We start from the raw sequence: 144,179 nt of genomic DNA, 5'->3' as shown, positions 1-144,179 counted from the left end.
AGGGAATAGTAAGTTGCTCTCTTGTTTCACTTTTTGACCATTGAAACATTCTGTGGCATTATCTCAGTTTAAAAAAATAAGGAAATTGAAGGATGAGAAACAGAGGTGAGAAAAACACATTCACCTAAGAAAACAACAACAGAGCAAGAAACTAAACCCTGTCTTTTAAAAAGGCTTCCTACTCCAGGCCCTTTTCAGTACCCTCAGAATTTACCAAGGCATCAAAAAGTGAGAAGCATTGATTGGATTATTTGCAGTGCACTAGAAACCGAGAGAAAGGCAATTTAAACAGCTTGATTTATGAAAAGTTCCAAAGAAGCCTATTTCTGCAAATGATCTCTTGAGAACATTTGTCTAGCACTGTATTCTCTGTGTGCATGCTCATTACCTTCTGTGATACTGTTTGCATCTACAGTTTTCGACCTGAAATCAAGCTCAAGTTTTACTTCTGCTTTCCCATGGTCCACAGCCAGTTTTTGGGAAAGTGACTTTATATTTACAGCTTGAATTCTGCTACTTAAGTTGTCTGAAATTCCTGATTTCTGAATCTGTTGTGAAAACTGGTGAAATATGGATTTAACAACTTTGTTTACACATAGACAATTCTTTGAAAGCATCAACAATACAACTAAAATGCTAGCTGAGGCAATTGCACCCTTATTGAGAAATGAAGCAAATCTGGAACATAAATTGTCAAAAATCTTCCAGCATGTTTTTGTCTAAAGTTAGAAGCAAAATATTGCTACTGACTGTAGCATAATGCACCAGAAATTTGGTTGTGTTCACTAGTATTAGGCCAATAAAATAATATTTTATTTCCCCAATGAATGAAAGCATTTTGAAAACTAAGTTTTGCATAAACTTTAGTTACAAGTCCTTGAAAGAACTGATCCCCTCATCAAAAGCAACTTGAAATACTTGCTTGCAAACTGGCAGATAAATGTGGGGGGTTCCCATCATTAAGGCCACACTTTTGTGCTGCTAAATCCTGTTTCAGGTTTTGGCTATAAGACTGTACTTTTATCAATACTGAGTCTTCTTTTGATTGTCATCAATACCAAGTTTCAAAGTACTAAGCAGAAGGACACTCAATCCTTTTGAAATGGAGTATTTGAAGTCTGAGATGGGATGATATCCAGTTTCAACAATTTCTTTCAGAACATTGTATTGATATTTGAAGAACAAAACAGAGAAATGTACGATAATTTCTATTTATTCTTTGATTATTTTATTTTTTTCCTGTATTTTGGGAAGCCTAATCATCCCAAACTCATTGTGCTGTGTAGTGTATGCTCCACACTCTATTCCATCTATTTGTTGACTGAAGACCTGTCTAATGGCTGTTTGGTCAGCTGCCTAGAGAGTCATAGGAAGGGACCCTTTCTACCCTTAACCTTTCTGGGAGTATTTTGGGTATCTGTGCTGAGAAGTGGGACCTTAATTGCTGAGCCTAGAGCCCACAAGGGCAGGCAGCATGGTGTGCAGGGCTGTAGATCTGTCAGCTCCCCTCTGAAGCAGAGTACTGCAGAGTGCTGGATACCCTGGGCTAGATGGGACCCACAGGGATCGTGGGGACAGTGCTGGTGACATGTGGCTTTAGTGCTTCCTCCAGAGCTGCCCTGAGCTGAGCCAGCTGGCTGTCAGAGGGCATTAGAGCCCGGTGCTGGCCGGGGTGAGGGCCAGCACAGGCAGTGCAGCTGTGCCTGATCCCAGGGGCAGAACTGGCCCGTGTCAGCTCATGCTCCTGCCTTCCCAGCACCACTTCTCCTAGGGAATACCTCACAAAATCTCCCTGCCTGGACTGACAGCTCTGCAGAAACAGCACCAAAAACATCTGAACTTACTTCCAGAAAGCTAAGTTGTGCTGGTGGTACTGTATAAGTTTGGGAATTGACTCAAAGCAGTAATTTTCATTGGGGTAGTACTTCTTCTCAGAGGTTTGTACACATTTAATGCTTAACTGCTCCTTTTTTTACTAATTGAAATGCAGTACATGTCAAAACCTTGCAAAGTGCCTTCCAGCCCTTGTGTTAGTAGATGAGTTAGTTGCATGAGCTGCAATGCTCCAGCTGGCCAAATAACAAAATATGTAGTAGATGTCACCAGGAAAACTGTTTCATTTGCCTCAGCCTGCTTTTCCCTCCTTAGCACTTGGGATATGCAGTACAGGCTCCCAGCCCATTGGAGGTTCCTGCAGCATACTCTAATGAAATCTCATGGTTAGTACTTGTCTCCCAACAGTTACACTTGGAGCAAAAGACTTTCACATTCTGCCCTTGCAATGGTTCTACATCCAATTTTTAGCACCTTCCCTTCCTCCCCTTCCTTTTTCCCTTCCCTTCTCCTTTCTCCTTCTTCCCATTCCAGCTCTCATTCCCATTCTCATTCCCAATCTCTTCCTTCTCTCTCAGAGAGACTCCTCTCTTCCCCTGCACTATGTGCCAGCTGCATGCGATTGTTTAGATGAGACAGCTCTGGACAGTTCTGTTTTCCCACTCAGGGAGCCACTGTCATGTTCAAAGTCAATGAATGAAAATGACCTGCGTGTGCCCCAGGTTCATTTTTAACACAATGTAGGGATTTTGTTGGTGACCAGTCACACCAAGCAGCGTGTCCAGGGCACACTCACAGAAATGCTGCACATTCACTGGATGCTTAGGAAGGAACCTTGTTGAATACAGACACTGTGTACATTCCTGCTTAGCTAGAGTGAACCAGGAAAGCACCTTCTTTTCCCTAATTAAAAAAAATAAAAAACTTGCAAGAAACAAAGAAGCAATGAGGTTGAGATTAATTTCAGTGAGCTTTAGGCTTTTATAGCATTATGTCCAGAAAGAATGAGACATGAATTATCTGATCCCCTTAAAGGACTACATTAGGACATGATGGATTATTCCTGAGAAATATTTCTTTCCATTAAAGAGAGGGTCTAGGAAAGTGGTTGTGGTATCCCACTATAAATATTTAAAATTAGATGAGTTCTACGCCAGCCCAGACATGAAGCAATTGTTGTCTGCACTTTTGTTTTGCTGCACAGATACAGATTTATAAGTGGGGAGATGAAGAGTTATTAACCTCAGATCTCCTCCAGAGGCTGTAGAGTTTGTAAGATCCCAACACTGCCACATAAAAGAGCCCTATTCACCACACTTAGTTTCTTTACGTTAAGAATTAGATTCATATATTTTCTATTGTCCAAGTATTTCTGAAATACTGAATAAGTAAAAAGATTCTTGCTCTACTCTGTATTTACACTATTTTTAGTCTTTATGTGGTACTCCAATCCTAACTTTTGCTATCCAGCTTTTCTTCTGTTAATGGTTTGCCTACCATACTGGGCTGGAAATTCTGGTTTTCAGAATACAGCACACCTTTATATTGCAGGGAGGAAAGAAGAAACCCAATAGTTCATTGCTGTGAAGTTTGAAGGAATTTCCTGTCCCTAAAGTTAAAAAGAGCCAGCGGTATTCAGCTTCTTTGGGGACTGGGACATAACTGCCTTTCCCAATCTTTTGGTCACACCTGAGCTTCCCTCTGAACCTCTTGTGCAGGTCCAAGGAAAAGGACAGTGAGCCAAGGCTCCCAAAGGATTGTGCTCCATCGAAGTTCTTGGTGGCTGAGTACCCCAAGACTGAGTGAGAGCAAGAGGAAAACATGTTTACACAGCATATCCTAGAGGAAAGCATGGATAAGGCTGTGTCTCTTCCAGAAAGGTCCATGGAAAAGTGTTTCTGCAGTCATCTCCTTGTGCACCTGACTAGTCCTGTGGTGCTGCCCACCCTTGGTTCCAGACAGCTGCATCCAGTGAGCACCCAGTGAGCGCAGGGCTGTGTTTGCTCAGGGTCCTGTTCTTGTCTGGGTGAGCTGCTTTTACTCCACATTTGTATATTGTAAAACTGTCTCAGAGGATTCCTCTAGACTGACCTGCAGAAAAAGCCACACTGGGAGCAAAGGACACAGGACTAGAGGTGAAAACAAAAACCCCAGAGCCTGAGGGGAAATGCTCTCAGTGTGGCTTTGTTCCAAGCCTATTTTAGAGGTGCAAAATTTGTTCATTTTTGTAGAAGATACTTTTTTTTGAAATAGGACTATTAATACCAAGTCAGCACAAGAATTTCTAGCACTTCGTAACACTACAGCTATTTGAAGAGCATCAGCATCCTCTAGCTACACAGCAGAGCAAAGACGACACAGAAACAGTTCCATGGTTGCTCATGTAGGAGCAATAAAGGATATTTAGGACCTTCTGACAGAGCAGCTGTTCAGATTGGCCATGGGAGATATTACCTGCATACCAACTACAAAGAGAAATATTTGGCTTTTTATTCACCAGCTGGTTTCTGAATAAAGCGCAGCAGACACACAAAAAATGCCAGACATTTTAAATATTTTCAAAACTGCTTTTGAAAGTCAGAGGGTAGATCTGGGACTTGTCCTGCATTTGTGATTATTTGCCATGAGATTACAGGGAAGCCACTGGTTCCCATCTGCTTCCCCTCATCAGCAGCTCTCCTTGCCCTAAATATCTGGGTTCATGCTGTGACATTGACTTTTCAGGGTAACTCCTTAGAGGAGGATCCTGCTGCCCTAAAGTTCTGCCCAGAGCTCTATCAGAAGCAGTTTGCTCTGTCTCCTGCAGACCATGACACAGCTGTCTGTCTTAAACCTGGGAGGTACATAGTTCTCCTCTAACCTTATTGTTATTATGTAACCCTCTGGTTACATAATATTTAAGTAAACTAAATAAATTGAGAGTTGCCAAAGGGAGAAGCAGTCCAAACATGCTCTGACAGATCAGTTCAGGGAGCACCAATGAAAGTCTTTTTGCTAGCAACTCCCTTTCATGAAGCATCACTTTAGTCTACAAGACTCATTTGTCTAAATGAATTTTATTTCCCTGAACACAAATACTTTCATGCCTTCAGAAATCTGTGGGCAGCGATGTTCCCAATGACAATATCTATATTTATTCTCATTATTATGACAACTGTGCATATGATACCACTGCTGTAGAAATGCAAGCTCTGCATAAAGAATCTTCTGGTTCTTATGAAGATGGGTTCTAGAAATCCACTCAGGCTTAGCAATACTCTGCTTTTCTGCCAGTTTGCTGACATTGGAGTTTTCCCTGCAATGAAAAAAACAATATGTAAAAATCATGAAAAACGTGTGGCCTTTCAATATTTAAAATGACTTATCAGAAAGATCAGACTTTGTGCTAAGGCCCATAGTTATGAGGCCAGGAGTAATGGTGTTAAATGGAATGAGGTTAAATTTAGACTGGATGTAAGCAAGATATTGTTCATGTGGAGGGTGGTGAGATGCTGGAACTGTTTGCCCAGAGAAGTTGTGAATGCGCCATCCCTGGAAGTGTTTGAAGTTATGTTAGGTGAGGCTTTGAGGAACCTGATCTAGTGAAAAACATCCCTTTCCATGGCAGGGACTAGATGACCTTCCCTTCCCTTGTCCCTAAAATACAAATCATTATAAGATTCAATGACTCTATGAAAAATTCCTTTCTTGGATTAAAAGTAATGCTACATATACATTTTTTGAGTAGTTATGCCATGGTCTAAGGTGAATATTTGAAAAAATTGACACATATGTAATTGTCTGGATGTTTTATCACTTGAACACTTAAACAGCCTTACTGCTCCACTGTGCAGTATGTTAGAAAGTCAGATATCCTCAGTGCAAGCCCTAACAGGCAATGACACTACATATCCCTTGAGTGACCTTAGGAGGAGATTGCATCTACCTTTTCAAACATTACAGGGAAGCTTTCCAAAATTGCACAACCCTAGACTTCCCAAACAAATGTCCTTAGCATGACATGATAGGAGTTCATGTGACAGAGAAAGAAGCCTCTGAAATAACCTCTTTTACACAAACAATAAAGATTGTTATTTATGATTCCTTTCACAGCATAATAGAAAAGTAGAGATTTTTCAATCTATGAAATTCTATCCAGTATGGTTTATATAAAAAAACTTGTTCTGTTTCATTCAAATAGTTTGGCATACATCTAATGCTTAAAATGACATAACATCTTACTAAAAAAGGAAAGCTGGATCTGACCTGGACTCCCTTTATCCTGCACTGGACTACTCACATACATACATACATACATACATACATACATACATACATACATAAGCACAGGAGTACTAGCAAGGCAGATTTAATGCTGAAATAAGAGCATGAAGATTGAAATCCCAGCATCATTGAAGTCAGTGACAAAACCCTACTGATGTAAATGAAACCAGGATGGTTTTTATTGACGTTTGAGTCAAAAAGATGAACTTTATCTGATTCTAAGCATTTCAAGGATCTTTATGCTTAATACTCAGAAGGTTATTTGAAAAGAAAAATATTCAAGAAATGTTGCTTCATCTTTACTAGACTGGTGTGGAAAACATTTAAGCAGTGGATGGCTGCATATTGATTACCCTTGGCTTATCATCATTCCAAGGCAGCTTTCTCAAGTAAGTACTTGGTACAAATCCTTCATTCCCACAAGATAAGCTGTTCCTGGTTTAGATGTCGTACATGACTGCATCTTAAATTGGTCACTTAACACAGGAAAAGAGATTAATCAGAGAGCCACTTCTAAGAACGTTACAGAAAAACTCATGGTTAAAACATTTCTGCTTTTACTTACCATGCATAAAAATACAGACACAATTTGTTTGAGAAAATTGCACTTCAATGAAGAACTCTTTTTGCTAGTCACTGAAATAGTTTCTTCCTCCGTGGTTGGTTTTATTGAGTGGGAGGCTGGAGCAGCTGCTCCAGGATGTCCTCGTGTGCCATCTCAGGTGCTGTGATGGACACCAGGGACTGATGCTGCCTGCAAGCTACCCAAGGTTGAACACAGAGGCAGTAGGCAGGCACAGCTCTCTTCCCTGCACAATGCCAGATGAAATTGAGAAGCGAAGTGAATATGGACAGCTGAGCTCTGCTCAGACCAGCTGGCATGACAGCTCTGTGTCATAGGGGCTGACAGGCATCTGTAGATTTAAGGTGGTGGACTGGATGTTGTGCCCATCAGAAGAATAAATTGCATATTTGAATATGGGTGGGCGCAGAGGGATGACTTCCTTTATCACAGATCTCAGTAGCACAAGAAAACTGATAGTTCATAAAAACAGGCGAAACAGGTAACTCCTGATGTTTGCTCTGACTACATTCAAGAAATCGATCTCCATTCCTTTTTTCAAGCAGAATTTAAAGACTTTTTTTGTGGTGGATATGTGACTTTTCCTTATACAATCAAGACTACAAAAGTGTCAGTTTCTCTACCCAAAGGAAAAAACCTGCAAATGCCCTGCCTTTCTGGATGTCTGTCTGCTCCTTCATCCATCTTAGAGCCCTCTAATCAGGCTCCACAGCATGGAGCCTGTATGTTTGGTTTGGAAAGACAGGTGCCTGCTAAAGGAGGCAGGAGCCTCCCCTGAAATGGAGAATGCAAACCCTCCCCACCCCTCCGAATCGCTATGAATTGTAAATTAAGGGACTCTCAGGCAAAAATATGGGAGCAGGAAATAACAGTTCTTTAATAGGGAAGGGAAAAAAAATTAAAGGATAAAATAAAACAGTGCAGTACACTAGAACAACACTGACAGAGTCAGAACTCAACCTGACACCCTGTTGGTCAGGGTATTGGTAGCAGTCCAGTTGGAAAAGTAGCTGCAGTCCTCCTGAAGTGTCAGGTGTGGTTCTGTTGGAGCAGGGGGGTCCTGTAGAGAAAGGGGTATTCTTCCTCCACAGATCCGTGGAAGTAGAAGCAGCTGCTGTTCCTCTGGGGAATCCAGTGGAGAAAGCCACGCTGGTGTGTCAGAATCTCCAGATTATATCTGGGCAGCAATGCTTGGCTCCTCCCTCTGGGAGGAGCATCTCACAATGGGATGTTATAGTTCTTATCAGTCATGCAGTGGCATTCAATAGCTTGTCATCAGCAGCTGTCCCCTGCTGAGGGAGGAGTGATTGGGATCACTCAGGGAGAGAGATAAGGAGAATTGCCCACTGGACACCAGACAACTGCCATACAGATGGTAATAGAATATATCTTGCCTTGCAATCTGGAACACTGTATCATATATTTTTACATAACCATAAATGAAGGTATTTAGGAGCATATGTCAGCTTACCAATTGATCATTTTCTTTGAGTTGGTGGGCTCATGTGCTGCTTTCTTCATCCACAACATATGCAATCTTGTGAGTTACCTCAACTTAAGTGGCTTTTTTATTGGTTTTCTTGTAATTGTAAATCTAATCAGGGAATTATGAGTAGATCGAGTCATTTCAGTCTGTTCCAAAGCAATTTGAGCATTCCCTAGCTCAAAAATTCTTCTCTTCCACATTTCTATCAAGCACACAAAATTAAACTCAGCTAGTATCCATCATGAGACATACCAGGAATCTTACCTCTTCTAGGCAACTCCTGCTTGTTGTACTGCCTTGGTCTCCAGTGAACTCCTGAAGCTGTTCTCATTTAACAACTCTTAGAAAATGTGCTCTTTTCTGCCCATGATAGATATTAATGAAAAACATCTTATTTTAGTTTGCTGAAGGGAATTTCTCCATTTGTGAACCCCTAAAAGAATAATAAACTCTGTGAAGGATAGGGATGCCCTGCCTTTGGGAAAAAGTATTGCTAAAGCTGAGTTGAGACTGAAGTGACACAGGATTCATGGCTCAGCAGTTCTCACTGGTCTCCCATGCTGTCTGTGCTTCTGCAATTGTAATGATGCTGATCTGTGGTTTGCACACACACACGAGGCAACATTTGTTAGGAGAGATTTTATATTTTTATTCACCTGAACTAAATAATTGGAAAAAATGAATATGTTCTGCATAAACATGTCCTTCTTCAGGCACATATGAAGAATAAGGCCACTGGATATCTTAGTTATTGCACCAGGCAGTGGCTGCTGTAAATTTTATTCAGCCTGCCAGCCAAAGAGGGTAATGAAAATGGAGTTGTACAGGAGACAATAAGACTTGTAGAGCAATGTTTAAATCTACTGAGGTAATTCTAATATGGATCCTGAAAGGTGCCAGGACTCTCTGCAGTCTTGTCTTTGAAGATGAAATATGTGGAAGACTTTGGTCATGGAACAAAAGCATTCTGCAGGGCATATCTACCCTTCCAAATCCCTTACTTTCCACCAGTCAGAATGATTTTCTTGTGACACACAGTATTTATTCCTTCTGACAAGCTGGATAGCTGAATTTCCTCTGTGTTCATGGCTTCTTTGAGCCACAGCCATATTCAGGACAGGCTTGTCTGGTGGCAGCCCCTGGGGCAGGACAGGCTTCTGCCACTTCCAGTTTTGAAGACAGAAGACATAAAAGATAAGGTGATGCAGCACAGGCTGCAATAAGAATTAACACATGACATGTAGATGATCACTTGTATCTTCAACATATATAATGAATAATCAAATCAATCAAAGCCCAGAAGACAGGCACAGACATGCAGTTTTTTCCTTTATCCCGTTAGAATGGATGAGGAAAACAGCCCAGCCACTGTTGTCCACATGTGAGAGACAGGTGAGGACAGAACCAAGTTCCATGATAATGACACCAGAGGCAATTAACTCTGAGTGGAGATTGACACTGCTGTAATAGGAAGCTCTCATTACCAGGATTATGGGGTAGACCTGACTTGTGTCACAATCCTGCCACTTCTCTGAACTGTTGCACTTCCTGCACTTCAACCACCACTTGACCAAGTTTTGCTTTACTGTGACTGTGATGGGGCATTGTTGTATCAAAAAATACCACCAGATTATTTTAAAAGTAACTTTGGGATTTTTTTTTAATGGCTTTTGATCACTAGCAATGTTATCATCAAGCACAACAAGCATTAATTTATTACTAATCACTGAAAGCAAAAAGCTCTGCCAATCCTAAATCACTCCCTTTACATGCTTTTTTTGATGTTTCTCTGCCAAGCATGTTGGATATAAAGAATGTCACTCTTTGGTGCCTAACTTTGCCTGGGCAGAGCTGAATGTAATTGGTATGTGACTATGGGATTCATCTTAGGAGACTTTGACCCCTGTCTTCACATGAAATATGTCATCCTACAGCAGTGTCTACCTCTCATCAGGGATTGCTGAGGATGTCTGCACAAATGACTTGGATGAGAGGCCTGGCATTAAAGTTAGGTGACATCAATCAAATCATGGGCAAAAGCCTATCCAAAATGAAGGCACTGAAATGCATTTAGAAATCAGGGAAATGTCAGACATCACAATTCTTTAATTAAGAGCAAAGAAAACTACACTTGAAACACTGACAGCTAAGGATGAGAGAAAATAAGAATGATATAGGAGAAAAGGCTGCAAATGCCACCTATTTATTTATTTATCACTAAAAAATCACTGTAATGCATTGTCAGGAAATAATACCAAGTGTCCTCCAGCAGGCTGGACTTATATCAAGTCCAAGTGACCATGGCATTATATGTATGCTTGTTTTCTATTTATTGACATTTCCTAATTTAACCAAGAGGAAAACATAGAACCGGGTTGAGTCCACTGAGCCAGAAGACACACGTAATCTCTTCTGCAAACAACAAATCTCAGTCTCATCTCACCAAGCTCCAGAGAGATACTCGTTCTTTACAGAGGTATCACTCACAGAAGATCCTCTTCTCTTGAAAGTAGATCTGTCACTCAGTCAATAATGCTACTTGGTGGTTCCTGTTGGTCATATCTGACTTTGGGGAAAAGGACCTTATAGCTGAGGGCCTGAGTTAGGCAGGACTCAAATCTTAGACTGCCTTTGTGGCTTTGTGGAATAATGACTGAGTTGCCTGCAGCTGTCAGAAAGATGGGAAAAATATAGTGCAGGGATTAAACTGTTGTCTCTTTAGAGCACCTAGTGGCATTAGAGCAAAGTGATATTCAGTAATCATATTTATGAACTGATGTGCACCTCTGATATTAGGCCTTTGTCATTTTGAAGAGTTTTGAAGATTAAATTACTCCTTCAATTTCCTGTGGGGTTTTTTGGACCTAATCAGAGTGTCATCATCTGATGGAACTTTCATCTTCTTGTTTGATCAAAAGAAACAGGAAAGCATTGGGAAAAGTAAATGGTGTATGGAATTATTATAAAGGAAATTAATTTTTCCTTGTCCAACCTGCTAGGGAAAAGAACCATCCAAGATGAGCACATCTGTGTTTCAGTGCTGGATGTATGTTTGACTGTTGCAATATTCTGGACAGACTCCATCTGTAATCTGGTAGAGATTAATGTCCTGATTTGTGTCCCTATATACAGCTTTCCATGTCCAAAACTGGCTGAAAGCCCCAGAGCATTTCCTGAGTAACTGAGTGGATCTTGTAATTTCCTTTGAGCTTGCAGTGGTATTATTGTGTTTTCCATAATGATGGCTGTGCCACTGCCATCGACAGAGAGCCACAGGTGACAGCCTGAGACTCAGCCCTGATGTGTGTATGAGGAATGATCATTCTCTGCAGAACTGCATTCCTATTGTACATCTGGAAGTGTGTGCTGGATCATTTCAGCTTCCATAAGGCTTGTTAATACATAACAAAGAGAAGGTATGTGTTTTCACTCAGTGAACTTCCCTCTGCTCTCCTGCAGCATCGGTCTGACCTACACAAACCACTGTCCATGGCAAAGACAGTGGATGCCAGGCACCAGCAGAGGTGAAAGTGTTTCTCCTGCTTCCTGTGGTTATCAAAGCACAGAGGAAGTGCCCTCTGGCTCCCATGAAGGGACCTTTTGTTCCCAACTTTCTCTGTAATGGCATCACTCTTTAGGCACCAGCTCCTCTGTGGGAGATGAGAGGTATAATGCTGAGCTGGGGAAAGAAATGGAGCCATCAAAGGCGCAGGATGTGAGTGAGCAAAAGTCATGCCTTGTACAAAATAACACCTCAGGTCAGCTGGGCAGAAAGCAAGGGAGGAAGGCTGGCAGAGGCCAGAGAGGTGAGGGACATGAGCTGAGAGGTAGGCAGAAAGAAGGCTGGGGGGATGGTGACACCTCTGATGATCAAACTGAAGAGGTGAAAGGACAAAGTAAAAATGTGCTGAGAGCTTATAGAAGTAGCTCTGTGTCTAAATATAGCCTGTTCCTGGCTATGAAAAGTCAGTATTAGCCTTCTTAACCTGATTATATCATATGGCTTTGGAAAATGTAGTCAATTTGTTCTGCCCAGATGTGGCAATATTATAGCTTCATTTACTGAACCTGTTTTAGAAGTACCCATCAGAAAAGTGTTATGTCCCTTCTTTTTAAATTTCACTTTCAAAATATCTTCTCTGAACTCAAGCAGATAGTAGAAATGAATTACAAAGGCTTAGCAGAATCCAGAATGTTCAGCAGCAGATTTGCATGGCTGATGATCTCTCCAGATAGACAAAGCATCTCCTGATAGAACCCAGGCATAACAGACCACAATATTCAAAACAAGATATGCTGCTACTTGTTCACCATGCTATTGCTTTCAAATCTATTAAAAAAAATGTCAAAAGCTTCTTTGTTCAGAGCTTCTCTCTAAGGCTTTATTATTATTTCTACTCAAAGCTCTATTTTACAGCTCTTGTAATTTTTATCTTCTGTCTCTTGACAATCTATGTGTCTCTTAAAGCCCTGGCTGTTTATATTAACAGCATAAATAAAAGCTCCAGCTCTCTTTTTTCTTTACATTTCTTTTTGATTAACAGAGAGAATCTGGAAAATACACCCAAATCTAAATACCCAGAAAAAGAAGACAAATTTTAGGAAGTGCAGGAAATACAGATTTTAAAATCCCATGACTTGAAACATGGCCTGGTTAAATTTGTTGGAGGCTTTGTAGCGATGTATGAATACACAGTCAGACCCTACTGTTAGTCCTGCTTAGGAGATAAAAACATCATAACTTAAGACACTTTGGTCTCTTCCCTTGTTATTGTTACCTCCTTCCCACCTAAAAATGTCAATAATTATGTTGGGCAGTTAAACTAAGGTCAAAGATACTACTATTGCTGTAGCATTTGTCCAGGAGGAGGAGACAGATGAGGAAATAAACAGAGAAGAAAATCTTCAAATTTACTTCTGTTCTTAACTCTGTCAGCTCTTGACCTTCTTGATCAAGCAACTGCTATGCTGGAGGGCTCAGGTGGAATTGAGAGTGAGCAGTGCTTTTTGGCATCCTGGTGTTCTGTTTGTCTCAGGCCAGATTTCACAGAGCCATTCTCAGATGGACAGCACTGCCCAGCAGGTGCTGCTGGGACACCACACTCTTGGGTTTCTGGCAGATAAAAAGTCTGGATAAAGGCAAGAGCACGTAAAGACCTCAGATGCACCTCCCAGTTCATTAACTTGGAGGCTGCCTCTGTAAAGTTGGGCTGAACAGACCTTCCTAAGAAGGGATCTGTACTCCTGAGCCAAGCCCAGAAGAGCAGAGCTTGGGACTTGCCTGAGAGAAATGCAGTTCCCCACCACTTCTCCCCCTGCAGAGCAGGCAGAGCTGTTCACAGGCCAGGCACAATGTTCACCCTGCACTGATTCCACTGAGGAGGGGGGTGGAGAGGAGGTTTTGGGATCTCTAGGAATGAGGACTTCCTACACACTTGAGAGCTAATTTTGATGGTATTCCCTGATCCCTCTGGAAATAAGCCTTTGACTTAACACACATTTTGGCTGTAGCCAGTATTGCCATTCTCATCCAGCTGGGCACACAGTGGCTCATGTTCAACTGGCTTCAATTTTGTTGATTTTTTTTTTCATTGACTCTTTTAGTCTATGAATCAGTGATTAAGAAATACTGCTTTCAATTACCCAGTGGTCACAAGCTCAAGGCTTGGAGCCATCCCTACACAGACAGTCTCCCTGTGCTCCACACGTCCCTGTTAGCAACACCAGGAACTCATTTAGGAACAAATTGAGAGTCGACACAGCACATTATCATGCATGCATTATTATCTGACATAACTGAAGAGTTCAATAAGCAAAAGTTCTCTTTTTAGTTCTTCTCTTGGGTAAGCCATCCGTGACTGGTAATGGGGTATTTTCTTGCCCTTGCAGCTGACTGGGGGTTGTATGGCCTTATTTGCTGTTGTAACAAGTGATTTTTGAAGCTACGTGAATCTCTTCAAACTACTATTACAAATCAATTGACAACTCTGTACATTATTAAGTATTCCATAATGATGAAACCCATGGAAATAGTAAATAAGCCAGTATCATTAATTTCAATTTTAAAAATTGATGCAGGCAGTCTCACAATCATAAATCAAGTTCCCAACTGCTCACATCTGCATTTTTGGATTAACTTTTAATTTTGGGTTCATCCTTTTTTACATTTGACTGTAAATGGTTAAGACCAATCAATCCACCAGTGTCTTACAATTTCAAATAATCAAAATTTAGAAGGCTGAAGCCCAAATATCCATTAACTACTGTTCCCTCTACCAAACATGGTCTTTCACTGTTCAGCATGTACACAGACATGAGAGAATTCCCTTCTGAAAATGTGGCACCTATGGGGGTACTATTGTACAAATGTTCCTTTCTAGGCCTATACAGAAAAAATTCTAAAATAACTGTGACTAAATTGTACAAAAAACATGACAAAAAAGCATGTTAAAATAAATTATGCAAATGAAATCACATTGTTTAGAAAAAATATATTAATATAAGGATTTAGCTTCTAAAACCTTATTGTTTTACACTTACCCATACACTCTCTTTTGCTCAATTTCTATTGCTCCTACCTGTCCAGCTTATGGGACATCATGACTAGCAGGGTCTTACAACCAAAGTCTAGAATTTAACTAGAGATATTAAGGATAAAGAGAAAAATAATTCCATCTGGTTTATTTCATAGGTAGAAATGTCACTAACTTTTTGACCAAACACGGCAGATATAATTTAGTGTTTTATTTCCTCTTGTTATACTAAAAGCTACATTTTATAGCAGCTATGGTGTAAAAAAAAGCTTAGCAAACATGAAAAGATATAAATTTAAATAATATAAATGTGTACTGTCTTAGCCAAAGTGTATTAACAGTTGCAGAAAAAAAGTATAGCATCAAATATTTCTGGATATTCCCATCATCTGTGTACAAAACACTTTATAGTCCACATGCAAACTCTTTCTTTCCCCTTCAGTTTTTCCACATTCATCCTCCAGCTTCTGGCTTGTGTTACACTAGGCCAGATCAAACATTCATCAGGTCCAGAAGCCTGTGATCCAGTAATAAATACTGAAGAAAAATATCTGCTCCAGGCAGCTGTACAGTATCAGAGAATCCTGATCCAAAGCTGGTGCAGTTATACCTGATACCCCTTGAGGGGTAAATTGCTACTCTGAATTCACTGTTACCTATTTAAGCACATAACTAGAATCTATAATATCCTTCAGTAAGTATTCCTACAGCTTAACTACTACTAACAATATGAACAATCAGCTTTTTTGGCCTGTTTTCAGCCTTTGTTCCTCCAATTCCTACCTGATAATTACCAACAGTTGATTTGCTTTTTATCCCGTGTTTAGTACTGGCCTGTCTCTGTGTGTGTCTGCATTAGGTTGGGGTTTCATTTCCCTGGTGTACATTGCTTTTCAGCCATCTACACAGCATTTCCAATGCCACTTTACTGCTTTTGTGTGTTGGCCCAAAGAGCTGTTGGCAATGTTCACTGCCCCTGGAGAGTACACACCCATTGATCTATGTGCTTCCTTAGGCAGTGACACCGTGGAGCGCCTTATCCATCCAATCCATCAGTCATTGTCAAGCCTCTCCTCTGAAACCTGCTCAGCTCTCAACATCTTTCTTCAATTCTACACCAGAACTAGACACAATATTCTCTTGGTGATCACAGCAGTGTCAAAACATGTCGAGTGCTTTCACTCAGAATGTGCCTGCTTCCATGTCCAAGGAGGACATTAGCTGCTTTGGCCACAACATCACAGTAGGAATTTATGTTCAGCTCTCAGGATCTTAAAGTCCTTTTTAGAAACACTGTTCTCCCAGTCCCCCATCCTGAAACTATAGCATACACTTTCCCTCACTTTACTGAATAATGCTCTCCTGACATAAATACACTAATGTGACACCAAATGTGTCCTTTGGTGTCACAACATTGTGGGAGGGAGAAGAAAAAAGAAAGGTTGGAATGACATCTAAGATCAACTACACAGTTAAATGTTAAGTATCTGTCATGGGCTTGCTCTTGAGGCAAGGTAATTTTTGCAGGGTCAAGAATTAATGCACTATTCAGTGTCTTGTTACTCACAGTGGCAGCCTACTGCTTGTGGTGGGGCAGGCTGTCACTGACACTCCAGCAAGGAATCTGTGACCACCTCCACATCTGCTTGTCCCACTGCCCATAGAATTGGGATTGATGGAGGCTCCAGGAGAAGCTTGAGTCAGGCATCTGAAACTGATAAAAGGCAGCAAATTTGAAATTATGTCTTTCTCATGACATTAAGATTTTGAACAAATATGCTTTGTGCAGCTGCATCTTCTGATACAAGGCAGAGCCTTGGATTTCCTGAATGTGGCACATATGAATGGTAATCAGGAAATCAGGGGGCAGATCCTGCTCTTGGCATTGAGGCCAAAAAAGAGGAGTGAATTAGACAGAGAGAATTAAAATAAGATTTTTATGTGCTCATTTCTGCTTTAAAATAAATGACAATCACACAGATATATTCCAGATAAAATCAAGGCAAGTATCTGATAGGTTTGTGAACATGAAAGACACAAGACTTGATTTAAATTCCATTACAGTAAATTAAAATATTTCAGGGAAGTTGCAGCTTCACTAATAGGGACTAGTCCTTTCTTTGCTGTAAATATCTTAGAATAACAGAATTGTTTAGGTTGGAAAAGACCTTTAAAACCCTTGTGTCCAACCATAAAGTATCAGTATCAGCAGCACTCAGCAATGTCAGGTTAGGACAGGAACACAAAGGGTAACCTTAGGATAAGTGGTATTTTTCACAAGAAACATAAATGAAACAAATTCCATGGCTAACCTAAAAAAAAAGTCTTGCAGGACACATTGTTTCCTTGATATTCACTATCTTAACAAACAGGATTTTCTCTATCCTAATTGACCCCCCTCAACTTCCTTCTTCCTAAGGGAGACAACCACAGCAAACTGTGAACTAATGTTAACACAATATAAAGTGTTACAGTTGCAATATTTTGTACAATTTTGTGCTTAAAGATGTATAAGCCATAGCTTCAGCTTTGTCAAATTTAAAGAGAAAGGTAGTAAGAAATCTCCTTGATGCCCTACCTGCATCTAATATGTGGATCCAATTCCTTTCTAAGTCAGCTGCAAGACTCAGCCCTACACCTGAGAAACATCTGCTGTAGCTGCAGGAGGGCAGGGCAGAAGGGGGAATAGGAGGAAAACAAGGAGGAATTAAGGGGGAAACACCTTAAGTGCAAGCCAGAAGCCTACCTGTGGCATTCCTAATTTTGGCAAGGTAATGGAGTTCATTCTCAGTGAGCTTCCCTGTATTTATGTAATGGGATGTAACTCACAGCAGGAGTTCAAATGAATGAAAAGAAGAAAAAAAAATTAAAATAAGTTGCCTGGAACATATATTCCCAATGAGAGATTTTTTGAGTGAAAAGCCACCTTTTTGTGATACGCAGTCATTCCTTAGGAAACAAGGATAGTTTAACCATCTGCTTTGTGCAGCTGAGTATGAGATTCTGCACTAACTACACCTCACACAGGTAAATTCTGAAGGCAGTTATTTACATCAGTTGAGAGCAAAGCCTCAACAAAGAAAACATCCCTATCCAAGGCAGTGAGTAAACCTATGCCAATGTTAATTACTTGCTTAAGTCCTCCTTGGGAGGACACAAGCAGATGCTCAATGGTAAGCACAACTGTAGGGGTTCTTTGGAATATAAACATTCTTAAGCCTGGGAATAAGTGTTTTCCTGATATGAAACTAGGATTTGATACCTTATAATTCAACTGAAAACAAAGTATACCTGTTGTCCTAACACATAATATCTAATCAAGTTTCAAAGAAGAAAATGAAAGTGGCCCTGGAAAAATCTTAAAATAGCTTCTTTTAAAAATATATTTCATATGCCTTTGTCATATTCATAATCAAAAGTACTTGATTTTGTCAGAAAAAAAGAACCTTTTCTTGTAACGGATTGGTGATATTTTATTTCTGTTGTGACTTCTTTAAAAGTTCTTCCAGAATTGTTTTCTTCTCCATTATATTCCCCTAAAATAACATCACAATTGCTTTTATTGTCATTATTAACTAACACTATTTATTAGTACTATTCTCTTACCACTCTTAGCATAAAACCCAACAACTATAGAAACTGTAATAATGAACATATAATAATTTTCTTCTATATGTTTCATATGTGGGCAAAGGAGGAATAGCCACCCCACTTCAGGAAATTTCTTAGGCATTACAGGGCAGATACTTGCCCTGACTGGCTGCAGCAGTAAATGGTATGAAGTTAGAAGTTAGTTCATCATAGCTTAGAGAAGCTGCCATTGCAATGAAAATATCAGGTTTGACAGAAAATGTAAAAAACCTTGTCATTCCCACTGAAGTTCATGGGGCTCACCGGGGTACAGGAGGCCAGGAAAAAGGATGGGGGAGATGGAACTTCAGCCATTTTTATTTTAAAGCACTACTTGCAGGTCCTTTTCCTGGGGTTGTCACACTGTGATCTTTACAAAACTTCTTAACCTACTGGTGCTTGGATTAATCAGATCAATTGCTTGAACTGCCTGGGCTGACAACATTGAGCATGTGAGACCAGGTGCCAAATCCACATCAGCTCTAACACTGAGAGCACTGAGACAGAAAAGCTGAAGCCGCATGGAATCACTATAATCTACACTTAGTGGGGCTTGGAAAATAAGTCAAGTACTTCCACTGCTACTTGTGGAAATACTAGCAAAACAATGTCTGGGCTTGACAAAGCTGTGCCAAGAAATGAGTAGAGACCAAAGGATTTATCCTAATATGTAATTTCATTTAAATATTAGAACTTTTGTTCTTTAAACTGTACCTTGAAAAACTTATTTATTAATAAATAGTATTAAAATGCAGGGAGATATGTTAAATAGATCAAATACAAGTTATGAAACAGTAAAATCCTACAAGATTCATTAAATAAATTTATATAATAAAATTATAATTACAGTTAAATATAATAGTTAAAATTGTGTTTTCTTGATAAAAGGCACATGTTCTTCATTCTAAGGTAATTAGCTGAAAAAAATATTCTGTTCCATTTAGGTACCTGGTGTCTGTGGATATGCCCTTGCACAGTAAGTGACACATTGGATCACCTGAGATCTAAAAGCAAGCCTTGTGCCTCTTTGTCTGTGAGCCTGTGGCAAGCACATGACCTAGTTCTAAGGGTGCAATAGAAGGTTAAAAGTACAGGTTAAAAGAAACACCTAAAAGACTTAAAAAAACCTATACTTTCCTTGTTTTTCTGAAACAGAATACAGAGTATTCAGCCTTTGAAGGAGCAGCTGCTTACATTGCAGCATGTATAAACCACTTCATTACTGCAGTGCTCTGGCTGAAGTTTAAAAAAAATGTTACCCAGATTTGGACTTCTAATTACAATTCAAGAAAGAAAACAATTTCAGTCTCAAAAAAAAATCTTGACAGAGAAACTAAACTATTTCCTGTCCAGATCCACTGCACAATAGTCTTCTTTTTTCACTTCTGGAAAAGAAACCACAACAGCAGAAATTATGCCAGATGAAATGTTCAGCTTTTCTTTCTCTCTCTCTCTTCTTTTTTTTTTTTCCTTAACAAGGTGACACGTCCAGGAATAAAATATGTCTGTGTTGCATTGCCTTTTTTCCTGCTCAGGCTGCCCTCCCTCTGTGAGCAGAGCCTCCTGTGCTGAGTCAGGTCGTGCTTGCATGGTTGTGCTGAAGGGGATGGATGATTCTTCAGGGCAGAAAGTGCAAAGAGTGGCTTGGGCTGTGTACAAATTTCTGCAAGGTTTGATAATCTCCCTTTTTTTCTGGATGTAGCTCAGTTCCTTCAACTGTGAAATCTGATTTCTCTCTGGAAGAAAATAAAAAGCCATGTGGAATCAGCTGTGAACGTTTCTATTTCTATGATTTGAAGAAATAGGAAAGATCTAAGGAGCCCTGATTATTTTTCCAAACTTGAAATTGTACTTGTACTGAGGAGAGTTGCATTTTCTTTGCCAGCTGTAACACAAGGACAAGCATAAAAGGTTTGTTCCCCCAACAGATCTCAAAAGCTGGACTTGGAAACTTTTCCTGTCCTTTAGAAAGATGGTTGTTCTAAGGCAATTTCATGGAGTCACAGAATCATAGAATAGCCTGAGTTGGAAGGAACACACAAGAGTCACTGAGCCAGCTCCTGGAGACTGGCAGAAGGGCCTAGGACATCCTGGAGGTTAGAGATACTTTCCTTAGCATTCTCCAGCTGCTGCTTCTGGTTCCTCCTCTGGCCCAGTGCCTTGGATATGGTGGCCACTGTATCCACAAGCACTTTCTGGTGGCAGGGTACCCTGGCTCCTTCCCTCCTGGTAACCTCCTGCTTCAGGAGAGTGGGCAGCTGGGAAACCAAGATGGAAAGGGACAGCAGTTGTAACAGGGGAAGGCTGGAGAAGAATCTGACTAATCCAGGGTGGCTGGAGAAAGAGCCCTGTCAGCAGCTCAGAAATGGTGAGCTCCGGGTGAAGCTCCTGACTCCTAAACACATGGAAACATGTCCTCCAGCCAGATGAAGGGAACAAACTGGCTGGGAGGTGCCTGTCCTTGTGGCTTGGCTCTACATCCCCAACAGCCCCAGCAGCAGGGTGGGCTGGGGAGGGGTGTATGGATGTCAGGGAACCAGGGCAGGATGGTGGGCTGGGACAGGGCAGGGACAGTGGCAGAGCTGGTGGAACAGAGCAGGGACAGTGACAGAGCCGGTGGGGTGGGACAGGGCAGGGACAGTGACAGAGCTGGTGGGGCAGGCTGGGCAGCAGGGAGCAGAGCAGGATGTGGGTATGGGACAGAGGAACAGGCAGTGGTGGGAGCACAGGCTACAGAGGCAGGGCTGGGCAGGGCCTGGGGCAGCTGTGGAGAGGTAACAGGGCAGGGACAATGGGCAGGGCCCCAGGTGGGCTCCAGGCAGGCAGGAGAGGTGCCAGGCAAAGGCAGGTGCTGGGCGTGTGTCAGTCAGGGTAAGCTGTTGGAAAACCAGAGTGCTCCCATTCTGCTGCTTGGATATCTCTGAGGAAAGACTCCATCATCTCCCACCCCTGCCCACAGGAGCAGACCTGCTGGTGTAAGGACACAGCATTCCCTGTGCTAAGGAAGGCCAAAGACCCCCTTTGTTTCATAGAAATACCTCTTATTTTTATCATACCTTTAATTATTAATGCCTTTTTAAGGTGTTCTTTCACACAGGTTGAGAGAGAGCTTTTTCCTTCATTTCAGGTGAATTATTTCATCTAACTTAGCTGTTTATTCAGAGCTCTGAAACAACACAACATTTGGAATATTACAAATTTTCTTTTTAATTCTATATAAAGTAGATGTAGAGGGCAAGAGCTACCAATTCTATGACTTCCACACTTCCAAGTTGTGGATAGACCTGCAAAACCAATCATCTCACATTATTTACAAATTCTATTCAGCTTCCTGATGAGACATAACATTTTTAAGTTTGAATGTTTTGATAAACTGACCTTTTCAACCTACCACACTTGAAGTATATTTTAGTTAATTAAACCAGTTGCAAAACACTTTCTTGATGTTTAAAATTCATTATTAAGGTGATTCTAACACAAACAGTGCATGAAAAGCAATCTGAAATGAGGAAGGTGATTTATTTTAGTATGATAAAAATGTAAACATAAAAAACGCATCTTGGTATTCATTTTAGCAAGTCATTCATTTTAGCATGTCCATATTTAGGCTTAGGGATGGAACAGGTTCCTGATCCTGGTGTAATGGAAACCAGTGAAAGAGACAATTCAAGTACACACAGAAAATAGTCCTAATAATCTTAATGTTTTCTGCCTTCTAATTTTAGAACATAATTTTACATGGTGTTTTAAATTATACTGTTTTTCAGTAAAAAGGGGATAAGGTATTTTTCCTCACATGACGAGACATGCAAAATATTTGCAATATTATACTTACTGCTTTGCATGTTAAGTGGCAGTCTAATTTCACTTTTTTCATGCAGCAAACTCATATGTCCCCAAATCTCTCTTGTTCCATCAGTCTTTTGTTCTGTGCAATTAAAAAATTGCTGAGGGACAGAACTTATTATACAGAGTATAAAACCAGAAGTACTTCGTGGGGACCTGCCACAATAATTATTTATGAAGGGGCATTAGTGGGATCTAGCCTCAAATCCCTTAAAATATGATCACTGAAGTGTGTTTAAACAGGCATTTAATTTACTCTGGTTTAGGATTAGCCATTTGTTTACAGTGTGCCTGATGAGTTCCATGTGATGAGATATTGCTCCATAGGGTGACCAACTGCAATCCTCCTTGTCTGTGTCATGCTGCAGCTGCCCAGAGCCGGACCTGTGCTCTGGGTAGGAGGCTGGATTCAGTGACCCCTGAAAGTCTCTTTCAAACTGGACTGTTCTGTGGCTGCCTTTGATGGTTGTAACACTGTGCAAACAGTACACCTTGCAGGAATAGGTGAGAACCTATTTTCTTGTTTGAAGGTCTCATCAGTCCTGCACTTGGTGGCAAAGGCTGCAGCTGAGGGCCAGGCTTGCCTTACAGACTTTTAGGAAGCAGGAATACTCTGGTACTCTCATGTGAGCACTAGTCTACTGTTTTGTGACCCAAACTCCCTCTGAAAGAAGGATGGACTCAACATATCTGTTATCCTGTTAACCTGCCTTTAAGTCACTGAGGTTTTGCAGAATTTCTTAAGCAGTCACCTACACAAGTAAAGCTAACTATGTAAATGATATACATTTGTATATATCAGGTGTGAAATAATATCTTCATATTATTGCCAAGCAATCAAAGTAACAGATGTCAAGTGACCATAAGAGTGAAAGCAAAGATCGTTGTAAGACTTTTTTTCAGAACACCTAATTTTTTTACACAAACTAGAAAGCTGGTTTTAGCATTATTGAGAACAGATGAGTTTTACACACTTGCCTGATTTCAGTAGCAGGAGATAAAGCAAACCACAAAATGCCTTGGAATTGCTCTATCAAGGTTTTAAGTAAGGCATTTCTGACAGATCTGTGCATGTGTGCAGCCACCAGCTCTGGCTCTGTGCTGAAGAGCAGGGCTGGAACAGAACACCACCAACAGTAGTATCAAGTTGATTGTGGACTGCCTGTACAAAATAGAGATAAATATAGAAAAAAAAGATCAGTGGGCCCTGCTTGGGTATATTTCAGAGTGCTGAGAACTTGCTAATATCATTGCAAAGATATGTTATCCTTTTTGAAAAGTCACAGAAACCAGAGGGTTGTCGAGAAGAGAAGAGAAAAGAGAAGAGAAGAGAAGAGAAGAGAAGAGAAGAGAAGAGAAGAGAAGAGAAGAGAAGAGAAGAGAAGAGAAGAGAAGAGAAGAGAAGAAGATTTGGGGGGAACTATTTTCATTCTTCAAATATTAAATTAATTAAATATTAAATATTGAATACTAAGAGGTATTTCTGGAGAACACTTCACAAAGATGCACAAGGTCAGGGCAAGAGGCAGCAGACAAGTTGCCTTGGGAATTTTTTCCTCTATATAAGGAAAAAATACTTCACTGTGGGTAGAATTATTATTGAAATTGTCCAGAGTCGGGTTGTGACTAGCCGAGACATAAGCAGGGCCATCCTTTCCGGCAGAGCTTGGGACTCGGAGGTGGCTGCCAGCCAGCCTGTGCTGCTCGGGAGAGCCAGAAGGTGGCACGGCTCAACAGCAGTAGCAGCTGCAGGGGCTCCAGGGGCTGCTGCACGCTGGAGTAAACGCTGAAAAACCCACGTTGATAAAGAGAAAAGGGGCTCGACAAGAACCAATTCTACTTCAGAGGGGGTAAGTAAGCATAGTTTAAGAGAAAAGTTTAGTTTTTTGACGATTTTGTTTCAAAGGTGTGTTCTGTGCCTGCATGTCCAAGCCAGGTAACACTGCTCTGTTCTGGTAGCCCTTCCTGGCACAGGGTTACCCTGCAGCTTAATGGTGGCCTTCCTTGGCTCTCCTTCCCTGACAGGAAGGCCATCTGACAGGTTAAGGAGCACCTGAGCAGCACCTCTAGGTGCTTCATGGGCAGGCAGTTTCAGTCCCATGTTGCACACGTGTCGAGTGATGCGAGCAGGGCATTACAGGCTGATCCTCAGAAAGGTGCATCACCAACGGGACTGGAACTTGGAACTCTGAGGAGAGAAGGCATTGGAGACCTTGCTGCTTACCTGATTAGCCCATATCTCATTCCTGATGTGTGTCTGAGGGTCCCTGGGAAGCACAGAGGCAGAGAGGGGCTGCACTCTGGGTAAGGTTATCTTCAAGTGAACAGAAACGGTTGCTAGAGATGAAAAGGCTCCACCTAATTTTGTTGTTGTTCTGCTGTTGGTGTTTTGTACTCTGGTAGAAGTCATGAATATATCAAAACCAATGTAAAAACTATATGTAAAGACTAAAAACCAATGTAAAAACTATTTCTGTTGATGCAAAAGAGTTCTGGTTGAGCAATATTTGCCTTGGTAAACAGAGATGGATGTCAAAAGTGAGTGAATGATCCCAAAGTACCATGTTCAGATACATCCAATACAAGTGAATACTGGAGCTGAGAGGTTTTCCCAAGCTCTTTTCAGTTTGTATGGATACATTCCCTTAATCTGAGGAGGAACTCACGGAAATGTAATGTAAACTTTTTTTATGAGCTGATGACTACTCACACCTGAGGGCTTAGGGATTACTGTCAGTTTAAAAAAATGTAGCTGTGTGCTTGAAGTAAAAGATGATTTATCTTTTTAATGATGGATTTATAGTATTGAAATGCCATTGCTCCTAATTACAAGACAAAGAGGCAGGTCGAAACCAAGCAGTTTGAAGATGTTTAATATGATGACATAGAACATATTTGTATGAATGTTTGAGGAGAACAATGTGACCTGATGGAAGTGGTATTTGATAGATTAATGGGGTAGTGGGGTTAATTTGATGAAACTTGTCTAAAGTTAATTCAGAAACAAATTTTAAATGACTTAATGTTAGCCCTGGAAGCTCACCCTTCTAACAAAGTGGTCAGAGTACTTGCTTTGAGGAGTGGGAGGAAAAGGAGCCACTTTCCTTAAGTTATTTCTTTGCCAGGTTTGGGAGAGAATTGGAAACGTCCTGTGGAGCTTGTTTTGCTGTAGGCTGCAGGGAATTCAGGGTGGTTTCTTCTGGTCTTTGAAACTGCTTCTGTGAAATATGTACTGGATTAAGAAATGAAACCAAAACCTCCCCAAAGAATTTGTTAATCACCATCACAATGTCAGTCTCTATCTCTGTGGCCTGTAGTTGTCTGGGTACTGGAACTGGTGGGAAAGGATAAATGTAATGGTTCTCCTCCTTTGCTCAGAGCAGGAGACAAAGCTTTAGTTCCAACTTATTCTCACAGTGAAGCAGAGAAAGAGAGTGAGCTGCACTCTTCTGCAAAGCTGCCAAGACTGCTGTGCAGGACATTAGAGAGATTTCGGGTTTGTTTCTGCATCCTAATGAGTTTAGCCTCGTGTATTACAGAAAATACCAACAATTACAAGCTTAAGAGTATTGTGTTTAGAGTTTTTAATATTGTCTTTTGCCAAAATCACTGTTTTAAAAGTTTTGTATTAACAGAAATGATTTTTTTTTTTATTTAGCCATAAACCCAGAGATCTTACATCTTGGAAATAACATAACTGCATAATTATGGTGCTTCTTGGCAAGGGTAATTAGCCCATGAATAATGAGGTTCTGATGTAGTTACACTGCTGCCTGTTCTGGAGCTCATTTGTTGTGTGACAGTTTGAAGATCTTTGTGCCATACTCCACTGCTCAGTGTAAGGGTGCACTCAGTCATCTTCATGTCTTCCTTATGACTTTTTCACACTTTCACTCTGAATAAAGATGACTGCTCCCTCTCCTCCTAATGTTTAGCACTTACTGAGTTTAGTAGACAAGGTGGAGCTTTAAAATTCAGTCAATGGAATGAATTGGTGGAAATGTAAGCAGCAGAGGCTGTCTGGTGGCCAGAAATCAAGGCAAAATGGAGAAGAACAGAACATTTCATTCTATCTTCATCAGAAGACAGCCTGTAGAGACTCTTGGGTCACTTATCACTTAACTGTGTGCTGAAGTAGGGAGCTCTTTGTCCTGGGGGTGCTGGAATTTCAGAAGGTTTGTTTGTCATCAGCCTGATAATGTCAGAGCTCTGACACCAGGACCCAACCATAGCAAAGGTCGTGCAGAGTAACAAATGGTTATTTTCAGTCTAAATTCCCTTTGAAGTGAAACAAATGCCATCAAATAAGGCTCAGAGTGAGGACAGAATAAGGCTCAGAGGCTCAGAAAAGGGGAAGGAGGAGAAGTAGGAGGCATCCTCAGAGGTGGTTCAGGGCACAGGAAACAAACACACCCTCTGTGGATATATACACTCTTCCTGTGGTGTATGTACCCTCATGTAAGGATGGCAGTAAATGTGCACAGCAGCACCCCTCCCTAGAGGGAGAAAAAATTTTAGTCTGTCCTTTAACCTATCTGTGTTTTCCTCATCTTTAAACTGTGTGAAATGACAAAGTAAATGATAGGGCTTGCTCCCTGTTTGCTGAATTGAATCTTTGGATGTGCACTTAGTGCAGGCAGGACACACCAGTGTAACTGTGTCAATGAGGGAATGCTGACATCTAAGTAAAAAGAGCTCAGAGGTGGGCTCAGGTTGCTCAGGGCTAGGTGAGGTAATATATAACCACAGAATAGGCCAACAGAACTCTTATTCCTGAAACCACAGCAAGGAACTCCATTATTGCTCAGTTATTGCTCTGCAAAATAGGCAGGATCTGTCCCTGGAGTGATACTGCTGGTTTTGCTTCATTCCTTTATGAAACACCAGTTGAAGAGGTTAAAAACTTAGATTTCAATTTATGGTATTCATGTTTTTCCAGACTTTCTGTGCATGTTAGCAATCAAATTTTATCGTCCTTATTGACTCTCTCTGGACTACATCAATGTCCTTTCTCAAAAAGGCAGCCAAATATTTCAAAGAGGATTATAAATGTTTTAAAAGAACCAGATTTAATTCTCCCTTCTTGTTTATTTGCAGTCATTTGTTGGTGTTGATGGTTTCATGAGTCTTCCTCATACCCAGGCCCTCCCAGTGTATTTGTGTAATATAAGAGGTTCAGCTTTCATGATGTGTGCAGCAAATTTAGGAAGCAATTTTGCAGTAATACTGAAATTCTAAATGAGGTTCAGCAGGTACAAACCCATATGAAGCTGAGAGAAGAAAATGTGCTGAATCTCACACAAATGAGAACTATGCAGTGCAGCACAGTTGTTGTTGGTGAGGTTTGAAAGAAAGTGCAACACCCCACTAGCTGCCTTATTTGAACTTGAATTGTGTTTGAGGGTTGAGCCTAGGTTGCACAATGTCTTTGTCAAAACAAAATGTTTGCATTTGTAAATTTATTCTTTGGAAGAATTCCTGCCGTATTCTGCATTGCATATGTTCCAACCAAAATGCTGAAATACATGGAATTAGTACTTAAAATGAAAGCAACTTTTATGACCAATTCTGAGTCAAGTATGAGCCTCATGATTCAGGGCACTGAAACTGTGAAAGATACATTGAGCAAGGGGCCAGTCACTAATGTATCAGGCCATGCATTCTTTGTATCCAAGACAACCTCAGTTTTTCAGGTATGACTGCTTTATGTGAAGGGCTGCAGTAAGGCTAAATGTTAAATCCCAAGATTCAGAGATAATAGCAAGAAAAAAATATCTAGAAAGGGTTTCTTGATTTTATTTTAAGCTATAGTGGAATTGTTTGATCTCTTATCATATGAATATCTTATCAATGGTTGGTCAAATTGGAGTTCTTATATAACAAAGATACTTTCTGATACCTCTGCAACTGAAATGTACAGATTTCATTTAAAAGGACTGTTTTCACTCAGGAGATGAAAACCAGATTCTGTGGAGAGAGCACCTTTGCTGTTGGCTGATCTCAGCACTTCTGGAGCATGTGTCCTGAAAACACAGAGGGCATTGGTGGAGAGAGCCTTGGCTGTAGCTGCTAAGGACTCTGATAATATTTCTTATACTCTGAAAGGTTTCCTATTCTTCAGGAAATGGTGGTTTCAAAGGAGGAGTTTCTTAGCATATCAGGCTTGCAATTTAAACCAGGGAACCTTGAGAAAGGTGCCAAATGAAAGGCCAAGAGCTGGATTTCCACTGTTTTGACATGCCTATCCCACTTCCAAAGATCCAAATCGGTTTAAATTTGTCTTTGTAAAAGTGCTGGTTCTAGAGGTAACATCTGTCTGAGACCCAAACAGCATGTAAAGAAAATTTACCTGTGTTCAAAATCCAGACCAAGGCACTGAATTTCAGCTGTCTGGGAATGCTGAGCTGGTTCTCAGACTCCCATCTCCTGTAGAAATGTTGTGCCCAAACCTTGTGCAGGATTACACAGCAGAGAAGTAGCTCTGTGTTGGAAGAACTTCAGCCAGCTGTGCAGAGGCTGACACAGCCCCAGAGCAGATGCTGTGCAGCTCTGGCCAGAGCCTTGGGTGCTGGAGCAGCTTGCTGCTGGTCACAGACAGTGGCCACACTGCTTGGAAGAGGCTGCTTACCTTTTCCCGCTTAGCCTCCAATTAACAAGTTATGGCTTCTGGTGAACTACAGGAAACTGAAAACATGGGAAAACAAAAACAAATCTGGCCAAAACAACTGGTGAACATTCGGTACATAAACAACATTTCTAATAGCAGGCCTTTTCCTAAATGACTCTCATTTCTGAAAAAGGAAGCTGAGGTAAAGGACAAAATGATCTATGCAGGGTCACTCAGATTGCTTTCTCCTTGGCAGAGGCTGCTGGTTAGTGGCTCACCTTCTGCTGTGCTGTTTTGACTCACTGGAACAGCAGAAGTGTCATCAGTTATTGCCAGGCTGTGTCTGTGCATTGCGTAAGGTCCACTGGCTCATGGAGAACTGAGGGCAACACAAAAGCTGGCACAAACAAGACAGCAGGGAGTGTGCAGCTGGCAAGAGCAAGCTCTTGTGGTAGCTCACCACATGTCATGACACTGCTTCTGACACAGTGCTGGTGGCAGGGCATGGCAGAGAACAGCAGGTGTTCTCACTCTTCATTCATTGTTCGTTCCCTCTGGGAGTAGATAAAGCCAATGGCCTCCCTTTTAATTCCATAATCTTTTCTTTCTTGTGGGCATGCGTGTGTATAGAGAGAAAACCACCTCTATTTTGAGTTGCTTTCACATTATATTGACAGGAGCAAATGGATTATCTTTGGGTGAAACCATGGACAAACTGGGGGAAAGCAACCCAGTGTCTTACCTAGTCGAATTTACACAGGAGTATTGCTGGTGTAGAACTTTGTGCTATTGTGTCAGTCCACAAAGATGTGAAATCAGCCCATTAACAAATGATTGATTTCAGGCAGCATTTTCGCTTCTAGATGTGTCAAGTCATCAGGGTTCACATTATCAAACTTGTCTTTCATAGCACAAATTCTTTTGGTTTGTTTTTTAATGTATGAGTACTTTTTTTCATACCAGAGCAGAAGGGCTATCAGAAAACAGAATTGTGAAATTCCCATTACTATGGCAAATGCAGCTGATGCTGAGAGGGAGCAGATGTGCTGGGCCAAGGCCTGGGAAGTAGTTCTGGAGAGCCAGGAGCCTGGCTGAAGCCAGCTGAGCTCTCAGGAGGGTGCTCTGCAGTGTGTTTTCTTTGGAGACAAGAAGCTTTTGCCCTTTCTCAGCTCTTGGCTGCTCTCTCATGTTCCTGCAACCCTCGCAGTTGTACTAACATAACTGTGGTGTTTGCCATCAGCTCATTGCTGTGTGCTAAAAAGAAGCTTCATGTCCTTGATAAGGGCTGGGAATTTTGGTGCAGTGTTAGACATAAGAATGTGAGAAGGGAGGAGATGGCTTCCTCTCTCCTGCTCAAACCCATCCCGCGGTGGCGAGGCCTTCCTGCTGCTACCCGTCAGAGGAGACTCTCTAATCCTGCTGGCTCCTGCTCTGTGCCTCCACGTCCCAGCCACGCTTTCTAAAAGCAAATACAGTCAGAGCAGTATTAGTGTGAGGCACATTGATTGGATTCTTCTACAGGAAAATAAATCTCACGGAATTAGTCTCGCTTCATTTGTGCCCAGAGCCTTGTGTTGTTTCAGAGCTGCAGTATGTGTTTGTAGGAGGATGGTCATGGGAGCAGTGACCTTTAGCTGGAAATATTGCAGTGTGCCTTCATCCCTTGCCTCAGGACAACAGCTTTTTTTTTTTTTTTTTTTTTTTTTTTTTTTTTTTTTTTTTCATTCCTCTGAGGAGGATCTGGTTTCCAATTATGTTAAAAGACTTAAGGTTTCTTTTTTTTCCCCTTGATACTGCCCCAAACAAATATTTTCCATTGGCAAAACCCCTTAATTTTTTCGTTACTATTGAAGTGGTTTTTATTCCTCCTTCTCCACCTTTTTTAATATGGCAGCATCTCCGAGGCAGAAAATGAAGGTCTGGTTAGATCTATAAATCTTGCTGTGGGCAGAGCATTCTGAGTTGCTGGGACACTGTTATCTGATGTCTGCATCTGATTTGGCTATTATGTAACAGAATTTGTGTAAAACTTTATTCAACTATTAAATGAATAGCAGTCTCCTTTGGAGGTTCAGCTCATTCATTGCAGTAAATGCTATGGTTAAAACCAAGCACTGTTTCAGGGTGAAGAAGTGCCTCTATCTGATGATCTTCATATGGCACTTGCTTTAAGCTTGCCAGAGGCTTTGCTGACAAGAGTAAGTGGTGACTAATGAATCTGCAAATTGTATTAGTTGTGCATTGCATTTTAAAAGGCCTAAGCACAGCCAGGAGTAACTCTTCTGCAGAGCTAATGCTTGTGGAGGAGCAATGGGTGCTTGTAATCACCCTGAGAAAATTTTGAATGCTTCTGCAAAAGAGAGGTAAAATTTGCCTCTTACTGTTAGATATTTTTTCTGCTGTCTCATCTCAGTAGTATCTCATTTCAGCAGGAGATCCAGGGTCAGCTGCTCAGAGGCATGAGAGTTGCCTTTTTCTGGGCTTCTGTAGCATTCAGACTTGGATGAGCAGCCTCTCTGCCAGAGGCAGCTCTCTGAAACTCACCCTGAGGAGGTGACCCAAGGGTATCTGCATTGCCCTTAGTTCCGACACATTTGTGCACATCTCTAGACTAATAGTTAGCTTTAGTTAAAAATCAAGCTAGATCTCTTAAAGAAAAATCTGTGTAAAGGTGCTGCAATAAATTCTAAAGCAGCTTTAATTGAACGTTTTCATATACCAGATTGAAAGGGTGGAACAAAATCTGTACAGAAATACTTGTCACAGACCAATCCATGGAACTTTTCATTGTGTGCATCCATTCAAGTGCCTGATACAGCATCAGTTTTGTAGTGATGTAACACTGCTGACTTTTTCCACTGCAAAGTTTCATGCATGAGTAAAAGAATAGCTTTCCTTCTACCTTGGGAGAAAGAATAAAATGCTTGTTTTCATTGACAGCTGATGATTAAATCATTCAAACATCAAAGGAAGCACATATTAACTATATCTCAGTAAATTTAAAGGCTAATAAATTTTTATGCAAAGTGGACAAGACATGGCATCCAAAATTCAGCTAGAAAAAAGTGGAAAATCATTGGAGAAGTGCTGCTTTTAGACTACTAGGGTGGCATTGAGTAAAGATGCAATATAATAGATTACAATTCAGAATGAAGAGCATTGTTTTAACTGGGAGATGGTTAACACAGATTTTTTTGTGTTGAAACACTGCTTTTTGGTCTTACTACATAATCCAAGTTTAAGTAGTGGTGTGTGCTGAAAACAGGAGACGGATTAGATAGAAATTACCACATTCTATGTAAAAGAATACATATCCTGAAAAAATTACATTTCACTTGATGCATTTTGTAGTGCAAACCCCATAAACCACAAAAATCTAACTTTAGAGAGTTAAAAATGTTAGCACCACTCCTGCAATTGAGTTATACTTTAAAGTAACTTTTTATTTGTCCAGGATAAATGTTAGAAGTAATTGAAGTTGAAGCTCTTTGATAGGAAAGAAAGAGGGTTTTACTATAACATTATACATGAGCTGAGTAAGAATATAAATGTATATGCATTTCTGGGAAGGATTAACTGTCCTTAAAATTTGACTTTCAGCAACCTTTTTATGCAAATGCTGAAATTAAGTCATAGCTGTACAAAATACTGCTGCATTGTAGCACATAAACAAATGCATGCCTGTAAAAGAATACAGATGTTTTTGTGTGGGTTGTGATCACTTTGCAGACATCTTGCAGAAACTGCTTTTTAATATTTTGAAAAAACTTTTCTTCATCTTCATGAATAAAAAAAAATATTCTGGAGGAAATTCACTCATGCCATAAGTGAGCAGTGAGCATATAATTTTTCTTCTCTGTGACATATATCTGAATTTAGTCCAGTGATACTGAGATATGTCCCTAGTTTACATGTAATTTCCTTATTTCTTCATTCAAAATAACTGCGTATTTCCATCACTCTCAGTGATGTCATAATGGAGGCAGGATGGCTGTCATTTATTTTACTCACTTAAAGTCACTTGCAACTTATTTTCAAAAAAAAAAAAAAAAGAAACAAAACAATCAAATAAAGAAAACAAAAAAGGAAAACCTCATTCTGGAGATGTGCTATGGAGATGTGGGATGTAGTGTGAGAGGGATGGTGTAATGCAAGTGTGTGGTCAGACTGAGGAGATGGAGGAGGGGCCATGAGAAGAAGCATGAAATAGAACAGATGAGATTAGAGGAGACAGGAGAGGTTGCCTAAAACACCCACCTGCCTGGTGTGGGGAATTTAGGTGTGATAACTGGAGCTTTCCTCATATGGAGAGTAGGGATTGTTGTTTGCTGCTTCCTTTTTGTACTGACAATTGAACTGCTCCCTTTCCCACTGACGCTAGGAACTTCCTGCAGAAATAATCAGACCCAGCATGCAATGTCTAAAAATGCATAATTATTTATTAGGGCAGCACGGTTTCTGGAGGCCTGAAATGTGATTTGTAGATGTTTTGGATGGGCTGTACTGAGGCTTTCACCTGGAGTGGACAGAGTGGACAGAGGCTTTTTGATGACCATTGTGTCTCTTTCTGGATAGGAGATCATGTTTGGATTAACTGGCTCTTCACTCTGGGTGCTTCTAGGTGCTCATATATGCTCCTTTATATTTGACTTCTGACCTCCTCTCCCATTTAATTATACTCAGGGACCTTCTCAGTTCTTGGCTTTATTGTCCCAGATCTGTAACTCATTGGACCTAAGTTTTGCTCAAATTAAAACTTCTTTTTTTTGAAGCTGAGCCAGAGAGAAGATAGCACAGCACCAGCACCATTTTTTAGCTTTGGATATTGAGGCTCATCTGAGGTGAGCAAAAGCAGGTGGAGAAATGTGTGAGCCTATACCCAGCTGGCAGCTGAAACCAACTGGGGCCCAGAGATGCTGGGCCAGTGGGAGATATTTCTTGCCTCAGCAGTTACGATCCAGCTAACCAGTAAGTTTAGCAGCTGGTTCACTCAGATTTAATTTGCAGTTTTTTGAAAACCTCAAAATGAGTATTATGTGCTCATAGGAACAGCCAGATCTGCACACTCCTCTGCAGATGTCTTGGCAGTGCTCTCTTCAATATGCTACTGCAGGAAAAATTGACCATGGCTTGTGCTGTGGTACTTCTCCTTCTGCTTTTCTCATTGAGGACAGTCTTAGGAAAATGTGCAGGTTTTGCACTAATATTTCAAGAAAAACTTTAAAGCTGTGGTTTTTAAGGTCCTTGCTAACTTCTTCTCCTCTTTCTTCTGTCCTAGAAAAAAACCAAAAACAGAACAAAAGAATGAAGGTGTAAAGATGTAAGAATAAGAAAGCAGAAAAGGTAGGAAGGCTTAATAAAAAGAAAAGAAATGAGGAAATGGGAAGAATAAAGAAAGCAAATCCCAAAAGTGTAACTCTTCACATTACATGTAGAAAACCATACAAATTGACTTCAGCTGTTTGTTGCAAAGGACTAGACTATTTCTCTTAAACCCTGCCTTTTCTATTAGAAAATGTATTTTTATTCTTGGCGTAAAGTATTTGAGCTTGTAATAATTCTGAATGTATGTAGCACTCTTTGAGGTAATCTCTATCCCTTGTTCTTCAATATTACATTACCATTAGAGATTTTATGGCTTATGAAAATTTTGGTGGACACGTAACTAAACTGAAGCTAAGCTTTTTACAGGCAAGGGAATCTTGACAGAAAGGAGCACTTGATATTTAAGAGGCTCCATCTGCCTTGTGTGAATTGATGAAGAAATTGCAGCCTAAAAATATTACAGGTCTTTGTTGTCATAGCTCCCTGGTGTGTTGAAACCAGCTGTTGAAGACAGCCAAAGGATTGTATTCTGCCCTCACAAATGCAGGACCTTTACATTCCAGATGAATTCTCAACATGCCTTGCTTTACTGAAAATCTTTATTGTTTTGAATGAAAATCTTTACTTAAATGCCCACCAGCAGTGCATTGTCATGATTTCTTGATCTGCTAAACCTCATTAACATTTCAGTGGTATTTTTTCATGCACCATTCCAACACAGAAAAATCAACAGATAATAGATATGAAGTGATTGCATACCTGATTTACCTTGAAATCAGGTGAAAGCCTTGCCTATATTTTTCACATCAAATGCAATTCTAGTATTTAGTTTTCTCCACCTGCTTCCTTTATCATGCTCTCTACAGTTGAAGGAGCATAGAATGTTTATGATGCCTTTAACACTGTGAGTTTTCTACCTGTGTCACCACACCATACTTTGTCTTTTAGTATTTTGTTGTGAGTCTCTCTTACATTGCAAAATATTTTATGGCATTTCTCCACTTCTGTCTTCTAAAATTCAGTGACTGACTGCTGACCCCAGAGCTGGAGGCAGTGCTCCAGGTGAGACCTCACAAGAGTGATGTAGAGGGGGAGAATCCCTCTCTTGAGCTGCTGGCCATGCTGCCTTTGCTGCAGCCCGGATGTGTTTGGTCTCCAGGCTGCAAGCACCCATTGCTGTGTCATGTTCACACAATTTTGCCCTGGGGTTGGTCCTTTCTGGGTGTAGGATTAACACTTTCTCTTGTTGAACTTCATGAAGTTCCTGTTGGCCCTTTTCTGCCACCTGTCAAAGCCCTTCTGGAGGGTGACACAACCACCTGGTGTCAAACACTTTATCTTTACTTTTTTTTCTTTCCTTGAGAAGTATAAAGGCTGTTTACAGAAAATGTAAATACTTGTATTATCAACCAGATTAGAAAAACTTCAGTGTATTTAAGATGTATGCAGTAAATATGTTTCAGAAATATTAATTCCCTTACACTGAGCCTTAGGAGAAGTTTTCTTTCTTAATGCACACTTGTAACTCATTGTAAGGAAAGTTATGGGTATCAGAAAGACAGCAACCTTATATGCTTCCTGTTAGAAGTAAAAAAAAAACCCCACACATTTTTTTCCAAATGTCTGGTCAAATAGGAACTTGTCTTGGAAAAATTTTAGTGGTGTACTAGGGTAGTATGAAATGGAAAAATTTAAATAATAGCAAAGAGAAAAATCCTTTTAAGTTAACCTGCTTATGTAATTTCCTATCCTAATAGCTTTCTTGCAGCAAAGTGTGCCTTTTGTCAAAAGAAAGGAAGTACGATAGAAAATGCTTTTTTTTCATGTTTGACTTGCTGTTTCTGAGCAATTAAAACAAAGAATTCAATCTCTCCCATCTTTTTGGTAAGAGGTTTTGAATGTGAATGAGTCAAGATGCTTATTTGCACTCCTAAGTTTGGGATTAGAATTCAATGTGTTGTTAGGGATTGATTGCACAGATCGAGACAGAAAGATCCCTTTCTTTACTACAAGGTTGATGCATGAAGGAATGCCTTTGTGATCTACACAAATGTGTCTTGCCAAAGAAAAATGAGTTTTTGTCTTTGCTGTGAACCAGAAGGATATTTTTATCAGAAAAAGTTGGGAAGGAAAAACAAGTGCTTCAGGACAGCTTGCCAGTGCCCATGCTGCTGCTCCACCCTCCTCCTCCCATCTGCAGCCCTGCCCTTGGCCCTGCACCCATCCCCTCCTGCCACCCCAGGAGCTCTGCTGGGGTCAGGGCCGGCTCTGTCTGACCCACACGTCTGCAGGGCCAGCCCTGGGGGAGTTCAGCCCAGCTGCCCCTCCAGGAATGGCTTTAGGGGAGACAGCCTGCAGAATTAGAAAGGGGATCTGTGCAAAATAAACAACATGTGTAAGGAAATGTGCAAATCACATTACACCTTCTCATAAATCCCTTTGCTTTCCTCCTTCCCACTGCATGAAGGTGAAGCTGGCTGTGACAACTTTGAGGGCTCTAAATAAGTGCCTGTGTCTTACTGTTCTGCCTCTAGTTCAGTGAGGATGGATAAGAGGTATTCTTCAGATAAATGGAATCTCCAGGCTGTAATTTTGTCCACTCTGAAAACTTGTTGGTTCTGTGTGTTTCCTGTAAAGCTGGTATGGTTCTACAGAAATTAGCTGAGTATCCGGAGTTCACTGAGTAATGGATAGAAAAAGGAGATTCTCTCTCTATTTTACACGTTCTTCAAACTGTCCAGGTTTGAAGAACATGTAAAATAGAGAGAGAATCTTCTTTTTTGACAGTTTTGAGATAAACTGTCCATGTGCTTCTGTTTCTTCACTATCCTTAGCGAAAGTAAGGCAGCAAAACCTTTTATGCAAAATCCACAGGCCTGGTATAGCTTTTCTGGAGGCTAACATTAGGCTGGGGGTACATAATGCAGTGTTGAAAGAAAAAAAAAAAGTATAGGAAGAAATAAACTATATACATGAAGTAACTGGGCACCATATTATCCAGCAAGTCTCTGCTCACAAAAAAAGTGATATAAAGGAACACATCTACCCAGTGTTTTCAGACTGATGTGGTATTCCCTATCCACAGGATCCATGAGCTGGTTCAGGTGTGGAGCAGGGGAGCTGTGCTGTGCAGTGGTCAGGCTTAGGTATTTTTCACTGGGTATCCATGGCATTATCCATAAGACATCTGCTCCATAGCTGGCTTACATTTGATTTACTAACAGCAGGGACAGAATTCCCTGATAACTCTCTGGATAAATGCACCCAGGTGATCTGAGGAGCAGCACAGAGTGTACAGAGGGACCATTTCCTAACTGAGGAGCTGGGTGGTAAGGCATTCCATCTGTAATTGCAGGCAGATAAATGAAGAGCAGAAAAAGCATCAATCACTTCAGGAATGTTTAGCTTTTTTTGGCTGTTCTAATTTGTTTCTGATAGGCTGATATGAACAAGTTACTGTAGACTGTGGATCGAAAGGAATCAATTTTTTTTTCCTGCATACTGTAGCTTGGACAGGATATTCCTTCCTCTTCAAGACAGATAATAAGAGTATATACAGAGAAAAAATGCACAAGCTTTTTCTCACTTGACATCAAGAGCATTAGGGATGATATATTAGAGTTAATGAAAATAGACCTATCTCTGCTGCAAATCTTATGCTACAACAAATATGAATTCGCTGTAAGATTATGCCACAAAACCAGCAGAAAGCAGAACTGCTTTTAAGAGATGCAAAATGGTAGGAGATGCTAGATTACTTCTAAGGGAAAGAGCTTGAGAGGTTTTCTGAACATGTAGTAAAATAAAGGACAGGCCTGCTCTCATTCTGATTTTAGCTCCTTACTACCTCTATTTAGCAATGTCTGTAGTCATTATAGCCTTTCTCAATTAAGACAAAGAGGCACCTCCCAACTGCTGTGCAGCCTTGATAACACCAAGGAGTACCTCATTCTTTATTGTCTGGGTAGGGTGGCTGGAGTTGCAAGGCTCTTAACTTTAAAACCTCAGCTGGGTATATAATGAGTCTCAGGCTTGCAGATAAGCAGCTCATATGAAATGCTGTGATTGAATTTTTTGCATTCATGGGGCCTTTAGAAATAGGAAAGCTGTTTAGGAAATTATTTTATTTCATCTGTGTTATTGGTAGATGAATAGGGAGGACTCCTTTAACCACAGAAGACTCCACCAAGAGAGAAATTCAGAAAGGACCAGGATTTCAGGAATAGACTGAATGTCCCTCAAGAAGTGCTTCCAATCCATGTCTGTATTCAGCAAAAACAAACAAACAAACATACAAACATAAAGTTTTTGCTGTCACTGGCTTCAGTCTTTAAAAAAATGTTTTTTCATGACTTTTATCTTTTAAGGAGAAAAAACAACTAAACCAGACCTGAAATTGTAGACAACTGAATGTCTTCTGGTAAAGATGTAGTGAGTGTATAATGATCACCTCATTGTGGGAACAGACAAATGACAGCTAAAATGAGAAATTGCCCGATCAGGGTCTATTGCTACATTCAGAAGGCTGGACAGATGAGTGCTTGCTTGCCAAAACCTCTTCTGAGAGAAAAGAAGAGAAAATCCAACTGAATTCAAACTGCTGGTCATGTCCCTGAATGGTCTATGTTTAGGGCAGTAGCTTGGGACATAAAACCCCTTTGTGTTTAAAATGGAAATTAACTGTTGATGATTTTTATCTACGTTGTTACATAATTTTTGTAAAGGGAATTTGCAAGTAGAATTTTTGTTTGGTTTTTAGTACCACAGGTAAGTTCCACATGTCACGCTGAATGTGCCATTCAATTAGAACAGAAGGGAGTTAGAGAAAAATGAAAAATAATCAAGGATTTTTTTATGTATAGAAGATTAAAAAATTATATACAGAGGTACTAGAAGGGAGCAAATAGTGGGAACTAATTTGTTTTTTAAATAGAGTATGGCACTTTACTAGATCCAGGAGCACTTGGTTTGCTGATCTTAAGAGACAAGAAGGGGCCATTCAGTGCAGATCTGAAGTTTGCAGATTGAAGACAGATATAAGCTAATGTGCTTTTTTTGGACCAAAAATTAATTTAGGCTTTGGAACTCAGGCTGTAGGAGGTTGTCGATGTTGAGAATTTAACAAGATTCATAAACCATTTGACAGCATTACAGGGTTAATAAATTTTCAGGATTGCAGTGATTATTTATTTTTAAAAAAATCTGAATGCTATTAAACCACATCCTTCTGAAATTTAGACAGTCTGTGATAGAAAACAGAAACACACTTAATCTGTCTGATGTGAGGTTTATTATGTTTCCTCTGGAGTGCCTAATGATGCTACTTGAAAAAATTATTCTGAGCAATTGGATAGATGCTGGACTGATTGATTTAATAATTCCCTTTCCTAATGCTCTACACACACATTTATTTGAAAAGATCCCTGAAAGAGTTCAAGGCAGAAGATTTGAGTCTTTTTTCTTCTCTGGGCATTTACATAGGAGCCTGTAATGCTCCTGTGATGTTCCTGTTAGCATCCTGTTCTTTGCCAGGCCACTGGCACAGTAAATCAAAAAACAGAGATCATCTTGTATGCAAAGATTAGAGCAGTGCAAAATCCAGATGTCTATCTGATTTCAGGCTCTCATTTCTTCTGTCTCCACTTCCAATAAATTCCTGAGAAATTATTGATTGTATGCATCCAGCTATTTCATAGATCCCCAACTGCTATAAGAAGCAGTTTCTCACTAATGAAAACAGTGATGAGAACAATTTAATGAGGAGTAAAAGGCTTTAATGATTGATTTTATCTCTAACACTGACGATTTCTAACAGAAGCCTCAGAGGCAGACTTACTTCTCAGATGGTTCTGTGCATTTTTATGGCTTTGAAAATCCTGTGAATTACAGTCCCAAAGCCCATGAAGCTGAAATAGGCTCTGCTTCTGTGGGCTCTCACAACCTGTCTCTGCTTTGCTTCAGATGTGTCCATGGAGTAATTAGCACAGCATACACAGATAATTTTCCAGAGAAAGCTGGAGAAACCAACATTTCCCTGTCTTGCCTCCTTCTCCCAGCCCCTTGGTGCCCAGCAGTATCCCAGTGAGCACACCCCCAGGGTGTGGAGGGTGTGCTCTCTGCACATGGAACTCCAAATTGCATCTTGTGTCGTTTGGGGTATCACAATCTAATAGGAAGGGCTCTCTGCTCTGCTATTCCTATTGCCCATCTGTGCCATTCAGCACCACTGTGACTGTGTCTCCCTCCTCTTATTGTATGCAGCAGTTTTTCAGATTCCTTCCTTTCCCCAAGATATACATTTCTCCCAGACATGGTTTCACAAACCTCTCACCCTCTGCTTTTGATGAAAGACTCTTTGCAGGATTTCTCCCTTCTTACTGGTAGTTGACATTCCTCCTGGTTCAATTACATCTAAAAAGGACATTTATGTGGTATCCCCTTGGTTTTCCTGATTGTAAATGCATACTTTAAATAAAACCAGATTTACATTGATGCCTAAATCTTCCATTAGCTGTCTCCCCTGACCTATGTACTTTGATATTTATCATTACCCTCTGCTTACGTGCATGGAGGCTTTCAGTCCATGTGACTGTTTCGTGCTAGCTGGCTCACATTAATTTTGCAAGTGAGGTTTTGTAAGGCAGATCGGTGTAATGTTGGGATTTGCTGCATTCTTTTCCTCCACTGATCTTGTATTTCTGGCTGAAAGCCATCATAAAGAGACAGTAAAAGCAGTGCTGAAAGACAGAAGGTGCAGCTGAGTTCAAGATGTGCAGCATCATGAATTTACAGACTAATACAGAAGAAATACTGCTTGTATATGAGACTTCCACTTACATGTGTGCAGAAGTTTTTTCCTTCTGCCATTTGTGTAGATACACCCCATCTGTGTGCACTACTGCAAAGATGCCAGAATAGCCAGCAGGGTTATTATTAAGGGAGATTTGTGGTTCTCCTTGGCAGATGGAGCAAGTACAAGTGTTTACAGAAAGGGAAAGAAAAGGGTGTAACTGAAGTTTCAAAGACCACAGATGGATGTTGAATAGGAGGACTCTGGCCTTGATGATGTATGACTTCTTTAGAAACATAGGAAGTGGAATTATTTCACCTGATTTTGAAGGTCTCAGCTATCACTGGAGAAGATAAGGATTTTCTTTTAAATTTAGATTTCCTTTTTAGCTCAATCTGAATCAGGCCTGTTGACCTCAGGAAGCAGTATAGATGCAAATGTCTGCATTTTATATGACTGGTTTTGATCAAAAAAACCTGTTTTCTGATGTTACTAGGGATAGGGAGCTGTGTTATCCGGTGCTAGAGCAAAACAGAGAGGAAAGGCAGGCTCTCATTTTTATACATATCATTCTACAGGTCACTTTCCACATTAAGAACAGCTGTTGCCAGTATTACAGATGTCACTTCAAAGTGCTCCCCAAATGCTTCTTCCTGTGCTAGGGAATGGTTCATGGCCTGGCTGTCACCTCGTTCTTCACATGAAAGTGTGAGATAGGGCTGGAAGCCTGTTGCCCTACACTTTCACAGGTCCTGGAAACAGAACTGGAGATGCAGTTGCCACCACTACAAACACATTTTAAAATATTTCTTGTGACAGTGGATAAATCAAGAGGTGAAGCTTGGGAACTCATGTTCTTCATGGATTTGTTGGACAGCACTAATAATTAGTTTAAAATGACTCTGCCTTCTCTAGCTCCTTCCCTTCTGCAGACAGTATTGCCAGGTTGGGTAGCCTTACTCTGAGAGTATAGTCAGTTTGACTTTTCATTTAATGCCAAAATTCTAATGCTGTTTTGTCCATCCAAAACAAAATCTTAACTGCTTTCTGGCTGTTCTGCCAATATTTTGGGGACCACAGAGACTGAAGCCTATAAAGAATTCAGCAAATCAAGATAAGAGTCAACTAGTTGTTACCAACAGAAGGAAGCCAGATTTTCAGCACAAGTGCCATGGGAGTCTTTCATTGCCAAAGATAATTGTTGCTTTGACTCAAGTGCTCATGGCATTTTGCATTTTTCATAGTTGAAAAGGCCACTGCAATTTAGGCTGCTGTCTCAGTCAAAGGACTGAATTAAAGCTCATTAACTAACCAGCCCCAGTTAATAGCTCCCTAAAACTGAGCATCCATTGCCTCTGGCATAAGCCCACTTCAGGCACTCTTGCTGCTCCATGTAAGGCAGTCTTGTGTAGCTCCTCCATTATTACTTGTTTTGCAGAGACACATGGCTCTGTGGTTCTACTGTCTGCATTAAGATTAACCTTAATGGGGGAAAGAGAAGGTGAATTCATATTGCAGTAACACTTCTATATGTGCTACCAGCACTGTAATCTGAGGCCTTTTATTTTTTTCATTGGTTCTCTTAGGCATGATGATTAAGCACACACTTCTCATTGTTCTGCAGCTGTGATGTTTGTCCTTATCTGTGGGAAAGGAGCTATGGGAAGGGTTGGATGTGGAAACAGCTCAGTCCTCTGGATCTCTGTGATCAAGCTGGCAGCACATTTCCAGTTGGCAGTGGTTGGAGGATGTTGGTTCCTTTCCTGCTTTTATTTACTCACCCCCCAAAAACCCACAAAAAGCCAGAATTGTTGATAGAGCCAGTGAAAATCTAAACTTTTAAATACTAGAGAAAGCACAAGTTCTGGGATAGAGATCCTCTGGGGTAAAAGTAGTGAAGAAATAACAGTGGGCAAGGCTGCAAAGATAACATTAACTTGGCTGCATTACATTCACCTTGAATCTTTTCTTTTATAGTAGTTTTTTTTCCCAGAGTAGTGATAAGGTGCATTACTCCTCAGTCTTTCATCAGGGGGCAGTGTCTGTGAGCAGTTACAGTGTGTTGAAATTTTAGGGGCTGCCTCCTGTACACTCTGCCAGATAATTTATTTTGACTTGGAGGAAAACCACTTTGGCTGCCTACCTCTCAGATGGTCATGGTCCATGCAACTTCATCTATTGCACTCTGTCATAAAATAGAGAATAAGGCTATGGTGTTTCACCATGACCCTTCCCTGTCTTGCCCTGCAGTCCCCTCACTGCTGATGAATGGGATACAGATAAGGGCAGGAGTCTGCACAATCAGATCTAAATTCAGCTGGTGCTAAACAAAACCTGTAGTGGTAGGCAGTTCTTGTTGCATTCATAACTTCTCTCCCAGTAAGAATTATATACACTGGGGCAGAGCACGGAAGAATTTGTAGATACATTTTTAAAAAACCCTCAGACTTCTGTCTGCTTGTACTGCTAAGATTTCTTGTCCCTACTTCCTTTCCAAGGCCAGATGCTTGTTCTCAAAGGGTGTCTTTGAACCAGGGCAAGAAAAACAGCAGCCGCCCAGCCTACAATTAGAGCATGAACTGTGGGATGGCCTGGCCGCCTCTGACACATGGCCACTGGAGGGTGGGTGTTTATACCCAGCTCAGCAGTTTGTTTGTTCAGCAATCTCACTGGTAGTATTAAGAAAGGAATAAATGAGAGCAAACAAACATTTGGGCAGGATATGCATTTTTATGAAGTTAACTCATCCTTGGGGAAAGAAGGAAGGCTCTGATCAAAGCCTAGCCTTATTGCAGAAATCTGACTGCAGGGGCAGTTTCGTTTGCTCAGTCTCTAGCAGGCAGCAGCCTTGAATGATTTAAGAGATCTGCCCAACAGAAAGACAACAGACAGGAAGGGGTTACCACTGCTGGGACATTTAATAGTTCTGAAGTAAACTGGTTCATTTTCAAAACAGGAAATATACTACAGTGTTGACATTTACTGCCCTCTGGCAAAAACGTAGTAGGTCCATGTGGTAGGGTTGGGATGTTTTTCCTGGGTTTTCTTTCCTCCCTAGCAAAAAAGGGAGTAAACCTTCTGCTTTTTTTTTTTTTTTTTAACATTTCTTTGTCTTTCCCAAATCTTCAGCCAGTAATGGGAAAAAATTGTTGGAAAAAGCACAAAAAAGGGGGTAAATGAGGGACACTGCACCAATTATTAGGTCTGTTAATGGATAGGGCAGTGTCTACCCAACCAGATAATTGGCAGAAAAGCTGGATATGGAAAGTGATGTCCTGATTTCCTGTCCAGCAAATCAGACTTTTGTCTTCAGAACAACCCTCTTACTGCACTGTCATTGCATCTTGCTATTTTGTAAAATATTGTCACCTAGGCTTTCTTAAAGGGATACTCAACTACCCTACACACAAATCAATATTTTACATTATAGTCAATAAAATCAGTTGAAGAGGTATTGTTGTTAGGGGTTTTTTGTTTGTATAACGATTTCTAATGACACAAATTATCAGAAAAATTTTTGGGTGAAGTTCTGTCCCTTCTGACATCAGCACATATCTTGCCATCAACAGATGGAGAGAATGTTCTATGTGTACTGCCTGCCTCAGGCAGGTGACATTCACATACAACATGACTGCATTGTGTCTAACTTGCTAAAAATTGGAAGCTAAGTCATGATTCCTCATTAGAAAAATCAAGTTTCTGGCATTGCTGTTGCCTGTGCATGCAGGAGCACTTTCTAATTCTTTGCAGTGAACTCTGTGAGGTATCTGCACCCTGTAACTGGCAGGCACCACTGTTTGCTAAAATGGGGTGAGGTAATCAAGTAATGGGAAAACCATCTGATCGCTCACCAGAACAGGCCTGGCAGGGCACAAACAGAAGAAAAGTGTACAAATCACTAGAAAAAGGAGCTAAATGAAAGCTTGTCTTGTACATTTGGGCATGATAATTCATTGCTATATAGGACATTCAGGGGCCTGTTCTGAGCTTGTTAGAAATTATTTTTATACTAGCCCACCAATGGAGAGTGCCTGGAATAAAAGAAAGCCTTTCCTCTCCAACTGACTTATTTTGCTCCCAGAATATTATCCATGACTTTCTCTCTTGTGCTGAGGGGCAGCTCCCTATGAAAGAGGCAACCTGGATTCCACTGTTCACCCTGGACTGGTGAGTTCAGCCAAATACTGTGTTAGTACACCACTGGGCTGCAAGAGTGCACTGTGGCCACACTGTTTTTCCAGAGAGGCATCTTGACAGAAGTTGAATTAAAGTGCAAAGATTCCATTTAGTGACTACCCAGCCTGCTTGCCAGCCCTAGTTGTTTGTGCACACTTTCAATTCCTCTTAAATTGATGGGTTAGTTTAGAACTTTACAATAGTTATATCCAGAACTATTAATTTATGTGTTTGCATTACTACAGAGCCCCTCACTCCTTTTTCATAAACCATCTGTTTTCAGGCACTTTTAGAATGACTCCTGTATGAACACAGGTGTTCATACATTTGTTCACATGCATAGAAAGACTCACAAAAAGTATTTTCAAAGATAGGTTAATCTAGCTTTAACTTTGGAGATTTTATCATAAAGAAGGCTCAATTCATTTGTGGGTTCATCAGTTAAACTTACTACACAGCTCTGTAAATAGCCAGAGTAGCTATAGGTATATACAGCACATGATTCTGTGAACTATAGTTCTGTAGGAAGCTGAACATAGTATAAATCATAGTAAATGACATATAAACTATGGTATAGTATGGTCTATATAGTAAACTATATATAAACTATAGCAAACTGCAGTGTTTGGAGGTTACTTGGAACAAACAGACGTGTGTGTCCACACCATAAAATGAAATGGTTGTACTTTCTACACTTGGAATTTTTCTCTTAGTCCTCTTATTACTGGTAAAGTAATCTAATCTCAACAGTCACATACTTTTTGGACATCTTAGCAGGGAAACCATTTGTTGATTTGACATGGAGACTAACCTTTCACCCCTTGGGTTGGTCCCTTCAGGACATAAGAGAAGGCACATAAATGGATTAGTGTGTGCAGCATACGCTGCTGACAGTGATTTCTACAAGCACCACATTCTCACAGTTCCAGCAGCAATGCAGCCCTGCCTAAGTGAAACTATCCATCCATTTCAGCCCTATTTTTGTTCTATTGCCTATTAAAATTAAGGGTTTCTGCTGAATTCGTATCTGTAGTGAATGGGAACATCACACACATATAACTAATGAAGAGTGGTACCCTAATGGTCTTCAAGCACTAATGGCCAACAAGTTGACTATTTCCTGGCAGTTAATGGCCATCTGGAGGAGATCTTGGTCTGTCTGGTCATTAACTGCCAGGAAATTATTGACTTGGAGGTTGCTATTGCTCTTAAAAATGAAATAATTTTTTTCCTTCTCACTCTCCCTGCCATCCTGCTTGCAGTTCTTAATTACTGTCTTCAGTGGCAGTTCTTTTGTTGATTGCAGATGTTTTTAAGCTGTCCAAAGTGTTTTCTGTGCTTCATAGGATCTCACAAATGTGTTCCCTGCCTGAAACAGTCTCTAATGTGGGGCTACTATTTTGCATTTGTATCTACATAGGAAGAATCTTGAACTGGTGTGAAATCATGTTTAGCTGAAGGGAGTTCTATGTGCAAGAAGAGGTTTTGATCTTTCAGATGAAGCTGATATATACCTGATAGATATCTAGATAGATTTGGGGAGAAAGGATATCTGTGGCAAGAGCAGAAACCAGAAAGCAACAGGAGAATGATAGCAGCCAAATGGTTCCAAAGATCTGTCTTAAGAAAAGTGAAAATTGACATGGCTAAAACTAAGAATTGCCTTGTCCATCTTTGCCTTGACACCACAATACTTTTTATATTTGCTATATATTTAGATACAACCTCTTGTACCATTTCAAAATTTATGCTTGTTAAGTGGAGTAGTCATTTAGTGAAATGTACATTTCTAAATCTCTCCATAAGAACTAGCTTGACCATGCTGTCTGTAGCAAGCTTGACAATAACTTGAGTTTGTGCTGAGCCACTCCCTATCATCACCAGATTCCCTTACTGGTTCTCTCTCTCCCCCATTTTTCTGTGGTGATTTCTGTTGTAAAGATCATCCTTAAGTTCCCTAGGACTTGAAGTCTTTTGGTTTGTGTTTGTACAGGTCATGGCAGAGTGGCATGTGGGATGCCTGAGGGACACGGATGGTAAACTACTGCAAAGCTGCTTGAGTAAAGTTGGGCCCAAGACTTAAAGGATTTAGAGAGAGAGCAGAGAGGAATTAAAAAGAGAGGATGGTTGTGGAATGGCACCTTTCATGATTCATTGATGCTGAAGGAAGGAGAAGAGGACAAAGGAAAGGGCTAAATGGATGAGATGTACAAGAAAAAAAGAAAGGTAGGTGAAGCGAGGTGTCAGGTAAAAAGAAGTTTATGCTGCAATATATGAATAAAAACAAAACACAGATTGTTATCAACATATACTTTACTAACAAGCAGTAATTATTCTAGAAAGTGCAGTGATCTGAGTCCCACAGAACAGCTGTTCACAGAGTGGGTATGTCCAATATATAGCATTTTAAGAAGCAAAAACTGGACAAAATCTTGGCTGGTTCCCATGCAAAGCACAGCTTATATTGTTCCTGGAATTATGAATACCTGATTCTTCCAACCCAAAACATTATAGGAATCTATGGCTGTTATACAGGTTCTCTATGCAAACTATTTGGTTTCTTTGTTCTGTTAGGAAAGTATTACTAGAATAAAAGGAAAAAATCCAGGGAGGAAGACTAATTCATTTTTTATAGTGTCTCAAGACATGGTGTTTCATACCTCTGTTGCAAATTATACTTGGGGCAGGAAATTAAATACAATACTCTGTAGAAATCTAAAAAAATTGATCAAGCTTGAAGAAAATATTAAATAAAAATACCTTTAAAATATAACTGTAAAATAGTTATGGATACATTTGAAGCCACATGTTGACAAATTTATGACTGCTCTGGTATGCAGACCCCACTCTGTTTCAGACTCTGATTGATTTTATGTTTTATATTTTAGTTCACTTTGGCAATAAAATGGACGTATTAAAAAAGGTTCATGAATCATTTCTAATTTGCAGGAGAGGAATTTGGTGTGGACATTCATACTCCTGCCTCTTGTACTTGTGCTAGAAACTCCAGTGCCTTCCTGTTGGAGCAGCTGTGATTTCAATAGGCTGCATAGCTTATGTGTGGCAATGTTTTTTTCTTATAATTAAGAACACATTTACAAATAAAACCCAGGAAAGTAAGGAAAGAATGTTAGGGGTGATAAAATTAAAGACTTCTGAGTGGAAACTCTTTGAAGGGCACACAACATAGGAAATTCTTCATTTCAGGAAGGGTATTTATAAATTCAGTTTAGCCCTGATTTGTGTATTTTCTGCACCAAGACAGTGCATTTGGTTACAACGTGAGACTACTTGCTAAAAGCCAGTTCCTTGACTGGTTCAGTCCTTAATTAGGGAACTGTGCAGTGGTGGTGACAGAGATTGTATTGGCAAAATTGCAGGAAGGAAAAGAACATCAAAGAGTTTCAATTTTTACATCATTTAACACTTTATTAGGAGGTAGGGAGCTCACCATCTGCCTGGACTCAGGGTATTCTGTGGCCTTTTCTGTTCCTTAGCAGACTCTGCAGTTTTGAATGGTGACCCAAGACCAAGACAGACTGGGGAACTTGTCAGCAAAGGAAAGTTCATCTATCATCCACATCCCCCAAAATAAATGTTCTGGGAAGTCTGTGAATCACAGGAGAAGGAACAAACTTCTTTGCCTGAAAGGAGATCTGTAAGACTACAGCCTCGTCTTCTGGTGTTTTCACTCTTAAAAAATGTAGGTCTGTCTTTCCTCGGTCTGCACATTTAATTAAGTCTTAGGGTGTGCAATAAAATGTGGGAAATACAGGCAGGTCAATCTTGCCTTGGTGCCTGGCAGGATCACAAAGCAGATTCTCCTGGAAGCCATGCTAAGACACACGGGGAATGAGGTGATTTGTGGCAGCCAGCACGGCTTCACTAACAGCAAATTGTGACTGACAAATTTGGTATGATGAGGTGGGTAGAGGGAAGAACGAATGGCATGACCTGTCTGGAATATTTGGGACTCCCTTGCATGATATCCTTGTCTCAAAACTGGAGAGAGACATGGATTGGATAGGTGGAGAAGGAATCTGCTGGATGGTCACATCCAATGAGAGTTGTGGTCAATGTCTTGATGTCAAAGTGGAAAGCTGGGATGTTTTGTGCTCCTCAGGAGTCAGTACTGGGACCAGCACACTTCAACATCTTTGCTGGAGACATGGACAGTGGGATTGACCATTGTATGAACTGCACAGGCTACCTGGAGATGTGCTGGAATCTGTATCCTAGGAGATACTCAAAATCTTACTGGATGTGGCTTAAGTGCTGCTGTAGCTGCCCCCACTTGGGCAGTCTTCAAAGGTGCCTTCCAACCTCAAAGACTCTGTGATCTATCCTGTGCTGGAAAGCTGATGCTCAGTCTCATTTATCTTCAGTTTTTTTCCTGTTTTCTTTGATGATTTCCACTGTCAAACATTCATTTAAACACATGTAGACTATGCTCAAATGTAACATACCCAGTAAAACTAGGATGGCATTTATCTTCCCAAATTTAAGAAGACCAGAACATGTACTGCAGAGTTGGTTGCCATAGATGCTCCTTAAAATATGTGAGAGATTTTTTGGATTATGTTCACAGGAGATTTTTTTTTTTGTTTAAGAGAATATAAATAACCCTTTGAAATCCCTGTTCTCTCCATTAACCAGAAAGGCAGCTGAAGGTGACTATCTCAGACAATTCAAGCTATTTTGCATTGGTTTGTTGAGGTTTTTCTTCCCAGTGTCTTTTTAAAAAGTTCCAGCTATGATTTCTCCTTGCCATTAGTATCCAAACTTCATGTGCTGAATGACCCAGGTGAGTGTAATATACCATTTTGTTATTTCAATGATGTACAAGCACTGTGCTATTTTTTAGTAATAACTCATCCTCTGAGGCTTTGATGCCCAAAATCTTTCTGAAATCTCTGGGTTTTGTGGGCATGTTTTTTTTTAATGGAAAAAGTAGACAGACATTAAGCATTTGTTTACATATTTTTAAATACAACAAATTTCAAAATATGAAATTTTTACCTAAAAAAACCCCCTACCTAAGAGCACTGGATGCATTGCATACGTTTATTATATGGTTGCAGCTCTAGATTAAGTCTAAGTTTCACAGAGCATTGCCACTGTGAATTCTGAACTCAATTTACTTCATTTTTATCCAATACCCATAAATAAAGAATGCTGCAGGCTAGGTCTACAAGAAATTATCTACAGTAAGTACTATGTTATTTTGGTTTCACTGACATTATCAACTCAGTATTTTGATAAAATAGTTGATGAAAAGGCAATTCAAAGCAACTCTGATATGACCATGAGCATATAACTTAGCTCAGGAATTTGCCACTGTCTGGTTAGACTGTCCAACCTGTCTTGTCTGGGCAGAACACAGATGCTGAAAGATGATTTCTTGCACATTTTCTGTAACTGCTGTGCATCCTGGCACCCACACAGGTCCAGTTTGTTTGTTTGCTTGTTGGCAGCTGACTTTCCTGTCAAACAGACATTTCAGCAGCTGAAATCAGTCATCAGATACCAGGAAAGGTCATGTCTGTGACCATGCACTATGTATTTGAATAATTTCTGTGAGCACAGAAGAAGTCTGTGCTCCTACTTTACTGCTGTCCAGGCAATTCTGGTCAGTTCAATATCTGCTTTTCATTGTGGCTGTGGATGGACAGAACACTGTCATGTGAAGCCTTCTGCAGTCCGTGAGGAGTTATGAGGAAAACTTAGGGTGGGACAGCATGGGGATGAAACAATGCCTTGGGGGCTCCCTGAAAAGCTTCCTGAGCTTTGAGTAGCTTTCAGCTTTTTTCTAGAAATCTTCAGAAGAAATTTGATTCTCCCTTAAGATACTTCAACTTTTCTCAGGGATTTGCTCTTGGTTTTGCTATGCACATTAGATTTAATAGTCCTTCAGAAAAGGACGTGATCTGAGCAGCATTTCCAGGAACAATCCCTAAATTGTTAACTTTGAAAAGAAGAAAGCTCTACAAGAATTAGAAGGTGATCAAATGCAGGAGCACTCCACTCAGGAAGAGGTGACAGAGAAACGTCTGTCAGCATGTAAACCTAGGCAGGCTTCTGCTGACCTCTCACCCTGCTCATGACAGCCCAGAGGACCAAGGCTGCCTCAGTCCCTCCCAACAACCACCTGGGCTCCTTCATTCCCCTGCAGAGGAGAGGGCAGGAGAGCCTTGGGGCTGTTCTACAACCCTGCAGGAAGTTCCAAAGAATTCTCACTGCTTTTCTTTTGGGGAGGGCTGATGTATATTTTGGAAAACATCAAAGTGTAACTGCAATGTGCTTACACTGTCTTTTTATTTGGCGGAGGGAGGGAAATAGAAGGCTTTTCTTAATGTGCATCTGGATTTGCCTCTTAACTAGAAATATTTCCATTTGGAAATATTGTTAAGCCAATTAAACGTGCCCTGGAAAAAAATTACTTCATTGCTTATCCTAATGGATATTTTATTTGATTTATGTATTCAAGTTCTAGTCATATCACTTGCACGGATGAGATTTCACAATTGCTATTGATTTCTATAAAGAATTTTTTTTTGTTATAAAACTGTGTGATGTAACACTTTGAATATTTTTGCCAGTGAATATCAGTCCAAGGGTGGTGATTCCTCTAGTTTGCCAGTAATCCACAAAGACAAGCATAACAATTTCAGTGAAGTATAATATTGGTTAGAATTTTAATTTTTCTAAGGTTCCCTTTATTTGCATCGCTGTCAAATTGGTGATAGCAACAAAGTAATTTCTTCATACATACTATTAATTTCACTCTTGTTTCAAATTCCTTGTTTTCTTCTGAAGAGTTCATAGTTATATAAATACTTCAAGAGTACAGAGAAAAATTATGTAGTGCAGGAGCTGTCAAGCTGAAAGAAGATGAAACTACTGTGTATGACTTCATTCCTTCATAATGGACATTATATGCTTCAGTTTAGTGTACCTGAGGAAGTGTATTGAATGTTAGCCTCAGCTGGATTTCCCCTTTTCCTCCCCCCCACCATTTGCTACTTTGGCTTTTCCTTTTACAATTATTTTTTCTCTGTTTCCACATTATGTTTATACAGCTGCCATTACAGCTTCTTTTACTACAGCCATAGTGATAAAAATGTAGAAATCTTCCTCAATTCCTACTCCATTTACCTAGGATATTACAGCTGCCCTCCAAAGAACAAAGGAAACTGATTTTAAATAGTGGCCCTAAACTTCTTACAAATTACAAACTTGCTTCTAAGTATATGAACAACATTTTTCTTCCCTGTTTGCTTTATCCTTAGCCACATCCAAGTACCTGGGCTTCAAGCTGGACAAAGAAATCAAGCACACACCACTTTCTTACAGGTATGAGCGTTATTGGTTTTGTGGGAGGAGAAAAGTGGGAGGAGAAAAATATAATGAACTGGGTGTCATTCATAATGAGATAAAATATTTCACTTTTATGGGGTGAAAAGCATGTTAATTTTGCAGTGTTCTGCATTCTGAGTGTTTGGTAACATATTGGAAAAGGCAGTTGCCTGTTCCCAAATTCTGCTCTCAGGACAGAGCAGCGCAGTGTGTGATGGGGGCTGGGCTCCTCTGTATGGGGGCAGGATATTGATCTAAAACTGCACTCCAGAGCAGCTCAAATTCCACTGACAGAAAATCAACAGGAATTGAAAGATGTAAGCCTTGCCTACTAAGTGTGACTTTGAGGTGTTGGACTGGAGCATAGGAACACACTTTTTATAATTCAGAGGTGGCTTGCTTGAAAAGAGCCTGTTTCCTTGGATGGGCAATTATGGATTAACGCCAGAGCTGATTTTGTCAGGCCTTCATTGCTTTCTGGATAACAAAAGGTCAAAGCTCACCAGAAAGACTGAATTTCTTTGTCTCAGCTGATGATGAGCTGGATGAGAGAAGAAACTTTGTCTTCTGCATAGAAAAGCCTGCACTTGATGGCTCAAAACACCCTCAAGTGAGAGTCTGGGCTTGTGATGCCTTTAGTGAATGAAAACTGCTTGATTCATGCTGATTAATCAGCTTAATAGTTTCACTTGGTGTAAATTAAAAAAAAAAAAAAAAAAAAAAGAAGAAGCAAAGGTGTAGTTGTCAGCTGTATGAACTTGTGAGGAGGCATTTCAAATACCTTCATACATACCAGCTGTATTAATGTGAGAACAGATGAAGAGTAGGCATTTGGGTGAAAGATTTAAACACAGACAGCTCAAACAGTAACATTTTTCATGTGGTATTTCAAGTGTGTTGTTTCATTGTTCCTTCATTTTTTGGCTTCTGTAGATTTCTTAATTGTCAGATTGCAACTAGAAGATTAACTACAGATGCTAATGGTAATCAGATGTTTTCATGTATTAATCTACTACAGACAGACTTTGAAAGAGAAACAGAGTGGGATTGCAATGCCTATTTACTTCAGTCTGGAGTACTAAGAATATATACAAACGATGTGTGGCAGAAAATATCTTTACTTTTTTTTTTAGGTAGCAAGGGAAGATGTTACGATGTGAATGTACCTTTGGTACAGTCAGCTCAGAAGAGGAGATGGCTCATGAATGATTATTCGAGTGATAATGCAAACTTACTGCACATGGGAGGGATGGAGGCTCCCTTAAGAGCTCTGTACTGAGGAAGGCAGCTGTTGGACTCCACTCTTACCACCCCATGAGGCAGGGGTGTTGCAGGTGCCCCAGAACCGCAGGGAAAACATCACTTGTAATCTGCATTTCATCAACATCAGAGAATTCACATAGGAGTGGAAAGAAAAAATAAATAAAAGTTGACGCACATCCATTGGAGATGAATTTTTAGGGAACTAGTTGTTTTAATTGCCGGGATGATTCCTTTAAACTAGCACATCCAAGAGTTAAACAGCTGGTCAGTGATTTTGGTCTCATAGAAAACAGATGTTTGAGCACAGCGCGAGAGCAGCAGAAGGCAGGCTGGGGGTTTGAAAGCAGCACATTCTGCGGGGCTTGGAGAGAACCCAAGGCCACATCCTGCAGCCTGCACCCAGCTGATAAGCTTTCCTCTTGGGAGCAGCTCCCTACACAGCATGTGCCAGCCCTGGCAGTCAGTGGTTGCCCTCAGGATTAGCAGAATCTCAGCATTGCATAATTCCTTCACATCTGTAACACATTTCTTCCTGCTAGCTCTATAAAAGGGAATTCCTTACTATCTACGGCCTTGGATTTGGTTTGCACCAGAAATCAATTTCATTTGCAGTACAAAATTTAGTTTTTAGCTGCTTTCAAATAAAAATGTCGGATGAGGAATAAAGTTAATAATTATGAGCATGTAGCCCATCCAAAGAACTCTTTTGTCTTTATGGTCATAGGTTACAAATTACTTACATATTAGAAGAGCAATAAAGATGGGAAGCTGGGTGTAGTGAATCACCCCAAATTACACATTAAATGCATCATACAGGTGTGTATGAATAGGCCTGTAGATGAGTGGTCAGGATTGTATTCCATTGCTGTAATCAGCATGCTGGATCTTGGCCCTGGATTGCTGGAAGAATGACTGGAGATGATCATGGCATGTGTATAACAGGAACCTAGTGAGCAAATATTTTACACTAGCAAAGGATTAGGGTAACAAGGTTATCCATGAATGAACTCAAGCTGTGAATGAGTTAGGAGATGGTGGCTCTGATTTAGCAGATCACTTTAATCACAATACACTTATCTATTCTTGCATGATGACAGCTCCATGCATATTTGTAGAGAGAGTTTCTAACCCAGCCTTCTGTGAATGCATGAATGCAGTAAGTGGAGGTGGGTCAGGAGTATTCTAGCTGCCATAAACCAAGTCACTTTTGACCTGTTGTTTTTGAGGTAAGTTCAATATCATGGGGATTTTGAATTTAATCACACATATAGGTACACCTCATCCTTTTAAAAAGAGTCATCCTGTGTTTCTTCTGTCTCTACATATTACAATTTCCACAAGAGATAATTGCTTTCAAAATGCTGAGTAAGAATTGGTGTAATGTCTTACCTTAATGAAACCCAAAATAAGGTAAGGTTTGATTTGCTTGACAATTTTTATGAGACTCTCTTTTATACTCTAGCTAAAACTGTAGTTACTTTAGTTGATATGTCTCAAATAGAAGTGACATCCTAAAGTTCTTTATATTGCAGCTTCACAGCAAGATTATTGGTTTTTATTAACTTTGGTCTAATTTTTCACCAGGTGTTTTATCACTTCTGGCAGATTTGTTTGTTTGATGGTGGACATGATATATTGAAGGGAAGCATTTTGCATTCCATTTGCCACAAGCACTCTTCAGTGAACAATGTAATGTAAAATTTAGTTCCAGGATTTGAGTGATTTTAAAAATAATTTCTTTAAACATTTAAAAGTACAGAACATGGTCCCATAAATTTTAGAAATTATGGTAGGATGATTTTCCTACCTCTTTGCAGCCAAAATATAATAGTTTGCAGTTAACTTATGATAATTCAGAATTGCAGATAAGAACAAAAATAGAAGCCAAACCAGATAAGGCTGATATATTGTCATTGCTCTAGGTGAGAGAAAAGCAAAATTAAGCAATACCAAGCAAAACAAATAGGTCAAGTCCTTTCAGTTTTCCCAATCAAGAGTTCATCTGATAGAAAAGCTGGAAGACGTTTCTTTATCCTGGAGTACCTTTCTGAGAATAAATCATTTGGGAGGATGCAGCACTCTGCTGTAGGGTTATAATTATCCTTGGAGATCTGAGTTGCTGTAACTTTCTCCCGTGACTCTGGAGAATGGTATCAGCCAAATGTATTGAGCCAAGTCTGCAGCCTGGCTTCAGGTGCAGGTGTGGCACCCAGTCAGTGTGTAAGGCAAGCACATGAGACCTGGTGTCAACAGATGCTCACAAATGAGGGATTCAGAGTCTGTAGTGATGTTTGGGAATCAGGCCTTGACTTGGGAGTTAACTGCTGATGGAGATAAGTAGTTTTTAAAGAGACATGGAGTTTATGTATTTCTAGCCTTAAAAGTATATGAGCTGGGGAAAAAAATTACTGAGGTATACCCTTCCTTTTTAAAATGATGAACTTTAATTATAAAAAATGGTTGGAATGGGAAAAAAAGAGGTGTGAAAGGCATGAGAGTACATTTTTGAGAATTTCAGTACTTAAGGACTATACCTCTCCCTGCTGTCAGAGGTGATCACCAAGAAAAATGATTTCTTGCACATGGCAGGTGAAGGGAATGTAGAAAATGTGGTCAGTATAATATAGAGGGATTCCCATCAACTGATTTACTGCAGATATATTCCTGATACCAAATGTATTCCAAAATAGAACTGAAATATTTATTGGCTTGTTAAGTAGTTAGTGAATGTGTGTGTCTTATTTACATATGAATGTTTCTCACTGTGGTATTAATTGAAAATTTGACACACCAAAAATCCTTTTAGTGCTAAGTTATAATTTGATTGCAATATTAACTCACCTGGATTGGTGATCAAAGCATGGAAAAATGTGCAAAGGACACTTAGCTTTAGAATTTGATTAATATTTTAAAATAAGCTACTTTTAATGTGTTCTGATACTAGAGAAAAAATACTCCAGTTGAGGAGTATTGGAATTTACCCAATGTGTACGTAATATTTGGAATAGCATCTCCAGTAAAACTACTCTACATCTCAGATAGTAAATGATGTTTTCTACTGAATGTAATCATTTCTCACAGCAGTAGTGCAGTATTTTGTTCAATACAGAACAAAAGCTGATTCCTTACTTTTAAGGAATCTCTATTGAAGCCTGCATACCTTGGAAAAAACGTGGTAATAATAATGATGGAGGGAAGCTTTCAAAGGTGAAAACAATGTAATACCAAAACAAACAGATTGAATAAAATAGGGAGTAAACTGATCTAAAGGGAAATCTTTTGCTAGAGGTGAATGCTACAGGGTAGCAACTAAGGCATAAAGAGTTATTAGTTAATCTGAAGTTATTTAAGAAATTGATAGAATATCTGCAAGCCTAAGGGACCTGCAGAAAATTTTGGGAGCCCTCATTTCACCTTGAGAAAAGAAGGACACAAATATTTCAATTTGCATGGAGCAACAACCCCAGATGGGATACGCTGTGAATTCTGCAAGTAGTAAGTTATTGGCTTGTGGCATAATAATTCAAAATGTTTCTAGGAAATTGACATTTTCCGGGCAGTATATGAGAGGCAGAAGAAAAATGCATCTGGAAAACAGTGTTTTATTACAGGGCTCAATGACAGCTGAAGGAGTTGCTTGTGACAGTGAGGACTGAATCCACCTGCACCGGAGCCAGTCACACCAGACTGCTACAGTGGAGGCAAACAGACTCACTGGAGAGCCATCCTCATTTCAAAGCACATGCATGTGCTTGGTCTGAGACACTCATACACTTGTTTGTAAAAATCCATAGTTAGAGGAAATGAATCCAGTTATAGGTACCAATAAGTTCCTTAAATAGAGAGTGATTTGGCTCAGTGCAAGCAGTTTCAGAAGCTAAGTGAGGCTTCAGATTTTCAGTGCACAGGACTGTTAGGCTCCCACAGCCAAATCTGGAAAGGCTGGGTTGATATTTACTCTGGTGCTTGTTCTGAGCACATTTGTGCAAGATTCTATATGCACAGAACAGAGGAGTAGCACAGAGCTGCAGTTGTCTGGTAGGGCTGACACACACACACAAATGTACACTTAGCCTTTGAAGGAGCTGCTACACTCTCCTATGGAAGTCAGTCATTGTCCAAAATTACCTTGCTGACTGCAAGTGAGCCATAAGGCAACAGTAAGAATACTCCCAGTCTGTTACACTGCCTTGTCTGGGAGGTTGGAATCAAGGAGAAAAGACACTTTTCTAAATCTGTTCTTGCAGCACCAAAGGCTTACAGACTTTAACCACAGACCCATCTGGGGGTCACTGACCAAGTCTATGAAACCATTCAGTTCAGTTCACTGATGTCCTCTCTATCTGTTTCCTAAAGCTCTGTATATTACACATAGGTTTGGTGTTTAATTGTACTCTAGGGTTGATAACCTTTATTCATACCACGGCTGGCTCTGTGTATGGTTGGTAAATCTGAATTCAACTCTCCTTGAAGCTTCTGTTCAGCTCTCCAAAAGCAGCACTCTGGTGCACGCCAAGAGGACAAGATTTGTGGCAAACGGCAAGATGACAAAATTTGCAAGTATGTGAGATGCTGCACTTAATAAAAACAACAAAAGCCTGTGGTTGAGCAGAACAACGTGCTGGTGTTTTGACAGCTTACTGCTTTCATTTCCTCTTCAGTGTCTGAGCACTGTAGACACCACTGTGCTTTAAAGAAAAATGCCCACAGAAGAGGTTTGTATTATGAGATTGTTATTTACATGCTCAATGTTATATATCAGATCTGTTCTCCCACCTGCTGGAACTGATTTAGGGCCCAGTGCTCTCCGCCCTTTTATCTCTGTGGGGCTGCGTGCCTGCACATTGTTGGGGAGGGCAGGGGCCACCCACAGAGAACAACCTAGAGGGAAAATGTGCCCCTGACAGTGCCCAACCCAGGAGAGGGACCTAGATGTTGTATTGCAGCCTCTGACTGCTCAGCTTTCCTGTGCTCTCTTCATCAATGGATGAATAGGATCATCAGAGCACAGGGACAGTTTTTCCATGTTCATGTCTGCAGTTCTTATTCCCTTGCTAGGAGATTTAGGGCAATCTGTAAGTCTGCTCAATACTTCCAACCAAAACATGAAGCAGTAATCAGAATTTCAATATGTGTGTTACAGTTTAATTGGTCTGGTCTGTGTGTCTCAAGATGGTGGGAATTATTGCTTAATCCTCAGTACTAGAAGAAGGGAAGCAGAGTCAATGGGGATTAAATGTGGTAGCCAATAAAAGTCATACCCTATGAAAATATTACAATTAGAAATGAAAGATAGCCTTTCCAGATAGCTTTCCTTGAGCTCTTACAAATGTTTAGACAGCCTAATCTAACCACATATTTAGAACAGCTATTTTCAGAGAGACCCTTGTGAACTGTGCTATTAGTTAGCATTCTTGGCCCAGGTTAGCAATGGAAAATATTTCTTATCTGATTTGGCTGTATTTATAAGTGAAAGACATGTAATATGTATTTTGTCTTTTGAAACATTTTGATTTACAAAAAAAACCCGTGTTCATAATGTATCAAAAAAATTGCCTGTGAACATTTATGTAATTGTCTTTGATGCTACTCTGCAAATCTTTTGTAAGCAATTTATGTATAAATAGCAACATGTTTTACATATGTAATCTATCTTTATATAGCTAGCTTTCCCCATTTTTGTAAACTGACTTCAGTGTCTGGGACTATAGACAAAGCTCTGTCATTTAACCATGAAGACAAATGACAGCCCAGCAACAGGCCAGAGAAACCACATTTATGTGTAATCAGAAATGATCTTTCATATCACAACATTGCTGTTTCCAGCCATCCCTTTGAAAAGTGAGGAAAGGAAAAATGATCTCATATAAAGTCAAAAGTTCAATATTTTGGCAAAGTTGTAGTAATGATGTGCAATTTAGAATTCTCAGAAAGGACAGGAGAAAATAAATTTTCCAAGGAGTGCATATGCCCTTTCAGATTACTACATAAAAAGTCCTATATGTGGCTTTGAAAAATGGTATTTAATGGTTAAATGGAGATGGAGAGACAGTGGAGACCAGTAGTCCATGCAACAACAAAAGATTTGTGGCCATCCTTCATATCTGGTGTTTGAGAAAAGGCTGTTTGCTCATATCTGTCTTAAAAGAAGAGAGAAAAAAACCTTCTTCCAGTCAACACTAAGAAAGAGTCAATCTGGATGTATTCAAGGGAAAAAAAATATCTTTTAAGGGTTTTAAATGGATTGTAAGAGTAACATACACATTTCTGAGAAAAAAAAATTTCAGAAGTGTTTAGAAAGGACATACAGCCTGATTCCTGCATTTACTTTATTATTTAAATGTTTTTTTTATTCAAAGATCCTGATGATGCTAAACAAAACTTGAACTTCACTATAGTGCATTGACTGACAATGACTGCTCAGTCTGAGGACAAGGTATTTCTGCCCTAATGGTTGTGGTCTGAAGGACATTTCTGAATAAGATTTAAGATGAGAGTTGCTGACATTGTGTCCATAAGCCATAAGTGTTGGTGCATCACCTTCCTGATGCCTCCTTGCAGCATTTGAAGTATAAATTTACAAACCTACTCTCAGTATTTCAGATCAGAAAGCTCCTAAATATTTGATAATGATTGTGTCTTTCATTAATTGGTCATACTTTTCTTAATTTTTATGATACACATCAATCCTTCAGCCTCTGCATTAAATTTGAAGCTGGAATTCTAAAGAGGACCTTTTTCTTTGACATCACCAGGATTAGTTTCACCTGGACTGATCATTTCTCTTTTGCTATTATAAAAATGTAGCTATCCCAGAACAAAGTGCCTTTTCCCAAAAATAGGACAAAAGGACAGCAATAATAGGTCTGTAGTTACACTTAGCATGCTAACTATTCTCCAGATGAGTTTCTTTTGTGTCTGGCCTACTTTTCCAGCCTTGGGGATCTTCTGTAAGACTGAAACAGGGAAATAGTTTCTCTTTGGGGAAGCAAAGTAGACAGCCTCAGTCAGTCATTATGGTTCTTCATGAATCTACATCAGGATGGGATCCTCTCACCCTCTGTCTCATCTGATTTTTTGCTGTGCTCCGATTCCTTTTATGCTGAGGGCTCTTTATTGTAGGCAGAAAAATGGTGGGTGGGGTCTTATGCATGCCACAGAAATATTCTGACTGGGAAGCCCAGCTTGGCAGAAAGATTCCTAAATAATTATCCATTGAAATGTGTTTACTGTACTTGCTTTTGTCCCTCAATAGCAGAAGATAATTAAAATCAGGGAAGTATCATCAAGTAACATTGCTTGTATCAAAGGCCAGTGAAGATTCAGATCTGCCCAGAACATTCCTAATAGCACATATTTCATAAGCCTCAGGGAGTCCCTTGGACTATTAGTGGGATTTTGAGTAAAAGAAGGACAGGATCTCTCCCTGAGGACAAGACACTTGTCCAGAGTGCTTTGGGCCACCCCATCAGGATTGACAGCAGCTTGTCTGAATCTGGGCTATGGAGCATTTGGCCAGAAATCTCCTCTAAGCTGCATGTGATGTTCCTGGGGCTTTAAGAAATAATTATCCCTTTTAAAAGACTTTTTAAACATTATTATCCTTAATGACCTAATTATTAGATCATAATTATGCATGTAGCATGCCTTGGGGCATGGCAGGAAGACACTTGTGCATGTTTGAAGAAGCAAAGCCTGCTTGTAAAGCTCTGTGTGAGGGGAATCAGGGAATCCCCTTGCTTCAGCCTTGGAAAGAGATCTCTGGAATGATCTATTGCCAGAACCACTCTTGGGTGTAACCTTGGAGTGAGCTAACTACAGTGGTCCAAAACAGGACCATGGAGCAAGGTGACTGTGACCTATGGCAGAGGAGCAGAGATCCAATACTCAACCCTCTGCCACTGCCTCTTTAATATCTAACAGATATTCTTAGCTCCCAGTCAATTCCCAGAAAAAATAAATTGATTAAAACCTGCTTATTGGATTAAAATCTGCTTTTTAGTGTCTTTCATGGAGCCCAAAAAGATCAACATCTTCAGCTCTTTAAAATCTTACCTGTCTGAAGACTGTTACTGAAGATTTTCTGTCAAACTGAAGAGAGCAGAGCAGCCAGAATTGAAGATGTAGGTACATTTAGGTGCAGCACATTATGGGGCTTTATTTCAGTGTTTTAAAACCTGTCCAAAGTTTCATATTAAGTTAACTATTACTGTTTTTCAACATGTTACAGCAGTGATCTATTCCCAGAGAGCTTTTGAGTAATTAAGGTTTAATTTACTTTGGACTCATGTCTGCCTGCTTTCTTTGCTTTTTATTTATTTATTTATTTTAATTTTTTTTCTTTAAATAAGTAACTCCTGTTTCAGAATCTAAATAGTGTTCCCTTTTCCTTAATTGGAAATTTTAACTTAAAATTTCTCCAATGCGTTTACAGAATAATACAGCAGTTGATATGGACTTAAGAATAAATATCTCATCATTTCACTTTGTTCTTGTCTTTCCCCTTTCCTTTTAAGCAGCATAGGTTTGCTTTCTGTTCTCTGGCTGCCCTTCTGAACTTGGAGGATTTTTCATGAATACCCTGGCCAAAAGGCAGTGCTGGAGGCTTAAGTTCATGGTATATTCATCAAATACCAACAAGAGGCTAATTCCCAGATGGATAAGGGGGTCTCTCAGAGCTCTTGTGACATTAGAAAACATTCTGATTAAAACCTCACAGTTTATATGGCCAAGTGAGCTCTTCTCCTCTACAGCACTGCTCCTGGTGGGGGATCCATCCAGCTTTCTGTGTTACCTGAGCAGAAGTGCAGACTCCTACACTTGTGAGCAGATGTGGGGGCAGCAGTCTCACCCCTAGAAAAACAAGTTTGCATTGGGTGTGAGACCAGCAGGCTCCAAGATGAATCAATGTCAGGGCACTCTCTGAGCTGCTTCAGGGCACCTCCTGTCCTCTGAGAAGCCTTGAGGGCACCTGAACCCCGATGTCTGCAGTGGATGGGCATGAGGGATAAGTAAGAGATAAGTAGTTTGTTTCACACAGATGACTGGCCAGAGAATGATGGATCTGAGATGTTCATTGGATCTTGCATGCAGCAGAGCTGGAGCAGCATAAACAACATGGGGATGAAAACTCTGTTAGCCAAGCCATCTTTTATTTTGTCTTCAATGGGAAAGATATAGGGTGAGACTGACAGACTGTGTTTGCACTTACACATTATTGGCAGCAACAGGATGTAATAAAAACAGGAAATGGGGGATTTCTTGCAAAAATACAAAACTGCTTTTGTGTTTTAAGTGTCAAAAAATCCTCCTATTAGAGCTAGAGATTAACTTTGCAACATACACACTTTGAAGAATATATTTTCTTATCTAAACATTCAACAGAGATCTCATCTATTCTCCCCTGCTGATGTCAGGGAGCTGATTTGTCCTTTTATTGGCCTAGTATCTGAGAGTGTCAAAGCAGCAAAACAAAATGTAAATAATACCCATTTTATCCTCAAACTCTAAGTTGCACCAAAAGGATTTTATTTTCACATTACTGAACTGTTGTTACCCTAAAGCATCCTCAGATATGTATAAGTCCTGAAATTGACTTTCAGTGCTTTGCAATGGCTGTGTGCACACTTTTGGGATGTTCCCTGCAAGGAGAATTATGCTAAACCCTGTACTGGTTCTCTGACCATCTGCTATGTACGTACATATTGCTCCAAGGATGACACTTCAGGGTGCTACAGAAGTAAGTAGGGAAATCACCTGTAGAAAATAAAAGTATAAATCCATTCCTCATCACCTTCTTGTTGTCCTACTTCCCTGGACTTATACAAGTTATCCTTGGACTTGTAACAAAATTTTCTGCCTCTGAATGTTTTATCTTCTACTTCTCTGCCTGATTTCTCTGATCATTTAGTAGCCTTTATTTGTGAAAATAGCTATATGAGGAGCAGAAGACTCTGTTTAGGAGAAATTCTGGGCAATGGCCATTGTTCCTAAGACTTTTTAATGCTGAAAGTTCCTCCAAAAAGCTTCTTTGTGTTCAATGAAGACAGAAAGAGGCAGGGAGGGTGACTAAAGGTATCTTTAGGCTGTCTTGTGTGGGACTTAGCCTTGGAGTTCCTTGCTGGCCTTGAGAGCCAGGATGTTTTCACAGCATCCTCTGGCTGTACTCACTGGGTCAAGAGTCTGGGGCTCTGGCACAGAAACTGCTGCCAGGGCATTGTTTCTTCTTATTTCATGGCCACATCTCCCTGACAGGACATCAGAACAAAGAAGCAAGAAAAATCTGAGCCTTGGAACTTGGCCAGACACTTGAACTTGAAGTATTCTGTATTGCATTTAACCAATAACTTTTTTTAAGCAGACTGGATATGATTAGAAAGTCTAGAAAAAGTCCAAAAGCCAATTGTGATTAGATGTGACTGTGAGACTATTTATATTCTGTTCTGATAGAGAAAGTTATGCCTACAGTTCCACCAGCTGCTTGTGGGAGCCAGTGGCAAATTCTAGTCTGGTGTGTGAAGTGCAAAGATGAAACTAACCTTACATTTTCCACTCCTGACACCAAGTCTGCCTTCCTTCAAGGAGTGTTGTGATAACATGAGTGAAGCTCTCCAGGAGCACTTGAAGGTGATTGTGTGGCAACTGCTTATGAAAAATTTGCACAAATTTGCGTTAACTCTTCAGTCCCATAACATATAGTTGCTTTTCAACCTCTGAGAATACAATAGTCACTAGAATAAATGAGGATTTTTCTCATGTAAAAGATGTTTCCTTGATGTCTTGTAGCTGCTCTTTGGCACCATGCACTCTACAGTCACTTGAATTATATTGCTGTGAGACTCTACAGGATGAGAAGAAAGTAAATGTTTGAAGTTCAAGCTGTAATACTGCTCTGCCATTTGAACTTGCTCAAGACATCACCAGAGACTGCAAGGTTTAGGATGTTGATATCACCTGCAGTCACATCTGTCTCTTGAGAAATTCTGGGCTTGATGTGCACAGTACAACCAATGTCTGTTCAGTTACACAAGTTGGTGCAGGCTGTGCATACCTCAATTCCCAGGGCAATTTAGCAACAGTGCCACGTGTGCTGGAGAAAATGAGAACGTATTATTATTGTCTTCCTTACAAGAACCCGTGAGTTCATTTGATTTGCTTGCAACATCTTCAGGATTCTGTAATCTGGATACTCACTGTGCTTTGCAGTTACACTTCCTTTTCTTGCTGTTCAGTAGCTGAGGATGAAGCCTCAGACTGAATGTAGCCATTGAACTCTGGATGTTGAATCCATCCTCTTGGTAACTGCTTCCTGCCTTGGCTTTGTGAACTGTTTCAGACCTGACAGTGAACCTCAGATGTACCTGAACACCAGCCAGTGCTTCACAGTCAGTCTGGAGGCAAGGGCCTGGCTACAGTCAATGGAAGATGTGAAGGATACCATCCAGTCAGAGTTCCTCTTCTCCTTCCTTCTCTCTCTTCTGCTTCACCTATCCCCTACCTCCCCACCTTTTCCTTTCCCTTTCTTCTCCTTAACTGCAAGACCTGTTTCATCTTTATGTTCAGCTTCTCCCACATCTCTGTAGAAAGAAATGAGAACTTATGAAACAACAAGTGAAACAAAGGCTTATGAAAGCTACTACACATCTTTGTAATTAAAGTTTGATTATTGTTTCAGTTGTGCCCTCATTAAGCGGTATGTAAACACAGATGGATGTGAAGACAAGCAGACACAGAGCTCCCATTATTGAAGATAAATATGAATAACAGGAATCCAGAGAGAGCTCTTGCTCTCTGGATCATGTATCTTTGTGTAGATTAGGCTTCTTAGAAGTTGGAGTTACCCAAACAGACACAAAGGAAGTACTGAGACAAAAGAAGCACAAATTTCTTCACACTTGATATAAAGTTGTTGCTCAGCACAGCAGCCATCCCAGAGAGTTTTTCTGTCTTTCCATGCATTAGATATTACAAATGTGAACTACTGAAGGGTAACAAGGCAGCTGTGCTCTTCATGAGGTTAAGGCAGAGCCTATTCAAAACCAGAGCAGCTACACGGTGTTTACATCTCTCAAAAGCTCAATAAACAGTGTTTGTTTGTGATTTGTATCTGCCTTTTGCTGACAGCGCTCCTCCATTAACAAGGGCGTCCCTCCCTGGAGCAGGGGAGGACTGAGCCAGGGGATGCTGTGGAGGGCTGGGAGTATGCCTGCCCTTCAGCCAAGGGTGTGTTTGTAGCCTGTGTAGACATTCCCTGGTGAACTTTCAGCCAGCTAGATGAAGGTGTGGATAGCAGTTTAGCCACCCAGCCCGGAGCGCAGCGGAGGCACCCTGCGGGATTTCCCCTCTTCCCCAGCCGGTTTTGCATCCTGCTGTGAGCTCCAGTTTGCTGCAGCAAGCAGACAGTTATATGATCTAATTAACTAAAGAATAACCTGAGGAGATGAAGCAGTGTTGGGGCTGGTGAGAGGGACACCTCTGGATCTGGCTCTGTGGTGCTGTCCCCATCACTCCACTAGCCTAGCTTTGGCAGAGTCTCCTTGTGTTCTGAATCTGAGATACTGTGCATGGGGCTTTTCTTTTTCTCCCCTAAATTCTAGAAATCCAGCTTAGCATTAGTGTGATGTTTCAAGTATTCCACTATTTCTCAGAAATTTCTGATACCAGTAGCCACTTTAATAAATGATTTTTTTATTTCAAAAATATTTTTAATTTAATAACTAATTGATAATTTATTTAATAACGTATGTTAAGTGAGAGGGTTGCCATATAACTGCTATGTCATGAGTGTTTATTAAATCTAAGTTAGATCCTTGTTTGCAATATTTTATAAACCCTCCCAATTTTTCTTTTTCTATGTAGTTTTCAAGAAAACAATTTCCTCGGTGTATGAATTAGTTAGAGGAAATATACAGGTCTACTTATAGAATCATCTTGAAAATACATAATGACCTTCATTTAGAATTATGCTGTTCTGAGCATTGTGCCATACTGGAACCTCTAATGGTGTGGAGCTTTCAAGTCTGAAGTTGCTGTCATTGTATTGCAAAGGTTCCATATTGCTAGAGTTTCCTGCCTCCTTGATGTTTCTCGTAGGCAGCTCCTCTAAGCACTGACACTTCCCCTTTCTCACAGCAGCCAACCAGCTCCAGGTCCCTCTCACCTAACCAATCCACTCTTTTATAACACACTTCTTCTTACTGGCTACAGCTGCAGCCTGTTAGAGTCAGGCCTGTTCCCAATCTCTAATAATTGGCTCAGCTGCAATTCCTTAGGGGTAAGATTACTTTCTATACTACCTTTAATTTCTTATATTGTATCCCCCTACATGAAGTAGCTGATGAAACAATACTTTTTTTGAAGTAAAGGCTACGAACTTCCTTTATTTATCTCCAATTTCAACTTTGCAAACTGATCAATTTAATTGGAGTTTATTTAGGGCATATCCTCACAAACCTTCCCTTATCTAAGTAGTCCTATTGATTTATGGTTTACTCTTGTGCTAAAAACCTGAAATATCTTCCTTTGGTGTTTTGTTAAATTTTTCCAAATGAAGAATTTTTTGTTTGTGTGAGGTGTTCCCTTTTAAATTTTATGGCTTATAATGACACTAGTCCAGGCCTTTCTGCAGGTCTAAGTTCTTTTCAGATTACTGAAGGAATTTACTGTCTCACCTGAAAAGATTTCAGCTTGAAAACCATTAGCTGTTCAGCACTGTCAGAAAATTCTTCTGTTCCTTGGGTGTGCATGCATGCAAGAAATGCACAAGTTAAATATCTTGCTGATTTTGTTTAGTTTTAGTCATCTGTACTGGCCTTATTTCTCTTTATGTGCAGCAAAGTCCAAATATAGAATCCCGAATCATGGTGAGGAATCCTAGTAAATATACTGCACTTGGTCTGCCTGTCCTATCATAAAAGTACCAAGAAATGATGATTAATCCATTCATTGACCAAGTTCTGGGTCATTTTTATGTTCTCTTCCATCACAAAAGCAGACAATAGGAATCAGTGATTCCAGGTTTCTGTGCAATGTCAGACTATTACTTTGGAAGAAAGACTCATACTTCAAATGTTATTGAAAAAAATCATACATAATACCTGTAGATAAATAGTTTTAAAGTTTTAATCTGTATTGTTCATCAGTTTCAGACATCAGTGTTGATCAACATTAGAAACAGATTTAACTAAACAAAATGTTAGGCTCTTCTTGCGAAGAGCTGACTCATTGCCACAATATTAATGTATTAGCTGCTTACCCAAAGGTGGCATAAATGTTTGAAATTTCATTTCATTGTGCAGTATTTAGCATTGCTGATGTTTGTGGAGCTGATTATTCAGTTACAAAAGTAATTTAAATAGTCATATAAATTTTATTTAAGCCTCTTTTTAGACATATCACAAAAGAAGTACAAACCCCAAATCCTGCACAGAACTGAGCAGGTGGCTCTCCAACAGCTAACTGAGATAAAAGAAGAAACTAGAGTGTGTGTATTGTTAACTTAGGTTCATAAGTTAAATGAAAACAAAGGTGTCTGGCCAGACAGCAAATCTGTTCACTGCTGTTGCAGGCAGTCTGCAATATAATCCCATCATACTTCTGAGATTCGAGCTCAAACACAAAAGTATTTAAATTGTTCTCAAACACTAGGCAGGAAAAATCATAAGAAAGCTGTGTAAGGAGCAGAGCTGAGGTGGTACTGAAGGGAGAACTGATTCTTATCTGGAATTGAAGAGAGAGACAAGAACCATAGGGAATGGGATGAGCACAGTGATAGAGATGGTGAAAAAAGTTTCCCAGAAATTCATTATCTGAGTTGCTCTCCTGTCCTATCAGCTGGTTTCTCTTGCTTTGCCTTTGCTTTCACTAGCAGCTTTGAACCAGCTTTAAAATCCTCTGCAGCTAACAAGAGGGTTTTTTCCTTTATTTGCTAGTCTTTGTGTCTGAGTCCTAAGGGAGAGACTGGGTAATTTTATGTTCTGCCTGCAGCATCTAACTTCCTCTTGTATAAACGAGTTTGATTCAGTGCCTGAGGGTCAGCTCAGTCTTCCTGCCAAAAAGCCCCCTGAATTCAGAGGTGGGTGACCTTTTCTGATGAATGGTTTGCTTTGAGAAAGATACAGGCCTGGTCTTCCCAAACACTGTAATTTGTAATTCAGAGGTGAATTTGGTAAGTAAGAGCGATGAACTACAACATACAGAAAACACTACAGAGGTGTTTCCCTCTAACATTTCCAAACCAAACAGGCTTAATTGTCTAATGCTAGATTGCTTAGAGTTCCTTAAGGGCAGTTTGTGGGCATTTGGCACCAGCCCTACCAGGGAACAGAGCAGCTCATCCCTGAGCTGTGCTGGAGACAGGCTGTGTAAGGATCCCACTCACCTCCTGTGGAGGCACATATCGCTTCTTGGCTCTCCTGTGGTTCCAGGTCTGTGCTCCAAATGATCCCTTAAATGCAAGGTGAGTATGGCCAGACACTCCCTCCAGTTATCTGCAGGTTGATATAAAGTTTTTTTCATGTAGTCCTAAGCCCACAGAGGTCATTTTTGGTTTGATCCTTTACTCGGAAGCTGTGCACCCGAGGCTGAGGCATATCCATTCCTTTTAGCAGGCTTTCAGCTCCTCAAGGGGATGGACATCAGTATGAGAAGCAAACCAGAGACATTAAATGAGGTCAAGGTCACGGTATGTAAGCATTAGATAACACAATAATTTAAAATGATGAATGAAATAGTTTAAAGAATGTTAATTATAACCCACAGTACAGACACAGGATGGCCCTCGTAGCGTGGGCTGTGCAAAACTGTGTGAATATCTCTGGCAGCTGGGGGCAGAGGAGGTAGGGGGGGAGCAGCAGGTACACTGACAAAGCAGCTTTTTCACTCTCATTTCAAAGAGGTGAAATTCCTGCTGTCCTTGGACTAACCAGTGTGGGGTGGGTGGGGGAAGAAGAAAAAAAAGAGAAATAGATTGCTTTCACAAATCAAGTGGGAAAAGACAAAGCTAAAAATTAATAGAGTTACATACATTTTTTAAAAACCTAAAGACAGTTAACAGACAACAACTGGAAATCTGGATTAAAATTATTTTCTTGCTAAGGTCCATTTTTGGTCAATACTGAAGAAGAAATTATTCAAACTAAGGGTAAGTAGAGAAGTGTAACTTGCATTTAAAACAGCACTTGTTTGGACACCAGAGGTAGGAAACCAGGACTCTGAAGTATTATGTACTTGACTGTTTTATGTTAACAACTGTGGAGTCTGATTCTGCAAACACTAAAACCTGTGAGAGTGGAACTCTTCTTCTGAACACAATATATATGAGTACAGCAATATAGATTTAACATCTATAATTATTGGAGTCTTTGTCCCTGCTATAATTTTAAATTATTGATCTTTGTTTTTAAATTTTTGTTTTAAACTGCAGGAATATACAGAGAAAATACGTACTTATCTTGGAGCAGAAATGCTGGTTGTGTTTTGTTGCAATAAAAAGATACTTTGTCCTTTTATGCTGCAGCTTCATGTGCTTTCTTTTAAAAAGTCACAATCTTGTTTGTTGTCAGAGATAGTTCTTAACTTTGCTTTTTAAAATTTATTCAGAAACCCCTCTGACACATAAGACAGAACACATGAAAGAAAGTCTTTCTCTCTTCTTTTCCCGCCCTCTTTTTTTTTTTTTTCTTTCAGAGAAGTAACATAAAATATGTGTGTGGTGTAAGAACGTGTGCTAAAGTTTCATGTTTCAGGTAATCTCCTTTAAAATAATGGGAGTCTAGATTGCATCAGTTAGTTTAAAAACTGCTATGCTATTGGTAGGAAGAAAATGGGATTTGAGCCAAAATTTGCCTGTGTTACTGCCAAAGTCTGTATCAGATTTAAGACACATGCTTCTGCAAGCTTCCATGAAGGTTGTGAAAAAAGTTTTCATACAGAGTTGGATTACAGCTCTCGGCTCCAAACACTGGCCATTACACTACCATCTTAAAAGCCTGCTGTAACACCGAGCACAGAATCCAGCAGATTTCTTACATTCTCTGGACCACAGATGAATTTGGAATGTCTCCTTGTGTCCTGATGGAAGATATACTGACTTCATTAACTGGAATCCATACCTGATCGCTTGTGAGTGTGTATGTGTACACGAACAGATATCTATCTATTTAAAACCTTATCATGATTTTATTTCAAGTGTATCTAAGATCTGCTCTAAGAAATTACATTCTCTAGAGGAACTTACAATTGTTTTGAGCAGCAAAGAGACAGATACTTACTCTCAGATGCTGGAATCCTTTGTGAGTTTATGAGAGAAAATCTGGAAGCTTTTCTGTGTTGGTGGTAGAGAAATGCCTTTTGAAAGAGACACTTCCAGCTGTACAACAACGACTGCGCAGTAACCTGTGGATTTTAAACACCAGAATGTACAAACCGTGGGCAACTGTGAATATTTTCATAATTTCTTTTCTACATCTGCTGCAAGGATCTGACTATGAGAATGGTTCTGTAAAGGTAAGTGAACTTTATTTACTGTGATTCTTAATAACACAAATTTTCAGAATTAGCAGCATTTAATGTGCAAGGTGGTAGGTTTCTTGCTGTTTTGGTAATGGATTGTTGTTTTTTTTGTTTGGTGATGGTTTAGTTGCAGAGATGTTTAGCAGCCATAGAGGAAAATGAATCTACAAGGAATTTAAATCCATATTCTCTGTTTAATATTTTATTACTTTTTTACTAGTTATTAAGTACTTGTTGTATACTTTGTTCTTGAGTTAAAATTTAGTTTCAGTCATGGAAAATAAAAGAAAATTCTGAAAAAGAAGCATGAGTCAGAGTATTTACAATATTTGGTAAATACACTTTTTTTATTTCAGGTATTTATAATTGCAGGAATTAGTTGGCTGGCATTGAAATTTTCCCTGTAAGAACATGTGTTCATCAGTTGTTCACTTGTTTGGCAGATATCAGAGGAGCATTTTTTTTTTCCTTCATTAGAAAAAGTTATATAGGATTTTAAAATAAACAGCAACTAATAAATATAAAGCACATTGTCTGGAAATAACTTTTCTTTTGAATATAGTACATGAAACAAAACTTAAGCTGAAGTCTCACCATGAGAGTAGGATTTTTCAGATCTGGCTTTGAGACAATGTGAAAACATCCAGGACAATCATTTAGAAAAATCAGAACAAAAACTGGAACAAGTTTCTACACGTGCAGTCTGTCCAAAAATGATTAATTCACTGTGTGGTCCAGAACAAATTATTTGTTTTTCACTAGCAGAGCAAAACAGGCTAATTTTTTTTTTTTCCACTTCAGAAACCCTCCTGCTTGCAAGCAATGGCCACACACCAGTCTGTGAGCCTGCTGCATGCTGACCTGTGCTTTAGGAAAGAAATGCTAAGTTGTGTGCCTAATTGCAGACTGCTGTTGCCAGCCCAGTAAGCCAGCAGTGGTGAGCAGTGTGTGCCTCAGGATGACTGATGCCTGCTGACTGCTCACAAGCTTCTAATTTACAACCCTAGCAATCAATTCTTTGAAGGCATTAGGACCAGAGTAACAAGCCTTGTTTAATACATGAACTTTGTGCACTGCATGACAAATCACCGGTTTTGAACCTGCAGGAATCACTTCATTTAAAGCAGAACGTGCTTTCTAACACAGAACAGTAACCATTTCATAATTGGCAGGGGTGATAATTCTAGCCACATGTGGGATGCAAGTTTGTTCAGCACAATAGTAAAACCACTAGAAAGCCCTTTCATTGTAAACTTTGAATCCATATCCACTTTGCCTAGAGTAAATGCAAGAGCTCTTCTTGCTAGCTTATACTGGTTTACAGTTCATTCACTGTGACACATTGTCCATCCAACATAGGTGCAATTGTGATGATTTTCACTGAAATTTGGTTACCACTGCCAAGCAGCCAGCTTAGCCACAGGCTACTGTGTCTGAAGCAACTCACAGAGAGTTTCCAAGACTATCTAAAAGGAATCTTACAGGTCACACTCAAATGCTGTATTTCACTTGCATTGGCTGCTAATTGCCAAAAAGAAATGACTGCTTGTTCTGGCTCCTTTGGTATAGACAGAGGCTTTTGGCTAAACCATTTGTTTTTCTTTTAATGTTCTACATAGCGTGTTAGCTTTCTGGGTTGTTTTCTCCTGTATGACCTGTGGGCTTCTGTGTGTGCACACACGTGGAAATACACCACAAAACGTGCTTCATTTTACAGTCTTGGATGGCACACAGGGTTATGATTATTTTTACCATTTACATCTCAAATTGAATTTGCAGTACACAGAAATGATGTATTACATTCACATACCCTCATTTTGAAGTTCTTTAAGATCAACAGCAACATTGCCTGGATAAAACCCACAAGGTCAGGATACAGCTTATAACTGATGAGACCTAGGAAGGGTTAAGCACCAGCAACCTGCTCTACCCCCTGTTGTATGAATCCAAGTTAAGTGAGCTCTGCCCAGGACGCCTGACATTTTAAAACTGTGCTTCAAACCATCAGGTGACATCAGTGTGGTATCATGCCAGAGTTTCAGGGGGATAAGGGTTTAAATTCTCTTTTTTTCCCCTTTAAATATCCTGATTAAAGGCATGAATGTTAAAAGGCTTATGTACAAGCTGCTGTGACCCAGCATCTCCATGGCAGTTGGCTTTTCCTAACCCTTCAGAAACTCCATCCTCTTCTGAGCACACGAATCCCTTTTCCCCGCCATGTACATGTATTCTTCTTCCTGCCCCTCTCCATTCCCAACCTGTTCTACTCCCGGTACTTGGCCTGTGTTCCCTCACCTCCAGGACTCAGGGACTCAGGTTTCCAATTGGTCTATTTTTTGTGCTATCCAAGTGTCACCCTCCTTCCCACTTGCTTCCTCCTGGATGGGGACATCCTTCTTCTGTCACAGACCCTCAGGAGTTTTGCCCAAGTTTTTTCCTCAGAGACAGCCCTAATGGACACTTTTGTTTTCCAGTCATATCTGACCATGGTTCCCCCTTCCCTTCTCCATCCATAGCTCCCTTCTTTGTCCCTGTGGTTTTAACTGCCCCGACTTTCCTTTACCTGACCCATTTCTTGTCCCGATCTCCAAAGATGATCTCAGCCTCCTTGGCCAGGCCTTGCCCTCCTCCATGAGTATTCATTTCCTTCCCTCCCACAGGCAAATCCAGCAGCTTCCTGTCCCTGGATGCCAGACCCATGGCCTGAGGGGGAAGAAGGGCAGGTCCTGTGCTCTCAGCCCCATAGGCTGGACCTGCACCCATGGGTGGCCTGCACCCAGGTTCTGCTCTGCTCCTGAATGGAACCAGCACAGGACCTGACTGCTGCAAGGCCCTGGGGGGGCGATGGGGGCTTTTTTCAAAGATAGCAGTGTACACATCTGAGGCAAAAAAAAGGTTCCTCAGGTGTCCAAAATTCACATCTGTGATTGACAGTAGGGAAACAGAAAAATTTTTTGCACAGATAAAGGAGGAGCTTCATCCTGCACTGCGGTCAAACCATTTTGACAGAGAAAGCAAAAAAATTATTAAAATAATTTTGAGGCAGACATCTGGTATGGAAAGTTTCAGCCTGAACATCAAATGTCTGCCAGTCAGAAGAACAACTGGAGCACAGACTCATGGTGGGAAGCAGTGGGCAGCCTCAGACAGGGGCAGCACAGCCACACAGGTGTCCAGCAGGACTTGGCTCCAGAGCTGAACTGATGTCAAGGGTGGCCCTTGCCTTCCAGTGGCTTGGTTCAGGATGCCAACCTAATATTTGAAGATCTCATAGAAGAATTAGATTTCCACGTGGGTTTTCTGAAGACTGAGAAGTATTATTTTAGTTTTTTTATCAGGAAATGCTTTAAAAATTCCTTATTGAAGTTCTTGTCCCGACAGTCTCTTACGTTTTGGAACCTCTCCGCTAGAGAACCGCAAATTTCTCTGTCTCTCTTTCTGTCTCTCCCCCTCAAATTTTTCCTCTCCTACAGCAGAAACAGACATAAACTACTTTTTCCAGAATTTTAAAATTAGATGTGAAGAGCTATGTCCTATATTCATCAGAGCTGAGGCAAATTTTTTGCCAAGAAAAGCCAACGATCCATCAGAGCTGCTTCTGCCTTCCAACACTGAAAGTGCCTCTCTAATGAGGCAGCAAGTTTTGGTCTCGGAGAATTAAAATCTCATTGCTTTCCTCCTCAATTCTGCTGCTTCACATTATTAATACAGCGTTGGGGGACAGGCAAGAGAAAGGAACAACTGGCCACTTCCAAGTTAAACAGACTCAGAGCCTTTTCCTATTGCAGAGGTCTTCTCCCCACGTTGAACCCTACTTTGGTTTTGTTAGAGAGAAACCCACAGGGGATAGGCTGAGGACTCTCCCTGAACTGTAAAGCTGCTTTCTGATCAAAAGTCCAAGGGGTCAGGTGGGCTTAGCTGGGAGGTAAACATGGCTGCTCTCTGTTACATGAACTCCTTTTCCACAGCTAAATCTTTCCTACTTCTGCACCAAACATTGTTCAAGCCTCCAGTGGTCGCTCTTGCTCAAACAGATCTTTATCTCCTACTGTTCCTGTGAACTGCACAGAGCGGGAAGCCATTCTCCCAACACAGCTGGTACATAGTCCTTGTCCACTGGGGCGAGGGAAGCAGCACTTCCCCACCCTCCTGAGGCCCTGGACCACCTAAGTGGAGAATGCCTTGCCCTTGGGAAGGCATGGAAATACTGGAGAGCCACCACACCATGAGCGGAAGAAATCAGGAAGCTCTTTACATCCGAGAGCCAGCTGCAATCTGTCTGTCTGTACAGCTGAAACAGAGCTCTGGGAGGAAACCTGAGCAGCAGAGCTGGCTGTAAGTTTTGTCTCTGTAATTATAACTGACACTGGTTTTCAGATAGATCTTCACAGCTTCCTACAATCTGCTTGCAAATGTTGCTCAGTTTCTACAACAGTTAGATTCTAACAATGTTCTGTGCCATGGGATCTCTTCCTCAAAGGCAACTCCTGAAATTCCAGCAAAGTGCTCAACTGCTAGAAAAAGCAACTTGAAATGTCATTGGGAAAAATTCCTCTGTTTAAACTGGGCTTTTCATCCTCAAATCCAGCTTCCTTTCAAAGTTAGGAAACACTTCTAAACAAATATTATGAGATTGTGGTTTTCAGAAGTATTTCATTCTCCCAGTTTTGTCTGCTGCTTTTGATTCTCTGTGATTATCATCTCTGATAGGCACAATGAGCCAAAAATGTGTGAAAATATACTTACAGCATTCCTGCAGAAATGATTGTTTGTGTTTTTCTTTCAGAAGTGAGAAGCTATCAGGGAAGTTGTGAGGAAAGCCAATTTGTTCTGACTTATCTGCTACTGTCTTGACAAGGTGCACTGAAGGCAAACAGAACAATCCTGTATTGTTTTCACTTCACAGAGCATCTGTCCTTGGCTCTTATCAGTTTGGAAAGGCAACTACTAACACACTGCTACTTTATCAAGGATAGTTCCCGCTCATGAGAAAGAGCAAAAAAATCCCTCCCAGCTGCTGATCCAATCCAGTCCATCTCAGCTAGGATTTTAATGTCTGAGGACAGAGCAGAGCTTGGAAAAGTACACCAGGCTGTGTAGATTATTCAGATGCAGCATTTGAGAAACCAAATTATCAGCTGTTTGAAATTAAGCACTAATAAAACTTTGCCATCAGTTGTAGCTCACATCTGAAAGTCTGTGAAACCAAGGGGAGGCAAGAAGGCAGGTTCACAGGGCAGTGGGCTATCCTTTTGGTAATTAGTGGTCTGAAAGCAACCAAAACAAGCCATCAGCTCAGGCTCAGCAAGTCTTGCTTGTTTCTGTTTTCTGCAGTCTACTGCTGCTTTCTCCCCACAGGCATTTGTCTTGTTTATAACCAATGGTGTGGTGGTATCAATGTAGGCTCCCACAGGGGGCAAGCAGAGAAAAGATCTGCCTGAAAAGAGGAAAGAAAAACTGGTGCAAACTCTGCCTGGTGAGACCTCTGCATGGTGTCTGCAGTTTTCATCCTGATCAACACTGCTGCTATTCCAGACAAGTTTTACTTGTGTCTTATCTCCTAGGGACACCATACTGGCATTTGGGAAAAATAAATGAGGTACAGTTGTTGTAGGTGATAACTCATTTATTCTAATTCCCACTAAAATCTTGTATGATATATTTTATCGTTTTCACACAGTGGGATCTGTGATTCTTTTAGGCCTTTCTCTCAGGGCAACTAAGTCCAGTTACAAAACTGGCCTTTGCCCTTTCTTGGACTTGGCTTTGAGACCGTATTGCTGAGGGGGGAAAATGACCTGAGCTCTGCTGCTGCAGGGAAGTAAATCTGATATGGTAACTTTCCTACAGAAACACTTACTCCTGAGAAATTTCTTATTCCTCTCACTATGTGCCATTCCCTTATCTACTTCTCCACCTGCTTCCTACCTCCCCAGCATGCTGTACAAATCATCATACATCTTGCTGGGATTTGAGGAATGCAAACAAAATGCTGAGTGCCCCCACTACAGCTGCACAGACCCCCTTTGCCTGTGGGAAGACGAAAGAGATTTTTTTTTTTTAACATCCTGGCAAAAGAGTGATACATGGGCTTCAGTACCAATGAACAGCAGAACAACTGCACAGGCTATTTTAGCTTTCTTGCATTAAGAAAAATTCAATAAAATACCTTTCTTTGTGAAGGACAGCTGAGTATTTTTTAATGGTTTCTGCCCAAATGTGAGTGAAGGTGTGTGAGCACTCAGCTGGTGGTAGGACGCCATCTAGGGTCCTTCTGCTTCCACAAAGCCGTACCGAGCACAAACAAGGTGGAGTTGGACTCTTGGATTTGGCAATCCAGTGTGGACACCACGTGAATGGATTTGGAAAGGGGTGACCACCTTGCTCACCACCAGGATGGGATTGCCTGAGCCATGCTTTCCTGGGAATCAGGCTGTGCTGGGCTTGACAGCTCACGGTCACCGGCTGCACTGTGGTCACCGCGTGAGTGCAGCTGGGGAGGGAATTCTATTTGAGTCACCATGAATTGCAAAAAAGTTGCATCAGGTTACCATATCATATGTCACTTTGCACACAGAGAATGTGCCACAAAGACAGGCAAAACTTTTCACTTTAATTAGCAGCATGACTCAGAAACCATGTTAGGTTACTTTTCTGAATTGTTAGGGAAATATTACTCAAGAAAAACTACAATTCCAGGAAAATGTGTGCATGTGATTGGGGTAACATAAGTTCATTCAGTGCTGGCAACGGCTTTGCTTTGTGAGTGACATTTTGAAACCCAGCTGTCCAATTGGCTAGTTATACCTTCAAAACATTTATTAAAGTGTCTTGGGGAAAACCCAAAAACCAACGAAAGCACTAACTGAAGGACCCTTCATCACATTAAATAATATTTTCAAATATTAAAAGAACACATGGTCATCTGATTTCATGCAGGTCTGTGTTACTGAGCCATTCCAAACTCACTCTCCAAACCCCAGTGACTTCCAAAGAATGGGCAAATATCGAGAGGCAGTGACTACAGCATGGACACGCTCTTTGTAAACACATTTAATGTGCTGTTTTTGATGTGTGCACCCTGTCATAGTGTTGGTCCAGCACCTAACCTGGTGTACAATGAAGTGATAATGTTCTAGCTGAGCTCTGTATTGAGCAGCACATCTGCCTCAACACATGGCAGCAATGCAAGACATCTGAACAAGCTTATAAGCAGAAGCTCAGAAAATGTACTGTAAGACTTCCAAAGCTGTCAGCAGAATTTAGGATATATCAGTGAGTTACCACACTGGACATTTATGACAAATCATCTGTGTTTTTTCACTTACCAAATGAATGTACTTTGCCTGATCACTGTAGGAGGGACCTAAAGGTATACTCTCAATGTAGTTGACTAGGCTTGAACAGGAAGAAAATCCATACCTTAGCAGACCAACTCTTTTCTTTTGTATACTATTGGAAACAAGTACTTTTGTATACTATTGGAAACATTTCTCCCATGGCAGGGAGAAATGATGCATCTGACTCCAATGATATCAGAAGGCTAATTAATTACTTTATTATGCTATATTATATTACACTATATTACACTGAATCTAAAGTGAATCTGCACAAGCACCCAACTCCACTCCCCTGCACAGCATCTCGTGACTGTCAGCCAACAGTCCCAACACACACAGGATTCAACTGGTCAGTGAATCACAACACTCACACCAGAATCCAGTTCCCAATTCCCTTCAGGTAAACAATCTTCCACAAAGCATTCCACTTTGAACAACAAGAGGAGCAGAAATTGAGATAAGAATTGTTTTTTCTTTCTCTGAGGTTCAGAGAATGTGAATCCCAGAAATATAATTGGGAAGTTGTGCCTTGCTTTTCTCTGTGAAAAGAAATGTGGCCACAATATACCACTCCAGCTTTTCCATTACTGCCAGCAAACTGATGCACAGTGGATGCTGTTACCTTCAAAATCCCAGCTGGAGGATGTTTCCTATGAGAGCCAAAAGACCTGGCTGTGGGAAGAAGCATCTATTTAATGAGAGTGGCAAAGCTGATACTCAAAATGTTTACTGGCTGAAAAAAAAAGCGCCTCATTTTGGTGTAAAGACCTAACTGGCTAAAAGTATATAGTTCTGAGAGGTATTTTGATAAAATACTATCAGTCTCTGCTTTGGACATAAAAAATTATATTAAATATTCTGAGATTCATGCTTCCACAAAACCATGTCCAGTTCTGATGCTTTCAGTTATTTGCTTTCAATATTTTCGTTTATTCAAGAGAGAATACAGCAACCAAAATGTCTCATCTCCAAGGATTTTTATAATGTAAGCATGCTACTAAAGTGCAAGAAGTCTGATTTGTTTGCTGTAACACCACAAAAGATCTATTCTAGTTCAAAAGGCCATTCAAAACATAAAACAGCTGTTCTCTTGAAGGCCCAGAGCAGTTAATATGATTTACTTGTGAAAACATATCATCTTCAGCTAAAGTAGGAGCTGTTTTATCACCACCTTGACCACCAAGTTTAAAAAATGGGTAATTAGGTCTCCTTCTTCAGTTGAAGTTAAACTGGAGACTGAGAAGACAGACTCTCAAGGAGGAGTGTCTGGAGGAAGCTTTTTACCACATTGAACATGAGGTGGAGCTTCCTCCTGCTCTGGTGGTGTGTCTCAGTCAAATGATGTGCTGGCAGGGTTTTAGCAGAAGAGGCCCTGAAACATCTCAAATGTTATCAGTGAGAAATGTGGCAGTCTCAGGTCAGTGTCCCTCTGCCACTTCATACAACACCTGGCCAGACTATAAGTTTGACCATTTCCTGTTCCTCCCAAACCCTCAAGTGACACATCTGTCAGTCCTTCTTTGTGGGCTCTGGCTCAGTGTAGAACTCTACACTGCTCTTCTTACAGGCCAGGGCTCTATGCAGTTTCTCTTCCAGAGCCATGGCACACAGGACTTCAGGATGGGGTGCTGTGATCACAGCCATCCTTGCCTGAGAGGTTGCACAGCCAAGGCCACACTCTCCAACTCTCAAGGCAGACTGCAGAGAGGTTTTGCACAGATTGTGGGTGAGGGAAGAGAAATTTTCCTGTGCCTGTTCTTCAGTCCTTGAGCTTTTTCAGGGAAGAAGTTCCATCCCCTTGTGTATTTTTTTGCTATACACTTGGACAATATAGCTGTATGCTTTCAATATAGCTCTCACTGGAGAAAAAACCCTTTTAAAAAAGTGACAGCTGGAAATTTGTCTCACAGGGCCCAAGCTTGTCCCCACTAAAAACAGAATGTCCCTTCAGGTTATTAATGTTGTAACTGTGATGATCAAATGAATGTTCAGTCTGGACAAGGCAGTGAACTGAGAGAGATGAAACATTTTTAGAAGAGATTTGAGTATTTGTTTACAATACTTTGAAGGTGAAGTATTGCATGCTCCCGAAATTTCATCCATGCTTTTGAGATAACAAAGACTTTAATAGCCATTTAAAAATCTCATGACAAGCCCACATGTTTCAGAGATTAATTTTAGTAGGAAGTCAAAATATCTAATTGTTTTGTCTCTCTATGGTCATGTTCACTACAATCAAAAATAGCTTATTTGTGCACTAATAATGTGCAATGATGCTTCCAGAGGGAATATAGCCAGACATGCAACTTCATATATCAGAAGTTCATAGCTGACAGAGAATCAAAAGTATGATTTTGCTGAAGCTGTTGAAAAGTAAATGCTCTTTCTCTCCTTGGAAATGAAATACAAAGTGATGATAAAATTACTGCATGCTAATATGTGTCAGACATGTGGCAGAGTTAGATGCCTCATGATAGATATTTATGGGGTGCTGCAGTTGCTTGTTGATAGGGCAGTAAGTCACTCCTCCAAGCCTCATATTTTCAATCTCTCACTATTTTATCACCTGTTATGCAACACCCCAAGGATACAAAATGCTGTATTATAGACAATATTTGTTATGATAAAATTTGGCAATGGTTGAGCCCTGCTACCTAAAAATCATGGCTCATCACTCTTCTGTGTTTCCTTGGTTCTCCCTTTGGATAAGTGCCTTCCTCTCTTGTATATTTTGCTTTGGCTACAGACACCAGGTTATCATCTCTTCATTTCACATTTCTTCCTGACTCCAAACTGATAGGAGACACAATAATGCTAAAAGTACTACTAATAATGATGAAAACCCTCAAAAGATTTCTTCTTACTGCAAAAACTCCACACAAGCTTGTCATTCTTACCAGGAAAATGTAGTTCTTTATGTTGGTGTCATAAAGGCAGGAGCTGCTTGGCATTTTCCTGCCAAGAGAGAACCAAACTTTTCTATGGGAACTCTCTTGCAGTTCCTTGGCCACATCAGCTCAGAGTCTGTGTGCTGGGAGCCACAGCATGGCTGGGCAACTGCACCATGGCTTTGAGGCAGGGAATGGAATGCTTTCTTCTGCCAGTGCTGGCCTTCAGCCCGTCCCAGGTCCTTCTGACCCTGGTGCAGTTGCACTTCCTGGATGGCTGTATTTGTGTGCCTCATAAATTGCTTGTGCTTTAGATTAGGAGATGTTATTTAATCTCATTTGACTACTCTCAGCTGAGTGGGATGCAGGTCTCCTCACTACAGCTAAGCTGGTGATCTGCCAATTCATCCTTCAGCATCAGTGGACAGGAAGAGGCATTTTGGAGGCACAGCTAATTCAAAGGGCTTTAGAACAGGATGAATGTTCAGCCAGTGAACATTTTTCTCCTATTTTTCTCCACAATCTATGAGAGGAGTCTCAGATAAATAGTTCATATTCAGTCAGGTGAATAGAATCATAGAATCAGATTTTTTTTTTATTTTTGATGATTGTGGGGTGGCAGGGAGCAGTGGGCACTATCTCCACAAGATGAACCTGCAGCTATAATCAGTTTATACACTGTGGTAAACTCACCTTGGGGAATGCATCATGGAAGAGAAAAGGAGGTAGATTTCAGGTGTAGCATACATAGAAGCAAAATTCCTTGGTATTTTGTTGTGGTGATGAATCATCTACCTAGTATTTAAACTGGTTTGCATCTAGTTCTGAGATTAGCCTTCAGGCAGCACTGGAACAGGGACAATTCACATTCTGGTGGCATCAGATCTTTGTCTTCTACATAGCTTCTCTTGAACTAAATGCAGTTGCTACAGCTGCATAAAGCACACAACGCTGGCATAAAGGCTATAAATGTCCTCACATGCTGCCAGTACTCTTTGTGCTCAGGTGCCCTCATTTTGAGACAAAACTTCCACCCCCCCCAGCCTGGTTAATTTGGAAAGCTTTAGTCTGACCTTATCTAAAGCCTGTTTGGCCAAGTTTGTGATACAATGGCATTAAGAGAATCATCACTGTGCTATGCAGCTACAATCTGCTTTCAGCTGGCAAGATAAATCTGTTACCTTCTTTCTATCGCTTAGCTGCTGAAAGGATGGATCATAAAACAGTGCAAGGTTATCGAGAGGTTCCTGAATCATTTGTCCTGCCTCCAGACACAGTGGTAATGCTGAAAATTTCCATTGGTATTTATGCAACACTTGTCATGACAGTGTCTGTGACCCTAACTCAGAAAAACATTCCTTATCAGAAGAATTCTTACACGTGTTTAGCTTTAAGCAGAGGTTTATGTCCTACTGTAGAGGAAGACTGTGAGGCTGGGGCTTAAGGAAAGTAATCATGTGTAAAGCTTTCAGGATATATTTCCTGGGTCTGTGAGCATGCCTGAGTACAGAGTGAAATGCAGGCAGATTGAGCAAAATAAAAATTTCTATCAATTTTTATTTTTGCCTCCCTGTGCACACCAAGTATTATTCATCTGCATCAATGCAGATCATTCATGCATCTGTTTTCTTAAATACAACCTCATTTGTTTTTATGCTATAGGTCCTCAAATAAATTTAGTACCTTAGCAGGCCTTTTTTTTACTGTTGTATTCCATGTCTTTCCTCTGTTGCTCAAAATAACTCAAAAAAAAAAAAAAAAAAAAAAAAGGAGTTCTGCAAAGGTGTGTTCTGCTGGCTTACTTAGACATAATTTTGATTTATTTTTCTTAAGCAGGAAATCTAGGAGCTTGTCAAGGGTGGAGAAGAGATGCAAACTGCAGATCTGCAGCCCCTGATAGGGTATGGTCAATACTAATACTCAAGAAAAAGCCCAGTTTGAACAGGGCAGGCTGCCTGTGGGATTGTGCATTTGTATGACATGATGCATAAGCCAAACATTGGACTAGCATAAATCAGTGGGGAAATGAACTCAGTGGCTGATTGTAGTCAGTGTCCAAGGTGGGAAAGGCCACTGAATGTATCACTGCTTTTTCTCTTGTTCCTTTCCAGTGCTGACTACTTTTAGGGTTTTTCTGGCCTCTGAGATTACTGGGAAGAAGATAGATAGCCCATTATGGTTTCTTTTGGAAGGACAAGGGTTGCAATTATCCAAAAATCACAATGCTAACTCGCCTTATCATTTCCTGATGATTGTGCATAGCCAAAATAGAGGAAAACAGATATTCCTCTTTGAATTTAAGAGTGATTTTGGAACATATGAGAGGTCAGTGTTTTGAAAAACATGTGACTTCAGTAAATTAGAAATCTGGTTTTTATTTCGGGGTATGGGATCCATTTTTAGATAGGGTACTTAAAAAAATTGCAACAGAAAGCTGAGGCGATAAGAATGAACTACTTAAACCTGCTACTTTGATATTTGCTATTGATAAATTCTACTCAAATATTTCTCACAGGGAATAGCATTATGTCTTTGGTGGATTATAGGGGTTTACATTGATGGCTGTTGAAAGTTTAAAACATCTGGAGCTTTACAGTGATATGGCTCCACAGGTAATTTTTTTCATTTTGGGAGCGTGGAAATGGCATTGCCATGGTCCTTTCAGAAAGACCATTGACTAATTTGTTTTTCTCTCAACAGTTAAAGCATATTTTAAGGTTTCTGGGGCTAGAGTTCATGATTTTGCTCCCTATGTGTACCATGCCAAGTGCAGTGAAGTCCTGCTCCACATCTTGGTTGCAACCATTACAACCAACAACTTCCACAATGGTGACAGCTCACCTCAGCTGACTACTAAAATCTGTGTCAATGGGAAGGAAAGTTGGATGAGGGCATGGAGGGAAAAAATGGATGTTCTTCTGGACTAGGAGGCTGAGCAGCTCAGCCAGAGATAGGTTTCACTAGGCTCCCTCCGAGCAGAATTATGGGGAAAGCAGTGAAAATAAATAACATAAAGGCACAGTGGGATTCAAGCAGTTTAAGATGTTGAGAGCAGAATGGAGAATGGGAAGGGAACCTGGAAGGAAGGAATGTAAGCATCAGGGAAAGAGTGAAAAAGGGAGATACAGATATCTGCAAAGTGGGAAACAGCATGTGCAGATGGCTACAGTCAGAGGAAGCAGTCAATGGTTCTGGTCCTCTTCTGCTTTTTGTGAGGAGCTGGATCTCCCAGAAATATCAGTCTGACATCTATGTATCTTTCCTCTGCTCTGTGGCTGAGTGAAGAGCTTCCCTCCTGCTCAAATGCTAGTTTTAACTGCTTTCCATTTGCTATCAAGTGAGAGGGCATAAAGTCCTAAATCAAAGGACAGGAAAGTTTGAAAATTCTCTTGAATCTAACACCATCCTCCAGTTTCATATTTTGAAAGATTTATTCACATTTCTGCCCAAAGCTGCACTCTTCTAACTAGGTCTTCTCAGTCAGCCAGAGTATGTCTGTATCTAAACAGAGCTTGAATTTAAGCAGCAGTAAATGAAAGAAGTCACCAGACCTGTGTGGTGCCCTATGGCACTTCATCCATGGTATTATCTGACACTGTAAGAGGTTCTGTGTTTTTATTTGGTGCTGCCCTTTTCAAAATGGTATGACCAGAAATGAATGCTTTGGAAAGATTTCATGACAGTTATCTATTTGGTGCAGCTGTGCTGTAGGAAGAGGATGGCCAGCAGAAGCAGTTCAGGCTGATGCATCTTCTACACTGTTTATTTTTTAAGCTTTTACTTTGAAATGCTTTTAGGCTGTGGGCAGCCACTTCTGTGGTCAATATGTGTTACAATGAGGATGTCTTTCTGGTGGCTTATCTAGCAAGCATTTAGAACAAGGTTTTAGATAAGAGTATTGTAGTAGTCTCAAATAAATCAAAAGAAACACATAAGGGGCTTTTCACTGTTTCTGTTTTGACATTTAGCAAGATTGGCACAAAATTTGGTGCTTCTTTTCAGTTGTTTTATACCCCAGATTGTTGAGTTGAGATATGTTTGAGCAAACATCTACCATACTGATACCTCTTGTGATCTGGTGAGCCTGGCCCTGCTGGTCATCCAAAAAAAAAAAAAAGACTTTCAGTGTGATTTCAAATGAATCATGCTCTAAAGTGTCTTTATTTCTCTGTCTTTGCTACAGAAGGAGCTCAGGGCAACCAGCTCACAAAAAAAATAGATGTCCCCACTGTAAAATCCTTTAACTACTTGAGATTCAGACCTCCCTTAGACACCAGCAGTGCCTTCAGCTCACCATCTTGCCTACTGTCAGCAATGCTCAGAGGCAAAGACCATACTTTATCTCTGTAGTGCCATTGTTATGGGAAAGAGTGCCAGGAAATTCTGTACTGGATAGGGAATCCTGTGAAGAAGTTAAAAAGTCAGCTGTGACATGTGTTCCCTCTGGGAAGAAGTCAAATATAAGAAGCAGGAATACAATTATTCTTGTGTTATCGTGGTAGGCAACCGGCAATCCCAACAAGCTGCAGAGCTTGGATAGGTGTTAGGAAACGTGATGAGAGAAGGAGCAACAGTTTGACTTCAGGGCTGAATAGCTTAGGCTAGCTCATATTTTGCTCATCTAATAATCAGGTCGTGGTTTAGTGGTGAACACAGTGGTGGTGTTGGGTTGATGGTTGGACTTGATGATCTTAGAGGTCTTTTCCAACCTTAACAATTCTATGATTAATAAAACCTCTTGATACAGGAGTAAGAGAAATTGAGAAGCTAGTCATCCCAAACTGCTGACTCTTACAAGAAGTGCAGGGATATATCCTCCAAGTTCCAGAATGCTATCATCTCATTTTACAGGTTCTCTGTAAATTAAGTCTAGTTTAGAAGTGTTGGATGCTGCTTCAGCTAGAACATTCTTTTGTACCGCAAAGGGAGAGGAAAAAAGTTAATGCTTAATAGAGTTCAGTTTTGATTTCTTTGGTCCCATTACCATGCCAGTTCTGGTCCTACACTTGCATGTTTTGCAAGACCAAGGAGGCAGTTTGTGAATGGGAGTGAATGGGAACATAAGCTGTGGTTCTTAGAACAAATAAGTCTTGACGCATTGACCTCAAGCTGAATTTCAGCTTTCCTGGATCAGCAAAATTCTGGGTGTCTTGTTTGCAAAACTGTCTAGAAATTCAGTTACTGGTGCTAAGTGTCCACATTCCTTCTGAGCTATTTGTTCATAAGTATTGAGATGGGGTTTCTAGTTTTTACCACATATGAAATGCATGAAAAATCATTCACCTATGAAGCAGCCATCTCTATAATGAAATATGGCAACTTGCTAAAGCACAATATAATGTTCTGTACAGGCACAAAAGGAGAGCAAACAACTTTTTCTGAGTTAACTACTTAAGGAATTTTAGGTCAGTGAAAGGTAATTACCCAAAAATTAACTTGGCCCATGTGTACAGGCTAACATCTGTACTGTTGCAAACTAAATGCCACAGATGTCTTCATAACAAGTAACAGATGCACTCAGTGCTTGGATTTCAGATCTCATCTAAAAATCTTCCTGTTATAGGTGGCCCTTTGCCTCACTCCTTCCCCAGCCCTACACAGAGCACTCGCTTGCTACTGTTTCACACAGCTGTCTGCTACACACCTCATTGACAACCTCCTGTACTACAGCTTTGCTTTAAAGAGATGGAATTTTATCCATGACAGCTGGCACTACAGCCCTTTGTTTGCAAGTCAAATAATACAGTTCACTGTATGACCAGAGAGTACAGCTGAGAGAGCAGTGCAACATAGACATTTACAAAGATAACCTCTTACTTGTGTTGGAGACTGTTTCCAGCAGATCTGGTGAGTCAGTGGAAATAAATACTCAGTGCCTTGATAAAGGCACAAAGACAGATGTCAGAAAGCAGCAGCCAAAGAAAGCACCATTGTTACAGGATGCTGGGCAATATGAAGTGTTAAAAAGCTATTTTTAAAGTGAACATTAACTTCAAACTGATGGAACGGGTCTTCCTAGGAAGCTTCCTCCAATGGAAGCAGAGTGGTCATGAACATCACATGGGTAGAAAATGCAATGACTGTGCTAATGCTGCTGCACAGCCACAGCTCTGAGGCTGGACATGAGCTGGACCCAAGTGTAGTCACAGTGGGAGATGGCAGATGCACCCTGTACTTTGCAGCATGTTGGATGATGTGCTTGCCTGCCATATGGATTTGCCCTTGTACTTTGTGCAGCTTCCAGCTGTCTCAACTGACCCTGCAGTGGTGTCTCTTGGCTGGAAGCAGAGTTTTGGCACTCGAGGTGGCTGGTTGCAGAGGCACATGGGCTGGGCTCACCAGCTGAACTGAGTCAGGTTAACTGTAGGGTGACCTGGTATTCCCTCTGGCACCACTGGCCAGCTCAGGCACTGCAGTGACATGACCAGCGTCTGCCAGGGACACAGTAAAGTCTGCATTTGTCAAATAGTTCTGAGGGCTGTGATGAAGAGGGTGAAGAAGTGGGCATCTCCCCTTCCCAATCTATGTGGGCACAAATCCTGCAGATAAGTCTGGTGCTGGGCACTCTCAAAGCCTGGGACAGCTCTGTGTGCTGCTGTTTTCCCAGGCACACTCAGATGTCCTCAGTACTGTGCTGCCCTTGGTACAAGTGCTCCACGTGCTGCACTGGGGACGGGCTGTGAAGTACTGCCTTTCTGACCTCCCCCTTTCCTTCCAGAGGACATCTCTGTCAGCCCTGGAGCGGTCAGAACAGCAGATCAGGAGAGCATCCAGCCTGGAAGAGCTGCTTCACATCACTCACTCCGAGGACTGGAAGCTGTGGAAATGCAGGCTAAAGCTGAAGAGCCTGGCCAACCTAGACTCCCGCTCTGCTTCACATCGCTCTACCAGATTTGCTGCTGCTTTCTATGACATTGACACACTGAAAGGTAGGTGCAGGTTTGTGGCCAAGTCTGGTCTCAGCTTCAAGGCCCCTCCCTGATTCTTGTGCAGTAAACTGTGAAGGAGGTAAGGGATTTCCTAGAATATACCCATACTAGAAACAACAGGGCATTTCTGGACAATTAGTTTGTATGAAAACGTGTCAGACCACAGCCTGAGTACACCTGCCTATTCTGGGGCCAAATCAGGCTTATTTCCTCTGCATACTCTCCAAAGGGAAGATGGACTCTTCAGGGATTTGTCAGTGCACAACAGAAAGAGAAGTCGATGTACAAAAACCAGGTCAGAATGACTGGATGAGGGGCTGGAGAGCAGCATTGTGCTACATTTCAGAACTTGCTTGCAGGCAGAAATGAATAAACTTTACTGCAGGCATGGAAATCCTTTTTTTTATTAGGTGTGCTCTGATACAAGGCACTGCACCAGCAGCAGTGTCTGTGTGGGAATTGAGAGAAAGAAGGTGTTGCCCTAACCTTGATCTTTTTGAGAAAGTTTCTCCAGAGAAGAGAAAACCTCGAGGCAACCAACCAGAAACTAAAAGTGGAGAATCACAACCTACTCCTTCCATCTGGAGCAAGTATGAATATTGCTCCTTGTAGCTGTGATGCTCAAGAGGTATTACATATTCATGGATGAAAAAAAAAGGATCAGTTACTATATTTTGGTCCAGCAAATGGACATCCTACAGCAAAGCTAAACTGTAGCCTAATGAAGGACAGGCTGAGATAATCTCTGTTGTCTTTATCCTGCTGTGATATTATCATATCACTTGCCTTTTGGGAAATCAGATATTACTGATCCTGTTCCAATTCCACTTTTGCAACAACCCCAGCCACATTCACACACCATTACTCAGATAAATTATGTCTGAACAAAGGCCTTAAATTGCTTCTCTGAGCTACAACACAGAAATGTGTATACAAGTGCCTGTCTGAAGAGCATTTTCATATCACAGGCACAGCTTTACGCTTTTCACAGAAATTTTGTACAGAAAAAAAGTTAAAATAAATACACACATGAAGAACAATTAAGACAGCTTTTAATAGTGATAAACATTTTGCTTACATACCCTTGTAATACTACTCAAAAACATTAAAAATCCATAGAGTTATTAGGAGTACCCAGAGTCAAGTGGTGTAATCCTCTACTCACTGTTGCTCATTTAGTGAACACCAACATTTCTGCAAAACTAAAGCATCCCTTTTATCAAAACAGCATGACAAAAGGAGATGTTATTAAATGTTACTGAGGCAGGGAACATTGAAATGGGCATTTTTCAATGGCAGAATACTGTAACTCAATATTTACAACGTAAATAATATTCAGATAATAAGGTCAGTACGACATTTAGTGTGCTGTGAATTATTTGAGATGGTCACAGGACTGGAGCACCTCTCCTATGAAGTCAGGCTAAGAGAGTTGGGGCTGTTCAGCCTGGAGAAGAGAAGGCTCCATGGAGATCTAATTGCAGCCTTCCAGTATCTAAGAGGGAGCTGCAAGACAGCTGGAGAGGGACTTTCCCAAGGGCATGTAGTGAAGCTAAGAGAGGGGAAGTTTAGATTAGATATTAGGAAGACCCTGGAGCAGTTTGCCCAGAGAAGATGTGGATGACACATCCCTGGGAGTGTTCAGGGCCTGGCTGGATTGAGTACTGAGCATCCTGGTCTAGAGGAAGGTGTTCCTGCCCACAGCAGAGGGGTTGGAGTTAGATGATCTTTAAGGTCCCTTCCCAACTAAACTGTTCTGTGGTTCTATTATACTATGGTCATATTGATAAAGTTTTCTGCTTGGAACAGCTATTAAGTTGCTTGCAATTTTCCCTTTGAAAGTCTAAATTCAGACACAGAGATGTCAGCTTTCTCATTAAAAGTCAAGGTGCTGAAATTCAAGTTAAAAAAAGCCCATTGGGGCTGGCCATTCTTCCATTCAAAGTGGAATTATCCCAGGGCAGCAAGTACTTTTGTTCTAATATATTAACATGTTCAAGGTACTGAAGCTCCTTTTAAAAAAACACAAGCCCATAAACATGTATTTCTTTCCCACACCCTTTTCAGTCGTTAAACAGTGACCTTTCTGCCAAATGCATCTGTTTTGTTTTAATAAAATGTTTTGATGAGTAGGCTGGGTCAAGACTTGTCTTTGTTTCACTAGAGTATCTTCCACAGCACTACAAATTGCACCAGGGGAAAATTCAGGATTTTGCTCCTCCTTTCTAAAGCTTTAACAATGAATTCACTGAAAGTTTGTGTCACTTCATGTAACCATGGTCTCCCCTGAGCTGCCCAGCACTAAGGACTGCAGAACTTTCAAGCTGGAGACTGCATCACAGACAAATTTCTCAGAAACTGCTCTGTGCTTGGCCTCAGAAATGACCAGGGTGACAAGATGAACAAGGTGTGACACTCAGTTGCTTGGCAGCCGGTTCCTGTAGCAGCCCTTCTGCTAAAGAAGTGGTTAATAAAGAGAGGATGTGTGCAGCTGGAAAGGTCATCGCTGCTTATGCTCACTGAAGTGACATCTGAAGTGACCACATGCACATACATTGAGTTTGGAAAACACTCTATTTTCTATTTTAATGTTAGGATTAGATTGGTGTGTTGATAGAACTAACATTACTGTAGAAAATTCTATTGATTTTAATGATTATTCTTCTCTTAATTTATGCCTCTTCTTCACAATTCAGACATCAAACTCTTATTTCTTGTACTTTCTGTGACTGAAATACGGAGCAAATCAACCATGTTGAAGGACTTTTCAGGAATAAAAAAAGTTATTTAAATATACAAAGTTTAAGAAAAAGGTAAAAATAACAAAAGGAAAGTCAGGAATGAGAAAAACAGATCTTCACCTGAAGGCGAGGTATAGCTTGTAGGTTAAAAGGATTCCAAGGTTTCTTTTTTCTCACAACTTCACTGTAAATGTAGGAACTGCTTTTACAATAGTAGGGAGGTGAACTGCACTGGAAGAGAGAGCATTTTTTTAATAGTTTAAAAGTTGCTTTTCATCTTTCCCAAGCCTGATGTAAGGGCTAAAGAAGAAAAATGTTTTTCATCATTTTAGGAAGAATTTAAGCATAAGCATTGATGACTCATGAGCAATTCCATAACTTGAATCAAGTAAGCAAAAGGCAGAAAAAGGAGAGCCACCTCTTGAGAAAGCTCAAGACTCTATTATGTTTATTAGGTAAATGTCACTTTTTTCTCTGTCTGGCTCAGGCAGTTAATGCATTATTCCTTCTCACAGTCAGAATTTGACAAATCAGTCAAGCCTAGTCTACTAGTCCACAGCAATTCAGAATTTGAAAGATGCCATGGTGTTCTGAATAGATGACTCAGGCTTGAATTCATATTGCTGTTATTCAGCTTGAACCCCCTGGTGGTGCTGAGGTGTGAGACTGTTTGTCTTGGATTTCACTGGGCATTTTGGAAACTGTGCTCTCTGGCTGACATCCACCAGGAGTACTCAAACCCTCTGACCAGAATCTGGCAATCATTAATGTGCTTTTGCACCAAGGCCCAGGCCCTGCTGAGTCCGTGGTGGGGTACACTCAGAGAGAGGATAAAGTGACAACAGGAAAGGCTCCCCAGGAGCAAAGGGGAACAGGGTGTGGGGCAGCTTGGTCAGACAGACACTGTGGAGCTGGGGACTCTCAGCTAAGGGAAATCAATGCAGCTCTACCTGATCTGCTGGAATTAGAAGAAATTTTGGTCATTTGCATTGAAAGCTAAAGGCAGATAAATGCAAAAACCTCTCTGCCAGTGCAGCTGGTGTAAGTTATGGGATAATTTTGCACTCAGAGTCCCTCTGGTCCTTAGATTGATCCAAATAAGTGCAAATTGATCCAAGTAAGTGCAAAAGGCTTGCCAGCACTTCATTTTTATTTATATAATGATTCTGCTTCACTAATCAAGAGGTTTAGCTTTGCCATGATTGTTCATAAAAATGCTGTTTTCTCCAGTCATAGATGAAGAATGGCAAAAGACTCAGTGTGTGCCAAGGGAAACCTGTGTGGAAGTTGCCAAAGAACTGGGTACAACGACCAACAAATTTTTCAAGCCTCCCTGTGTGAATGTGTTCAGATGTGGAGGCTGCTGCAACGAGGAGAGTCTCAGCTGCATGAATACAAGTACAACTTACGTGTCAAAAACGGTAAATGAGGCTATTCATCTGTTTTCTTTTTACCCTGGCTCACCAAAAAGGGAGGGGGAGGAGGATGTTTGGTTTATGAGATCCTGTTATGAAAGATCTGTCTGCACTATCATAACAAACAGAAGAATTAATTCTTTATCCATGTGGAGTGAATGCAGGAGTGTGCAATAGCATTTTACATTCATGTTGCATTATTAAAAATTGTTTATATATGTGTAGAGATGGAAAATCAGGTCCTGAGAAAGTGAATGCAGGCTCATGATGACCAGAAGTTTGTTCCTTCTTTAATACATTGTCACTTGGACTGGGGACCCCTTGAGATCATTGTCTCCTGGGAATCCTCTGTATCCAAGGTTTAACCCCATTAAATTTTGTTGTGTTGGATCACTGCATTTCAACATTATCATCCATACCAAGAAGGCTGGCTAATAATTTTGGATGTCCAATTTTGCAAGCTAAATAAGGAGACATATTCATCAGGAGGGACCAGATGCTCTTGATTAGCATGCCTCAGGATCTGAATGTCCCAATTCACACACCTCTTAGGGAAAGAAAGGCATAAACCAGTAGTCAATTACTAAATAGGTCCAACAGGCGATACCCAAGTTTTAATGACCAGTCCCAAAAACTGAGCATAGAGTAGCCAGACAGCTTCTTTCTGTAGACTCCCAAGAGAGGCTGTGGGATATCGACAGAGATATCAGTGGGTGACTGAGCAGAGCTCCAAGTTTAGTACTTTCAATCCACTCTGTGGCTGAAACCATCCATTGTTCATCAGCAATCTGGTCTAGAGGGTGCCCCCCTGCCCATGGGAGGGGGTAAGGGGTTGGAACAGATCTTGAAGGTCCCTTCCTACCAAGCCTTTCTATGATTCTATGATTCATACCCACAGATGAAGCACAGGACAACGGTCCTCTTTGATAAACCTTCATCTTGTGCATGCCTATTTCACTTGGCATAATAAATTATATTCTACTTATGAAAAAGCCTTTTCTTTAAATCATGAGATCAAGGGCAATTGTTTCAAAAAGAAAATTGAAGCCCTTGTGGGGAACAGGTCCAACTCACTTCTGTATTTATTTTGTGTTTGTTGGAATGTAATTCCACTGTGTCTGGTCGTACTGGAATATAGCTGGAGTAAAATAAATCAGGGCCTGTCCTTCTTGCGTCAATGCTCATTAGTTGCTTTCATTCCACACCAGAAGGAGAAAGCTGTTATGAGCTGTTGGCCACCCACAAAAGACATCTGATCATCTCAGGGAGCTAGGCTAGGTCAGGCTAGGAAGTATTTATTTATTTATGTGCTTTCTGAGCAGCAGTTCATAAGTTTGTTGAAAAACTGCAGTTTTGCAAAGTGTAACATTCCTTTAGCATCCTTCAAAATAAGCATTCCCTCAAAAGTCCCCAGCTAAGTTCCATTTCTGGATACACCACCATCAGTTCAGATTTATTCATCTAATGGAATTATTTCCATATTTCCATATTCCCATATTAGTGAGAGGATTTTTTCCCTTGGTATAAAATATCAACTGAAGGATACTGATGCCACCTAAAGTTAGACACTGCAACTGTAAGTTTTAATGCCTAAGCAGTCTGCTTAGGAATACTCAGGCCCTGCAGGTGGATGCAGCTTTAAGCCAAGACATGCTGGCACACCAAGATGTGCCCAGCGCTTTGGTTTCCATGGGAAGGAAGCTGGTTTGAGGAGCAGAGGGAGTGTGGATCCCTTCATCAGCTCCTACACAGAGCTGCCCAAGGAACCAGAGCATCCTCAGGCCTACTCAGAGATCACTCTTAACATTCTGGGTGCACTGAAAGCAGGCTGCTTTGCTCCTTCAGCTCCTGCTATAGTCAACAGAGAGACAGTTCCAGGATGATTCCCTGCAGAAACCCAGCTGGAGCAGAATCAGCTTTCCTCTATTTACTCCTGTTTCTTCCCTCTCTGAGGAAGCTGTGGGGGTTAAGTTAGGTCCCTAAAGATGCATATTGTGATTATACCCAAGGACAGTTAAATAGGTCTCTGTAAGTAGTAGAGACTCAACTGATGGTACAACCAAAGACAAAGTTCTCAACACCTACCTCTTTCCCATTTGGCCATAGCATCCAAAAGAGGTTTTTGTGTTCGCTTGCAAATAATTTTGAGTAGTCTTGGGTGTTTAATAGCTGCAATACAGCACTAGGATTCCCATTTTGGCAAGTTCTTAGCTTGGTGGGCACTGCTTACTCTTCAAAACCCCTAGTGCACTTCTGCTCATTTAGATTTATGGTAATTATCTCTAGATAAGAGCAAGGGTAGGGAAAATGGTGGCAAGGAATACAAGATTTTTCTTTGAAATTTTAATAATTAATTATTAATAGTAATTACTGATTACAATTTTGGAAAAAAATGTTATTTGTGCCATCTAGCTCTTTGAGATCTCGGTTCCCTTGACAAGTGTTCCTGAGCCTGTGCCCATCAAAATTGCCAATCACACAGCCTGTAAATGTACATCAAACACCCAGCGCCAGCAGTACACCATCATACGAAGATCTGTCCAGTACCCAGAGGAAGATGGGTAAGTTCCCTCATTTGCAAACTTCTACACACATTGGAATTGTTTTGTCCTGATCTGCATGCTATAATGGTCCACTCTCTTTCTGTTATCCCAATAGTTTTTCTGAATAACTTGGTTATCACTCAGGGTTAGAAAGTTCACCCAAACCATGTCAATTTTAAGTGAATGGTCATCAGAATTCAACAAACTGATGGCCAGTTCAGCAGCATCTGGGGTCACTAAGATATTTAGGTTCTTGAGCAGAAACCCAGAGTGCTCATATTGGCACTATGCTCTGCTGGAGCTATTTGAGAATGTGTGCATAGACGTTTTGAGCCTGACACAACTACTCTACTTGTGCATTATTTAGCCAGGGCACACGTAGTTCTGTGCTCAAGCTAAAGCCCTGTGCCACACTTTGTGGCATGTTGGGTCAGAATCAGTGTGAATCCTGGCTTTTCACTTTTTGATCCAGTCTTGGTTTGCGTCTGTCGGGCTCATGGACAGGAGAAAAGTGACCTCACATCTCACTCCAAAATGTGGCATAAAATACTAGTACTCCTGGTGAGAAAAGGCTACACAAATAAACAAAGACTCTAGAAACTCAAATAGCTTGAGTGACTCACTGGAAGTCAGCTCGAAAATCTCTGTCAAGCCCTGCATTCTGCTTATCCCCATCACTGCCCTTGAGTTGGACATTGGGGTGGTGAGAGGTGTCATTTCAGCAAAGCCACTCCAGCCCTCCCTCAGCCTGCTGGCCACTCTGAACACTCCTTCTTGACAAATACAGAAGAACCTCAGTCTTTTTTCAGTTTGTGAGTTTCCCTCCCAGAGCAAAGGGCCTGAAAGTCAATCTGTTCCTCTGACATTGAAATAGTTCCCTGTGCATCCATGAGCATGGGCAAATTAAACTGGAACTGAACCTTCTGGCAGAGAAGCAAAATTCAGTAAAGTTACACAACATGAATACTGCAGGGCAAAGACCACCCTGCCTGGGGTAAAGCTGTTTTATGGAAAAGTGGAGCTGCAAAACTGTAGCTTTTTCCTAAGGCTGTAATCTGAAATAGGTGCTAAAATTCTTTCCTGTGTCATTGGGAGCCAGAGAGCTCCCCCCTGCCATCAGGACCACCCAGACCCCACCCCTTCTGTTTGCAGCAGTAATGCACACTGTAATGCCAGGCCTTCAGGTGGGATGGGTGGCAGACCCAGCACACCAGCAGCTCATTTTGCCAAATGGCTACTCTGATGCCCCTAATTATCTTTTTTTAATTCCTGTCTCAATTTCTTTTTCTTCTAGATGCCCCTTTACCAACAAATTTTGCCATAATGGATGGATCTGGGATAGTGACAAATGTGAATGTGTTATAGACACCCAGCACTCCAACAGAAGAGAAGGTAAAGATGAAATGACAAAGTGACACTTTTGCATACTCTCTCCAAGTTCTTTGTCTCTCATTCTGGTCTTCTTCTCACTTTTTTTTTACATTGAGAGAGTTAAAGTTTTTATCCCACATCCCTAGATGGACTTGGATTATGGTGTGAAAACTCACCTGAAAATAAACACACATATGTGCTTCCCCCCATCTCAAGTTTTTTGCTTGGATGTTTTACTCCCTCTGTATCAGCAACTTGAGTAGGACATAGAAAAGTATTTATAAGATTTTGTGAAGTAGGCATCCTGTACAAATTTTAATTTTGCATGTGCCTTAAATTCTATGACAGGCATTAGGAAATCTTCTTAACTGTAGAAAAAAATGCCCGAGAATACATTGCATGGGGCAGGTACTATTTTTTAAATTATTATTTTATTTTTAGTTCTTAAGAAAATAATTAATAAGCAAATAGATGACAAAACCAGTCCTGCACATTAGTGGTAGTCAGTGCAATAAGTTATATAACCTTTCAAAATATTTGAGTACTTTTAATGATAATCTTAAGTTATTTAAGAATCTTTCAAACAGATATACCTTACATACTCAGGAGCATATGTGTATACTTCTTCAGCTCTGTGGAAGGAAATGGAGGAGGATAAAATTTGTAGAAGAATAGTAACTGCCTTTCTTCCTCTGCTTCTCCTGTAAAATTTTATTTTGTCAAAGAAAATTGCAGGAATATCCTGAGTGGTAATTGAGTAAGTCTAAACATACTTAATAGCAATAAATATTAATAGAAATAAAATTTTCTCCAAATCCGGTGTAAAGTTTTTAAAAATTATTTTTCTCAGGAAATTGCATTGGTCAAAATAACACAATCATAGCACTAGAGGAAACAGAGAAGGAAACCTTGCCTTTGTGCTTTAAGCTACATTCAGCAAGAGAATAACTACTCAAGACAACAATAAATTAATCTGGCAAGCAATTCCTAGACTAGCAAACTAAAATAAAGCCAAACAACCTCATGAACTGGTCTACTGATTGCAGTCTCCTAATATTAATAAGCAAGAAATAATTTGAATAGTGGTTTCTGTTGGATCTTTTCTCACTCTGGATAAGATCCTCTGACCATCAGGTTAGGCAGTCAAACACAAGTTGGACTTTTCAGTCCAGAAAAGATTAGTACTCTATGTTAGACTGAGTCTGAAGGACTGAGAATAGCCAGAATCCTCTTAACTCAGAGTCTTTTGTATAGTCAGCTTGGAGCATTAAAATCTGTGGCTTGTGTAATTATGGCCTTTGTTGACATACACTCAATACTTACGCAGAAAAAATATTCTCTGAAGTACATTGTGTTTGGCAAGTGGCTGGGACAAAATAACTTAAAATCTGTCTTTGATGTTGAAACAAAGTGAGATCAAAACATTCAACACCACACATGCCAGGTTTTATCACCCAAAGGAAAGGCTTTGCCTTCCAAGAATTTGGGGCAGACTCCCTCCTTGCTTTCAATAGGCCTTAGGTTTTATTCTGTTGAGATATTGGTTTTTCAACATTGAGTAAATAATAATGAAAGTTTCTTTCAAGTAAGGTGCAAGCCTTTGCTGGCCACTGAGATCAGGGATCAGATGGCAGAGGTACAGGTTACATTTCACATTCCATAGGTTATATCCAAGAGCTAATTGTAAAGCTACAGGAAATTACCTTCCCAATGACACCTTATATGCCATGACCTTTAACCAGGGATGTGCTGCTTGCATTTTAATAAAGCTTTCACAAAATGTGTTCTTTTTTTGCTAGGATTAGCTTCATATTGTACTCCAGATGTGCATTTTCAGGGAAGATATTAGACAGTGAGTTCCCTTGGCTCTTCTGGCTTTTTTTCTGAAACAATGTATTTTCTTTCATCTTTGACAAATATGAATGTGCTCCTTGTTGAAGTGCTAGGCCAGCTTGCCCCCTAATAGATTTAGCAATACTGCTTAAAAATTGCTGCAGTGACTGTCTAGTGAAGTGCACATGTGGTGGGTGTGGTAGTTTGCATGGATGTGCCTTTTGTCATGGAGATAGACTAAACCCTTTTTCAGATTATCTTTTTAAAACTTGCTGCCCAGTAAATATTTGTGCATTCCAAAGCATACACTGGGCTCTTGCAATATACATCACCCAAAATATTTTTGTGCTAAGTTCAACCCACAAGAAATAGCAGTATTAGAATAAAGTGAAATAATCAGTGCAACCCTCTTGAGTCCTTTTCTGCACAGGAAGTTGCAACAGAAATTGTGAAGTCTAGAATCTATCAGAAAGTACATGTGTGAGTCCTAATGAATATGGAACATACAGAGTCTCTTCAAAAGCAGGATTTAGTCATGTAGAGTGTACTGCTAAATGACGTATGTGCTATTGCAGGACTCCCTCCTCTTGCTGAGCTGGCTATGTGTGGACAACATATGGAGTTTGATGAAGAAAATTGTGAATGCATCTGTAGACATAAGTGTCCCACAGATTTCTTTCAAAGTAAAGAGAACTGTAGCTGCTATTTGTGCAGGGAGAGCCAGGAGAGCTGTGCTCTAAAACACAAGATATTTCATGCTGAAACCTGCAGGTAAGTGATGCTTGCCATTCAGTGTCTACACTGCAAGAGCTGAATTAGAGATGCAAGTGCTTAATTGTCTGGGAGGTTCACTTGGGATAAAATACCTTGCTGAAGTTAGGGAGATACTGCTACTACTAATGACAATGATAATGATAATGATATTAGTAATAATAAAAATGGATATTATGTTTACAATACTTCCCATATAAAAGGAATTTAAGGTTTGTTTGTATTTTTAAGAAATCTGGACAAGGCCACTATTCAAGTGTCAATACTTACTACTTTTTTTTTTTTTTTTTGCTAATTTTTAGGGAATGATGATTAAAACTGTACTACAACAGATATTAGTTTTTGCAATGAGATACAGATACTTGTAGGTAGGCAGAACCCATCCTGTTCCAGCTGTTCTCTGTGCCAGCTGAAGGCAATCTCATGGATGGTTAGGGACACGGGCTCCCTAAATTTGCACACAGAGCACACAGCACATTCCTTATCCAGTTTGTCCTCCGAGCAAGTAATTTTCTAAACCTAATGCAATTTTGTACACATATAAATCTACTCAACCAGCTCTGACTCCACCGAGAAGCAGGAAAATGGTTTTGGGGCGACTATACTCCATGAATTTCCCTAATCTGTTTGTATTATTAGTTTTGAGGTTTCTGTGTAAAATTTCAGATAGAAAATGCCCTCTTAAAACACCTGTTTTCCTGGATTAGTTTTTTTTTTTTTAATTTTACAGAAAGCTTTGGTCCCGTGTAGAGGCCCAGGAGCATGCAGCAGCTTAGTCTCAAAGTTTATATAAGGATAGTCAGCATCCAGTTTCCCTGGGTACCTTGGCAGAGCTGTAGCTCATGGAGTGGTCACCCACAGGGTTCCACTGCTAATTCTTCCACAGCATCTTCCCTGTGAATGAACCTAGGTTCATTCACAGGGAAGATGCTGTGGAAGAATTAGCATTTGCTAAATCTTCAGGTTCAGCTTTGAAAACAAGGACAAACACAAAATATAAAGTATAAAAATAGCTAAAACAATTAGCAGAGTTAAAAATGAGCATGAAAGAATTGGTTATTTATATGTGTCAGACAGGTGGGAGAAGAGCAACGTAATAATTTGTTTACATTAATTTGGCTTCTAGAAATGCCTGTAATCTGGACACAGGACCTTAATGCCAGACTTCCATGCAGTATTTCTGGAGGAGCAAAGCTGAATCATGAAGTGAGATCAGCTACTTTGCAGAGTCCAAGGGCAGCACTTTCCAGTGCTTACCTTCAGGACTTCACTGGCCTCAAGAAAGGAAAGCATCACTTAAGTTGTGAATCTGGACAAATGGACCACTGCAAGACATGTTGCTGTAGACAGAAATTGTGAGGCAGCAAATTCTTGTCTCCCTCTGCTATAGGATGTCAACACTTTCCCAAACAGTGTGTAGGAAGCATTGCAGTGTTCAATGATGAAAAATTTGAGGAATGTGACAGTGAAGAATTTTTATATTAAAATGCTTTTCCCTTTTGTGTTCTTTCTCCTTAATCAAACAGTTGTGAAGACAGATGTCCATCCCAACCCAGAACATGCCCAACTGCCAAACCAGTGTGTTCCAGGCATTGTCGTTGTCCAAAGGAGAAGAGAGGTTCTCATGGGTCCCAAAGCAGAGAAACTCCTTGACTGAGCTTCCCCTATTCTTTGAAAATCCACTGCTTCGCAAAGTAGCTGTCACTGACCTTCAAACAATAGTAAACATGAACATCTTGCACATTAATAGCAGAAGAATTAATCCAGTCTGCATTTATTTATTAGAGTAATCACTAACTGCAAGTGAATCCTCTGGGACATTGCTAATTGTTCTCTAAGAGGTAACAACAGCTGATGAATTTCTGTCTGCATGGAAGAAAGATTGGAAAGTATCAGTTCAGTGTCACATTATGGAAGATGAAACTCTGTATTGGAAATAGAGTCACAGTCTCCAGCCAGTCGTTCAGAAATTAAGACTTGATAATCTTAGCCTCTGAATCCTTAGCTAATGCAGCTCCTGGGTAAAACTTTCTTCAGAAATTCAGTGTACAGGATTTGGCTTCTAATAGGTTCAGCACTGAGTTATTTGATCTACTGTTCAGCTTTGATTATCATTTTGTGTTTATTGTACAACTACTGTCAGATGTGCCATATTTAAGTGTATATAAGAAAATAAATACATCAGTTATTCGAGTGGACTTGATTTTTCTCTGTTATTTTTAAAACTCTGCCCAAAAAAAGAAAATAAAAAAAAACCCAAAGCCATTTCAAGTACAGTTTTCTTACATTTGTTCCACAGGGACTGGCTCCTGCCCAAGCCCAGGTCAAAACAAGGTCACTTGACCCAACAGTTTCAATAAAAAAGAAGCATTTTTTCCCCATGTCTGCCTGAGAGCATGTGTGATTTATTTATTTGTTCCTGGTGTAGTGTGTTAATCTTCCTAAGGGGATAACAGCACACTAGTACTAACTCTTCAGTGATTTTTTGGAAAAGCACTGTTCACTAGAAGATGGTTTTCCTTTTAACCTACCACGCAATAAAAATATCTCCTTTGCACTGAAATTCCTCTCCCCAGTGTGAGGCCTGAGTAACAGTGCTTTAACCAGATCAGAAAAGGGCAGCACTATTTTCTGAGCCACTGAAGTCTGCTGTGAGCTACTCCAGAGAAAATATTATGAGCAATAATCCTGAACTGGAAGTGATAGTCTTGACATCTGCATGATTTTTTTCCCAGTTGCTGAATTCTCCAATTCTGCACTGCACTGTGAACAAAGGGAATAGTGTATATGGAACAAATACTACAGAGATGGAACATTTGACACAACACAGGGAACAGGAAATGGATTTCTGATGTGCAACTAAGATTTTTTTTTTTTATTCATATAGAAAAACCAGATTGCTTTATAGTAAAATTAGAGCCAAATCCTGTAAGATTGATTGAATGGCTGGACAAAGCACCAAACAATTAACCATGCCTTTAGTCTCAGTAAGGCATTTAGGATTTGATCCTGAGTGTTGAGAGTGTTTCCTAAGCCTGCTGGGAGCTAGGTCTGTGCAAACATACCTGCAGGCTGTTTGTGCTACCTGCTCTGTGAGCTGGCCTGAGATCCTCTGACTGAGCAGCACAGTCTGACCTGTGAGCACCCTGGTGGAGCCCCTGCAGCAGGGTTACCCCTGGGCTGCACTGGGCTCCTGCTTGTGGGTGCCCCTCCAGAGAAGGACATGTGCCACCAGCATGAACTCTGCATGGACAAGAAGGGGAAGGCAATCCCAGTGCAACAGCAGGTGAAGCAGCCTGGCAACACAAGCACACCCTTACATCTCTCCTGCTCCTCCAAGAAGCTCTAAATTGAAACAGCTGTGTGGTGGTGAGGTCCCTGAGCTCACGGGGGAGTGAAAGGAGTGAGTGAACTTCCCCATCACTTCTATCTTATCTGGGGGCACCCTGACCAAATGGCTGTGTTGCCAGTAAGTTAAACCTCTAGCACACTCCTCAGAAAGCCAGGGAGCTGCAGAGGCAAACCTGACACTTAACTGGTAGCACCAGAGGTATATGGAGTAAACAATACACCTTTATGCAAAACACAAAAGTATTTGTAAAGCTAAAGTCTGTGTAAAGAAATCAAGCTTTTACATTTCCTAGCTTATCCTGGAGTTCAGCAACTGGAATGGTGTATTAATTACATCTGTGTCTTGTCATTGTTGATCTGTAGAGGCTTCCTTAGTTTTCTGCCCTGCTTCCTTAGTTTTCTGCCCTGACCAGTGAATAAATTAACTTCATTTTTCAAAATGGAATGCTCTTGCCAGAGAGACAAGTCTGCTTCAACTGCAGAAGACTTTTAGATAAAGCAGTCACTGAGGGATTGAAAACCATGTCCCAAAGCTCTTCTTACAGAGCTAGAGAGGGATTTGAACATGAACCACCTAACCCCCAGGAGATTACAATGGCCATTAGAGTACTTAGGCTGGAAAGGTGCCATCACTGACCACCACTGTGAGCCCTGCTCTAAGCTTTTCACATTTCCCCATTCCACTGAAAAAGAGACCAGTGCCTGCATGTCCAATGCAGGACTGAAGATCCTATTGGGATGGAGTGAGATAAGATCTTGCTATATCCATAGGCTTCTTTCATTCTTAGCCTCTGGGTGAATTTAACCTCAAAATTTTGCACTTAAATCTTGTGGATCACTTTGTTCAACACTTAGGCAAATATTTTTGACAGTGTGGTGGTTTAACTCCAGCTGGTAACTAAGCACCCCACAACTCACTTGCCCTACCACCACACTAGTGAGGAGATTTGGAAAGAAAAAGAAAACCTCATGGGTTGAAATAGGAACAATTTGACAATTGAAACAAAATATAACAGCTAGAACAGCAATAAACATAATAATGCTACTACTAGTAGTAGTTGTATGGAAAGGAGAGAGAGAGGAATAAAACCCAAGAAACACAAATGATGTACAAGAGAATTGCTCACCACCCACTGACCAATGCCCAGTGCATCCCAGTGGAGATGGGACTCCCCTTTCCTAGCTCCCCCAGTTTATATAGTGGGCATGATGTTCTATGAAATGGGATATCACCTTGGCCCACTGAGGTCAGCCATCCTGGCTATGTCTCCTCACAGCTTCTGGTACATCTGCTCTCTGTCTGAGCATGAGAAATCAAAAAGCCCTTGATTTAGAGTAAGCACTGCTTAGCAATAGCCAAAACATCAGTGTGTTATCAATAGTATTCTCATACTAAAAACAAGACACAGCACTGTAGCAGCTACTCAGAAGAAAGTTAACTCTATCCTAGCCCAAACCAGGACAGATACAAACATGCTCAAGCAACAGAGAATGTGTGATCATCAAAAACACTCCTGGAGAACAATGTAAAATTCAGTGTTATTTTCACAGAATTTAACCCCCTACAGGTTCCCTACCTGTGAGGGATTTCTGTTTTGCAGGAGCAATGTGCCTGAAAGCTTGTGGATTAAGAATGGTTCTTAGGCTTACAGTGAAAATGGAAACTGCTTGTGGTGTCATTCACTAGCAAGCGTGACCTAAGCAGCCAACACACAGGTTTTTATCTAGTTTATAACCTGGATTCTCCTTAGAGGATCAGCCCTAGTTTCTAGAAGCCTTATGAAAGTACTTCTATGTGCTTCAAGCAGGACTGTCAGCTCTGGTGCAACCTACAGGCATCTTGCAGCCTATTTATTTTACAATAAAATCCTACCCCAGTGGATCATCTGCTCCCTGTGCCAGTCTCTTGTAGGGTGCTGCTCTTTGCTACCCTGCTGTCCTAATCATTAGAAAATTGCCAAAGCTAGAGCATGTAGTGCATATCTGCAACATTCACGGAAACACCATGAGGAAAAGCTCAAGAATTTAAGCACAGTGTTGTGAATGACAGTGCTGTGTGATGGTCTTCACTGCCACAGCCCCAAGAATATCTGGATGTCACTAACTCAATGGCATAGCCACAAATCCTCTATGTGGAAGGCCAGGACTAAAAGGATGGTCTGGGTGAAGATGCAAACACATGCAGATAATTAGATTTTGGTGAGAATCTATAAAAGTTCAATGCTATTTTGTTGGTGAAATTCTGGATTTTTCATTCAAGAACATTCAAAAAACTTTAAAATAGAAATGTTTTAGGTTATTTTTCATATTGATACATAAGATTAAGTTTAATTAGGATATTTAATATAACAATTCAGAAGAATTAAATGAGGTATGTAAAATTAGTAGCAGATCTGTTTTTTGACTGATGTCATTAACTCTTAACCTATGACTAAATGACCCTCAGAGAGAGAGGGTTATTGAGCAGTGGAATGTTCTCTTTGAAGTTTGAAAGGCCTTTTATTACTGTGTTCAGCATGACTTGCTTTTTAGGCATATGGACATGATTTACAGATTTCATAGGCAGAATATAGTGCTAAAAATTCCTGTTGTGGTGTGTGTTAATTTTTACATAGTGAGGATGTCTTTAATGTGATATCTGTGTTATTTATATAATAGGAATGACAGCACTTAAATAATAATTTTTAATTCTAAATAAACACACATGAAGTTTCTCAAACCATCAGTTTTTATGAGTAGCTAGCTTCTACTTATATGTGTATTCTTCAGGAAGGGGACAAGGAAGAATACGAATCAGAAAAATAGCTAAATACCCACACTGCTTGAAAGAGTCAGGAAATATTTATCTACTTGCAAAAACCATACTTGACTTCCAGAAGGACAGGGGTACCTGTGGCCTTACCAAATGCTGGTGACACGGAAGAAATTCAAGCACCTCCTGAAAGCACTGCTCTCATTTACTTCAAAAGCTTTCACAGGTCATATGCTGTGACATTGCTTATGGCAAGAATGATTCATCAGAGGGTTGGCACAGCACATATAAACCTGTCATACTCATATACACTGCAAACATATAAATCTGTAGGATTCCTTTGGGCATCCACTCCAGCTGACTCACAAGGTCCCTTCCTGTATTCCAGCAAAAACAAATGTGAATAGGTTTATTCTTTGTTTTCTTGTACCACTATACCAATAACTGCAAGCCAGGATTTATGTGATTAAAGTTATTTTGCTTTACAGCAGTGTAAAAAAAAAGGAAAATCTTGAGAACCCAGATCTGAATCTGAGGAAGCTCCTTCAGCTGCCTGTCTCCTTTGTATTTTCTAAATAACTGGTAAATGCATTTCAACTTTAAAATACCAAAGAGGTTGTCATCTTCTAATTCTGGACTTGTGGAGTGAATTGCTCTTTCTGCAAAGAATTTCAAGGTGATTCCAGGCCAAGTAAATCTGTGTTCTCATTTATTAAGGTCTACATTAAAAAAACAAACAAGCAGGGGTTACAAGTGATGTACTGCCATTCATTTTATTCATCAAACTCCTACACCAGCAGTTACTTAAAAGCCTCACAAAAAACTTTTAACTCTGGGATAAAAAATTTGTTTTAAATTAACATAAAAGGAAAGTGCTCCTTAGGCCAATAAAACAAAATGAGTACACAAAATGATGTGTCAGGGCTTTGTCTGCATTTTGACTTCAAGGCCATTAACACTCTTCTTTGTTTCCATTTTTATCATACTTTACAATACTACTCAACGTGAAAGGTCATTCCAGGCTGAAAGCAGTCAGTGGGGGATAAATAATTTAGCACGAACTGTTTCCTCTCTTAAATATATAAAAGGTACATTTAAAATGTTTATGGTTGAATAATCAATGATTTAATTCTAGTCTGCATTGGTATATGCTGTAGATTTAAAAATACAACAGTAGTTATATTAAAAATATCTAGTTATGGAGTGTGAGTAAGTTGTAAGTTAATTTGTAAGTTTTGGCACTTACAAATTAAGTGCCAAAAAAATAAGGTGACAAAATAGGAAGCATTTCACTTAGCCTTTTTGCCCCACTTTCTTCTGTTAAGTGGTGTTTTTAATTGGTGGAGACTATCTCTGATGTGTGGCTTAGGATCACAGGTCCAGCTGAAAAGGTAACACTAGCTACCCAGACTAAGCCATCAGTTTCTGTCAGGTGACTCATTGGCAAGGCATTTATCCAAAACTTTCCCCTGACACCAGATCCCACTATGCACACTCATGTGCATCCTTTGATCTTTTTTCTTGGGAAAGTGTATCCAGATTCCTTTTAATGGACTAACTTTTCAGAATTGTTTAAACATTGAAATACAGTCACACAGCGGTTATTCAGCGGAATAAAATCATCAACACAAGTGATGAAACACAAGGAAGAGCTTAACACATCCATAAGAACTATGCAATTCTTCTTATCAATATTTTCTGTGTATTAAACATCAATATTTTCCTGTAGCTGAGTTATGAAGGCATATCATGAAAATCCCTTGAAAGTCATCCAGCCTCTCTCTTCCTCCATTTCCCTCTGCATCCCATTTTAAACCTACCCACAGCTCACTCCTAAAAGCTTTCAGAGCTAGGAATGCCTACACTTCTCTACCTGTGCCCTGGAGTACAGTCACCTTTCACCTTGCCCTGCTCCACATCAATTAAATTAACCTCAGAGCAGCACTTTCCAGCCCCACAAAGCTTGCAATCTGTGGCTTCTGTTTCACACCTTGAGAATGGTTTGCATGCCTGTCTGAGTCTTCTCAATTCTAACAATCAAATAAAAATTACTTCTGCCTCCACAGACTTTACCTTGTTTTCATCTCTAAATATTCAAGGCTACAGTAAGAGTATCAATTTAAAGAAACCCTCATCTCATTGAATGGATTTTAAAGTATAATTAAAATTAATTATTCTTACCTTACAGTTTAAATCTGGATTCAAGCTATCAATATAGAGTTAATTATAGTATCAGTATACAGAACTATAGATAGTTCATGCTTATTTTTTATAAGAAATTCAGTTTCCTTTAAATTCAAACTGTAGAATGCAGGCAGGTACTACCCTCTTTGGTAAAATGAGTACAGAGAACAGTGCTAAAAATGTTCTGGAGCATTTGTGGGTAGGGGCATTAGTAGTAGGAAATAAAACATACCAGGTAAAGGTTGCTCAGCTTTGCACAGAGATACTTTGCAGCACGGCAAGGACGAACACATTTGAAGTTTCCAATAGCTCCATCTACTGTTGTCACTGCACCTTTTTTCTCCTCCATCACCAAGTCCTCACACACACTCAACTTTCGGTTAAACCCACTTTAAAGCTGAAACCCACCTGACAGTTCTGCCACTCCAGTTTGTGCCAACTCATAGAATCATACAATGTAGAACTCTACATAAATTGCCAAGAGCTTTTAAGACTTTGTCAAGTACATTTTTAAAGACACAAACAAAAGACCTCTAGGACAGGCCTTCTCTTCTAGCACAGCTGATACATCAGTATTAAAGTACTCTAATATGGCCCCAAGGCTGCAAAAGCAGAAACAGATCTGAAACTAAATAAACTAAACAGTAACATCTAGTAAAGCTGATCAAAAAAAAAAAAAAAAAAAAGTAGAACCCAGTCTAGTGTGGTCAACATGCTGTGTCTTCATAACTGACACCAGACCTGTGTGTTACTGCAAATCATTTGATCCAAATCAGAACTGTATTTCTGTCAAAGTAGTCAGATGGCTTGTTAGAGCTGATAGTAGTGGTATGCTGGCTGAAGGACAGATATCCCCTGGGTCTGCCAGTACAAAACCAACTTCTGACAGACTTAAAATGTCAAGGTAAGCACAGACACCCCTTGGCATTGTGTGCTCATTTTTTCTGCCCTATTTGATGAGTACTTAAGCTGGAACTTCTGGGAAGGCAGAAAACAGGCAATATCCAGGCTTTGCTTGCCATGACTGCTCCTGCTAGGGACCAGGAAGGACCAGAGACCACGTGCCCAGGTACTGGAATGGCAGTGGTGAATGTCTCACTGGCAGGTGGTGTAAAAGAGGATTCTTCTCAGTAACAGCCAGTGCACTGTCCTGTCCTGTGTCCTGCTAAGAGATGTAACTTGTTTGTAAGCCCAGAGGACTTGACTGCTCCCAAGCTCTCATGCTCTTCTTCACCTTCACTGACCTGATTTGACAGGGAAGGGAATGCTCTGGGCTCTGGGGTGGAAGAGCATTGTAACACACAGAGGATGACCGAGTGCTTGAGATCTCAGGGCATACATGAGAGGCACAGATCACACATGTGAGAGCCAACAGGCACAGCCTTCAGCCTTGCCAATCAACTTCTCCCTTCTGTTAGCAATTCGTGTCCCACAGATGAATTCCAAACTGCTTGGAAGGGAGAAGTGTCTGTAAAATGGAAAACCAACTTATTTTCTGGCACCTAGGAGAGAAATCTGGCTTCAAGGAAAGAAGCCCTTTCTCCAGTTTGCGTTTAATGGTAATTTCCTTCACAGACAGCACTGTGGTTTGTCAAGCCTTCAACTTGAAACCTGTATTCCAGAAGAATATTAACATGTAATTTCAGCCAGCTTCTGTGGGATTCCATGAATAGGAAAACCCAGGTGCTTCAATGAGAAAATGATTATTTTTTCCTGGCTACTTTATGGGAGGTATTCCAGCCAGGTAATAAGATTGGCTGTATGCAGTAGAAACCAGGCCAAACCAACCTTTCCACAGTATTATAGAAATCTATTAGATCCTGTTGCTATTTCCTAGCAGCAAAAAACAACTGCTGAGGTAGACAGTTGGATACTCACTCCCCCAGCGCAGGAATCTTAGAAGTGACAGACTCTTCAGCCGTACCCTGTAAAAGTAAACAAATGGAAGGACAATTATTCCTCTTTCCTCAGAGGAACTATTCCAAATACTGCTTTCCTCTTTGTTTTGGTCTGGGGTCGGCTGTCTGTCTCTGCCCCCAGACACGCTCAGGATGGTTCTTGCACGCTGGGCTTCAAAGGATGAGACTGGACGCTAGGTTTTTTCGGTCTTCAGTTTGTTTATTATCTCTTATCTATAAAGTCCTTTCTCTGCCCGAAGGATCTGACCAGCACAGCAGCCAAAGGCACTCTGCCCACCCCCAAGGCGGCCGCATCTTTTATAACAAAAACTACATATATCATATTTACCTTTTGTCCCCAATACCTATCATCTTTGTCACTAAGTACACCCTCATCCGTGACCAATCCACAAGTGCCAACACCACCACAGAAGATGGAAGACAGGAAGAAGAAGGAAAAGCCTGGTGGCACACCCTGATTCCTCCATCTTGTCTCTACAACCCCCCTGTACCAAAACCCCAAAATTTGTGATTCACCCTATAATGATATCTTCTCTTCACTATTTACACCCGAGTGATTCTCGCAGGTTCCATTTCCTCATACATCGGTGGCACATCTCTAGACGGATCAAAATCAAGCCACCAAGTGCTTTTGGCAACATTCCAGGACTCCCGAGCCCCCCAAGGGTTCTCTCGGTAGCTCTGGACATCAGGAGTGATGTGCTGAGCTCCCACATTCTGGAGCCTATTTAACTCCAGCAGGATCAAAAACTGCAAACATTGTCGTTTTTCAAGCAAGGTGTTGGGCTGTCTCTGGGTGTCCTGCTTGATTTCATTAACCAGGCTGTTTATGACACATCTATAGGCCACAATTCTCCATTCAGCAGTGCTATTTTTCACTGATGTACTTCATTTGTGGCTTCCAACAGTTTCTGCTTTCCTGGATCAAAGGAAATGTCCTTCACTTCAAGCCAATTGTGCAGTCTCACATCACAATTCCACATCACAAGATTTCTTTTCCAGCAGCACTGTGGCTCCCTTGTCAGTGCATCAGGCTCTAGAGCAGCACTGCTTCACAGCTCCTTTGTGAAGTACTCTGTGAGTAACTGATTGCTTATTTTTGTCAATTACTATTGTTTTTAATAATAAATGTGCACGCTTTAGGCTTAGGGAGTGTAAATAAATGCATTAATTTAATACAGCAATTTATAACATACAGCAAAGCCACTTCACCAAACAGTGATAGTCTTTGCTCCATACAGACATGGGATAAGAGCAATGTCACCCAACAAGCTGGGAGATAGAGCAGCCTGAGAGGAGGCTGAATTTGGACTGGGAGTGGAAAGCACAGAGTACTTGGCAGAAAGTTTTCTGATATTTTCATGAACACTGAAGAGGTCTCCTGAGGCATGATGGCATCTGCTGCCTGATCAAAGACACAGGAGTCTCTTGGAGTGTCCTCCATCCCCTCCCTCCATTAACTCAATTTATGAGATGTTTTAGAGAGCATTCAAGGACCAGACTTGGAAGTGGCAATTACTCTGCTGTCACAGGTTTTACATCTCTACTCTCTATTTATCCTACAGTCTCACTCTGACCTTGTATGTGCTCTAAGTGAGGGAGTGAATATACTGAGTGCAGGATTTCAAAAGTAAGAAAATTTGATTTGTTCTTCAGCGGTTGGTACCTTCAGCATAGGCTTCACCTTGTGAAATACAAAGCTTTTTGTCGTGTCAGGTAAATATAGGGAACATGTGTATTTGTGATTGTGATATGTGTGGAGACTGACCATGGAAATTATAAAGACAAATTCTAATAAATAACTGAGGAAAGTAAAACATGGAAGAAGGCCTTTGAACCTATCCTTTGTTCACAACTAACCTTGTTAAGTCTTAAGTTGATTTAGGAGCATTTGAATCAAAGTTTTAAGAAGTTGCTTTTTGACAAGAACTTTCTGCTTGTAGGTAAGCCTTAAAGAGTTTTGCAATCATAATCTTTTGAAGTATAATTTTAGAATATTGCTTGTAGTAAGGATCTTTGAAACTATGGCTTTAGAATATATAAAAAGGAAGCATGCTTATCTCAAGGCCCTAACAAAACAGTGAAAAGCATCTTGAGAAAGGAAGAAGAACATCAACTCAGTGATTGATAGTTTTGACCAAGGGAAGCTGGACATCACTATGATAGGATTAATAGTCCTTGAAATTAAAAATTGGACCCACATCTGGAAGCTGGACCCCACTAGCTGGGATACTTCTTTCTCCTTTCGGAAGCCGGACCCCACCATCCGGGACACTCCTTTCGGGATGTACATCCTGAGAAGACTAAATCACAACAGTGGATAGAATTGTGACGTAAAAATTGGGAATAGAAACTGCTGAGAAAGCTTATGAGTACCCCTGTAAATATCTGTAAGCCTCAACTATCGGTGTGCAGTTGGAGGGAAAACTTCCCCCACTGTACCCAGTGCTGTATTGCTCATTCTTTACCATATTAATTAATAAACTGATTGCTGCTTGAATATTGGCCTAATCAAGCTTTTCATTTATAACAACCTCAGATCAGGCCAGGACAGACTCTGGATATGACCAGGATCTGTGACAATTTTATGAATACACACCACCACAGCCAGTGAAAAGTGAATGTTATCCCATCCTTGTGAACCAGCTGTGGAGACAAAATTTAGCAGCACCTTTTTCCACTTGGCAGTGGCAAAGATTCCTTTCCTTTCCATTAAGGCTTGTCCTAGGCTCCTTGGCAGACAAATTTTTCAAGTTCCCTTAAACATGACAACAGGAGAAGGTTGCTGATACAGGGAGATTTACTGGACCACTGGCAGGAATGACATTAAGCCCAACTAGACACATCTAATGAAGAACACAGATGTCAGACCACCAAAGTCAATATGCCAGGCCAAAGACATGAAGGTTGGCCACAATCCCTGATTTCTTTCAGAAGGACATTGAGAGCCTATGACCAACTGCCATGAAAGTAAAGAAAGGGACTGCTATGTCATGTACCAGCTACGATTTCTCTTGAGGTTTTTAAAGTTTGCATACCAAGAATTACAACTTCTCTAGAGGACACACATGAAGAACTAATCTAAAAGAAAATTTTCAAAATAGTTAAAACCATAAGCATTGTTTTCCCAGCAGGTAAAATTGGAGTGACTTGACAGCTTGATTCTTCAGGGCAGTGTGACAGCAAGGGAGGGAGGTCACCTCCAGCATTTACAAGAGCTCACAAGGGGTGCTGCACTGGAGAGCCCCAGGTGCATTCCTCCTTCTCCTGGCACTATTTTGGTGGCTTTTTCCCAGATGTTATTGAAGGCCACAGCTTTACACTCAGGCTGCAGTTTCTTCTGAGAACCAGGATCCCTACAAACTCCTGCTTCTCAAACTCTTCTTCTTCAACACCCTGCTGTTGCTGGAGAAAAGCTTCTCCTCTTCTGGCCTCACACTCAGCTTCTCATCCTGAAATTCAGGCTCTTGACACTCCAGAGAACCACCTGATGATGAAATCAAATTTGCCAGTGCTGGTCCCATCTTTCTGAACACATGAAAAAAATTCAATCAATGAGCAACGCTTTTCTTACTCAACACAGCCGAGGTTTTCACATCTTTCAGTCCCCAGAATGAAGTGCCTGATTTCCTCCTCAGTCCTTCCTGGGATCAGTGCCTCCAAACCACATCTGTCGTAGCTTCAACTAACAGGAATCCAGCCAGCACTCCAGCCTAGGTCAGCTTGTACTGTCGCTCACAACAAGCACATTTGCATAGGAGTCATGACAGACAAATCTGACAAAATTCATATCAGAATCTTGGCAAGAAGAAGCAGCTGCTGAACATAATTTTGGGAACAAACAGGAAAGGCATGAGCACCGTTCTTGGCAGCCAGCAGCAGTCAGGACAGTGTTGGAGCTGCAAAAAAGGCTGATGGTAAGGCTCCTTGAGACCAGGAATACATAGCCCAGTGATGCCAATCCAGCTTCTTTCCCAGTGTTCAAGCTCCCGGGCCGCCTATAAAAACCATGTTTTAAAATTTATTTTCATTTAGAGACAGCAAGCTTTCAGCACTTGTGGCGGAAGAGTCTAGAACATTTCGGGAGCTCCAGCTGTAACTGAGCCAAACACACGAGAAGAGCTTCTCCTTTGGGGGCAGCCGAAAGCCTTTGGAATTTTGAGGCAATCCATCCCTATAAGGCATTTATGTTATTGCTTTCAGTAGCTCCGTGCTACACTTTTTTGACAACAACCGTCCGGGACGAGCTTCCCACTGCAGCAAGGACATCGCTGCTACATTTGCGCCGTGCCCGCGGCGCCTGGGGCCGGCAGCGGGGCGGGACACCGGCATGCGGAGCTGCGAATGGGGCGAGAGGGGGGCGGGATCCTGGGATAGGGAGCGGAGCGGGGCGGGGCAGGGAGCGGGGCGGATCCCGGGATAGGGAGCGGGGCGGATCCCGGGATAGGGATCTGGGGCGGGGCGGGAGCGGGGCGGATCCGGGATGGGATCTGGGGCGGGGCGGGAGCGGGGCGGATCCGGGATGGGATCTGGGGCGGGGCGGGAGCGGGGCGGATCCCGAAATAGGGAGCGGGGCGGGGCGGGAGCGGGGCGGATCCCGGAATAGGGAGCGGGGCGCATCCCGGGATGGGATCTGGGGCGGGGCGGGAGCGGGGCGGATCCCGGAATAGGGAGCGGGGCGGATCCCGGAATAGGGAGCGGGGCGGAGCTGGGAGCGGGGCTGATCCCAGGCGCGAGGCAGGGGCAGTCCGGCGCAGCGATTGGCGCTGGTTTTCCCGCGTGACGCCGCTCCAGGCGGTGATTGGCTGCGGCACAGCCCCCGCGCGGGCGTGTCTGCGGCTGTGACCGGGAAATGGGGCCATGGCGCCGGGCAGCGCGCAGGGAGCGCCGGCCGCCGGCAGGTACGTGCACGGTCCCCCCGCCCTCACCGCCGCCCGCGCTGTCCCGGGGCGGCCACCGCGGGGACCGGGTTCTTCAGAGGGCCGCGGCGCCGCCCCTCCGCGCGTGCGGCCTGCGCGGGACGCACGGTGGGCCCGGCGGCGCCGCCGACACTGAGGGGGCCGGGGGTCGTCGCGGGCGGCCGCCGGCGAGTGATGGCGCCTTGTGGTTCCTTCCCCCGGCAGGAGCGGGCCCGGGATGGAGGGCGGAGGCCCGGCGAAGCACAGCGTGTGCATGGTGTCGGACTTCTTCTACCCCAACATGGGGGGCGTGGAGAGCCACGTGTACCAGCTGTCACAGTGCCTCATCGAGCGCGGCCACAAGGTCCTGGTGGTCACCCACGCCTACGGTCACCGCAAGGGCGTCCGCTACCTCACCAGCGGGCTCAAAGTCTACTACCTGCCCCTGAAGGTGATGTACAACCAGTCCACGGCCACGACGCTCTTCCACAGCCTGCCCTTGCTCAGGTACATCTTCGTGCGGGAGCGGGTGACCATCGTGCACGCCCACAGCTCCTTCTCGGCCATGGCCCACGACGCCCTGTTCCACGCCAAGACCATGGGGCTGCGGACCGTGTTCACCGACCACTCCCTCTTCGGGTTCGCCGATGTCAGCTCGGTGCTGACCAACAAGCTGCTGACGGTGTCCCTGTGTGACACCAACCACATCATCTGCGTCTCCTACACCAGTAAGGAGAACACGGTGTTGCGAGCAGCCTTGGACCCTCGGATAGTCTCTGTCATCCCCAATGCTGTGGATCCCACCGACTTCACTCCAGACCCCTCGAGGAGGGATGACAGTACAATAACAATTGTTGTTGTCAGCAGACTTGTTTACAGAAAAGGTAACGGGGATCAAATGTAAGCTTGTTTTGGTTTTCTTTCTTTGGAGAGGTTTCGGTCAAGTACCACTTCGGCTGTATCTGTGGTATGGATGGAATTTTCACTGGGAGTGGTGAGGTGGCTGTCTCGAGCTTTTGTGTTTGTGACCTCAAGAAGAAGAAATGTACTTTTGTTTTTGTGCATGGTTGGTTCAGAGGTGTGTTTCCTTTGTAATACTGAAGAGACCAAAAACTGCAGTTTGTGAAATGGAAGGTTTGGCTCGTATTGGACATAAGATTTGGAACCTAATCTATATATTCTGTTAGAAATGTTTTAATTGTTTTTTATTTAATCCAGTGACAGCAACTTAAGTGATTTTTTTTTTCCATTTTTGTCTCCTTTGAGGTCACAAGTTGTGGGTTTTTCATATTTTGTGTACAGTAGTTTAACTGTCTTCAGAAGATGTTTTTTTCACTTCTTCTGCTCCTGAATATAGTTGTAGATGTGGGCTACATCATGAGAAGTTCTGAAATCAAATACAATAATGGCTTGCCCTAAATTTTCTCCTCTTAGGTATTGATTTGCTTAGTGGTATAATTCCTGAGCTCTGTCAGAAATATCCAGAGATACATTTCATAGTTGGAGGAGAAGGACCAAAACGAATCATACTGGAAGAAGTCCGGGAGAGATACCAGCTACATGACAGGTTGGTTCTGTGGGTGTCCATGACCCTTCGAGGTACTTGAGGGGTGGGGACCTGCCTGCCTCCCTCCTCCAGATAAGCCCCAAAGCTTGAGGCTGGAGGTCTAAAGGCAAAGGAGATAAACCAGACACTGAAGACTTTGAGATCTGGACTATGGTCCAGCAAGTTAATTCATATTTCTGTGAATAGGCCCTGAATGAGCCTTCATTGAGACATAGAAAGGTGACTTAGATTTAAATCTATCATGCCCCTCTCTGCAACCATGATGCTTGGATCTCATATGGCATCAGGTGTTAACAGCTCATTTGTGCCATTGCATGTCATGATGACTGCTAGGAATTTATTATTTCAGTATGAAACTTTTCAGCGTAGTGCTTGTCTCATATGTGTTCTTGTGGTGCTACTAACATGTTCCCTGGTGCTACCATGTTACCAGAATGTTGCCATGATACAGATGCATTTATGTATTTCTATTGGGTTTTCTTGATCAAGAACAGTTTCATAGTCTCAATTGTTCACTTTACTTTCTAGGTTTTTTTGTTGCCTGTTTTGTGCTTTAGTCAGTGATTTCCCCAACTAAAATTGTCAGTATCATTCTAATTTTACCCTTTATTGTTTTCCACTACCTCTTCAAGATGATAGGTGCTGAGCATTGTATCTTAAAAACTTTTTCCCTTGTCAGATTCAGATTGGTCAGACCTCACACTGAAAATTCAGATAATGCATTTGACAAATCTTTATTATTCACTGAATGAAGCCATTTTTTCTTGCAGAACTAGAAGGTTCAGTAGCAATTTTCTGGAGGCAAATGTAATTAAAACAGCAAATTCTCCCACCAACTTTATTTTCAGAAGCTTCTTTCAGTGTGACAACAAAAAAGCAGGATCTTCTATTTCTCCATTGCTGGAGGAATTTAGAGAAAACTAAACGGAGGTGCCCATCTCTGTTTTCTCACTATATGAGTGTGAACCATTGGTACCTTTTTCAGAATATGTTGCATTATTATGGTCCAAATGTAGTGCTTATCTCTGTTTTTATTTTGTTTTGTTTTTTTTTTTTTTTTTTTGTATGCAGGGTGCGTCTCCTAGGAGGCTTGGAACACCAGGATGTCAGAAATGTCCTGGTCCAGGGGCACATTTTTCTCAACACTTCCCTCACTGAGGCCTTTTGTATGGCTATTGTGGAGGCAGCAAGCTGTGGTTTACAGGTAAAAAGAAAAAAAAAATCTCAGTATCTAGAAAGCATGTATCCATTTTAAACAGATTTCACAATGAAATAATATGTGCTTATCATATTGATTTCATCTGAGGCTCTGTCTTGACAGAGGTAAGCAAATGTTATCACCATTTACAGATCACCTGGAAGCTGAGACAGAAGGGTTAACTCTGAGAAGAATTTTGTCCAGAATTGGCAAAATACTGTTTTGTATGTACTCCCTTACAGAGTTTTGGGGTAGTTGATGTTCACAAAGGTTTACTTTGAAGGGAGCTGCAGAAAAAATTGCCTTCCTGTGTAGGAACTCAAGACAAGTTGGAGAGAGAGAGAGAACAGTAAAAGCCCTGACTAATTTACAACTCAGACTGACAACTCAAAAAGAAGTTGAGTCAGTAGCCGTAAAGAATTAGAGTTTCACAATAAAAGATAAAGGAACCTTATTGAGAAGACAGACTGATAAGAGTACCTAATTTACAGTAAGTATAGAAAATGGGAGTGGCTTTAATTTTTTCTTTACTTCAGTATCTTTTGACAGCAGTTACTGCCCTGTTGTAGTTACTCTCTTGCCATCTCTTCTCTAGAGGTGAGGAAGTTCTGCAGTTTCCTATTGCCCAATGTTTAGAGATGATTGCACAATGTGAGTCTTAGTAATTTCTTATTTACCTTTAAAAATAATAATTCAGATTAATATAAATAAATTTTTGCAAGTGTTCAGTAACCTAGGAAACTGAAATTTCAAGTATGTGGTAAAATTATCCTCTGCAAATAGAGGTAACAGGGTTTTTTTGAGATACTGTGGCAGAAATGTCCAAAATCTGGTTACAGAGGTTTAGTTGTGTACTGCGGCAAACACCTTCAGGAAAGGTTTCATAACCACTCTTTAGACCTGTCTAATTAGTCTTCTGTTTTATCATGGCACCAAAGAATCATTCTGGACAATATTGAAGGTAATCTGCTATGCTTTGTCTTCTCTGGGGTTTACACCTTTAGTTCACGTACTGGTCAAGTTCCCAAACCAGGATGTTTTCCTATTCTTTTAAATAGCTGCATCTAAACAATGAAATTGCCATCACACAGTTTCATTTTTTATGTTGCATGTGTGCCATTTCTTTTGTTTGTTTCAAAGGTGGTGAGCACGAGAGTTGGTGGGATTCCAGAGGTACTTCCAGAAAATCTCATCATTTTGTGTGAGCCTTCTGTGAAATCTTTGTGTGATGGACTAGAAAAAGCTATTGCCCAGCTCAGATCAGGAACTCTGCCATCTCCAGAAACTGTTCATAATGAAGTAAAGACATTTTATACATGGAGGAATGTAGCAGAGAGAACTGAGAAAGTATGTATAATTACTTCTTTTAAATTCTCTGAAAGTAAATGTCTGAAACAATTCTTGCTTTGAAATATTACTATGCACATTCACCATGTAATATTCCAGTGTAATTTTTCAGCATGTTTCCTCTCAAACACACATGGTTTTGAAAGGTCCAGAAAATGCTGGGTTTTTTTTCCCCGAATACATTCCTGGATGTATTTTCTGTTTGTATGTGTATTTTCTAACATGCCATAATTGCTGGTAAATATTTTAAAGAAAAACCTAGATCATTAGTTAGATTTCTACTCTTTATTTGTTCAAGTCTTGACATGAAGTAACCTTTCTGGCATAACTGGAAAATGTGCTGCATAAGGTGTATGATAAGGTAAGAACAGTTCATGACAAAGCTTTACCATGTGCTAACAAGTAGTTTAAAATTATGAGAAGTAGTTTGATGCTGGAAGGCTGAACACAGTTGAGTTTACATAAGCTGTGGTTGTAATGAAAATTTATTTTCAGAGTTTTGAAATTAGATTTTCAGAACTAGAGCTGCACTTCAGCAGAAAAACATTGCCTTCAGTGAAGAGTTTTGGCTGCAGTAATGTTACAAACACCTGTGGAGCTGTGTCACTTCTGCCTTCAACTCCTGTGTTTTAGGAAGGAGAGAGTGGCTGAACCCCATGCCTCTTACTGCACTCAACTGTATATCTCTCACAAGCCTCCTTGAAGTGCCATGTACAACCAATTTATTTTATTATTTTCAAGTGCCAACAGAATCATTCATTTTATGATTTTGTAACTGCAGGCAACATTTGAATTGCAAAGTTTATACAGACGTTAGCCTAGATTTGAGTTTGCTTTATATAGCCTTTTCTTAAAAAAACCCACCAATACTTTATGAAGGAAAATAGTCATAGAATTGGTAGAAGCATAGATTGTAAATTGTACAGAAGGCAAGTTTTGTTATCAAATTAAGTTACCTGTTACAGAATGGAGTCTGTAACATTCTTAGGAAAATAACTGTCCTTCAAGCCTTTTTGGAGTGGTTTGTAGTTGGTGTGGTTGACATGTATAATAAGTCACTAGTAGCATGTATTTGCTTTGTGCAGTAATTGAACTGCTGTTTCTTTAAACAAAAATCAGGAGCCTATTAGGATTTAGTTCATTGTTCAAATACAGAGATTTGGAATAGTGCCAAACTCACCTATGAGTTCATCCATCTTTGTGTTTAAAATCTAGTAATTGCATGTTCAAGCTCTTCCTGGGACTGATGTGAATATGAGATTAGAACCCATTCAATCCATTAAAATCCCCAGCCCTTTCAGTATAATATTACATGAGAGACAAATTATGCAGCCTTCCTAGCTAATGAAATACTTCTGAAGTGTGTAGAAGAAGAGAATGTTTCATGTTTCTCCTTAAATGAACAAATGAAATATCTAGAACAAGACTCATAAATTGGCACTTAGAATCTGCAAAGCTTTTTGGAGGGCAATATTTGTCCCATCTGGTAGCTAAGACTAGATCATTTATTTTGTGCAGTTATGACAAAGTACTGCCTGATTTTTGAGGCAAAATCAATGCATTTTTAAGATGTTGCTTTCTGTTTCCTCTCTGTTTAGGTGTATGACAGAGTTGCAGATGAAGTGGTTTTACCTATGGAGGAGCGACTTGACAGACTAATGACTCACTGTGGGCCAGTGACTGGGTGTATTTTTGCTTTTTTTGCTGTTGTGAACTTCCTTCTCTTGGGGTTTCTGAGGTGGATGACTCCAGATTCCATTATTGATGTTGCAATAGATGCAACAGGACCTAAGGGTGCATGGACTAAACAGTATCTTTTTGGAAAAAAAAGAAGAGTTAAAGAAGAACTTCCAAACTCCTAAATTGCTCAAGTGGAAAGGGACAAATGTGTCAGTCACTAAAGGTTTTGATGCTTGCTGACAGAGACATTACTCTTAAAACTCTTCAGTTTCTTTCTGAAGTTCTTGGAACGAAACTTAATTCAATGTGCTACCTCAGTTTAGGATGATGTTCTTAGTTCAGTTTTGGATTCATGCAAATTTATGGACGTCTCTTTTGCACTGAAAGCTGGGAGGAAAACATGCATTTTTATATATGTCAGAAGCCTTGGAAACAAATATACAAGATTTTCCTTGATAACTTGAACATTGCAGAAAGGGACTTAAGTGTTTGGGAAAGCAAAACACAACTATTAGCCTGCTGTAGTTCCTGCTAATCCCTGATTTTTACTGTGATTTTTATTTTAAGACTTCTTTCAAAATAATTAAAAGCTCAACAAAATACACCTTTTTTGTCCTAAGATGAAAATGGAACTTGAAATTAGTCATAAAGTCCATTACCATGTAAATTTCAGAGATTTAGTTCTAGCAGTTGTGTCCCAGTGACAGTGTTTTGCCTACGTAGCATTATAATTTTGAAGTTCTTCCCTAGTCAGGATTTAGCACATCCTGTTGCTAAATCAACATTTGCCATAATGGTTTTCTGATATTTTCAGAGGTGCTAAATTTTTCCTGTTCCCTTACATGTGTGAAAGTGGCATAAAGCTTATAGTGGTTTTAGGTTTAGTTTTTGTTTTTCAGTACATTGGGGAAGAAATAGTATTATTTAGAGATAATACAGCCTTTAGAAACATCTCAGGCCTGAAAACTTCCAGCAGTCTGTGCCAAAGTGGGAAGTAACACATGTATGAGAGAGCAAAAACTGTGAAGGGCTTAACAAGCACACTTGTGCTTACCTGCTCTCTCCCACCTCCCACCCACCCTTCCCTTTTCCCCCCACTTCTTTCTCCTTCCCCTTACTTATGACCAAAGTGGCATTTCAGTCCATCTCTGGGAGGGACGGCATTCAGGGTGAATGATTTCACTTCACCCACATCAGAGACACTGGCTGGCAGGTGCTGCATGTGAAATCTTGGGGAGGTATCCCTTATGTGGAAATAACAGTGGCTGTGCTTTTCATGGAGAGACAGAGAGAAGGAGCAGCTGTGAGGAGTCTGAGTGATGTGTATGTGGGGCAGGAGACAGCACAGCATTGTGCCAATGTGTGTGAGAAGAGGTGTTTATATCATTTGTGTCAACCACCTCTCAAATTGCCCCTTGTCTGATGCACTGGGTTAGTTTCTTTTTCAAGCATCACTAATGATGATAAGCTTCCTATTTTATGACTCTGGAGTATTGTGTGCTGTTGGACACTGTATTAATATTAAAACTGTGCAATATGAAAACACTGTTTCCAAGCCCTTGAAGAGTAGTATTCAACACACTACTTCTGCCAAATTCATGTTGTTTGGGTAGAGATGTAATTACACAAGCATTTTATAATTTCATTGAACATATTTTCATGAAACACAAAGATAATGTAAATAATTGCCATATATAAAGTCTATTTTCTTTTACTAGAATTTTTAGCCTTTGATATGTAACATACAGCATGTAATATTACAAATTGAGTTTTTCAAACTCTGCATTAAAAGTGGAAGTCATCTAAAAGGGTGCCACAAGGTTTAAGGATAAATGGGTAGAATTAAGCTAATATCCTACTTTTCTAAGTTATTCTTTTTTTTTATATTGTTCAAGCATTCAAATTTCTAACAACCTTTTGAAAATACTGATTGCCACTCCAGGGAGATGTTATATGTATGTGTGTGTGTAACTTTAGTAATATTTTGTTTGTTGTCTTTTAGTTCTGTTTGGTTTTCTGCAACATCTGCAAACACAAATCAAAAGGAATGTGTGTATCTACTCAAAATAAGTTTTTTTTTGTGGAACATTGTGTACTTGAGAATAACATAATGAGACCTTGTTATAGTCTTCTTTACAAGACCAATGTAAAGTTTATCTAGAGGTTTATTTACCTTTCCATAAAGAATGGATACATTTCATTAATATGTGGTAGCATATAATTAGAAAATACAGAACTACAAACCATAATGCTGCTTTTCACCAGTGGTTGTTGGAGTTCCTATGAGAATGTGTTTTTTAATAATCATTTTTCTGTACAAGCTGCCATACAAACTTAACCCATAACTGGTTTTTAAATAACACCACTTGTATTATGCAGAACTTCATGGGAATGATTTGCTCACTGGACTCGTGCAGTGGAGTAAAGGACGATGCCACAGAAACATTTACAGTTTTACTAAATATCAGTGGGTAACATGAAAAAGGTTAAATAAAATAAGCAGAATACTAAAAAAAAAAAAAAAAACTACTGAAATAATGAGTGTGGTTAGCAATTAATAAAATAATTTGTTTAAAAAAATTAAAATGTTTCAGTTGTGCTTGCAGGTAACATTTGATTGTTGTAAAATACCAGGGGAATGTTAGGAAAGGGAGAGTGTCACTAATTAAGCAATGTCTTGCACAGAGCAGAGCTTCTGGTGTGTAGGAGGAGCAGGAAGACCTGTATAGAATGTCCCCCTCCCAAACTGCAATGAAATTCCATCCCCAGGCATAAGGAGGAATGTTGTTTCCAATACATGATGTGCAGACACTGTGAATTAAGGTATTGAAAATTGTAGGTTAAACCATACAATATACCATACAAACATCAAGTAAAATATAGATACAAGATTAGTCTTTCAGACTGTGTTTTAGTGGGTGTGGATGTATCTGTGAGAAGGTAACTACTGTAAGTTACTTGGTTTGTGGTCAAGTTTTTCTGCATCTGTTTATATTTTTTCCCTTTGTGATATTTATTTCTCTTGACTTGCACCTTTTTTTCATATATGCCTAGGCTTTTAAAAATTAATTGTAAAAGTCTTTCTGGTGCTTTTTGCTTCAGTAAAATACAGACTTTATGTAAATAGATAAAAGAATCTCAAAATGGTTTCATATTTTGATTTTTTTTTATTAAAAGTATTTCAATATTTTTAGTGTTTAATTGCTGTCTTTAAACTACTCTCATGATATTTGCTGTGCATCATGACATTCAGTAGTATGTTGACTTTCACAGTTTTCCCTAATGACTTGAACATTGACAGAGATAAAAGGTGCATATTTTTTAAGAGACTAATGACAGTATGTGGCTATGTGTCTGAATTTAATATTTTGCCAACATTATACATTTTTCTTGTAAACCTGGCAGGTAGATTATGTTGCTTTCAGATCCTGACATGCTTCAACACGGTCACAACTCTAGAGATGCTACTTGTGAAGGATTCATTGAACTTTAACTGTGCATGGCTGGTTATTCAGGCTGCTTGTTTAAGCAGGAGGGACTGGTGCATTCCCTGGGAACACAGGCACTGGCTGCTGCTGGAATTTGCTGCCCAGGCAGCAGCAGGAGTTTCAATAACCAGGCCCTACCTGGTGTGATGGGTGGCAGATAGGTGAGATCACTCCCACACTGGCTTGAGAGCAGCCAGTGAATCACTCTCCACATCTCTTTTTAAGAGGAGTGTTGTAAGTAGGCTCACCCAAGGATGCAAATAAGGTAAGGCTTGTGTGGGAAGCAGTGTAATTTATTAGATCAAACTGATAGAAAAGAAGTGGCCAGGCTCTGTATGGACTCCTTTGTTCTCATCTCTTCTGTTTGAGTGTTTCTGACTTTTTTTTTTTTTCCCCAGTTGCCTAACTTTGATTGAATACATTTGATACTCTAATCCCAACTAAATACATTAGAAACACACTGCTGTAATTCAGTGTGTGTAGCATAAGAATAGACCAATACCTCTTTGAAGTTCTTTGAGATGAGCATTCCTCATCCTTTTATTTCCTTGCCAAATTCTTTAGGTCACATCTGATATTTCTCCCTAGAAGTTGGATAAAGTTAAGGTGAACCTTACAGAAAAAGAGTTATTTTCTAAACTGGATTGCCTTTTTTTTCTGCTTATTTCTTGCAAGTGTGCAAACTACCATATATGAACATTACTTTTCGAGATTTTTGGAGTATCTAGCTAAACTACTTCAATTTACTTTGTCATGACAATTTTTTTGAAGGATTAATATATTTTTTTGGATATTTTGATTTAACAATTTTGTAATTATCCTAGAGTTAAGGAAGAGTGATTCATGGAGTAGTTTGGGCGTCTTGCAGAAATCAGTGAGGTGTGCTTTTTCTACAGGGGGTTGACTTGTTCACTCAAGTCTGTTAATGGAGTTGCATAATGATGCTCAAAAGAGCAAGGGAGAACGATGACAACCCTGTGTCTGCACTGTCATTGCTCTTGTGTTCTGCCTGTTCTCACACCTACACCATGTTGCTTATCTCTCTCATTTCAAAAATACCAGAGATTTCCAAGTGATCACACCCAATCTGGCTGTTGTTTGCTTGACTACCACCCTCACCAGTATTCATACTTTCCACTGTGCTGTTCAACTGTCTTCCCAATGATAATTTTCTTTTACATCCACTGCATTAATTTTCCTAGTGCTCTTGTACACTAAGAGCAGATTAGGAGATTACACAAGTTTTTCTCAAATGACTCACTGAATAATTTAACTGAAAATCTTTATTTGTCTTGTTCTGAAGCCAGGAGGGTGATTTTGCTGCTATACAAATAGAGTTAGTCCTTCTGGGAGAGTCGTGTTCCAGTGACTGCTTCCAAGCAGTCAAACTTTCCTGTGGTTTCCTAGAGCACTTGGAGAACTCTTTGGTATTATTCCATTAGGGATAAAAGAATTTCAGGAGCAATCACCTGATTTTCAGTTTCTTGTATTTTTCTGAGTTTTATGGATATGTACAATTTTACATACCATCTAGTAGGCTGATTGAGAAAGAACTCAATTATTTTCCTTTCCAACCAAAAGCCTGGTTTTCTGTTTATTTCTCTTTCTTGTCTTCTGTTGAGAGCCAGTTTTGTAAATCCTACACAAGATTTCTGTCATTTAGGCTGGCTTTACTTTGTAATGGTCTTAATATTTTTATGTGTTCTTTTTCTTTGCATCCAACATTTTGTTCTTTATACCTTTTACTATTCCTCTGGCTCCAGGAGGAGTGTTTTCATTATCTGAGATTTTTCTGGGCTGACCGTTCTGGTTTTTGGTCCACCTTTGCTTGCTTATTTCTCCTCTGTTTCTCAGCTGAGCAGAATTAACTGCCAATAAACCAATATGTTTTTCTGTGATTCTTTAACTGAACTTTTCTTGTCCTGTAATCTGTATCTTCAGCTGTCTGTGGCAAACTGTATTAAAGTGATTAAAAAGTATTCATAAGTATTGTAGTTTCTACAGGTATTTAATATTACTGTGTAAGGAAAGGTAGATGTGATACTTTTGTAAGGGGTTAAGTTATGTAAGAATGTAATAACTTCGTTTAATTCAGAATTTTAGAAAAATTGTTTTACTTGAGAAAATTGCTTGGAGTGTTTTATCTCTGCACATAATTTGTATAGCATTTTAGTGCACCTGGGAGGGCTGAGCACCAAAGACAGCAAGGTACTAAACCAGCTGTATTGCTATAAACCAAAAGAAATTACATCTAAAATGCCCGGAGAAATCATTTGCTGTATAATTTCCATGTGCGTATCCACCATCTCTAAGAGAGCAATTATCCTGCTCTTCTCCTTGACAGATGTTGGAATTGAAGGCTAAGAGAATTTGGGCAAAGAGAGGAATCAGGTAAGAATTAAATCCTCCTCCTTTGGTACATATAGGAAAACAGGAATAAATGAAAATTTAAAATAAAATGAGATGGGGTGTTCTACATAGATTCAAATAAATACATGCAGAAAAAAAACTTTGTTCTCTGTGGAAAGCCATGTCTTCAAAAAGAAAAAAGGGCAGTAAAAGAAAGGGTGCATCGTGTTCAATTTCAAATGTTACACCTTTGAATCAATGGAAGATAATGTAAAAATATTTCCAAAACAGACAATGCTGTTTGCAAGAGATATCAATGGACACCATTCTTTATCCCTGAGTAATGGAAAAAAAATATATATGTTATGTGTTTCTTTTTGTGCAATTTGAATGTATTTTTCTCCTCCTAGAATAACTTTGACTTCTTAGCCCTGGCTTTTGGCACCCAAATTTATTTCAAATTCTTTCATGATAATGCTTTTCTTTGATATGTTTGCCTTTGTTCTCTATCTGAGTGCCAGCAAGGCCTGTTCTCAAGATGGAAAAGACAGAAAAGTATTCTTTTTGCAGCATCTCTGAACAATTTCTGAAACTTTATCTATGCAGTCTTTGGAAATGGAACTGCTACCTCTAAGAATAAATCCAGTGTGGATGTATGGGCTTTCAGGTGGTATGGAGAGCATCTGTCTGAAAAATTATTTTCTTTTATGTAGGTTTGGAAAGGATTTTCTCATTTGTTTCCTGTAGGCAGAGATGTTCAAAATATCTTATCCTTGATATTGTTATTTAGCATCAAGCACCTCACACCAAATAAAACCAGGATGTATTTTTGGTAACTGAGGAACAGCAGGTCCTGAAGGGTTTAAAATAGATGACATATGATACCAAGAATAGCCCAGTGCAACTTAGCCAACCTGAGAAACTATTCAAAGAGCAAGCCAAAATGGAGGGCAGTTCTATACTCCATTCTTTCACTAACATTTATTTTGCCATTTTTGCTTTGTTTTGCTTCAAGCTTTTAATTAAGATTTCCTTGGCTTTGCTGACCCATTTCTATATTGTTAAAGGCAACAGAAAAGAAGCTGCCAGGATAGCAGAAGAGATCTATGGAATAGTCCCAGGTAAAGTAAAAATATGGACTCTAACATTTAGATGTTTATTTGCCACATTTTTGTAACTGGAGGATTTAAATCAGCGAGTTGCCATGAAATGAGGGATTTTTTGCTAAATGCAGGGGTAAATGTTTTACCTGAAGTGCCTCCCATTCCTGGGGTCTCTGCAGTGTCAGTATGTGTTGGCATGGTTTAGGTGCGCAAAATATGAGACTCCAACAATTACCCAGCTAGAATGAGGACGGCTTTTGGTCGGTGCACCACGGTAAATAAAAATACTGTTCTCAGTACAAGGTGTTCTTTACCAGTGGTTACAGATTGTTTTACTAAATATCCAGTTTTACTGCCAGAGAATATTTAGGGAAAAGTTTTAGCACATTGATTTTCTGAAAGGAGATGCTAGGAAGATATAACTAAAGACTTTATGCATCCAAGCAAAGAAGATTTATTTTGTTAAATCAGATGATAAAAATGAATGCAGCTAAAATTGTTCTGAAAAATACACAGCACAAGAATAGATTGTATTTAATAGGTTACTTAGCAGGTCATAGTTTTGTTTTTTTTTCAAGTGCTTTTAGTCCTTCAGGTCACTGCTATAATAATGAATAGGCATGTGTTTGCATTCCTGTTAATTCCACTAATTAAAATGACACTGTATTTTCAATTTACTGCTAATGAGGGCTCACTTTTCTAGCTGCAGACTCTGATCAGCATTGTGACATCACACATTTCTGTGTGACTCATTTGTTGGGCACTTGCTTTGTGATTGTGCCATCAGGAACAGGCACAGGAATGGCATCAGAACACAGATGGTGTGGGATGGCCACCCAAAGCAGGGAGATTAACATCTGGCCAAGAGGAATACTGCAGCCAAGCATTTTTGACAAAGCCTTTATGAAACCTGTATAAATACAGGCATGTCTTGGTTATTAATTTATGTTTTATGCTCTAGAATATCATTCCAGTCATTTGTTACTGTCATTTTTTTCCAAGCACCTTTATGCAATCATAAACTGACATGTGGTGAGCAGCAGTTTTTCCTTCAAGCAGGTTCTTTTGGAGGTGCCTTGAAATTCAGCAGGCTGTAACATATTTTTATCTGCAAGTTGCCATTTGCAGAAAGCCATTAAGGATAATCTTACAAAATGTAAGATCACGTGATGTTGTTGCTGGGGCACTATATCATATTACATCCAGAGCTTCACAACCTTTTCTCTTTGCAGTGAAGTAGCACAGCAGCAGCAGGGCTGCATAATTTATCTGTAGGCATTTGAAAGGAGCACTTTCAGTCATGTCACTCCCAGCTGAGCAGGGGAGATGTGCTCCATATGGGAACTATATTTGCCACATGTTTCAGGGAGGTAGGTGGTGGTGGCTGGCGTGGGAGTGTGCAGAGTGTGTGCTGTCCTGAGGCTGTGTGTGCATACACATGCATTGGAAATGCCCTGGAAATGCATGTGAGAACACGCACTCGCACGAGTTAAACTCTGCATAAAAGGTTAAATAAGGCCCTGGAGCTCTCTTTGAGTAACTCCTGAATCTTCCTGCTGTATAAGGGCTCTAGGCTTTGTCACTTGCAATGTCTTCTGACTTTCTGAGCCGAGCTTGCCTGTTTTAGTCACCAGCATGATGAGAGGTGTGGGGTATTTGGGGGGTTTTCAGGAAGGCGTTTCTTGGTCCCTACTTGGTCCCCGTTTCCAGCATTTTGACTGATGTGTCATTCAGAGCCTTGCCATATATTGTGCCAGCTGATCTTTCCATGCCAGTTTCCTGTCTTAGGAGCCCAGGAAGGGCTCTGTAAATAAATGGAAACAAAAGTAATTACTACGGGTAAAACTGTAACTCCAGTAGCTGAAGTGCATCCTGGTCCTTGGGTAACAAAAGGAGACTCCTTTGGCCAAGGGTAAAACCTCTGCTGTGTCCTTGGCCTCAAGTCCCCATGGATGTGTCCATGCCTCTCACTGATTTCTCCCTGCCTTGGGTAGCATGTGAAATGGAGATAAATCACCCTTTCCATTCTCTCTGGTGTGCGGCATAGCTGAAAAAATTGAACAGGACAAGGGTTTCAAACACAGTGCCCATGGGTTTGCTGTACAACAGAGCATGAATGCAAACACTGGTTTTGCTTCTGTCCTGTGGCACTGGAAATGCAGCTGGCCTTTGGAGAAACACTTACTACACACTGTGTCACAGGATGGTTATGAATTTTAATATCGGACAAGTAAATTTGCTCTCTATTTGAGTGGCAGGGATTTAACCTGAGCTGAATGTCTATGCCTGTAGGAAGGAGCTAGGCTAAAGAATTATTTTTCTTGGCACATAAATAGATTAGGATAAGAAAAAGGGCAAGCAAGCCTACGTGAAGGAGTCTGAACAGTTCAGCATCTCAAAATTATTAAAGAAGAAAAGTAAAGCCCTCAGGCAGAATTTGTTTTTCCATGTATTTTCTAAAATATATCAGTGAAGAGAATGATTAAACCTGTTACATGGTAGTCTGAGAGGGAGGATGTTATTTATGAAATTGTCAGTTCAGGAAATAAAACTGCCAAGGACATGCCAGAATTAATTTGATGGACAAGACAACCCTGTATGAGGCTCTTAACAAAGTGTCAGAGAAGCTGGGATGCAATTTGTGACAAGAGCTCCCAAGGAAAGGTGGAGGCTGATATGGTTTTGAGTTGGAGAATTGCAGGGTTCTGAAGTCTCCATGTGAGACCCAGCAGCAATAAACTCGTGATCTTTGCTGAAACATGTTTTTAGCTGTTCTTTTAAAAGTTCTGCCAAGAAGCTTTTGTTTAGGTCCCTTAGTGAGCAGCCAGCTTTCTCAGGATTGCTGATCCCTCAGCTGCTCTGCTGAAATTAATTCATCAAACAGTTTCACCACTAAGCCCACACTGATTTCAGTCCTGATCTGCATTTACACGTGGCTGTGCTTCCCCTGTCCTCCCAAGATCTGCTTTTGCTGCATCCCTGAATTAGCTTCCATGCATTTGCTGTTTCAGGCAGCTGGGCAGACCGATCCCCTCTCCATGATGCTGCCTTCCAGGGACGCCTTCTCTCTCTGAAAACCTTGATTGCACAGGTAAAAGCCCACAGGGAAAGAAAAGGCTGGGAAGCAAGGTGGTTTCACATGAATCGCATTTATGGGCTGGTGAGCTGGTAATAGACTGCAACAGGGCATGAGAAATATGGCTGTATGAATAATATATCAGCACAAACACCTCTGGGCATGTATTAGTTTGCTCAGTTAAGAAGCTGGGGACAAGCCTGGGACAAAGACTATCACAGCTTGCAGCTTGCTATGTAATAAACAGTGATCCTTGTGCTCCTTCTCAATGATGAACTATGCAACTGGCTTGAGAATGAGGACAGTAAATATATAAATGTAGGCTATTAGAAAAAAACCCAAAAAGTAAAAGGCATGCCTTATAAAAGGCGTCTTGGCCTTTATAGTCAGCCTGAAACCCTCTGCTCCAAAAGGAAGAGAGGAGGAGAGAATACATGAGAAGGAAAAGAAGCTGGATATGAAAAGAGGTTATGGTTCTTTGTGCTCTGCCCATCATCTTCCTTCCCACCTTTGCTTAAACTCAGTGTCCCCATCTAGCACAAATAGGTAACTGTCCCCCTCTCCTTCTTGCCCCCAAGGCAACTGCAGGGAAATTAACTCCCTGACTATAAAGCTTTTGACTTGGCTATCAGGCTTTTTATAGTCAAGGTAAATAACTATAACCAGAGATCAGATCTCTAATGGACAACATCCTCCAGGAGTGAAGCTGCCAGTGGGAAAGCCTCCTCTCCAGACATCTCTTGAGGCACAGCTGCAACTAAAAAAAAATGCTGTTTACAGGCAGTATTTGCCCTCCCATTTTCTGATCCCTCTTTCCTTCACCTGCTGACATAAAGTGATTTTTATGGAAAAGGAAGTAATGGAGGTTAGACATAAAAAGAAAGAGGCTTTATTCATTTAGGGATTTGATGGTTTTTTGACCCCTCTATCTCCATTTATGCTGACCTTACACCACTTGCTTTGTGGAGCACCCAGAGTTGTGGTTGTTCACCCAATGCCCTGGTTATGCACTGTACATGGCTGTGCACTGAGGAAGCACCCACTGGTGTGGTTATATCATTTAGTTAATCCACTGTTTCTCCTTTTCCTGAAGACATTTAATTTTGGGAGTAAAAGATGAAGGTCCTTGCTGATGAAAGGAGATCCAGGCAGCAATGTCTGTAGAGCCTGAATTGGAGCTGAGTCACCACAGATTGATAAATGCAGGGATGAAAGTGTTCATGGAGCAGCATAATCATTGCTCATTGCTTCTAATGTACTAGCCTGAAATGAAGTGTGGGACTGTACTTGAGTATCTGTGGGACACTCAGAGGTGTCTGCTGCAGCACCACGGCTTTCAAGAAAGCCACTGAGGCTCTGGCTGCACAGGGAATGCCTGGACACAGGGAGGTGATGTAGTCCTGCAGTTTTCAAACAGCTCAAGAACTCACCAACACCTGTTTCAATGCCTGAAAAGAGAGTTTGATTTTTCATGTACATTAAAAACAAGGTTTATCATGATGATGTTTGGCAAACAGCCATTGTAAGATCTACAACTTATTCATCATTTTGTAATGGAAGGAATTGCTGGTTTTCCCAAGATATCAGTGCTTATTCTATCACTTGATATGACTGAGTTTTATTTGTTAAATATATATATATATAAATGTATATATGAATAATGATTGAGAATAGGTCTTCTTATTAGGAGTCTCTAGAAGAAACTAATTTTGAAGGAATATGATGATCACAAAGTATGAAACAATCATACAATTAGAAAATGGAATAATCTCAATTTTGTCAAGGTTTCATCTGTTCCCCTAGCACCATTGTAATGCATAAGGAATTTTACCAACAACTTTTACATTAATAATATTTTCACATGATTGAAAAAGATTGGTTTTCTATCATGTAATGCTTAGCCTGAAGTGTTTACAGTGTTTTTAATGCTCACGGTGCCAGGACTGGTGCCTTTTTTGCTGTGTGAGGTTGCTCCCAGGTACTCCTTTCTGCCCATTGCATTGGGTACCGTGTACCAAAAAGTGCATTGCTGCCATCTCGTGAGCTGCCCTGACTATAGCACGTCAGGCAGGCACCAGCTGTGCTTCAAAATATGACATCAAGCAGAAAATAGAGCTGCTTCCAGGCCTGTTCTCACACATGGCTGTAGAATTCTAATTACCAGGAGATTTAGTTGCATTCAGAGAAAAACACGTGTGACAACTGCTTTTCCCTTTGTGAATGTCTGGATTGTCTTTGTGCAAGAATAGATATGGCAACTGTTAATTAGGGAAACACCTGAAATAAGGCATTCAACAGGAAATCAACAGTGATTTGTAAATCACTGTTCTTTCTTCCAGTGTAAAACATTTCCTGGTCAGATAAGAGGAACTGATTTGTGGGTGGGATTTGACTCATCTCTCTTGTAGGTTTACCAGGTACTTATTACCTCTGAGTGAAACACTCTTAGGTACCCTCTGTAGTGAATGAAAGAACTTTTAGAATGCAATTTGTCTGTCCTACTGGAAACAGATGCTTTAGAACAGGATGAAGCTTATCCTAGGGAATCCTGTTTCTCCCCACTGAAGGAACTGCCAGCTCCAGCTGAGCTGCAAACACCTGTGCTAGGAGCAGTCAGGAAAGTGAAACCCTCCAGCTGTAGCTCCTGGTGCAGGACTTACTAGGGAAGGAAATGCCACCCTTATAAATTAAAGAAATGTGAAGCACTTCCTGCAACTGACAGTGCATATAAAGAGCTAGAAAGGGAAGGCACAGCTTGTGAGTGCCCCCTCATTAACCCCATCAGCAGCTGTGGTTTGTGGGGACAAGAAATCACTGCACAGCACCAATGTGACCTGAGCCCTTTGCCTGGACACAGCCCTGCCATGACTCTCCCTGCCATGGGCACCCCAGCTCCCTGCAGGAGCTGTGCAGGGCAGGGCTGTCCCCTCACTCCCTGCTCCTCTTGCAGGGTTTCAACGTGAACCTGCTGACCACAGACCGCGTGTCGGCTCTCCACGAGGCCTGCCTGGGGGGGCACGTGGCCTGTGCCAAGGTGCTGCTGGAGAATGGTGCCCAGGTAAGTCCTGGGGATGACTCTGGGGCAGGGGCACCTGGGAAGGGATGCTCCCTGCATCAGTGGGGATGTTGGATGTACGGTCCAGGTGGCAGGGCCAAGATGTACATGGACATGTCAGACAGAAATGTGGAAAAATATAACAGTGTTCTGTTTCCCTGGGTGATAGATTTGTCTCCCCCTTGTGTCCTCCCTTTATTCTCTTTTGTTTCCCCTTTGTGTGTGAAACATAGTCACCATTGATGGAAAATGAATGAAAGATGCTAAGTGAAATAACCCTGAAGAAAGTAACTCACACCTTTGCCCTCCCCCTCCCCCCTCAGCAGTGATCACTGGAATAATATCTGGTTTTCTATGGGAAGGTTTGGGAGTCTCATGTAAGCAAAAATGGATGTGCTTGAAGCAATTAAAGCATTTTATCTGCTAATAAAATAACAATTCCCACAGCTGGACCCTGAGGCAGAGTACATGTTCACAACAGAGATTAAGAAAAGGGTGAAATATATAAGGATATTTTTATGTCAGCTGGGTTTTCAAGTAAAATTTATATGGCAAGAAACCAAGCAGCACCAAAACAGTCAAGAGACCTCCGGTGCCTCCAGCAGTTCCAGCCACACCTGCCTGATGACACTGGGAGGAGCTGAGGGTGGTGGAAATTTTACAAATTGACATGTGCTTGCATAATCCATTGCTCTTCTCCAGCGGGCCACAGAGTTAAATACATACAGATTTGCTTCATAAATTGGCCCTGAGGGCTTTCTACCTGGTTAAACACGGCATAAACAGGGGTATGGTGTGATTCCTGGGCTGTCTTCTGCGAGGCCAGGAGCTGGACTCCATGATCCAATGGGTCCCTTCCAACTCAGCATATTCTGAGATTCTGTGGTCTACAGCTCTGCTGTCCCAATGGAGAATGGCAACAGTGGTTCTTGCCAGGTCTTTACATCAGAAGTTGGGGAAGAAAATTTCTGTCTTGCATAGACACACAAGCATATAAACTCCTTTTCTGTTTGGGACTATGTTTCTACGAAAATTTCTTCTGCTGGAAATGTGTTTTCAGATGAAAATATTAAACAGAAAGTAAATTATTTCATTTAAAAAGCAAAGCTATTTTCATTTGAGGGTGTTCCACCTTGAGGCTGGTGCAAACTAAAAAAATCTTGAAGATACTCAGCTGTTTCACATTAAAAAAAAAAAAAAGGGAAAGAATAAAAATTGCAATTTTTAGCAGCTCCAGCAGAGCTGCTCCATTCAGAGCAGGCAGGGTTTCTGCCTTTTGGCACTAACCATCTGGGAAAGAGGGCAGTCATCAAAGGAGAATGTTCTATATGTTATGCCACAACACATAACTCAGAAAGTTGTAAATAAATTAATTCCTGAAATTAACCAAGGCAAGAGTCTGGCTCTGGTGCAGTTCTGGTGCGCACAGGAGGCGTGCTGCGAGGGCATTCCTGTCAAACAGGATTATCCTGAGCGTGTCTCCCACCGCAGGTCAATGCGGCCACCATCGACGGGGTCACTCCCCTGTTCAACGCCTGCTGCAGTGGCAGCGCAGCCTGTGTCAGCATGCTGCTGGAATTTGGAGCCAAGGCACAGCTGGGGAGCCTCCTGCCCTCGCCCATCCACGAGGCAGTCAAGAGAGGTGAGAGAGGTGCTGTTCTGGGCGTGAGGGCTGTGATTGAAGCCAACAATAACTACCTGAAAAATGCGTCTTTTGTTGTTCACTAAGCATTTAAAAAAAATCCTTTCCATATCAGAACAGATAAACAGGCTTGGCTGTTTCACAGCTCCTGTGCCTCACAGCTGTACCTGGGTGTGTCCTGCTCTGCAGCAATTCAGTGAGAGCTCTTCCCTCCACAGGTCACAGGGAGTGCATGGAGACCCTTCTGGCCCACGAGGTTGACATTGACCAAGAAGACCCACAGCATGGGACCCCTCTCTACATGGCCTGCACGTACCAGAGAACAGAGTGTGTCAAGAAGCTTTTGGAGCTAGGTACACCTGGAAAGGGGGCTGGGGGAGAGCTATGGTGGTGTGAGCCAATGCTGCTAGCCTCTCTGAGCTGCCTCTCTGCTTAAAACATCATGGGTGATTCCCACAAGCATTGTTTGGGAGCCTGATTGTCAGACTCATTTGAGGCCATTAAAAATTTCCCATATTGATAAAGAAATTATGATTTCCTAAGTGAAAAGCCTTCTTATTTACAGACACCTCCCTGAGGCTATCTGAATGTGAAAACAGAATTCTTTTAGTTTTCTAGAAAGATAACAGGAAACACAGAAAATGCTGGCTAATATTACTGACCAAAATCAACTCCTGCTTAACACAGCAGTTTATCAGAACCATTAACTTCACCTCCTCCTCAGTGGATATGAGAGCAGCAGTAAAGCTGCTTGGAAGAATAATCACTGCGGGTCCAGGCACAGGCTATGAACTAGCATAAATTTTTGCTGTCAGTGTGCATTATCTGACTTACACCTGCTCAAAGTGTGGCCCTGCAGTGCCCAGCCAGCCTGGGGCAAGCATTTTGCTTGCTGTGCTCCCAGACAGATTACAATGAGATACCTAAAGGTTTCAGGATTTTTTTTCCCCTGGCAATTAAATTAACACAATCCACATTAGATTTTATGCCATTAACAACTTTAAAGAACACGTGGTAGGCTTTGAACATGTTTTGGGTTGAAGGTCAGGCTGCTCCATCCTGAGCATTTGCAGACAGGGTTTGGTGGCCCAGAGCGCTCTGCCAGAGCAGCTGTTTGAGCTGAGCTTTGCACAGCTGCTGTTGAGAGATCATGTGTGCCATCCATCCCCTCATCTCTTGAGGCTCCTAGTGGAAACCAGCCTGTGTGATGCAGGTTCAGACAGTCCCTGCTGCCCACCAGATCTAACCAGAAGCTCTTGTTCACCCAAGGAGCCAATGTGAATGTGGGGAAGGGACTGGACACCCCCCTGCACGCAGCAGCAAGGAAATCCAGTGTGGAGATAGTTGTCTTGCTGACAGACTATGGTGCTAACCCAAAATGCAGAAATGCTGACCTCAAATGTGCCCTGGATCTTGCCACACCCCACAGCAAAGTGGAGCAGGCACTTCTGCTTCGGGAAGGTAATGGTTTCCTTTCTCCTCCTTTTTTAAGTAAAGCAGTATTTGTATCCTTTACCTGAGTATATTTTCTTAATTGCTTTTATAAGTAATGTTCTACATACATTCTCTTACCTTCTCTGCTGCCTTCAAACCTCCAACACATGACACAGAAATCTGTTTTGTTGCTAGATCTGCCACCTGGTGCTATGATTTTAGCAGGTAAATCAGTCAGTTATTCTGTGCTTTTTTTCCTGTCTACTGAAGGAAAATAATCCGTGTTTACCTAGTGGGACTCCTGGTGTTAAAAACTGCCATGAAAGTTTATTACTAGATCATATTTTAGTACCATCACCTGGTGTTCAGCCTTGCACCATGGCTCAGTGGGTGAGTGTGTCCTTAGCTGCCAGGAGAAAGCAGAGCCAGCTGACTTTTCAGCTTCCCAGCTCTCCCCTGTGGTTTAAGGGGCTGCAATCCCAGCACAGACCAGCACTTTGCTGTTTACCTCCAGGCTTCCTGCAATTAATTATCCTTGCAGTAAACTGGAAGGAACCTCTGAAATGGATCAGAATCCTCTTGTGCTGTTTTCACCTGCACAACATTTGGCCAGAACTTGATGCATCCAAGAGCAACATCCCTGAGCTATGGGCTTGCTGAATTAGTTCCCCCCCCCTCTAATCTCTGTGTTTTCCAGCTCACTGCTGCCCTCTTAGCTGGTTTGTGTCCCTTGAGGCTCTTCTGACTCTGAGGGTGAATGGTGTCCCCCCCATGCAGGGCCTCCCACCTTCCTGAGCCTGCTCACAACCACCAGGGACCAAACATGATGTGCACAAAAAGCCCAATTCCAAACAGCTCCTGCATGGTAAATTAATAAATGTCAGTGTTGCACACAGGCTTTGTCCTAACCCTCTGAACACAGGCAGGCTTTGTGAAAGAAACAAAACATTGGCTAATATCCTTCTGTCCTGTTCCCTTTCTCCATGACTTTTCATGCAGAGCTTTAATTTGTCATGTCTAAAACCTTCTGGGAGGAATTTTGTTTGAATGCTTCTCACCTTGTGTGATTTCTGTCCCCATACCTGAGTTGCCCAGAGCTCAGTGGGAGCAAAGGCAGTGCCACCAAGAGTCCTGCCACCATTGCCCTGAGTGAATCAGAGTTGGTGTAGATAAAGAAATATTGTAATATTGATAATTTTCTCTTCCTGAACTTTCCTTTTGATTTCCACTCTCAGCTTGTCACCCTCTTCTCTCTTACAGTCAGAAAGGCTCTAAAGGCATTTCAGTTCCTGCTGACTCTTTGTTTTAAGGCATGAAGCTTCCTCAGTTTCCTCACCTTTGGTCCCACTTTCAGATATTTTGCTGGGCTTAACATGCAGCTACTCTTTTCCACTGCTTCTGTGTTTTCTGAGGTCCTTCTGTTCAAAATAAGTAGCCCAGGCTGAAGAGTTTCTCTACCCTTCTCCATTGAGGTTACTTAGATGGGTCCCTTTAATTTCTCCTCTCACTAGCTATTAAGTGATGTGAAATATAAAATGTGTCTGTTTTCCTAAGTGCTTTAGAAGATGGTAGTTTCTTTCTTCACTTCCAGTGACAGTAGTACAAAAGTTCTTTTTTATATATCCCATATTTTTCTATTAATTTCTCAGAGGGGATATTATCAGCCTGTTTAAGCTCCTAAATTTTCCTGTGATAAAAGCACAGATTAAGAAGCTTACCTGTAAGATATAAGGACAGGTCTTTAAGCCCACATCTCCACCTGTTACTTGTCAAACTCTGCAGTGATTGCTACTGTTTGGACAGAAACTGGAGGGGAAGGGCACCACCTCTGGGCAGGTGTAAAGCTTGCATCTGGAGCAGCTGTGGCCAGAGGAAAGTGAAGGGGAGGCAGGCACACATTCACTAGCAGGGTGCATTTGCACATGCAGGCTTGTAGCTGCAGAGGCAATGGAGCCTCATATTTGGATTTGTGCCTGGCATGCCCCTCCCCTGATCCGTGGTGGGGACAGTTCCCAGTCACCCTGCAGGGAAAACCCTGGGGCAGCTCCACCCTGGGCAGCACTGTGCCAGCCACTGCCCAGGATGAGTCCTCTGACAGCTTTCCAACCACTCCACCCTCTGATGTGTAACAAGAGTTCTCACATGCAGCAAGGGAAGGGCAAAAAACTTCACATCTTCTCATCTTGGGTTTTTGCTGTTGCTTCTTTTTTTCTTCTTTTTTTCTTAATCTTAAATGTCTTTTTGAAAAGAATTTTGAAGACTTTCCATCTTTGAGACCTTTCTTCAAAAGTGTTCCCTTCAGTCAGATTTAGCTAAAATTAGATGTCACAGAAAGAAATGTTTTGAGGAGCACTGGAGGACTGACTGACAAACATAAATATTCTGAGACTGTGGCCATGTAAAAAGGCACAGTTGCAGATACTACTTGTGCAGATACCTGCTGAGACACCAGTAGTTGGAAAAAGCATGTTCTGTATATATAAACAATTAACTACTTATCCTTTATCCTCACAAAACTGCTGGGGGTTGTCCTATATCCTGAGCAAGTGCTATGGATTCCAGAGCTCTCTCTCCAGTGCAGACACTTTTTCAGGTGTTTGCTCAAGAAAAGATGCCAAACAGCCTAGCTGTGCATGCAGAAAAAGGTGTTTAGCACTCACAGCTTTCAAACTGCTGAACCAACTCTGACAACACAACTTTAATACAAACAATGATGTATCTAAATCTCCCTGACCTCAGCAAGCCATTATGTAGTGCTTGGGCTGAGTTGCAAATCTTGCTGGTGTTTGTTGCTTTGACCCATACTGGTGGTGGGTTTGAGGGTGCTGATTCTTGCCTTTTACCTTCCCCCAGGTCCTGCCAGCCTGGCCCAGCTGTGCAGGTTGTGCATCAGGAGGCACCTGGGCCGGTCGTGCCTCTGCACTGTCCCCAAGCTGCACCTGCCTGAGCCGCTGGAGAACTTCCTCCTGCACCGATAAGTCTGGCTGCCTTCAGACTGGGGAAGAAAGAGGAACAAATGGTTGTTTACTCCAAGTTTATTATATCACAGAAAAAAAAAAATCAAAGGCATCATTTACTGTCTTCTGCGGCTGCCAAACACTGGGTGCTATGTGACAGTGAAAATTGGAAACAGAATTTCACAGGCAGTGAGTGGTATCATGGACACAGTTCCCTCACAATCTATTGCCACATGGACTCACACCAGCCTGAGAAGTTCTAGTACATAAACACCTCACTTGACATGTGTTTGTAGGTGCAAATGCACACATCCACTCACCAACATACACACAGAGATTTCCCCTCCATTTGGGGTTATATTTATTTGTGCAATATCTGTGCAGCTTCTTCCCTTTGTCTATCCAATCTCAATGTCAAAATCAAGGCAGTGAATATTTTTCTTCCATTAGTATGTGGAAAGGAAAGCTTTCAGTGACAAACATCAGACTTAAACAGCATACTGCACATCTTTTATCAGCTTTGATTTTGCATCCTTTCATCTCCTTCCTATTGTCTACTGGAGCCCTATGAATTTCCAGCAGTCTCTGGCTGTCCAGCCACTGTCCATCCCTGAGCCCTGAGCACAGCTATCCCCAATGCTAACACATCTTGTCCTTGGAGGTACAAGTGATGGTATGAAAGCAAGTGGAGGGGTTTCGAGTGAGCCCACAAAACTGTGAAAGTCTTAAAAAACCCTTTCATTTCTTCCTGAAAAAATCCTTCCAAAGTTATGTCACCTGAGATCTGGCTGTATTCATTACATGAACATTTTTTCATAGCTTAATTGGCAAATGTTTTTATAGGCATAGTAGGTGATGTTTCAATGTCCATCCTTTGCAAGGTGTAAAAAAAGGCAAAAGAAAGAGTGCTGCTTTTTCTTTTTTTTTTGGCTTTGCATGCTTAGACATTTCTCAAGGCAAGTCTTGGACTGTGGAGCTGGAGAGAAGCAGGGCCACTAAAGATGGTTGTGCATCACCCTAATGTGGTTGAACCTTCCTCCACAGGAGTGGTTTGCAGGCTTGTTGGCTCCTTTGCCCCCTATTCTAGAGGGTTTAATTACCTCTCCAGAAGTAAGGATTTTTAGAGTGTTATAATTGTCCATTGTGGTATTAGTTTAAATAATGTGAGGATTAGTAGCTTGGAAACAGCAGGGCTGAAAGCACGCAGCTCTTTGAGTTGAGAAATGTGGTGTGCAGTGACACTTGCAGTGCCACTGTACACCACATAAAAAGGTTTTTTTAATTTTTCCTGGGGAGGTTCTTCTGGGGAACAAAGCATTTCTTCAGAGCCAAGTTTTGGTAAACTTCTGCCATGAGACAGGCAATGGTGTTTCACTAGTTGTAGTAAAATGGGAAGCAAAATTAAAAGGACTCTGTCTCCATTTTGCTCAACTTCCCACGTCCAAGAGGCTGCTGACACATTTTCAGGCTGTGAAATGTACTGGTTTCTTTATGAGTGAGGCATTCTGGCACCAGTTTTCACTGCCCATACTTCTTAAGTCAGAGGGAATTTTCCTGCTAGCGTCTGGATACAGGACTGGCTTCCAACAACATCCAGGCTCCTGTCCCTGCTCCAGCAGCAGCAGTCTCTGGTTCAATGCTAATAATCCCTTAATATCACCATGACAGTCTCTCTGAGACAAAGGTCTAATGTTGCCCATACTTCTTTATGATTAATTCAGCACAAGTAAGATAAATTGAGCTCTCAGCAGCTCATGAGACTGGACCTTCAACATTACAGCCAAAAATGGATGCAGTTTTCAGCCTGTGTTTGCACATATTGAATGCTATCTGATGGCAAGAGCTATAGCCCATAAAGTTGTCAGTGACATCAATGACCTTGTATGGTATAATACATCATGAATCTCAGAGATTTGAACACTAAATTCTCAAGAGCCTTTGAAAATCAAATACTATCAAGAAAGGAATGTCTATATTAATCTGATGTCAGCAGGTCCCTCTCAGGTCTATCTTTACTGCAAATTCACCTGCTCTGCTAATAAGGTGGCAGTGAGAATACTCTCTGCTCTCTAAACAGAGCGACAGAGGCACAGCTGTGTGAGCTGTCAGATGTGCACTGCAATCAGGGACTAAGGCAATTTATGGGATCTATTTCAAAGTGTGTAATGCTGAATTGATTTCCCTCTGTGATCATCAATGAAAACAGTATTTCACTTGCATAGGATTTTAAATTGAAAAAAAATCTATATCTCCATTAAGAAAATGCAAAGTCTACTCAGCCTCTCAGAAAGTTTTATCTCAAGAAGCAGGAGAAGGTGCCCTATATTTATTCCTGATATTAGCTTCCCATCAAAAAGTCACCTTACCTTTCCTTCTTCCTGGAGACTTACTTCTCTCTGAAATTCTGTATATGAGAGTATGACAGCTTTGATAAATTAGAAGTTCAGAAGTCCTGAGATTAAGAAATTTCATTAGAAACTTTACCTTGCTCTTACCTCAAATTATGAAGTTACCCATTTACTTCTCATTGGTTGTGCTTGGTGTCATAACAATGCATATATTTTTATTTCAAAAATGCCATCTCATGTGAGGATAAGGAAAGAGTGGGACAATTTTCTATGAGGCTATTGAGTCTTGGTGATTTTTTAAAACGAGTTTGGAAAACATCTGTCTGCTGCTTTTCTGAAGGTAGTAGAAGGGAAACTAATCTCACATGGTCTCTTTTCTTTAAGACAAGGGGTGTCTTCTCTGTCATTCTATGATCATTGACTCAAATCAGTAAGGTATGATTTGCCTGACACAGACATTTTTATGTGCTGGAATCCCACTGCTGTACAGAGCTCTCTCAGTCTCTTGCCCAAAACCTGGCTCCACAGGTTTCCCTGTAGCTTGAGATTTTTTCCCAGAGTTTTCTCTGAAAGCTCTCTGGCCAATGGGCCACATCCTGGGGGGCATACAACAGTGAGTATAAATAGGCTGACACATTTTGGGAGGGCTTAGTACACAGTATTTCTTAAGGTATCTAGGAAAAGAAGTTTCATTCTGATTTGGCTCCAAGAAGATCTCTGTTTTGATATTCTGACCAGCCTGTTGGGTTCAAGGTGACCTCTGTTCCCACAGGACAACTCTGCTATTGGCATTTAATCATCCTCCATCCTCTCTAGGACTCAGCTTTTCACAGCAGATGTGCCAGTCCCTGAATTTCTGTCTGTCCAGTTGAATTTGTCATTCAGAGAGTGAAATTAAAAAGTGTAGGGAAATGCTAGACTGTTGAAACTTGTTATACTGTAGGAACTGAAATTCCCCTCATCTGCCTTGAGGTGCCAACACCCCACCTTCCCAGGCAGATGCAGGCTGTGAGGGAGGCTGTCTGTCTGTCTGTCTGTCCACCTGTGTGCTCTCTCCTTTGGTGATGGGCTGTGCTACTTTGGGCAGTGGGATGGGAGGATCATCTCCTGATTCTTATCCCCCAGGGAACTTGAGCCTGGCCAACATCCTCCTCAAGGCATTTCGATTTCTTCCCTCCACACACATTAGCAATAATTGTTGTGTTTCCCCTGTGCAAACCCCTGCAGTCCCCTCAGTGCCACTCCCTGCCCTGCACTTGCTGCCAGCTCTGCAGGACAGGAGACACAGGGGCTGCCCAGCACCTTTCTGTGCCAAGCCTGACCCTCTCCTGCAGCACAGCCCTGCTGCTGGCATTTAACACCCTGCAGTCTTTACTGGATTGAAAGCACTGGTGGTGTGTCCAGCATGGCATTAGGGCAAGTCTGATGAGAACAAAAATGAAACACATTCACTGACTCTTAGCTGAAAAATCTGTCTGACCTGTATCCTGGGGGGATGGTTCCTGATGCTTTTGTGTAATTTTTTTTTCAGAAATTACCATTTCCCACATGCCAATTGCTCTTCACTGTGGGGTTTTTTGTTTTTTTTTAACGTTCTGCATGAGATGTATAATATATTATTGTCAAATACAGATTATTTCACACAGAACTTCTACCTAATTTGATTTTTATTTCTTGAAAATTCCTTTATTCTTAAATTTTATACTACTTGTAGAAACTCACAATGGACATTGCAAGCAAATGAAAAACTATGTCAGGTTTAAAATTGAAAAGTCTTCAATAAAGGGTATCAGGAGTTGCAGAATAAAGCATAATCTGCATATTCAGTTGGGAACAACATCTGGAAGGGGGAAGACAGATGAATCAGCAGAGCATGTCATACCTGCAGGGCTGGGACGTCACTGTCATCACATGGAGATTTGGTGGGATGGCTCCTGTGACTGGAATGCTAGAATGGAAGGACACCGGCTCTTTGTGAAGGGCAGGCAGAGGAGATGGGAGGAGGTGCCTCCCCCTCTGTCAATGATCCTGCATGGATCTCTGCCTGGGTATGGATGAGGAGCTGACTGAGGTCTTTGGGGTCAGGATTAAAGGGAGGGTAGGGACATTATTGTGGGGTCTGCTACAGGCCAGCTGGCCAGGAAGACTGAACAGATGAGGTCCTTACAGACAGGCTCACATTCACAAGTCCTGGTCCTCATGGGGAATTTCTGCTATCCCAGGGTTTGCTGGATGGAGAAGCCAGTGGGGCACAGGCAAACCAGGAAGCTCCTGGAATGCATTTATGATAACTTCCTCTCCAAGTGACAGAGGTGCCAGTGAGGAGAGCTGCTGTGCTGAACTTTGTTCTCCCCTACAAGGAAATGCCAGCGGGGAATGTGAAGCTCAGGGAAAGCCTTGGCTGCAGTAACCATGGAATGGTGGAGCTCCTTAGGGCGCCTGGAAATGTTGAAGGCCAGGCTGGATGGATGGAGCTTTGAGCAACCTGGTCCAATGGAAGATGTCCCTGCCTATGGCAGGGAGTTTGGAACTAGATGATCTTTAAGGTCTCTTGCAACCCAAACCATTTTATGATTCTGTGAATTTTGCAGCACCCTGCTATATTTTTACCTGTTTGTTACCAGGGACTTGCTAGCAGTGTAGTTTTGTGGTGAATGGTTCATTTTTGCCAGGTCTACCTGCTGGCTATAGAGGCTAACATGCCCCAACAAAAGAGAAATTAGAATGGGAAAGGAAGGAGATGTAGAGATTTCCAGAGAAAACTTGTTCTAACTTTTCTTTTTTTGTCTTAGGAATGT

The 144,179-nt window shown here is 40.9% G+C and overlaps 3 protein-coding genes and 1 long non-coding RNA gene across 5 annotated transcripts; all 4 read left to right on the top strand.

Moving 5' to 3' along the window:
* The first annotated feature begins 23,887 nt into the window (after nucleotides 1-23,887).
* LOC132323952 (uncharacterized) lies at nucleotides 23,888-69,521 on the top strand. The gene is made up of 3 exons (XR_009485477.1): nucleotides 23,888-24,024; nucleotides 52,362-52,425; nucleotides 53,562-69,521. It is a non-coding gene; the product is annotated as an uncharacterized LOC132323952 (long non-coding RNA).
* A 964-nt stretch (nucleotides 69,522-70,485) lies between these two features.
* On the top strand, nucleotides 70,486-101,231 carry VEGFD (vascular endothelial growth factor D). The gene is made up of 7 exons (XM_059839807.1): nucleotides 70,486-71,196; nucleotides 88,149-88,359; nucleotides 92,331-92,521; nucleotides 94,928-95,076; nucleotides 96,353-96,450; nucleotides 98,838-99,033; nucleotides 100,560-101,231. The coding sequence occupies exons 1-7, from the start codon at nucleotides 71,107-71,109 to the stop codon at nucleotides 100,684-100,686; spliced, it is 1,062 nt and encodes a 353-aa protein (XP_059695790.1). The 5' UTR covers nucleotides 70,486-71,106; the 3' UTR covers nucleotides 100,687-101,231.
* Nucleotides 101,232-114,033: 12,802 nt separating this feature from the next.
* Nucleotides 114,034-123,073, top strand: PIGA (phosphatidylinositol glycan anchor biosynthesis class A). Its single transcript, XM_059839806.1, has 6 exons — nucleotides 114,034-114,140; nucleotides 114,363-115,021; nucleotides 115,572-115,704; nucleotides 116,776-116,908; nucleotides 118,043-118,249; nucleotides 119,848-123,073. The coding sequence occupies exons 1-6, from the start codon at nucleotides 114,100-114,102 to the stop codon at nucleotides 120,109-120,111; spliced, it is 1,437 nt and encodes a 478-aa protein (XP_059695789.1). The 5' UTR covers nucleotides 114,034-114,099; the 3' UTR covers nucleotides 120,112-123,073.
* Nucleotides 123,074-126,700: 3,627 nt separating this feature from the next.
* ASB11 (ankyrin repeat and SOCS box containing 11) lies at nucleotides 126,701-140,820 on the top strand. Of its 2 annotated transcripts, none has more exons than XM_059839804.1 (7): nucleotides 126,701-126,887; nucleotides 129,881-129,960; nucleotides 132,896-133,003; nucleotides 134,492-134,642; nucleotides 134,861-134,995; nucleotides 135,912-136,103; nucleotides 138,930-140,820. In XM_059839804.1, exons 1-7 carry the CDS (start codon nucleotides 126,710-126,712, stop codon nucleotides 139,052-139,054), a joined length of 969 nt encoding a protein of 322 aa, XP_059695787.1. In that variant the 5' UTR covers nucleotides 126,701-126,709; the 3' UTR covers nucleotides 139,055-140,820. The 2 variants fall into 2 exon arrangements, with proteins under 2 accessions (XP_059695787.1, XP_059695788.1); XM_059839805.1 differs by lacking the exon at nucleotides 126,701-126,887 and adding an exon at nucleotides 128,104-128,239.
* The last annotated feature ends 3,359 nt before the right edge of the window (nucleotides 140,821-144,179 follow it).

The sequence above is a fragment of the Haemorhous mexicanus genome, chromosome 2 (genome assembly GCF_027477595.1).
Source record: "Haemorhous mexicanus isolate bHaeMex1 chromosome 2, bHaeMex1.pri, whole genome shotgun sequence".
Lineage (NCBI taxonomy): Eukaryota > Metazoa > Chordata > Aves > Passeriformes > Fringillidae > Haemorhous > Haemorhous mexicanus.
This window is presented reverse-complemented; position numbering and strand designations above follow the sequence as displayed.

Coding starts and splice junctions, on each gene's coding strand:
- VEGFD (XM_059839807.1), top strand. CDS start 71,107: ATGTACAAACCGTGGGCAACTGTGAATATTTTCATAATTTCTTTTCTA. Junction 88,360..92,330: donor TGACATTGACACACTGAAAG/GTAGGTGCAGGT, acceptor TGTTTTCTCCAG/TCATAGATGAAGAATGGCAA. Junction 95,077..96,352: donor CAGTACCCAGAGGAAGATGG/GTAAGTTCCCTC, acceptor TTTTTCTTCTAG/ATGCCCCTTTACCAACAAAT.
- PIGA (XM_059839806.1), top strand. CDS start 114,100: ATGGCGCCGGGCAGCGCGCAGGGAGCGCCGGCCGCCGGCAG. Junction 115,022..115,571: donor CAGACTTGTTTACAGAAAAG/GTAACGGGGATC, acceptor TTCTCCTCTTAG/GTATTGATTTGCTTAGTGGT. Junction 115,705..116,775: donor AGATACCAGCTACATGACAG/GTTGGTTCTGTG, acceptor TTTTGTATGCAG/GGTGCGTCTCCTAGGAGGCT.
- ASB11 (XM_059839804.1), top strand. CDS start 126,710: ATGGAGGGCAGTTCTATACTCCATTCTTTCACTAACATTTATTTTGCC. Junction 126,888..129,880: donor GATCTATGGAATAGTCCCAG/GTAAAGTAAAAA, acceptor TTGCTGTTTCAG/GCAGCTGGGCAGACCGATCC. Junction 133,004..134,491: donor TGCTGGAGAATGGTGCCCAG/GTAAGTCCTGGG, acceptor CTCCCACCGCAG/GTCAATGCGGCCACCATCGA.